The sequence below is a fragment of the Oratosquilla oratoria genome, chromosome 18 (assembly GCF_046742065.1).
Source record: "Oratosquilla oratoria isolate Oo_2021 chromosome 18, ASM4674206v1, whole genome shotgun sequence".
Lineage (NCBI taxonomy): Eukaryota > Metazoa > Arthropoda > Malacostraca > Stomatopoda > Squillidae > Oratosquilla > Oratosquilla oratoria.
In genome coordinates, this window is record NC_134794.1 from 62,901,608 (window position 1) to 63,033,948 (window position 132,341).

General features: G+C 38.8%; 4 protein-coding genes across 6 annotated transcripts in view; all 4 read right to left on the minus strand.

Annotated features, from left to right (window-relative positions):
• LOC143035325 (uncharacterized) overlaps positions 1-18,547 on the minus strand; it is an 18,975-nt gene extending 428 nt beyond the window's left edge. Inside the window, exons 1-2 of the mRNA XM_076202267.1 lie at positions 18,146-18,547; positions 1-4,545 (exon numbers count right to left, since the gene is read on the minus strand). The exon at positions 1-4,545 is cut by the window's left edge and continues 428 nt beyond it. Of these exons, the coding sequence (XP_076058382.1) occupies positions 3,471-4,328 (858 nt within the window). The 5' untranslated portion in view covers positions 4,329-4,545; positions 18,146-18,547 and the 3' untranslated portion in view covers positions 1-3,470. The remainder of the gene's footprint in view (positions 4,546-18,145) is intronic.
• Positions 12,456-17,561, minus strand: LOC143035326 (uncharacterized). The gene is made up of 2 exons (XM_076202268.1): positions 17,018-17,561; positions 12,456-14,380 (listed from the first exon to the last, which is right to left on the minus strand). The coding sequence occupies exon 2, from the start codon at positions 14,351-14,353 to the stop codon at positions 13,619-13,621; it is 735 nt and encodes a 244-aa protein (XP_076058383.1). The 5' UTR covers positions 14,354-14,380; positions 17,018-17,561; the 3' UTR covers positions 12,456-13,618.
• A 42,135-nt stretch (positions 18,548-60,682) lies between the features above and the next one.
• Positions 60,683-113,422, minus strand: LIMK1 (LIM domain kinase 1). 2 transcript variants are annotated; one of them, XM_076202269.1, is made up of 18 exons: positions 113,331-113,422; positions 111,028-111,139; positions 110,013-110,127; positions 105,004-105,134; positions 101,271-101,353; positions 92,205-92,313; positions 91,386-91,415; positions 89,912-90,044; positions 89,338-89,452; positions 83,425-83,551; positions 82,561-82,699; positions 78,686-78,781; positions 77,375-77,632; positions 69,758-69,864; positions 66,856-66,961; positions 66,421-66,575; positions 65,852-65,958; positions 60,683-62,402 (listed from the first exon to the last, which is right to left on the minus strand). In XM_076202269.1, the coding sequence occupies exons 1-18, from the start codon at positions 113,416-113,418 to the stop codon at positions 62,164-62,166; spliced, it is 2,250 nt and encodes a 749-aa protein (XP_076058384.1). In that variant the 5' UTR covers positions 113,419-113,422; the 3' UTR covers positions 60,683-62,163. The 2 variants fall into 2 exon arrangements, with proteins under 2 accessions (XP_076058384.1, XP_076058385.1); XM_076202270.1 differs by lacking the exon at positions 91,386-91,415.
• Positions 113,423-127,290: 13,868 nt separating this feature from the next.
• The window catches only part of LOC143035328 (uncharacterized), a 70,931-nt gene continuing 65,880 nt past the window's right edge, over positions 127,291-132,341 (minus strand). For both annotated transcript variants that reach the window (XM_076202272.1, XM_076202271.1), the window contains exon 28: positions 127,291-132,341. This exon is cut by the window's right edge and continues 93 nt beyond it. The gene's annotated coding sequence lies outside the window, so the exon portion shown is untranslated.

Here is a 132,341-nt window from a genome sequence, read left to right on the forward strand (position 1 = left end):
CTCAGTTTTACTATTGGATTATTGGATATATTTTTATTCATGGTTGTCTGGTGTGAGTAATGTCTAATGGAAAGTTTCCATTCTATTATGTCTCAGTCATCATTCTGGTTTGTGAGATCAATGATGTGGTGGTCCTGTAAGATGGACAGTGATGTTGTCCATTTCCAAAACCTATCAACCCCCTCAACTCTATCAGGTGCAGTCCTGAGGGGCTGACACTTGGTCTATGGACTGGATCCAAGATCTCTTAACTTCAACTGTACTTAAACATTTTCATATAGGAGGCACTGGGTTACCAACTTCGAAAGACTAAAGAGAATGGGGTGATATGACTACATTATTCAGGTCGCTAAAGGGGATAGACAACACTGACAGAAGAGATCTCGTGATTTGCGATAGGAGGGTTTTCAAAGGACAAGATAACAAATTAAGAAACTACATGTCTAGAGGATGTGATTAAATACAGTTTTCCATATAGATGTACAAATACTTTGAATAACTTTCTGTTGTTTATTTACCACCAAAACATAACAAGTGTGATCCAGCCCATGGATCAAGGGGTGATTCAAAACTTTAAGATGAAGTATCGGAAAAGATTTATGCGCAAACTAGTTTATTTTGAGGACGGTGACATTTCCGAATTCCAACGTAGGTTTAATGTTAAGGACGCTATTTTTATGGCTTCACTAGCTTGGGAGGATGTAAAACAACAAACTTTAATGCGATGTCGGAGAAAATTATATCTGAAAACAATGTTTGAAGATCAGGAATGGGATGAGGATTCTGAGGGTTTTCCATCGGCAAGAAAGAAGTCAGTGGTGAAAGAATTGAAAGAGATGGGTGGTTGCACTAAACTTTGCATTAGTAACAAAGCGATACAAGCGTGGGTGGATATGGACAGTGACCAAGCAGTAACATTCTCACTTAGTGATGATGAAATCATACAATCAGTTCCCAATGAACACCACGCGAAAATGACAGAGGCATACGAGGGAGCTTCAAAAAGTTTGTGGATAAAGTCCATAACTAAAAATTATATGGAAGGAATTTGATTTTATTGGACCTGGACATCCTTGTACCAATGTGTTAAAACAAGTTCAAACATGAACCCATAAATGCAGGTAATGACGCATTGGTGCCAGTTGGAAATCAGACACCATTCAAGCAACATGGAATCTACCAAAATCGAGGCCAGAACTAACATTAAATTCGTGGTGAAAGTCGGTTAAGAGAATATGCAAATCATTGATGCTCTGAAACAAGTTTATGGTGACAATGCCCCAAAGAAATCAACAACTTACAAATGGATAAGTTGATTCAAAGGTGGAAGAAATGAAATTGAAGATGTGCCCCACAGTGGCAGGCCATCAACATCAGTTTGTGAGAAAAACATTGATGCTGCCTATGACATGATTGAAAAGAATAGATGAATAACCACTGAATCAGTAGCAGATACACTCAATATCTCCATGGGTTCTGCACACACATTTCTAGTAGAGAGTTTGGGGCTAAGCAAGCTTTTCGCTTGATGGGTCCCAAGGCTGTTATGCCCAGATCAGCAGCAAACAAGGGCAGATCTTTTAATGGAAATTTTGATCAAGTGGGATGAAGACTCTGAAGCTCTTCTGTAGAGAATTGTGACAGGTGATGAAACATGGCTTTACCTGTACAATATCGAGGACAAAATTAAATCAAAACAGTGGCTGCCCTGGGGTGGAAGTGGGCCAGTCAAAGCAAAATCTGAGCGTTCAAGAGGAAAGGTCATGGCCACTGTCTTCTGGGATGTAGAAGAGATTTTGCTGGTGAGCTTCCTTGAGAACAAGAAAACAATTACATCTACTTGTTATGAATGTGTTTTGAGAAATCTGTCAAAAAAAAATCTCGGAAAAATGCCCTGGAAACCTGCATCAACATGTCCTCTTCACCACAACAATGCACACCCTCACAGTGCTCGGCAGACAAGAGCTGTGCTATGTGAATTTTGATGAGAAATCATCCAACATCCCCCTTACAGCCGTGATTTAGCCCCATTTGACTTCTTTTTGTTTCCAAATTTGAAAAATAATGGAAAGGTACCAACTTTCCATCAGTTGAAGATGTAAAAAGAACTGTTCTGACATGGTTCAGATCAATCACATGATCCTCAGTTCTACTCAGACAGACTTAAAGGCTTGGATCAACATTTGCAGAAATGTACTGACCTTAATAGAACATATGTTGAAAAATAAATATCATAACTGAAGCCATTTTTTCGTACTGTCCTTATTCCACAAACTTTTTGAAGCCCCCTTGTGTAGTGAAGAAGATGACCCTGAGCTGAAAGTGTCATGGAAGGATGCAGCGAAGGGTCTAGTAGCGTTTGTGAAATTTGCAGAACACGCATGATATGATATCACTTCACTGTATTCAAAATGAGTTCTTGTTACAAAAAGGGAAAAATTCTAAGCAAAGAGACATCAGAGATTTTATGAAAGTTTGTACAAAAAGTTCAGTGAGAGAAAACTTGAATGTAGAGGTGAATGCAACCTCTCAGCCACCAACACTAAACGCGGCCACTCACAACTCTATCGTAACATCATCAGATGATGAATTAGACAACTGGTGATGCTGTGATGATTATAACTGATGTATATTGATTGAATTTACTCTGCACTGATTGAATTTACAATATATATATATATGTGGATGTGTTTATTATTAAAGTGAATTAAGATTTATCAATAAATAAATGAATAATGTAAATAAATGTATTTTTTAAGTATCCCTTCCCGTATCCGACATTTCCTCGTATCCGGTACGTCTCTGGTCCCATTGGTGCCAGATACAAGGGCTTTTACTGTAATATAATCAGGTAAATACATAAACATGTGGTATGGTTCCCACACAGAATAAAGGATATAAACAAGGTCAAGAGAATACAAAGGGCAGCAACTAAACTGGTCCCCAGCATGGCAGATAAACCAAATGAGAAAAGACTGCACTCCATCTGCCAAACTTGAAAGATCAAAGAGAAAGAGGTGATATGATTATAGTATTTAGGTCACTAAAGGGGATAGATTGTATTGACAGAAAAGATCTCTTGATTAAGGATGGGAGGGCTTTAAAAGTTCATGGGAACAAATTAGAATAGAACAAATGTCTAAAAGATATGAAGAAATATATTTTTCCATAGAGATGCATAAATATTTGAATAGCCTAAGCTCAAACAATACATGAGTTCAAATCTAAAATTGATAAGTAAAGATGTAAATTAAATTGGATCTGTACATGAATTTGAGCCTAGCTAAAATTGGAGAGTAGGAGACTGGATCCAATGACTGTTGTTCCTTTCCTATATACAATGGGTAAATAATATTCAGTAAATACACATGAAATTCCAATCTCTCCATAAACAGAGATAGAGTTACTACTATACTATTCATGGCTTAACAGGCAAATCAGATGTCTAGAAAGGTCTATAAAGGTTTCTCTCAAGTGTGGGTCATCACATGCCTGGTGATCTCATCCTTTCTTGAGAAAGCTGCAATGCATAGGTCACAGTGGAAAGGCTTTTCTCCTGTGTGGGTCATCACATGCCTGTTTAGATCACCCTTCCTTGAGAAAGCTGCAATGCATAGGTCACAGTGGAAAGGCTTCTCTCCTGTGTGGGTCATCACATGCCTGTTGAGAGCATCCTTTCTTGGGAAAGCTACATTGCACTGGTCACACTGGAAAGGCTTCTCTCCTGTGTGGGTTTTCATGTGAGCTTTGAGAGCACTCTTTTGTATAAAAGATGCAATACACAAATTACACTGGAAAGGCTTCTCTCCTGTGTGGGTTTTGATGTGGTATTTGAGACCATTCTTTCCAGAGAAAGCAGCATCACACAAGCCACATTGAAAAGGTTTCTCTCCTGTATGGGTGATGACATGCCTGTTGAGATCGCCCTTTTTCGAGAAAGTTGCATTGCACAGGTCACACTGAAAAGGCTTCTCTCCTGTGTGGGTCTTCACATGATCTCTGAGAGCACTTTTTCTAATGAAAGCTCCATCACACATATTACACTGGAAAGGCTTTTCTCCTGTGTGGGCCTTCACATGATCTTTGAGAGTACTCTTTCGTATAAAAGCTGCATCACACAGATCACACTGGAAAGGTTTCTCTCCTGTGTGTGTCATCACATGATATTTGAGACCACTCTTTCCTGAGAAAGCTGTATCACACAAGCCACATTGAAAAGGTTTCTTTCCTGTATGAGTCATCACATGCCTGGCAAGCTCACCCTTTCTTGCGAAAGCTGCATCACAAAGGTCACACTGGAAAAGCTTCTCACCTGTATATGTCATCATGTGGTATTTGAGAACATCCCTCCTTCAGAAGACAGCATTGATATCACTTTCAAACTAATGTTCTCTTGTGTGCATTCTCAAATGAAATTTGAGATGACTCTTGTGTTACCCCAAAATATAAACTCATATAAAATCTGCTTTAGTCTAGTCTTGGTTGTTTCATGAAGAATATGTGAAATCTATGGGTAAATCTTTCAATGAAATGGTTATCCTTGCCCTGCCAGAGGCAAAGAAAAAAGAAAGAAAAGGGGAGGGAAAAAAATTAATACCAGACAATGGAATATATTTCATCTAATTAGATGATTTGCATGCTTGTAATTATAAAATCAACTTCTAACTTTTGGAGAGCATGCAATTTTAGTAATGTGGACATTTTGCATACAAATAATTTCACTCACAGGGCATCTTATACCCAAATAGATGCAATGCGCACATAAAAATAACTGCACCTGAAACATACACAATAGGTGGAAGTACCACTAATTATAATGCTAAGATAAAATGTATTGGGAATAAAGTTAAATGTCAGTATCCTGCAAAGAATATACAAGTTCAGAAAGCTACATATCTAATAACATACAATATTACTGAGTTTAGTATTTTCAAGATGCTAAAATGTCTGTAGATAACTGATACAACTGGTGAATGATGGATAATCCACACCAAGAAAACTGATAACAATATTAAGTTGTTATGTGTATCATGTAGTGTAATGCTCCTGACATTGCTAGACAATTCTATTCAGGGTGTGATTAACACCTGTCTCAAGTGCAGAGATCCTGGTTTGAACCTCAAAAATAGTACAGGGGTATCCAACCCTACCATATGGTGGTGTCACGAATCTAGGCTCTGTGTTTGAGTTGATACATCGAATCGAGACTTAGGATTCGAGTAGTTCCTTCAATCCAGAATACAGTCGTACCTCGGTACTCGACCGCCTCTATACTCGACCAAATCGGTGCTCGACCAAAAAATTCGAGTAGAAAATGCATCGGACCTCGAACAGATTTTCGGTACTCGACTAGCTCGAACAGCGGGTAAGCGTCAGTTCGACTCAGACTGCCAGCGGAGTAAGACGTACGCAGTTTGTTCGAGTATTTCTTCCCAGATTTAAACTTTTTCGTGTTGCTCTAGCCCTTAATAATGGGTCCAAAGAAAGACAGTGATAAGGGGAAAATTGGTTTCGGTGTTCGAACAAATCGGTGCTCGACCACCACCTCAGAACGGATTATGGTCGAGTACCGAGGTACGACTGTATCAGATTCAAAACGTAGCCTCGTTTTGGATATTCTTTCTCTTCGCGGGGATAAAGAAAAGCAATGAAAAAAAAAAAGCAACGGGAATAGATTTTCTAGCACAATATAAAAGTATAAATATATATATCTCTTACCAATGTTGAGCAAGAACAGAGTGCGGCGCAGGAACGGGGGTGGGGGTAAGGACCACTGCTCCCCTTCTTATATACACAGACCGCACGACACCAGCGTCATAGCACAGGTGCCAACATGTATTTAATTAATTTATCCTGTTTCTATTTACCCAGCTCCACACTTCCACCATTTCCTTTATTCTTGTGTGGAGAGGGCTCACAAAATAATTTCTACCTGATACCTTAATTCTACAATGTAATGTGACCAAAGATATGTTGGCTCTACGTCGCCGCCTGGTTTTGGCGTGCGTGCCCCTTGACCTGATATCAGCGAGGTCACCGATTTTGTACTCCTCCGCTGGCACATTCGCGCGCACTTCTTGTCCATAGAGTCCCTGCGCACAAAGGGGCTCATTGTTTCTTTTGGATCCGGGCTCCTAGAGAAACTCATTGCATCCAAAATATGAGGGACCATTTGAGGTGCTCGAAAGGAAAGGGGGTCACAACTATGTACTGAGAAATCCAATGAGAAGATCTGGGATACAGCAAGCACATATTAACCTCCTAAAGGAATTTAAAGGGGTAGTAGAAAAAGAGGCAATTGGTGCAATTGAGACAGGACAAACTGAGGGAAGTCTTGACTCAGATATTGAAGATCTAACATTTTCTTATAATTTGGATAGATCAGATAACAATGAGGCATTGGAGAAATCCTTGTCGTCATTGGAGGGAGAGATGCGGGAAGAAGTTAGAGCACTACTCCGCGAGCACATCCAGGTATTTTCCCCATGCCCCAGTGTTACCCAAGCAATCCATCACGACATCATACTAGAAGATGGTGCCAAACCAGTGAGACAAGCGCCATACAGACTGTCGCCCCAGAAGAAGAAAATCATGGAGGAAGAAGTTAAACAGCTCATGACCCAAGGATTGGTGGAGCCTAGTACTAGCCCCTGGGCCTCACCGGCCATATTGGTACCAAAATCCGGAGGTGAGTGGAGGCTGTGCGTGGATTACAGGCAAGTAAATGCGGTCACCCAGGCCGATCCTTATCCCCTCCCTAGAATTGATGACCTCATTGAGGAAGTTGCTACAGCCCACTTCCTTTCGAAGTTAGATTTGATGAAAGGGTATCACCAGATTCCCCTTACAAGTAGGGCCCGCGCGATATCTGCATTCGTCACACCACATGGGCATTTCCAGTATACTGTCACCCCATTCAGAATGAAAAATAGTGGCGCCTCATTCCATTGCCTTGTGAATTGGCTTGTCGAGGGATTACCAGGTGTCAGAGCCTATTCGGACGACATCATTGTGTTTTCCGACACGTGGGTTGATCACCTGTACAGGTTGCAGGGGTTGTTTGACAGATTAGCACAGGCCCACCTCACCGTGAACATGAAGAAGAGCTCATTTGGGAGAAGTTCCATTGAATACCTAGGATATCAAGTGGGCCAAAACAGCATCACACCATTGGAAGCCAAGATCAAGGATATAGTGGAGTTCCAGGTTCCGAAGACACGATGAGGCGTCAGAAGATTCCTTGGCATGCTGGGATTCTACCGCAGGTATTGTCCAAGCCTCGCAGATGTGGCTGCTCCTTTAACCCGCATGCTCTCTTGTAATCCTTTCAGGTGGAATGAAGGCACAAATGCAGCCATTGAGGAGTGCAAGAAACTTCTCTCTGGAGGTCCTGTCTTGATTGCCCCTGACTATGGTAAGACCTTTATTATCTTTTGCGACAGCACCAAAGTAGCTGTAGGTGCCATGCTTGCGCAAGAGAAGGATGGCGTCATGAGGCCCATCTCATTTATGTCTCAGGTTCTCAAGGACTACCAAACACGGTATTCTACCATTGAGAAGGAAGCTCTTGCCCTTGTATTAGCCCTTAAGTTCCATGTATTCTTAGATAGAAAAGTAGTTATCCTTAGTGATCATAATCCATTGAAATATATCATAGAAGGTAAAACTAAAAATGATAGGCTGGCTAGATGGGCGCTAGCTCTCCAAGGTTACGATTTAACAGTGAAATATATTCCAGGAAAGTCTAATGTGGTAGCTGATGCCTTATCACGTCCCAACATAAAATGCTCAGACCCCGTTTCACAGGCCTGATAATTTTTTCCGGCGAAAGGGGGATATATGTCATGGCCATGTTCACGATACCCCGACCATGACAATATGTTGTAGCAAAGGAGCCCGGATCCAAAAGAAACAATGAGCCCCTTTGTGTGCAGGGACTCTATGGACAAGAAGTGCGCGCGAATGTGCCAACATGTACTTAATTAATTTATCCTATTTCTATTTACCCAACTCCACACTTCCACCATTTCCTTTATTCTTGTGTGGAGAGGGCTCACAAAATAATTTCTACCTGATACCTTAATTCTACAATGTAATGTGACCAAAGATATGTTGGCTCTACGTCGCCGCCTGGTTTTGGCGTGCGTGCCCCTTGACCTGATATCGGCGAGGTCACCGATTTTGTACTCCTCCGCTGGCACATTCGCGCGCACTTCTTGTCCATAGAGTCCCTGCGCACAAAGGGGCTCATTGTTTCTTTTGGATCCGGGCTCCTTCGCTACAACATATTGTCATGGTCGGGGTATCGTGAACATGGCCATGACAGTGGGCATCAGAAACATTGTAGACTAATGTATGTAGACTAATGTAATGTAGACTAATGTATGTAGACTAATGATCAGCATGCTTACACTGACTGCATTATTTACAGACTATATCTACAACCACAACCATTCCAACACTATCTTAACACTTCCCATGCCCTTCATGCCATACATACAACATTGGCAAGCTAGTTAAATTAAGCCACTGTAGCAAAGGTTCAATGGCTGTAACATCTGTTCCCTTTGAGATAGGCTGGTAGTTCTTCAAGGTGGACTAACTATCCTTCTTGCAGTGGTACCATTCATTACAAATGACAGCATACCACCTTTTACTGAACTAGCTCTGCACACCACTCACATGATGGCATCTCAAGTTTTTCCACATCAGTCACATTTTTCATTTTCACTCTATTTCTTTCCCTGGTATTTCTTCTCTTGCAGTTTAAATTACACTGCATCTCCTAAAGAGTATTGTAATGTAGTTTTACATTCTTAGTTCTTTATATCTATTTCCTTATTTCCTAGTTTATTCATTCTCCTCTAGGGACAAGAATCTTGCCACTTATTGCTACCTTTAAAGTATGGCTTGTTACCAACATTTTATCAGAATAACTGGATATTCTTAACAATAATTATCCATGATTCTCTAGCATCATCTTTTAAGCTAATCACAACCATACACTTCAGCCCAATGATAAACTTCCCTCTCTTATACATACATATACCAAAGGCTTTTACCCCTTACAAGGGAAGTAGCCAAAAAACAAAGGCTTAAAAACCACTCCCATCCATTCCATCCCCAGCATACTCTACTCCCCTCCACCCTCTTCTCTCCCTCTTATCTTGGCACCTCCTGGATGACAGGTCATCCCTACATTTTGCCCACCACCCTGGGTCAGAGGCAGTTCCACAAGACACAGCACATCCACAGCAAGGACACTTCAATAAATCAGCAACCCCCCCCCCCCCTCTCTGTCCCTTCATGCAGAAAAGATGGAGAGAAATCCCTTTGGGCTGCATCAATTTATTTCTCATACTCCCTCAACCCCCATCCCACACCTACTCACCCTCAAGCATCACAGCATCATCCATACACATTTCCCATTCACCCCTATCTTATGTCCTCTCCCGCCCTTCCTCAACAGATGTTCCCCTCTTTCCTAATACCCCTTTTACCCCATCCATCCATCTCATCCTAGGTCAACCCCTCACATTCACTCCTTCCACCTCTGCCTTCCACACCTCTTTTACTAGTCTTTCTTCACTCATTCTTTCCATGTGTCCAAACCATTCTAATACTCTTTCATCAACCTATCTCCCAACTACCTTTCCACCCCCATTCTCCTCCTCATTTCTCATTCTATCCATCCTAGTAATCCCTATCATACTTCTCAGGCACCTCATCTCAAACACATTCAAACTCCTCTCTTCTTCTCTTATGTTCCATGTTTCTGCCCTGTAGAGTGCTGTCAGCACAATCACTCCTTCATACAATCTCCTCTTACTATCCATTACCAAATGTCTGTTTCTCATTACACTTTTCAATCCCCCAAAACATTTACTTGCTTCTTTCAATGTACATTCTACCTCCACCTCCACTCCTCCCTTTCCTGCCACATTTGCACCCAAGTATCTAAAACTATCCACTTCCTCCAGTTTCTCTCCCTTAATACTTACTTCCAGTCTGCTGCCACTTTCACTTTTTGTACATATCATCACCTTACTTTTACCCACATTTATCTTCAACTTCCTTCTTTCACACACCTTACCAAACTCTGTCACTAACTTCTTCAATCCCTCTTCTGAGCCTGCTACAAGTGCAGTGTCATCAGCAAACAACAACTGGCTTATCTCCCACTTTTCTCCATTTTCTTTAACTATCTCCAATCCCTGACCCATTACCCTTGCATTTACCTCTAACACCACCCCATCCATGTATAAATTGAACAGCCAAGGTGACATGACACACACCTGATGATGTCCCATTTTTTCCTCAAACCACTCTTTCCATTTCTAATCCTAACACAAACCCTACCACTCTTGTAAAAACTCTTGACTGCTACTAAGTTTTCCTCCTTTCCCATATATATGTGCAATACCTCCCAAAGTGTCTTCCTGTCTACCCTGTCATAAACCTTTTCCAGTTCCATAAAAGGCCAAAAAGCACACTTACCTTTTCCTATCTCTTTCTCACATATCTGTCTTACCACAAAAATCTGACCTATGCAACCCCTGTCCTAAATCCACACTGTTTCTCACCAATTACTCCCTCTGTTCCTCTCCTAATTCTCTCAATCAAAACCCTCCCATAAGCATTTCCAACTACACTTAACAAGCTAATCCCTCTGAAACTACTACACTCACACTTGTCCCCTTTTCCCTTGTAAAGTGGAACTATACAGGCACTCCTCCAGTCCTTTGGCATTCTACCCTCTCTTAAACAAACATTAAATAACCTCACCAGCCAGTCCACCATCATTGTACCTCCTTTTTCAGACATTCTGCATGACATCCATCCAACCCAGGTGCCTTACCTGCTCTCATCATCTTAACAACTGTCTTCACTTCATCTTTCCTTATTTCTCTTCCATTTTCCTCATTTATCATGGTCATTTTCTTAGGAGCTTTCCACTGCAACTACCTTTCCCTCCCTATCCTCCTTCACATTTAGCAACTCCCTAAAATATTCTGCCCATCTTCCCCTTACTGCCTTCTTTTCCATTATCATCTCTCCATCTGCACCTTTTACCTTTTCTTCTCTAATTGATTCGCCTCCTCTTCCTCTCTTAATTTCCTTCCAAAACATCATTTTATTACTTTCAAAATTTTCTGTCATACCCTTACCCCATTTCACATCTGCTCTCCTCTTTGCAACCTTTACCTTGTGGTTTACTTCTCTTTGTAGCTCTCATATGACTCCCTCGTCCTATTTATAACCAATCTGTGAAAACTCACTTCTTCTCTTCTACAACCATCTTTGTTTCCTCACCCCACCATTCACTACCCTTCCTTCTATTTCCTCCTGTCCTTCTTGTTCCACTCACCATCTTTGCGCACTTTGTGACTCCCTCCTTGAACCATCCCCATTCCTCCTCCACATCTAGCTCTACTCTATCTTTCACTCCCTCCCACTCCTCTCTCAGCTTCTTCTTGAACTCCTTCTCCTTTTCCTTTATATATAGATACATAGATATATATGTAAATATATACATATAAATATGTAGTATATATATATATATATTATTTATATATGTAAATATATCCATATATATATATATAGATATATATATGCAAATATATATATATATATATATATATATACACATTAGACTAAAACATATGAATCTATTTTCCCTAAAAAAGCGTAGACTCAGAGGTGACTTGATACAGGTCTTTAAAATTCTAAAGGGAATTGACATCAAAAGTGATCAAATTTCCACACTGAATGAGAATCAGACAAGAGCCAATGGTCTCAAACTGTCTGGAAATAGATTCAATTTGGAAGTGGGTAGAAACAACTTTGCCAACCGTGTAGTTAATGAATGAAATAAACTTCTTGCAGAGTCATTTAGATAAACACCTAAGCAATATGCTGTAATGATTACAATTTAGTTCATATTATTTTTGTTTTGTTATCATTTGTCTGGTTTTCATTTATTATTAGTTATATGTCAATTTATCATTATTTTCTATTTATCTGTTTGTTTCTTATTTATGTATTTTATTTATCATTTACATTATTATAGTTTTTATTAACTCATTTCTTATGTTGTTTTTTTTTTGCATCCGACCTAGATATGGACCAAAATGTCTGCTGTTGGCATGCTCTGCCTTTGTAATATATACATATATATATATATATATATATATATATATATATATATATATATACATATATAAATATATATATATATTAGGGATACAACTTTTTTGCAACTCCATAGTCCTGTATCATATTCTGATGAACTTTCCCCTTGAAACATTGAAAATATTTTTTTTTTTTTTTTTTTGTATATGATAAAAAAAAGGTCATCCATCACTAACTTTGAAATATTCATATTTTGTTGCATTTGGGCGGACTCCCAAAAATTTAGAATCCTGTTTGAATAATGTACTAAAAAATCCAAAATGCACATCCAAAATGTTTAATTCATAACTGTTACAAGAACTATATTTTGGATTCTAGAACAATTTAAAGAAGCAAAGTCATATAAAGCAAAAATAGTCAATAGTCGAATTGCAGCAAGTCATTAGAAAGAATGAAACGCAGTGACAGGTTGGCTTTGTTCTTGCATGTGGCATGTAGTTCTTGCATGACCTTAATTGCTCGCTCACAACATTGATTGCTTCTACTGATGTTTAGTTTTGATGGCTCTTGTTTCCTATGATTTGTCAAGCATTTCAAAGCAGTCTTGTAGGGTTGTAATGCTTGTGATAGCTTTGCATAATCTTCAGACCTATACATTTGGTCACTAAACCAGTGGTCCGCCCAGTCATATGAGATAAACTGGCAGACCATCTGCAATTTTTTTCTCACATGTGGCATGAGAAAATATGCAAGAAGGGCTAAGATTGCTCGGGAATTCCATCTGGCATTGCAGATGTTCGGAATTTTCTGAAACTTGATGAAAGGCAAATCTGTTTTCATGAGAGCCTGAAGGCACGGGTTGAAACAGAAACTTCATATCATCTCTCCAGCCAGCTTGATCTTCAATGACATGAGTTCCATTCTGGAAGGACTCTTGGAGTTCTTTATAATTTATCATGAGTTCTTTGACAAAACAATAATCTATGTTGAGTGACTGGCTTACGCCTGCAAGCTCCTCATCCATAACAATACGCAGGATTCTGTCCAAGACATGGTGTTGGCAGCTCACAAATTGTGGCTTATCATACCCTTTGCTCAAAAACATTCTCTGCACTCTAACCACTACTCCACACTTTCGTCCTGTATTCACGCTTGTCGTATCAGCAATAATCATTGAGATTGCGCCCCACAAGTGAAATTCTTCCAAGATGCTTTTCAGTCCTTCTGCAATGGTCTCAGCCTTGCCATCACACAGCTTCAGGGCAGCAAGCTTGATTTCATTTGTTTCATTCTTGATGACAACCGCTTGATATTCATTTCCATCAATATGTTTACCATCGAAATGCAGGCTCCATTTCTGATTGCGTAGCGTATCGATCAAATGTTTCTTCATTTCACCAGCTTTCTTGAAGAGTGCCTAGTAAACTCCTTGCTGACTAGGGGCTGGGATATCAATGCCCTCCTCAGACAACTGTTTGCAAATTCTTTATGCTTTTTTGGTAGAAATGTTTGTTCCAGTTACAAGTCTCATAGCTATTGCTGATTTGTTGTGCATTCTTGTGGTGTAAGCGCCATCACTATCACTATCATTCTGGTCAACTATTTCATCTTCACCATTATTGTACTCTTCAGTCTCTTCTCCTTCAGAGTCACTGTCATTATCCAGGGATGTTGGATTAGATAAAAAGTGGGAGGCTTCAGTTTCCGAGCATCTTCTTCTCTTAGAAGGATGGACTGTGTGCTTGCTTGCAGCTTTGCCTGTCGAATAGCCTACTTTGGCCTTGCTTTGGAGTTGGATGAAGTACAACTTTTTGTCATCAGCATTGAGCCATTCACCGTGGACTTTGGTGATATCGAACAGTTCTTCTAATGGCTCAAATTTTCCTTTCTTTGCACATTTGTCATACAAATGAATCACTTGTTCAAGCTTGGACCGTATTGCTTGCTCGGAAATGTTTGGAAAATTCAGTTTATCTCTCCAAAGTAGTGTCACCTCGTTTGATAGTTCTGCTACTCTCTCCTTTCTGCCTTTAATTGATTTCCCAAGAAACTGGTACCGACCAACAATCTGCTCCTTGAGTGGCATTCGGCTTCTGCTGGCCAGCGAAGTTTCTTCGACAGGCACATGACCTCTATGTGAATGGGACTGGAACTGCACCAAATTTCTCCTCCATTTTTCTTTGTTCTTTTGAACAACTTCGAAGCTTTTTTTGAATGACATACTGCTCACAGTCGTAAAGACTCTACTCTGAAAATCAAAACAAAAATAAGAAACAATGAACATATAGAAGTTTCTAATTTGTGTTTTCATGCTGATGCTATATAAATCACGTTTCTAAAACTGAATATGAAAATTGAAAAGTGTGAATTGGATAATTTTCAGTGTTAATGTTATAATTTGTTTGAGGGCCAATTCCAACCTTTCTGTGTTTTTGTCTTATTCTCTATTAATTAAGACTCTTTAATATCGTAATAAAGCATGAAATACCCAACGAACAAAATATGAAATAATTCAGGATCAGCTGTGTCAGCTGATTATACAGACCTTGAAGAATACTTGTTCTTGACGGTAGTTTTATTAACCACAAGAACGAGTATTCTTCATGAACAAAAAAAACTCATCAATAAGGTAATATCGAAAAAACCGTCAGCACGCTATGTTCTAAGCATCGGTGTTGTTAGATCTGCCACATGGATGCACCTGTACTCGAGTACAACCTTACAGGCCTGCACCAATATTTTTAATGTTATAACTCGTTTTCAAGGATAAGTTTACCCTTCCTTTGTGTTTTAAATTTTTCTCTGATATATTAGCACTGTCTAATATCATAAAAAAAACACTAAACATGTATAGTAATACATAAAAGAGGTTATATTTTCACAGAGCAGGGATGATACTTACTTTCAGTAGATTTAAGATTTTATTGTTTACATTAGTAGCATCAAAGAAAATGGGATTATCTAAATATGAAAGAAAAAGTATCTAATGTACAGGACTACAGGTAAACTGAATTAAATTATATAGAAAATATAATTTTACGTGACAATTTGTGACTTAGGCCAAATTCTACTCATAGGAGTATAAAAATGGGGGTTCATGGGTGAACTTTTTTAAAGATAGCTCAAAAGTGAGTTTATTTCAGCTACTTATGCATAAAAACTCATCTAAATATGATACAGGATATTGTTTTTGAGAGAAAAAAAAAGTTGTATCCTTAATATATATACACGTATATATATATCATACAATCCATGACCGTCGCGCAGAGGATTCGAACCACCGCCTATAGACCCAAGAGAGTCCACAGCACCCGCCTTTAACCACTCGACCACAGATCGTCTGTGGTCGAGTGGTTAAAGGCGGGTGCTGTGGACTCTCTTGGGTCTATAGGCGGTGGTTCGAATCCTCTGCGCGACGGTCATGGATTGTATGATTGATGTCGCTGTCCACTAGCGAATTATTCAAATATATATATATGTACATATATATATATATATATATATATATATATATAAAATCACACCAAACCTTACAATGATGAGGGTAAGATTTTTTTGGGGGGAGGGCCACAACAAGTGAATGACAAATTTTAAATGAGCAACAAATCTTAAACTACATGAGACTTGACCTAATCTCACCTTACCTAACATAAGATGCATGTAACCTTGCCCCAATCCTCACTCCTATGGGGTGCATATTACCTTGCTGGAGAAGTTTTTTCCCCACCCTCCTCCAAGCCTTTACTGTGGTACAGATTACTTAGACGAGGGGAGGGTTTGCCCATCCAGAACCTTCCCAGTGTGATGCATTATACTTAACCACAAGGCAAAGCTCCTCAGTTCTCCCTAATATGGTATATATTACCTAGCTCTGCAGACTCCCTACCTCAACCACAGTTGGACATGTATTTCCCAGCTTGGGGCTTCATCCCTCCCCAAGCCCCCCCAGCTACAGGAGCTTTATCCCTCCTCCTTGCCTCAACCTCAATGGAGTTATTTGGCTACAAAGAGTGATTTGCGACTATCTATAAACAAATACAGTGATCTAGATATCATAAAAAGACAAATGTCTAATGAGTTGTATAGACAATGCTGAAATCTAATTACATTTTCATATCAAAGGAAGATTTGGTACTTTTCCCTCAAGTGCAAGCAGAGATTTTTACTACCGGTAGCTTCTTTTTCTACTCTCAAGATCTATTTTCAACATAATCAATTTTCAATTTAATACCCTGACATCTCTTACAGAAGACCTACACCACCAAGGTACCAAGGTAGGGAGTTTATACATCAACAACCATCAGATTGGCTCATAAGTCATTCAAGGAAAAAGAAATATGTGTTTTTTTGGGGTTTAACCAGGGTAGAGCAGTGTGAAATGAGATTTGATATCAGGCATTGGTCCAACTTGGGCTGCATTCCCTTCTACGCTATTCCAAGTGTTTATGTGTCTATGTGAAAAAATGTATTTCTTCATATCATTTGTTCTCATGATCTGTTAAAGCCCTCTTATTCCTAATCAAGATATCGCTTCTGTCAACGTGGTCTATCCCCTTTAGTGACCTGAATACTGTAATCATATCACCTTTCTCCTTAATCTCTCAAAACTGGAAACCCAGTGCTCACCAGGTTGCTACCCCTAATTGCACAAGTTTGTCAGATGAAGACAATTATAGTGGAGGAGGTAGCTAAATCAGGTATGCCAGTCTGACTAGGGGGTATTACTAATTAGTAATTAATACTAGTGGGTAAAGAGACTAAGTTGTGTACCTTATGCAAATCACAAAAATAGATTATTTAGGAGTATTAATAGGTGGATAGGTAACAAAAATATTAGCAAATTTGATAAATGCATGAGCTTTCAGTCTTTCCTCATATGGCTTACCTGCCAGCCTGGGAACTACTTTGGTTACTGCCTAGTATTCTCTTAATCTTATAGTCTTCACTCTGTGTGGGCACCATACCACTGACACAAGTTCTAGTTCTGGATTGATCAGGGTTTCTACGAGTTTATTCATCATCTCTTCATCCATATAGTATCAAACCACTTTAATCTTCTGCAGTCATCTGTATGTTTTTACCACAATCCTGCTGATATGTCTGTCAGGCAGTTGTCTTTTATCAAAACTCCTAAATCATTATCCTCTTTTTTTTTTTTTTTTCTTATGGATTCACTTCTGCAGGATGGTATCTCAATCAAGGGGAAAAATATTGTGTTTTTGTCTGGGTATGGCTACGGTGAGGCAGAGTAAAATGAGGTATCCATTGTCCTGTATGATGGTTGCATCTGGAGCAATTTTTCTATGGCCAGGCTTGTTTTGTGTTGGTAATTTCTTAGTGCTGGATGGTGACCTGAACACAAGTCATGCCAGCATGGTTCTTGCTTCTACTGGACGAGAATTTTTCTGTGGGGGCATGTGCTTAGAAGGGTTTAATTGAGTAGTGTGTTTGGTAGTCTTGTTATGCTTATTTTGTTATCTGAATGTGAGTTTGTTTTTTATATGTATAGACTATAGTACAAGAGGTATGTTGTTTGAGCATTTTTTTTTAGCCTGTTGTGCATGTGTGATGTATGGCTGTATTTTAGTTTATTCTTTATTTTGCAATCAAATACACAGATATAAAAATATAATGCATAAAATTACAAGGATGACAAACATTATTTGAAACTAATTTCCACTGTGGCTCTCTTAGCCTTACGGAGGATTTGTTTTTATACACAGACATTGTACTGCAGTGGTTTTGGTGCATTTCATTATCAGTGTTCTATTTCCTATGTTTTCTAAGGTTTTGTCGACGCAATATGGCAAACAAATAATAACAGCACCAATAACGTCAAAGAAATTTTGTGGTCTGGAACACCACATCTCTAGTCGGAACATACCTTTGCATGTAAACACGTATTTTTCTGTTGAAATATAAATTTTCTATGAATATTATTCTTGAATCAGTATCCGATGCATTCAAATTAAAACAACGCTATTTAATTTCTAAAATACTATATGATACTTGCCTTCCTAATCTCTCCGCTAATGTTGTTTACCTCCGCGAATCTTCTTCGTATCTACTATCTACCTGTTCGTATCTCTCTTCCAGAGCAGGGTTATTGATAATAAATGTGTCCATACGTGGGATTTGGATGTTTGAATGTATAAGGTTTTGTCCACGTAATCCCACTGTTATTATCGAGTGTCCTGAGACCAGGGAGGAAGATTGTTCATCTGTAGGCAGCGCCAAGGAGGCGGTGTGCCCCCAAGAAGCTGAGGGCTGCCTCGGAGGGGGAGACAGTAAGATGTGCGACCCCTGCTACGGTGAGAAGTGACTGAATTCTAGGCGAAAAATGGCAGTGGATCTATTCTAAACCCTAGCAGATCGTGGTGGAGGGGCTGTTGTACATAGGTCCTACATATTTTGCAGCGCTCGTGATTATCTTTTCATGCACACGTAGTAGTTGCCACACAAAGCGATGTCTTAGGCGGATTCTATGGACGGTAGATCCTGCCCTTCAACCAGGAGCCAGGTGGACTGCCTCGTACCTGATGACGAGGTAGTAACACAGCGCTGATTCCTAACTATTAAGCTTGCTATTATGGATGGTCCTGGCCACTAATCTGGCCTTCTTGATGGTGACCTCTTGTTCTCCGATCGTGGATGCCAGGGGCATTTTGATTTTGCTGAACCTCGTCGCTACTTTGTGTGATAATTGTTTGAATAATATATTGATTATAACTAATTTCGAACTACAAGTTATAATGTAATGCTGGCTTATTGAAACTAAGTAGTGTTCCGTTTTCTATATCAACACTTTATTTCAATTAACTATTTCACAGGATTTAATTACAACAAGCACATCGCACCAGTCTCCAGTTATTATTATACTAAATTAAAATGCAATTAAATAATTGTGTAGCGTACCGTTTGGCTGCGTCAAACAAGTGATTCTGACCTGACTAGAATCTTCGGATGAGACACGTAGGTTAGCTACTTACCATCCGCTGGCCTTGTATTCCAAAACAAAATTACAACAAACTATTTACAATTATCATTCAACCTAGATCTCCACTCAATCTCGCAAAGGCCATGGAACACTAATTACACTGTTTCTCTAATTTAGATAACACATACAGGAAAGGTGTTTCTTAGTATGGATGGGCACCTAGAGGCTGCAACCTTCCTTCATTTACCAAAAATTTAAACTCTGCGTCCAGTGAGCAACTTCTGGCCATACTACGCATATTCCTTTAGGAAGCTAATTCACAAGTAAGCTATCATAACTGTAAGAATGTGTTTATGGACGCCTAGTTGACGATCTCGGGGATCTTGTCGAGGTGATCCCTTCCGTTATAATTATAATCACTTCACACATATATAACCTAATTGTGTCTCAGTATTTTCAGTATATCTCATTGTAGGGGGGGGGGAAGGGCGTAAGACACTAACCGTTATAACGACGCCTACAAGCTTAGTTCAGTATCCCCCCTCCCCCGAGACCCTGACCTATATTCGATTCCTCTCTCTAGGCCGTGATTTAACATTCACAACCTTTTCCCCATTTATCTGGCTAAGTCGATTTAATCTAGTCGGGGGTATTTACAGGGGTGTGTATGATTCCAACGTTATGGAAATTACATAGCATTCTCTTTATTTTATACGGATTTTTTTGTAGATAACCTATGGCGTGGAACTGTCTTCTCGGGTCCGAACGTTTATGCATTTACAAGTACATATGTCACATCATTTTGCAATCTGGGCAAATCGACAGATTTCTCGGAGATACAGCAGTCACCCCTGTAATTTGACTCTAGTGCGTTTTCTTTCATTGTAAATGATGAGAAAACGACGGAAATTGGAGCTACGGACAAACGGCAACACTGTGACGGACATCGACTCACCGTAGAGTTAGTGAGTGAAGTTTGAGTGAACTCCTGAGAGAACATTACCTTTGCTGACCTGCCCATTTACCAAAGCCGTGTGCTCGGGTGGGGGGAGTTAAATGCACTCCCTGGAATATTTCAAATTTTCAACCTCTACATTTTCTGGTACCACTCCAAAACACTCCATTCACAAACTACGTTTCTTACTAGGTACTGGTAGATCAATGTATTTAGAGGAAAATGATATACCTCGAGAGGGATTATAGATTTATAATGTATGAGGCACATCACAAAATAATATATGATAGGACGAGTAATGTTCTCATAAGTGAAAATCATAGCCCTCCAACTTAAGGTATTTATATGCTTGGGCCCCAACTAAACCTCACCAATCCCCAGTCAGCGGCACACACATGCTGCACCAGACAATCTCGGCACAATGCAATGCAACATCCCTGACACTTTCAGTAACCTCAGAGGTCACGGAGTCCTCTTTAGGTGGCCAGATCCGAGGATGGATGCTGGGATGGATCCTCCCTTAAAACGAACTAAAATGAATTATTTTTTCAAAAGATTACCTCCAAATAAGTAAGTTTTCTCATTCCTGGCCGATGTTTATCTTCTTCAATCAATGCGAGTCAAATTCTCACGGGTAGCATTAGATGCATGATGTACGACGATTCGATGAGGCATCACAATACTCGCGTTATGAAATATAAAGTTACAACTGTATTATTCCATTTCTTTCACTCTAAATAGTAATAACCACAGAACATTTGAATCAAGCCCGTTTACAGAATATAGTGGTTACTTAGATATAACCACAAAATCAAAATAATCAAGACGCTGACGCAGGCATTCTCGTATACCCACTCGCACCTCGTAGCAAGGTCTAAATATACAGGTCAGACCGTTTGAATTATTGTGCGCAGCTTCTGACGTCATTAGGCTGGGTCCGTTTTCTCTTTGTGAAACACTGAAGAAAACTGTGAAACGCCAAGGAAGACAGGAACTATAATATTTTATATATTATATATATATATCATATTATATATTCATATATATAGACAGGAACTATAATATTTTATATATAATTTGTCAGAATATAACTAATTGTATGGAGCGGTGCGAGCGAAGGCAACATTCCCGAACGACGCACCAGCTTCAACTGACAGCTATAGGACCCGCGAACCCCACTTTGAACAGCCAGGTGACGTTCACGGGCCCGCTGCGCCAACTCCCTCGAAATTCGGTCGGAAGTGGTTAGACCTTATATCCTTAGATCTTGCCTCGTAGGCTTCATCGTACTGATGGGGCGAAAGAGCGTTTGTTACCAGAGCTCCGCCCCCTCCCTCAGCGGATGGCAGTAAACAATAATTCCCCCATCCCGGCATTTGGGCCAGGGTACGACCCTGACTACGGTTCTCCACTTCCATTTCTCAACAATGAGATTATTCAAGTAGAAATTAATATTCTATTAGCTCCTAAACCTTTTCATAATTTACTAAAACATTCATTCCCTCGTGTTTTTCTGTTCTTTTGTTCTTGTTTTCACAGAAGAGGTTAGTCAGTTATGATATAACATCGTTATTCAGCGGTGTACCTCAGGGATCTGTGTTGGGTCCGCTACTGTTTGTTTTATATATTAATGACTTGCCAGATTCTGTAATCGACAGCGAATTATTCTTGTATGCAGACGACACCAAAGTATTCAGGAGGATTCATGAAAGCCAGGACTGTGGGAAATTGCAAGAAGATCTCGTGAGGATGAGAAGCTGGTCAGAGAAGTGGCTGATGAGATTTCATCCCAAGAAGTGCTGTGTGATGAGAATCGGGAAATCAAATGTGGACAATAGGATATATTCTATGGAAGAAGAATTGACAAGAATCAAAGTAGAGAAGGATCTGGGAGTTGTAATTGATGACGAGCTAAAGTTCACAGCACACTTGGCTGAGAAAATCAATAAGGCAAATAGACTAGTTGGGCTAATAAGAAGAACTTTCGTAACATTGAACGAGACCATATTCAAGTCATTATACACTGCACTAGTCCGACCACATTTGGAATACGCTAATCAGGTATGGTGTCCATACAAGAAAAAGGACATTGAGGCTGTGGAAGCAGTTCAAAGAAGAGCAACAAAGTTGGTCCCTAGCCTGAAGGATTTGCCTTACCCTGAACGATTGAGGAAATTAGACCTTCCTACACTATCATACCGTAGATCAAGAGGGGACATGATAGAAACCTTTAAAATTGTGAACAATTTATATGATAGTGAAGTGAGCAGGGGATTATTTATTGAACTTGCCGGTTCAGTGACTCGAGGACACACCAAGAGGATCTACAAGCAGCGCCCAAGATTGGACATCAGGAAATTCACTTTCTGCAGTCGTGTTGTGAACAACTGGAATAGTCTTCCTGATCATATTGTGAATGCAAATTCAGTTGTGAGTTTTGAAAAGAGATTGGATAGTGTATGGAAATATCAAGATCAAATATTCGATTACACAGCTCAAATAGATAACAAAAGCCTAGACCACAGTGACCACTAGACCCCAGATGACCTAAGTTTTAGTCATTTAGAGCCGGAGTCACAGGCTTAATAGCCTCTTCCGGGACCCTTCTATGTCTATGTCTAATGTCTCCATAATGGGTACTATCGACGCGATCAAGGAAGCGTTACAAACAATCGACGAGAGTAGTCTCCCGATCGGAAAAAGAGACTACATGCAACTCATAGAAAGATGCATGAGATTTGGTTCCTTCAAATTTAACAACCAGGAATACCACCAACTGGAAGGCCTCCCAATGTAATCACCTTTGAGTGCAGTGGTAGCGAATCTTTACCTAGAGGTGTTGGAGAGGGATTATTTCTTGAAAGCTCTCCTCAAAGAAGCACATTGGTTCAGGTATGTAGACGATTGCTTGCTCATCTCCCGTACGGAGACTGCTGGTGGTGAGATTTTGTCCAAACTTAATGAAGTAACCTCTAACATTCAATTCACTATGAAGATTGAATCGCACGGTCACCTACCTTTTCTGGACACGAAAATTATTGAACAAGACAGCAAAGCACGATTTGGAGTTTACAGAAAACCCACTAACAAAGACGACCAATTACGTTTTTACAGTGCGGATGACGAAAGAACCAAAGTAGGAGTAGTAATAGTTTTTTTTTCCTCAGAGATCTTAGGATCTGTAGCAGGGAGTTCCTCGATGATGAAATTCTCCGTATGAAAAGCACTTTTAGGGCACTGGGCTATCTAGAGGGCTTGTTATCCACCTCCTTACGAAATGCAAGAGACATCACACAACAGAGAAACCCGGTAAATAGAAAGGACAATATTTGATTGTACCAAGCTCAGATTTTCCACGGTTGTTGGGGGATGCAGTTCGTCCACTAGGAATGGAAGTTGTGAGCGACACAGGTAAAATGATAAAACAGCTTGTGACACCAACATCAAGCACATCAAGTAACCTCAGCATATCTACAAGATACCATGTGGTGGTTGTGATAAATCATATTACGGAGAGAGCTACAGAGGTCTAGAAACCAGGATCAGAGAACACAAGGTAGACCTACGATAACACTGACTTTCAAATAAAACTGATTAAAAAAAATATATATATATATATATACATAAAAAAAAAAAAAAAAAAAAAAAAAATCGCCAACCCTGGTGTCCAACCTCATACAATAATACCTGTTAAGTCCGACTAAAATTGGCATTTCAAAGCATAACAGTGCCTTATGAATAGTTTCTTATTTCACTATAAAAGTTTATATTAACTTATACTGCATTGAATAAGTCAATAGTTGGTATATTTGTCCTATATACAATGTTAGGTTTCTAGTTTTGATATATTTGTCCAATATAGAATGTTATGTTACAAAGAAAGCAATGGCCTCCGCTAGCGGACCCAGGGATCTGGGTGCGCACATCCTGTGTAATAGTAGTCCTTGATATATATATGTATATTAGACAGATCGCCATGCGCTAGATGTGTCGACAACAGGAGTTTTCCCGGGTCATGCCAAAGGGCTCAAATCAGGGTACAAGGACTATGACATAGTGCATGAGTAGTTTGCCCCACCCTTATTACTAACTCGCCTAAATAGCTCACCGGAGTTAATTTTGGAAGTTATCATAATGATTAGCTATGTTAATTGGCCTTTTGATCGTAATTTACAATGCCTGACTATATATGTATATATATATATATACATATATATTAGTAATAAGGGTGGAGGGAGTGAACATGAGGGGACGTCCTAGGATGAGGTGGATGGATGGGGTGAAGGGGGCTCTGGGGAAGAGGGGAATGTCTGTTGAGGAAGGACGGGAGAGGACAGAAGACAAGGGTGAATGGAGTATGGTTGTATATGGATGATGTTGTGATTGCATGAGTTGGAATGGGCGGGGGGATGGGGGGTGAGGTAGTATGTGTGAGCAAATTTTTGACGCAGCCCGAAGGGATTTCTCCCCGTCCTCTCCTTAAGCAATGGGGGGACGGAGAGGGGGGGGGGTCACCGATTTAATGAAGCGGCCTTGCTGTGGATGTGCTGTGTCTTGCGACATTGCTTCTGACCCAGGGCAGTGGACAAGGTGCAGGGATGACCCGTCATTCAGGAGGTGCTCAGATAAGAGGGAGGGTGGAGGGGTGTGGAGTGTATTCAGGGATGGAATGGGTGGGAATGATTTTATGCCTTTTTCTTTTTGGCTACCTCCCTTGTAAGGGGGAAAAAGCCTTGGTATATGTATGTATGTATGTATGTATATATATGAGGGAGAGAAATGGGTGGGACAGGACAAACGAAGATGTGTTGGGAATAGAGTCTATTGCCCTAACGTTTCGACCAACTTGGTCTTCTTCAGAGGACATGTTGCATTACAATAGGACCACAAGTCTTATACTCGCAGTGAGAGGGAACCTGGCCAGCTGTAAGCGGATGTGTCAGGTCTTCTCTTTGTCTAATGATTTAATTGTCAAGACACTTGCTGTTTTTGAAAGGCATTTAAATCCGTCTCTGTCATTGTTATTCTCCCTGGTGGCGATATGTGCAGGTTCCACAGTTTTTCTCGTTTTCTTTTCAATTCCCTCGTGTAGAATTTCCACTCGGCTCCAGTCAGGTAGGTTTCCGCATTTGTCTCGGTGACGAACCAGGGAGTTAGATGTTCTATGTGTCCTGAGGTCGTTTTTGTGTTCATTCAACCGTTTCTTGATCCCTCGACCTGATTCGCCAAAGTATGATGAAGGACAGCTGCTGCATGGGATCCGATAAATGACACCGAGATTATTACGAACATTAGCATGTTTTTTAAATATTTTTCCTATCTTATTGGAAGGCACTTTAGCTATATTTACTCCACCTTTTAACAAATAATTGTCAATAGCTCCTGTGTTTGTAGAATTAGGGACAGTTATGAAGTGTGACTGATCTTTTCCCGGGGCCTGGACGTTTGAGCCATCATAGATCTTCTCGGCTTTCCTCATTGTTTTGGTTATCAAACCTCCGGGGTATTTCAGCTTCTTAAAGGTATTCTTGATGTATGCCAGTTCATCATCTAGGAGTCTTTTACTGCAGATACGAAAAGCTCTGCCTCATGTCTATGACCCTCCAATAGAACTCCTTGCTTTCAGTTTCTATTCTCTTCACATTTTTTCCCTTAGCTTCACCTTTGAGTATTTTCTCTTTTTCTATTGCCTCAACACTCATCTCTCTTTTTATCCATATCTTGTTGTAGTGTTCACTCCTTGCTAGCTTACTTGCTTTTTCTAATATGTCTTCTACTACCATTTGCAGCCTTATTTTTATTTTTATTGGTCAATTTCTTTTCTTAGAATATTGTCCCATCCTATACACTTCTATATTTTTCTATACTTCCAGGTAACCATCTTGTATTTTTTTTAGAATTGATATTACTGTTTCTTTTTCTGCTTTTCCTCTCATGTACCTCACCAGACCATGTTTTTCCCTTAGTCTATATACCACTATACATTTTTTCTATCCACTGTATCTCTAACCCAATTTGCCTTTTCTTTGAATACTTGAATGATTTTATCTTTTGCGTTTTCCTGCATGTTATTGTACTATTTCTTTAAAGGCAATTTTTTTCATTTTCTCTGTGTTCACTCCATTTCTTAATGTTTTGCATACTTTCCTCACCTATGTTTTCTTAAAATTTTTCAGTCATTTCTTGTATTTTGTTATTTATATCTTTTTTTAACTTCTCATTATTGGTATCATTAATCTTTATTTTTTCATTTTCACATTTAACTTCTATTATATAATTTTTCATTATCTTGAGTTCGTTCCTAAGTTCAGAGTTTGATTTCTTCAGATCGGATATTTCGTTGTTAGCTTGGGCTAAACATTCCATTAGTTCTACAATCTCCTTCCTTAATTCAGTGAATTCATTCTCCCACCATTTTCTATTGTTACTCATTTCCCTTTTCATGTCTGTGATTCGACTCAAATTTCTTTTTTCATACTTACCAAAACCAGAAAAGGAGTCTTTGTTATACAATTTAAATCTTGCTGGTGTTTCCATCGCTCTGTTTACAATGTTTTTTCTTAAAATCTTGAATAGTGTTTGCACACACTGTTTCTTTGTCTAATTTGTTCTAAGCATCTATCACTCTGTGTGGGAAGCTATTTTTTTCAGATCTCTTCTGTAATTTTTTTTTTTTTTTTTTTTTTAGTTTATTTTCGTGTCTTCTATTTTTTCCATTGTCCCATTTCAATAAATCATTCTTATCTAAGACTTCCATTCCTTTCATAATTCTATAGATATTTAGTAGGTCTCCTCTTTCCCTTCTTTGTTCCAGAGTTGGTAATTATAATTTGGACAGTCTTAGTTCATATGTCATTTTGGAAAGAGTTGGTGCCAGTTTTGTTGTTGCTCTTTGTATTCTTTCTACTTTTTTTTCTATTCTTTTTGGTACTGGGTGTCCATAGTGTTGCTGCATATTTGAGTTTTGGTCTTATTAGTGTAGTTAAATTTTTTTTTTTTTATAATTTCCTCCAAATAGACAAATTATGCCACTTTTATTGACCTCAATAAATTGTAGGTTTCTCTGACTATTTTATTAATATGCTTGTCTGGTGTCATGTCTTTGCTGATCATCACTCCAATGTCTTTTTCCGAGTTTACTTTTTTTGACCTCTTCTTCACCAATTTTATAATCTCTCAATATTCTGTTTTTACTTTTTCCAAATTCCATTATACTACATTTCTTGATATTGAAGTTCACTTCCCACTTATGAGTCCATTTCCAGATCTTGTCCAAGTCTTGTTGTAATGAGTTGCAATCCTCCTCCGTTCTTACTTTCTTTAGTATTTTTGTGTCATTTGCAAAGAAATTTACATAACACTCTACTCCTTCATCCATCACATGATCGGGGCCAGTACTGATCCCTGCGGGACACCACTTATCACATCTTTCCAATTTGAGAGTTTATCTCTAATTACTACTCTCATTTTCCTTCCAGTCAGGAAGTCTTTCATCCATTCTCATAATTTTCCTCTGATGCCAACTATTGACTCTATTTTCCTTATTAGTTTCTTGTGTGGTACCTTATCAGATGATTTTTGTTGGTCCAGAAAGGCAAAGTCTGCCCTTCTCTCTCTTGTATTATATCTATTAATCTCGAGTAGAAGCAGATAAAGTTTGTTGTACATGATCTTCGTCTGAATCCAAATTGATTTGGATTCAGTATAGTTTTTTTCTTCCAAATGTTTAACCCATCTATTTTTGGTGACCTTTTCACAAATTTTTGCTACTGTGCTCATCAGGGAGACTGGTCTGTAATTTGATGGATCTTCCTTGTTTCCTCCCTTAAAAATCCGAACAATTTTTGCATACTTCCAGTCCTTTGGTACTTTTCCTTCTTGAAGTGAGAATTTGATTATATTGTATATTCTATCTGTTAATTCCTCCATGCATTCTTTCAGTATCCAATTTGCAATTCCGTCTGGACCATGTGATTTTCTGGCATCAAGGGTTTTGATTTGGTTGCTAATTTCCTTCTGTGCTACAATTATTTCTTTCATTGAGGGGGATATCTCTCTATTTCCTCACAGTTAGGTGTTTTTTTTATTGTGAATACTGATTTGAATTGGTTGTTCATAATTTCTGCGATTTCCAGTTCTTCTGTATATTTGTAATTACCTTGGTGCAGCTTTTCTATTTCTCGTTTATTCTTCAGTTTGCCATTTACATACCTGTACAATAGTTTGGGTTCTTCCTTGCATTTTTCTATTATCTTTTTTTCATAGTTTCTCTTTTCATCTCTGCATATTTTTATATAATAATTTCTTAGTTTTATGTACATTAGCCATTTGCTTGTTTTCTTGTCTTTTGTCCATTTCTTCCAAGCTTTATCTCTTTATCCTTAGCCTCACTACATTTTTTGTTGTACCAGCTTTTTATGTATGTTCTTACAATTTTTGTTATAGTACGTATTTATTCAATCCCTCATTATAGATTTCTTTTAGTATATTCCATTTCTCTTCCATCTCTGTTTCTTCATTTAGGAACTTTTTCCAGTTCACATTGCAAATTTTTTGTTTGAGTTTCTCAATTTTTTTTTTTGATGTACATTAGTCTTCCTATTCTATGTTTATCATTTCTGCTTTGATCCATTTGCTCTTTCAACTCAAGTTCTATTAGTACATGGTCACTCTTTCTTATCGGAGTTTTGTGATCAATTTTGTTGACAATTTCAGGCTCTGTTGTAAGTATTAAATCCAGCCTTGATGGTTCTTCACTACCTCTGTACCTGGTAATTCCCTTATCCACTGAGTCTTTGTGTATTCGATGGTCATGTCAAGTAGGACATTGCCCCAGAGTTCCTCTCCACCCTTCACTGTCATTTCCTCCCAACATATTTTTTTTTAATTAAAGTCACCCATAATTACTATATTTCCTCTGTCCTTCAGTATATTACTTAATTCGTATTTTGTATCTTCTAATATTTTGGAATGTTTGCTTTCAACTTGTATCATAATTTATTCTACATTATTTTTTCCTTTAGTTATTTTTGTTACATTTAAATCTTTATTAGTCAAAATTAATACTCCACCACCCTGTTTATCCTTTCTATTCTTTGTCCAACAATTGTATAAACCTTGTCCCACAGTGTTGGGTAGTAGAGTACACTTTAATTTAGTTTCCACTCTTCCCATTATATCTGTTTTTTCTAAGGCCAGATAATCATTTAATTCATTCATTCCTTAAGTTAATCCATCTATATTGGTATAAGCTATTTCTAATTTCCTTTCTCCTCATCTTTTGTGTCTGCTTTGTTTCCTTTTTCCTTATATACCATTTTCTCCGCCTCAGGTCCAACACTCTCCCAAAAAAAAAATAGTTTTTTTCAGTTTCAGTTCTTTTTCGTTTTTTTCATTCCCTTCATTTCTAAGTTCTTTTTCTTCTTCACTCATTTGGGCCGTTTGGAAGCCAACAGTAGATGCCGGGTGGCGAACTGTGTGTATTGAATCACAGCACTACCCAAAGATCTGGCTGTATACGAGCTCGGAGCTCTCATCCAGGAGAGTAATATCTTGTTTCCCCCCCCCCCCCATATTCATTCTAAATCAGACAAAGTACTTACCTAACCTATTCCACAATTTGATATATCATATTCTAAGCAATGTTAAGACTTAAAGATATGAAAACCATAGGTGCTATACACTATGTACCAGGACTTTTTTGTTATAGTACAATATAACACTATCCTATCATTTGTATCACTAATATAATGTGAATCTTGGAAAGACCAAGAAACGATCCACATTTTTATCTAATTTTCAGTATCTTTTTTAAGGAAAGAACATTGACTGGTATTTACTACATGTCACTATAACAAATCACACAATTAATCAAAGCCAAAACAAATGCATTAAAAGGCTAATCAAAGGAAATATTTAGCTGTTGTTACTTTAATTGTCTGGATTGAAGGAGATGTGAAAGGATGGTAAGGATGATAGAAGTGGTGAGATCTTACATTAATCTTCTGTAAATACAATGAACTGTATATGAATACTTTTTATGAATACATTATAATACATTACCTGAATGCAATATTTCACTTTATGGAATTTATTATGTATACATTTACAATTGAGAATCTATAAAAAGAATAAATTACAGTGCACTATATATAAAATTTTAAAACTATGGCAAATTATGTAAAAGAATTAAATAAATAAACATAGCTACTTAAAGATAATTTAACCTATAACTGTACATAAAATGTACAGCCTTATATTAGCCTCAAAAATCATTGGGTATTATTTTGTTTGCAAAGCAATACCCTAACTGAACCAGCAAGTTTCAACTATAGATTAATTTGCTTAATACACAGAAATGCTAATGTCAATATTTCTGCCAAAGCAGTAATAACCCTACACAAAAAAGATTTTTAACCCTGTTTGTATTGCATCAAAGGAACATAAGCTCAATTCAAACATGTTAATATACAATGGCATCATGGGAGAATCAGGATCTGTAATGTAGTTACTGCATACTATACAGCTGAATTACATGAGCCTGTTCTGTAAACCTTGCAACAGACTTAATTATGAAGGAAGAACTCCATGCAAAATGTTGTTTTACAATATTTTCGACATCTTATATATGTTATATTTAAACTTATATGGAAGTCAAGAGCAAGAAATATCTTTCTTTTATCAACTCTATTGTATAGGAAATAAACAAAACCTTCACTAGTATTCCTACAAATCTTAAATAGAAATGTGATGTTTGAGTAACTCGTTAAACATTTTCAAATCTAGACAATGATTCTATTGGTTTGTCATGTGTGTAGATTGTAATAAAGTTTGACTCTCTTAAAGAAAGTACTTGTACATTTTCTTCTAAAACCACAACAGAATTAAAGCATGTGGGTCATGGAGATCCAATAATATTACTTATTCATCTAATCAAGGAGCAACAATGGAAGTCTGCAGAAGGTGGTCCCCTGAGAGATGTTAGAAGGAAGTGCCCCCTGCCTGCTAAATCCCATCAATACCTTCATGTCTGAGGTTGCATGGCCATCAATTTCCAGACCAGATCCAAAATCTCTCAACCAGCTTTGATTATTCCTCTCACATTTTTATATAAGAGAGCTGACTACCAGTGACTGCTCCCTTCCTCTTCCACACCCAGTGGACATGGAAACTGATGCATATGTACAACACAGAACATTGTCCAATGTTTATTAATGGAGAGATCTATGGATAGGTCCATGGATTGTTGATGCCCACTGTGGAGGTGTAGATGAAATACCTTAAGACAATTATTATCATAAGATCATCATTATCATTATGTATTACTATACTGGGGTATTGACCCCAAGGTGATATGCAGCCAGTACTTTAGGAACTGTTTTTGGGACAACCTTACGGACCAAAGCCACATGTTACTTGTTTATGTTAGAGTAAAATCTCTACAGGTCTCCCATGCTATACAATGTATTGGCATACAATATTGCTTATGTAGCATTGCTCTCTATCAATACCCTTACATATATTTGGCCAATTTCTATTTAATAATAAGGGAGGCTAAGCAGTCATTTCCAAAAATTTTATGATCACTATGCCATTGGGTTTTCAGGAATGTAACCCAATCTTATGGTGAGGGAGACCTGTATTCATAATGGAATTAGAAGATTTTTGTACTAATGCTGTCCCCTTGATCTTATTCTTTACCACTTCTATGACTACCTCTTCCTTCTCTGATCCACCTGTAATCTCATGCATGTTGTACAAGGTGATTAAATTGAGGGTGGAGACTAGGGATCCCCAAGGTCTGTAATTTCCTATAAAATAAAGTCAAGGTATAAGAGGGACTAGGAGGATTCCAACCAGAACCCTAGAAATTGGGTCATTTGTATGTGGATGTGGTACAGATGACAGTAGCATGTTTGTGAGAGGAACAATGGATGTGTTAGTGCTGAGTGATACAAAACTGAAAGGAAAGGGTGGGTTGGAGTTTGGAAGTGTGGTGGGTAGGCCATCTGGAGTGGTGAGCTGAGAAAGATCTTGGGCCCAGTCTGGAGAATGAGTGTCAGCCACTTAGGGCTGCACCTCCTGATAGAGGTGAGGGGGTTCACAGGTTTTGAAAATGGGCAGGTTCACTGTTCATCTTGCAGGAACACTATGAGCAGGTACCCACTATTGGTCCCTATACTGTATATATGTAAAAATATGTTTATATATATATATATATATATATATATATATAAAAGTTCGTACAGAAGCTGGCCATGAGGTGGCAATGAAATGTTTAGGCTAGAATATTGAGTTTTATTCACTGAAGAAGGTCTAACATGTCAAAACATTTGGATCTGAACAAATCTTCATACACTAACCTTAAGTGTGTCACTACTATCTCATCTCATTTATGTATGTTTGAGTATTGAAGGCAAATGAATGGTAAGGTGGTGAGGTAAACATAGAGAACAGTGAGTCTTTATACCTAACATTTTATCCTCATCACAATTTCTTTAAAGAGTGGACAAAAATATCAATCAATGTAACATGCTATCAAGATTGCCTCACAGAATGCTGCATTCATCCACGATCCACTTCTTTCCATTTCAACAATTAATCCACTATGTTGCTTAGTAATAAATGAAGCTTTAATTAGAGCACTGTCTTTCATGCATTTCATTATTTTCATTTTATCCCTTGTAGTTCTGATATTCAAGTGACTGAAGCCTAATGTTTTCTCACTGATGATGGCATCTGGCCTTTCTCTAAATAACTGATCATTTCTATTTTCATTTTCACTGGAATAATTTTTAAGCTTTCTTTTTGCTGCAGGTTCACCTGGACTTGCAGTGGACTTCTGCTTTGCAGGAATGGTTACAAGATTAATCATATACTCAAAATCAAATGAACAAGTAAAGATGAAAGTGATGGTGTGCTGTGGACATATAAACAATAAAACTACTCATGCTGATGCTGCACCAACAAACTGCTTACATCATTCAGGCTGCTTACATTCAAAGAAGGAACTAATTCCTCAGTAAAATAATTTATTTAATAATGAATTACCATAGCCCAGTCATAAGTATGGAACACTACAAGTTGGGTCATCTATAACCCAGGGGCTGCCTGTACATTGATTCTTCATTCAGAATATACAGGGGGTACTGGGACACCAACATAAGAATGGGCAGGCTCATATCAAAGGTAAGGTTAAGAGTATAAGTGATGCCATGGATAACAGTAGTGTACTTAAGTAGTTGTAGGACACAGGATAAGAACTATGCTTTTGGGGTCCCATCTTTGCATTTCCTTTGGCCATATCCAACCTTAATTCTTCCCATGCTAGTTGTTACATTTTCTTTTAAATTTCTCTCACATAATTTCACCAATCTATAATTCATTGGTAACTCTACTTTTTCCTTTATGGATTGGCACTACATTTGCCCTCTTCCAATCCTGCAGCACTACTTTTAGTGAACACACAATTAAAATGAGAATATCTGCCAATTCCTGTCCAGTCTCTTCTAATTCAATCCCACTGCCTCTGCATTCCCTTTGATCCCATGCTATGAGGTCTTTTATGTTAATTTTGTCCATTCCTTTCATTGCTATAAATACCACTATGGGATTGATGACAGGCACCTCTTTGAGGTGGTCTTGCAAGATGGATGTCAGAAAGATTCATTTCTTTGTCATCTATCTTCAAAAACTGTCCATATGTGCCTCCATCTGGAGGTACACTTGGTCTTCAGACCCCAAGATCTCTTTAAATCAACTTCAGCTGTATTTCCTCCATCTTTTCACTTGAGGAAGACTGATAAGTGATTGCTCTCCTTCTATTACTGTATGACCATTTCACCTGAAGACAACATAGAAAATATTCTAATGTTTTTTCCAAGAGAGATCTATGGAAGGGTTCAAGGATTGATACCAGCTACTGTGGGGCTGTGGATTTCCAATACAGGGAATCCTCAGATTATGACAGTCATTTCATTGTTATGACACTGGCAGTGTTTGTCCCTCTACATTCCCCTTTCCTGATGTTAAAAAAAAAAAGAGTATGTCAGAGGAACACATTAAAGATGGACTGAGGAAGGAAGCCTTGGTTAGTCTTGGTTGTGCACTGTTTAAGGTTACTACTTATCATTCACTCTCTTGTTTGTGTTGCTGTTTTGTAAGCCTTTACCCTTTGTTATGGCTCCCAGGCACAAGGCAGACTCTTCTGATGGCAGTACATCAAAGAAAAGGAGAGCAATCACTATGGAAGGGACTTACTTTGGCTGGTTCTAACTTGCACCAAAATTTGGTTTATGATGTTGCATAGGAACTGAACTTAGTCATATCTCGAAGACACCCTGGAACTGAAATTCATAGCAAGACTTACGATAATTCAAAATCCGTCTATCAAATCACCTCTTTTTCTTTTCTCCTCTAAAGGTAAGTGTACACTGTAGACATTTTAGCTAGATTTGCCATAGCTAGAACTCTCTATATAGTGTAAACATCAGAGTGCTATAGCGACTTTGACTCTGATCTCAGTAGAGTAGTTGTCTAGTTAGTGTTGCAGTGGACATGACATGGAGACCTAATACCAAGACTGCTCTAGATCTATTTGTCGGCTTAAAAAGATTTTGTCACACTATATAGAGAAATACTGTATGTCCAAGGTAAAATTTATATGTAAATATGAAAGGTTCCAAGAATTGTGGAAAATGTTGTTCATGTACTGCAATAAAGAAAAGGCAAATGGTATAAAATAGCAATGACATTAAATATTCCTAACTCAGAAACCACATGAAAGTGGCACAATCTGCATTGCTAAATGAACAGTGAAGTGAGGAAAATAAAAGAGGACAAGTGGCATATGTATCTTGTCTTTTAATTTTAGTGGTCACTTTTTCCAGCAAATATTCATAATCTTTAGCACATATATGAAGAAAGTTATTATAGGATATTGCTTCATCATCAACCATTTCTTTCAACAACTCTGCATGTGCTCCCTCATCATTTCATCTGGCTATCCATTTTCTGACCCAGACATTTTTCTTCCTCTTCTTTTACTTCAAATCCTTCTTTATGACTAATGTTGCAGCTGCACCAAGTAGGTGCCTGGACTGTGACATCTCACTACACACAGGTCTCAAATCTGACTGTCTGAGACCTCCTTGTCCAACAAACTCCAGTGTACACTAATGGTACAGCAATACTACATGTAATCTACCACTACTCTATCAAAGTTCTAGGGAGAGTAAATTCTAGAGCAGTGTTCATGCAATTAAGATTAGTCTCACTAGACAAGGCCAGGTGTAACTAGATTTTAATCTACAGTGTACAGGCACTTTTACAATGGAAAAAAAATGGATAAAAAGGATAGTTACAGAAGAGATCTGAAAAAGAACAGCTTCACACACAGAGTGGTAGATATCTGGAACAACATGAATGAGGAAACAGTGAGTGCAAAAACTATACAAGAATTTAAGATCAAACTGGATGCTGAAAGATACAAAAGTGGGTCACTATGAGCATAGCTCTCTTCCCGTAAAATACAACTAGGTAAATACTTCCAGTATACTCACATTCAATCCTTCATCATATGTTGTATCTGCAGGATCTGGAACCATTTTAGTCACAACTTTTTGGATTTTCTCCATTTTGATTACAAGTGTTACATAGGGTACTTGAAAAACACACACACACACACATATATATATATATTATATATATATATATATATATATATACCTAGTTGTATTATATGGAAAGGGGAGCCATGCTTGTAGTGACCCATCTTTATATCTCACAGCATCTAGTTTGTTCTTAGATTCTTGTATGGTTTTTGCACACACTACTGTTTCATCCAGTTTGTTCCAGACATCCACCACTCTTTGTGGAAAACTATTTTTTTTCAGATCTCTTCTATAACTATCCTTTTTGAGTTTCTTTTTATGTCCTCTTGTTTTTCTTTTATTCCACATTAATATGTCTTCTCTGTCAAGGACTTCCATGCCTTTCATGATTCTGTAAATGGCCAGTAGATCTCCTCTTTCTCTTCTTTGTTCCAGTGTTGGTAGTTCCAGTTTAGACAATCTTTGTATGTCAATTTTGAAAGTGTTGGTGCCATCTTTGCCATTGCTCTTTGGATTTGCTAATTTCTTTATATTGTTTTTTGTGCTGAGTGTCCATAGTGTCACAGTGTACTCCAATCTTGGTCTCATTAGTTTAATTAATATTTTTTTCTATCATTACTTCATCCAAGTGATTAAAAGCCACCTTCATTTATCTTAGTAAATTATAGGTTTTCCTGACTATATGGTTTATATGCTTGTCTGGTGACATGTCTTTGTAGATAATTACTTCTAGGTCCTTTTCAGAGCTAACTTTCATTACTTCCTTTGTACCAATTTTATATTGTCCTGATATTTTTTTTTCTTCTACTTTTTCCAAACTATATTATACTACATTTCTTGATGTTGAAGTTCACTTCCCTTTTTGGATCCATTCCCAGACTTTGTCCAGGTCTCTCTGTAGTGATTCCCAGTCTTTTTCTGTACTTTTTTAGTAGTTTTGTGTCATCTGCAAAGAAGTTCATATAACATTCTACACCTTCATCCATGTCATTTATATATATAGCAAACATTATTGGAGCTAATACAGAACCTTGTGGGACTCCACTTATCATTTCCTCCCAGGTTGAGTTTTTATCGCTAAGTATCACTCATTTTTCTCCCGTGCAAGAAATCTTCCATCCATTTCAATAACTTTCCTTGTACACCTCCTACTGTTTCAAGTTTTCTTAATAGCTTTTTGTGTGGTATTTTATCAAATGCCTTTTGTAAATCCAGGAAGGCACAATCTGCCCATCTGTCCTTTTCTGGCATTATATCTATTAACTTTGGATAAAAACAGATCAAGTTTGTGGCACATGATCTTCCTTGTCTAAAGCCAAATTGTTTTGGATTTATTATATTGTTTTCTTCCAGATGTTTAGTCCATCTACTTTTGATAACCTTTTTACATATTTTAGCTGTGCTTGTAAGGGAGACCAGTCTATAGTTTGTTGGGTTTCCCATATCTTCCCCTTTATATATTGGTACAACATTTGCATTTCTTCCAGTCTTGTGGTACTTTTCCTTCTATGAGTGAGCAATCTATTATCTTGTATAACCTGACCGTTAGTTCATCTATACATTCTCTTAGTATCCAATTTGCAATTCCATCCGGGCCATGCGATTTCCTGACATCAAGGTATATTATTTGGTTCCTTATTTCTTTCTGTGTCACAATTATTTCTTTCATGGGGGGGGGGAGGGGATCTTCCTCCCTTTCCTTCATCCCAATTATGTGTACAGTATTTTAATTTGTGAATACAGATTTAAATGTATGTTCATAATTTCAGTCATTTCTACATCTATATATTCTGCAATTCCTTGACGTAGCTTCACTATATATGTGTGTGTGTGTGTATATATATATATATTCTATAGGTCCACCCTTTATCCGAAATTCTGATAACAGAAACATTCCAAAATCCGAATTATTTTTGTAGAGGGTGAAAAGCATCAAAATGAAGTCATTTGGCTGGAAATACAATGGTGCCCCCAGAATTTGAACACCCCAAAACTCAAATAGTTTGAAAATGGAATAAAAGTTTCAAGAAAAATTTGTCCAAAATTACGAATGAATTTTTGAAGTTCGCATGAATTCCCGAATGTTCCAGACATTTTTTGAGTGTGTTTGTCCTTGCATTGTTTCTCTATCCACAGTCTCTGAGCACTCAGTTTTGATCTTGAAGTGGTAGTGGAAGCATCAGTTTTCTTATGTTATTTTTGGTTATTTTCTTGGAATTTCAGTTACTGTCTTGGCATTCAAGTGGCCTTCTAGAACAAATTATATTCGAATTTCAAGACACCACTGTAGACCTGACCCAAAACTGATGCTTGGGTGATGTGACTATGCTTGGCAGGTAGGTTGCCACTTACTGCCAAATATGAAACCTTTTGCACTGCAGTGCTGTGCAGTCAGCTGAAGATGCGGCTGTGGTAATGTGTATGCATACACATTAACTTTCTTTATTCCACTTAAGTGTGGATATTCATACATTTTTCTGCAGAAATAATACATGTTTGTGTATGATTGATATATGTGTATCTATGGCTTAGTTATTCCCACTGTTTCATTTTTCATGTTTTTAATTATCTACTTCATTTATAGGTATATTACTCTATAAATAAGCTGTAGTAATACTGAAGTCTTTATCCCAATTATTGTATTTACATGTTTCTGCTGCAGTATGGGATGCTGCTCAGACTACAGTAGGGCAACTAACATTTATTAAAAAAAAAAAAAAAAAAAAAAAAAAAATATATATATATATATATATATAATGAATATATATATATATATATATATAAATCCAAAATACAGCTGGCCCCAAGGGTTTTGGATGAAGGGGTGTGTACCTATATACATATATATATATATATATATATATATATATATATATATGTCTGTATATATATATTGGATGGAGTAGCCTTGCTGTGGATGTGCTGTGTCTTGCTGTCTTGCTTCTGACCCGGGGTGGTGGGTGGGGCATGGGGGTGGCCTGTCATCCAAGAGGAGCCAGGAAGGGAAAGAAGGAGGGGTTTTGAATGGGAGTGGAGTGTGTGGCTACCTCCCTTGTATGGGGGGAAAAGCCCTTGGCTATACATACATATACATATATATATATATATATATTTCTAGGGCACAGGTTTTTACGTAGACAATTTTGATTGAAGTCAACTGTGCTAATAGCTTTGGCTATCTTAAGATTCAAATTCTTCAGTTTGAAGAATAATTTTTTGTCTTCACAGTTCAAAGTGTGAACATGATCATTCATGATTTCAAAATCATGGGAAGATGGTGCAGTAAAAGGCACTGCTGAATGCCAATGGTTATAATGACACAATGTAACAGTACAAAAGCTGTTGACACAAACACCGAAAACTTAAGTCTTTTTGCCTCTCACGGAGGCTTCTTCAGGGTGAGAAGAACTATAAATTCCAAGTTTAACTAGGTCTGCTATTGACAAAGATGAAGCAACTGATAATGGTCTCTGGCCGACTGTCTGTCCTTAAAAAGCAGGATGGTACCAATACCCTTACCATCCTGCTTTTTAAGGACAGACAGTCGGCCAGAGACCATTATCAGTTGCTTCATCTTCGTCGATAGCAGACCTAGTTAACCTTGGAATTTATAGTTCTTCTCACCCTGAAGAAGCCTCCGTGAGAGGCGAAAAGACTTAAGTTTTTGGTGTTTGTGTCAACAGCTTTTGTACTGTTACATTGTGTCATTATAACCATTGCCATTCAGCAGCGCCTTTTACTGCACCCTCTTCCCATGATTTTGAAATCATGAATGATTATGTTCACACTTTGAACAGTGAAGACAAAAAATTATTCTTCAAACTGAAGAATTTGAATCTTAAGATAGCCAAAGCTATTGGAGCAGTTGACTTCAATCAAAATATATATATATATATATACAGTATATATATATATATATATAATAAATAACTACAAAAATAAGATAATGGAAGTGACTCGTACTGCTTCCCATCTGTGCATCAGCCATAAAGATAGATTCATTAAATTCACAAATACAATGAATTGGCTCATGCTTACTCAGACATAAATGACAGATGGAAGGAGGAAGGTGGATACTAGAGGAATGTGGCATTCTCTGAGGCAATCTTGATTATGTGATATATAAACTGAAATTCTTAAGGAAGTCTTAACCTCTTCTACAGTACTACCTCTCATTAACGAACTAAAAGGGGGGTAACGGTGTCCGTTGATGTGAATAATTTGTTGATTTGGAGTGGTTTTTGGGTGGCATAGTGATTGCACGCAATAAACAGCAGCACCAAAAACACCGAAAACACAGCGAAAACACCGCAAACGCAGCTAATTTACGTCCGTTAATGAGAGGTAGTACTGTATTTCATGACACCTACATAGGTGTCATGAGGCACGAGTGGGTTTACAAGGATGCCAGTGTTGACATCCTGAGGTACAAGTAGGTATACAAGGATGACGGCATTGGTGTCCTGATTATATTAATTTTCTAGTTGTAGCTGAGTGACCCCTGAATTCTGTGAACTGGCTTGTGTTATCTTTGTTTATTATTACTCAGAGTGAAAACAAGTAAATCAGCAGTCACTTTATATTTCATAGTGCAATTACTGTGATGCATCACTGAATCATCGTACATCAGGCATCTGATGCTGTGCACAAGAATTTGACTCATATTGTAAAAGTTATTAGGGATGAAATATTAGGCAATAAACCTTCACACTGTTCTCTGATTTTACATCACTTCCTTACCATTAATTTGACTGCCATACTTTAACATATCGAAAAGTGGTGAGCAACCATGAACCATGTGGAGATAACTTCACACGAGACATAAAATCATCAGCTGCATACTCCACAAGGAATTCCTATAAGACTGCCTGGTTTTTCCAAAGGAAGCATCTTGACAATTCAAATGGAGACAATGTTTAGTAAATGTGTCAGATTATTTCTATCTGAACCATACAAGGACCTGGAAAATGAAGTTGACAAGCTACAGGCCAGTGTCAGCAATGTGAAGTTACCATTCTTCTGCAGAGATTGGAATATGAGTATATAGTGCAAAGTGATGGGCTGAAAAGGAAACAGGCTCATCTATAAAAAAAAAAAGAGTAACTGCAACAAGAAGGGAAACATTTACCTCATAGAAACTTTGTTAAATAGGCAGCTAATAGCAACAGATAAGCATTTCTTTCAAGAGGCCTCAAATTTGACACTGGTGTTAACAAGGGGGATTTACTGAATATGTGAACAAGATCTTCAGATGTGGTGACAGCACTTTGGAGAAAAGTTATGAGCAGAAAGTGTACTGGTGACATAATTGGAAGAGTATCAGTTTTGCATTTGCATAGTTGTGCTACCTGCCCTGACAGTCCAAATGCATAGAGCAAAGATGATGGTTTTGGTTGCAGCTATGCACCTCCTGGTGTACACTCATCTCCTTCTATGAGCCAAAAGTGATAATATGTACCCTTAAGCATCAAACATGTAATATCACACACCAAGACTGGTACAGATACAGACATATACCAAAAGGCCCTTTCTCCCTTAAAAGCCAAGTCAAAGCATAGACCCACCCTTCACCAATACCACATCCAACCAAAACCCGTTTGTTATTCTTTCTATCTTAGCTCCTTATGGATGAAGGGTCATCCATATCCTTCACACACTACTCAGTGTCCTTTTCATCCCATCCATCTCATTTTTGGTCTTCTACTCAAGTTTAATCTATCCACCTCTGCCCTCTACACTCCTTTTGCTAGTCTTCTTCACTCATATGTCCAAACCATCCCTGTATTCTTTGATCAACCCTATCTGTAGGTTCTCTTTCCAGCCAAGTCTGCCTCTTATTTCTCATTCTATTACTGTACTGCCCTCTATACTTCTTAAACACTTCATCTCAAGCATGTTTAGGGTTTTCCTTTCTGCCTCATCTAACTTTCAGTCTCTGTGCAGTGTTGTGGGCACAATCACATTTGTGTCTTCTTTTTGCATTCATCCCCAGATGCCTAGTTTTCATTACAATTTTCATTCCTCCACGACATCTACTTGCTTTCCTTACCTCCATTATGCAAGGACGACCAATAACTCATAAAACCAATATACCAATGAGGTCCATCATAACTGGCAACTGCAACACTCTTCACAAACTGGTCATGTTTTAGGCCCATACATTGCCTAAAAGACAGGTGTCATTGAGTGATACCCACTTCAAAGATTATTGCAATCTGATCATGAGGTTTAAGGAATACAGATCCTTCACAAAAGATTATTGCAAGCTTTGATCTTGCAGGTATTTTTACCAGTGTTTCCAGTAGGGGTATTTACCTAGTTGTACTTAATCACAAAAAACAGGAAAGGAGATCCACTCATGGATTCCTGTCTCACTTTCTCCAACTATCATACCTAGTTTTGAATTAATGAATGAGGGAGATTTGGTGTTATGTTCTGGTAGGGGAATATATGTCAGCAAAAACTTGTCCACTATTTCCATAAGGAGCTAAGATAAAAAGGAAACAATTGGGTGACAGATGGGATTGGGATGGGTGAGAGTGGTTGCATATTTTGGCTAGCTGCCTTCCTTATATGGGGAAGCTTTTGGCATACAGATAAATAGCATTCCATCACAGATAACCAGTACTTCTATCCATGTTGCACTTAAGAAGTAGTCATAGATGTGGTAAAGAGAGATTTAAGGAGGAATGCAAAAAGGGGTAGTTGATGTTGATCAGCATTCTTCTTTGAGCAGAGATCTGTCTGCACTTACAAAAGTATCCTGTATGACTCTGGCCTATAGGGATACTGAACAACAAAACCAAAATCCAGCAGTAAATAAGGGATTAAATGAGACAGATACTACCCCTTCAATATAATGAAGACCCCTAGTATTGACTACATAAAGTTCAAGCAGTCAATACTCCATAAAGAAAACCTTTCCAAGTTTATACTCTTGGAAGTGGCTACAACAGACATCCTCCTAATATAAAATGAACAGAATATAATTCATATATATAAATGAAATATACAGACTTCAAGGAATTTTTTACTCTCCCTCCTACATGATGACATTTATCATAAACTATACAGCCAACTTCAAGACTCATACAAACACTGGATGAATTTTCATCAAAATATGAGAATGCATTAAAGAAATTCAAGTAGTATACTAACATCAAAACATTTATAAGTCATAGCTATAAGCACTGGTAAAGAATGTAAAGCCAACCAAAAAATAAATGGTACAGATCACACAACTATTATATATATATATATATATATATATATATATATACTATTATATATATATATATATATATATATATATACTATTATATATATATATATATATATATATATACTATTATATATATATATATATATATATATATATACTATATATATATATATATATATATATATATATATAAGGAGGAAAGGACCTTTTGGTACATGTGAATCACCATGATTGGCTCATGACTGGCAGCTATTACTCTCCCAGATAAAAGCTCAGATGCCATATATAGCCCAATACATGGGCACTGTGGCCTTACACACACATACCCCTACCTCCTTACCCACCAGGGTTGGAGTGCTGGCTTGCAACGCTGTGATGTTTTTCAGCCCTGGACAGGGACTCGAACTCAGATCACTTAATTAGTAGTTGAGCATGGTACCACTACATGAGCACGCCTGTGTGTGTATATTTACCAAGTTGTATTTTGCGGGAGGAGAGCTATGTTCATAGTGACTCGCAGTTGTATCTTTCCGCATCCAGTTCTTTCTCAAAATCATATATAGTTTTAGCACTCAGTGTTTCCCCTTTCAAATGGTTCTATGTGTCTATTACTCTGTATGGAAAGCTGTTTTTTTCCCTGATCTCTTCTGTAACTGTCTTTCTTAAGTTCTTTTTGTGTCCTCTTATATTTCTTCTGTCCCACTTTAGTAGGTCATCCCTATTAAGGACTTCCATCCCTTTCATAATTCTGTAGATGGTTATCAAATCACCTTTCTCCTCTTTGTTCCAGAGTTGGTAAGTTTAGTTTGTCCAATCTTTGTTCGTATGTCAACTTGCAAAACGTTGATGCCATCTTTGTTATTGCTCTTTGAATTATTTCTATTTTTTTTTTTTTTTTTTTTTTTTTTTTTTTGTACTAGGTGTCCAGAGAGACTCTGTGTATTCCAGTTTTGGTCTTACCAGCATAACTAGTATCTTCTTTACTATTTTTTCATCCATGTAGTCAAAGGCCACTTTCACTGATCTTATTAAGTTATAAGTTTCTCCAACTATTTTGTTAACATGTTTGTCTGGTGTCATGTCGTTTGAGATAATTACTCCTAGGTCCCTTTCTGAGTTTACTTTTGTAACTTCCTTTGTACCAATTTTATATTGACCCAATATTCTATTTTTGCTTTTTCCAAATTCCATTATACATTTCTCAATGTTGAAATTCACTTTGTTCTTTTTACTCCATTTCTAGACTTTGTCCAGGTCTTCTTGAAAAGACTTGCAATCTTCTTCTGTACTTACTCTCTTCAATAGTTTTGCATCATCTGCAAAGAAGTTCATATAACATTCCATGCCTTCATCCATGTTGTTTATGTAGACAGCAAACATCATCGGAAACCAATACAGAGCCTTGGGGGACTCTGCTTATCATATCTACCCAATTTGAGTTTTTTTTGTCTAAGTACCACCCTCATTTTTATTCTGTTCAAGAAATCTTTTATCCATTCCAATAATTTTCCTTGTATTCCACCTATTGTTTCAATTTTTCTTGGTAGCTTTTAGTGTGGTACTTTGTCATAAGCCTTTTGTAAGTCCAAGAAGGCACAGCCTGCCCGACCATCTCTTTTTTGTATTATTTCTATTAATCTTATGTAAAAGCATATTAAGATTGTAGTACATGATCTTCCACTTCTAAATCCAAATTGCTAGGGGTTTAGTGTGTTGTTCTCTTCCAAGTGTTTAATCCATTTATTTTTAATAATTCACATATTTTTGCAATTGTGCTTGTAAGGGACATAAGCCTACAGTTTGTTGGATTTTCTTTATTTCCACCTTTGTATATTGGTACAATATTTGCATTTTTCCAATCTTGTGGTACTTTTCCTTCTTTGAGTGAGGAGTCTTGTGCATTTTATCTGTGAGTTCATCTATACTTTCTTTCAATTTCCAGTTTGCTATTCCATCAGGCCCATATGACTTTTTGACATCAAGGTTCTTTATTTGGTCTCTTATTTCTTTCTGTGTCACGTTATTTCTTTAATTTTGGGGGATCCTTCTTGTTGTCCTTCATCCCACATTTGTGAGCTTTCAATTGTAAATATAGACCTAAAGTGTCTGGTCATTACTTCAGCCATTTCTACATCTTCTATATATTGTTTCCTTCATGCAGTTTCACTATTTTATGTTTATCTTTTAGTTTATTGTTTACATATCTGTAAAATAGTTTAGGCTGGTCTTTGCATTTGTCTATTATATCTTTTTCGTAGTTTCTTTTTTTCTCTCTGCATATACCTACATATTCATTTCTCAGTTTGATGTATTTTTGCTATTTAGTCACTTTTTTGTATTTTTCCATTTTTTCCAGGCTTTGTCTCTTCTATCTTTAGCATCACTACACTTTTTATTATACCAACACTTTATGTAAACCCTTTTTTGTTTCTGCTTAGGTACATGTTTATCTGTTCCCTCCTTATATTTTTCTTTAAAAATGTTCCATTTCTCTTCCATCTTTGTTTCATCATTTGAAATTTTTTTCCCAACTAGCATTTTGATTTTTTTTTTTTTTTTTTAAGTTTTACAAAGTCAGTTTTGTTGTACTTTAATCTTCTTTCTCTGTGTTTCTCATTTCTCCTCACATAATTTTGTTCCTTAAGCTCAAACTCTATTAGTATGTGGTCACTCTTCCCAATTGGTGTCTTGTAATTCATTTCATCCACAATTTCAGGCTCAGAAGTGAATATCAAGTCTAGTCTTGATGGTTCTTCATTGTGTCTATATCTAGTGTTTTCTTTGACCCATTGAGTCAATGTATAATCAATGGTCAGATCCAGTAGGACGTTGCCCCAGAGTTCCTCTCCACCTTTTATTGTCAATTCTTCCCAATTTATTTCCTTTGCATTAAAGTCGCCCAAAATGATTGTTTTCTCCATATTTCAGTGTCTCGGTTAATTCATTCTTTGTGTCTTCCAGTAATTTTGAGTGTTCACTGTCAGACCAAGCCTTAATTTTTGGGGGCACATATACAACTATGAACTTTCTGCTTTTCATACTATTTTTTACTTTAATTGTATTAAAGTCCACATTTTCTTTACCTTCTGCTATCTTTATTACATTTAAGCCCTTTCTAGTCAATGACATGACTCCTCCCCCTTTTTTATCCATTCTACTTTTCAACCAAAGGTTGTATAAACCTTGTCCCACCATACTTGATTGTATAGGACTTTTCAGTTTTGTCTTCACAATTCCCATTATGTTTGGTTTCTCTATTGACAAATAGTTCTTTAATTCATTTATTCCAGAAATCATACTTTCCATGTTTGTATATACCACTTTTAGTTTTTTCTTTTCTTCTCTTTTTTTGGTTTATATTTCAATTTTTCTGATGTATCATTTCCTCAGTCTCACATCCAGTACTTTCGCTTTCTCTCTCTCTCTCTCTCTCTCTCTCTCTCAAAAAAAAAAAAAAAAAGTCTCCAACCTTTTCTCGACTTTTTCCTTAGCTTCCTTTCTTTGTGCCCTGTCTTTCTCTATTTCCTCTTTGTTCATTTCCTTTTTTATCCACACATTTTTGTCATTTTCAGTGTTTGCTAGATTTACCACTTTTGATAGTATTTCTTCTGCTACCATTTGAGTTCTTAGTTTGATTTTCATTGGCCTGTAGTTTTTTCTTTTCAGTATGTACCTATTCTATGCACGTCATTGATTTTCTTCTCCAAATTCTGCCCCTCGTCCTGAACCGCTTTCAGTATCTCCTTTGCAATTTTTTTTCTCTTTTTTTTTCCTTGGTATTTGTGTACATTGTGTTTTTCTTTGATACCACAAACCACAATGCATTTCTTTTTATCCACTGTGTCTCTCACCCAATTTTCCTTTTCTCTGATCACTCTAATCATTGTTTCCTTTGCATTCTTTTCTATCTGCTGCCGTACTATTTCTTTGAATGAGAGTTTTTGATTTGCATTTTCCTGTTTCCACTGGGTTTTTTTTTTTTAAGATCGGTCTCTTTGATTGATTCTTCCATCTTTTTGGTTACTGTTTGTAATTGTTCTTTTACCTCTTCAGTTCTATGTTTTTGTTTCTAACCTCATTTTCTCTTTTAATCATACACAGTTCACTTTTTACATCGTTTGTCTTAATATCTCATCATTAGTTCTGCATAAGTTTGATACCTCTAATTGCAAAGCTTTGTGGTCTAGTTTTAAATCAATCAATTCTTCTGCCAAGTTGTTGATGTCTCGATTCCTTATTGCCCTGCTAATCCTAGTATCTCTTTCCATGTCCATAATTTTATACATTGCTCCCCCTTCCCTCCAAAATCCTGAAAATACTTCAGAATCATACCTGTAAGTTGTCTTCGGAGTTACGCTAATACATGTTTTCTTTGGGATCACTCCCAGTGGCAACTCCACTCTACTCATATCCAATCCCCTCTTAATTGGTTTGTTGATTCTTTTTTCATCTTTACTACGCTCCATTCTGTGCTAAAAACTATATTTTCCAAGAACTGGATTGGATACATTACCAGTCACATGAAAACATAATGCTACATCCCAAAAATAACAACAAGGCATTTTTCCTGATTCAGCAAGAAAGCTCTAGGTTGGACCTCAATGTTTTTACCTCTTTCCTCTACGATGACGTGTATGTGTGTATGGGTATGTATTTACCTAATTGTAGTACAGTAAACTCTTGATATACCAAACTAATTGGGGGGAAGTCTTGGTGGTTATAGCTCAAAGCATGACATATCCAAAGATTTTATTATATTGAACTTTATGCATATATCAAACTTTGGGTTAGTTTATGACAGTAACATATACAGTAAACCCTGGATATATCGAACTGAGGGGAAGGCTTGGTTATTATAACTAAAAGGTCTCCCACCTGCCATCTATACTGAATCTTGCACTGCATATACTGACCTTGTTTGTTATATCAAACAAATGGTTGGTAGATCTAATTTGGGTTGATACAGTAGAAATTCACTGTAACAAAGGTTTACTGTACAGTATATAGGAAAGGAGCAATGCTTGTTGGGCCCCATCTCCTATTCTCCAGCTTTTATCATACCTAGCCTCAAATTCATGTACAGTTCCAACCTAATCTATATCCTTGATTTCCAATTATCATATCTAGACTTGAACTAATGTACTGAGTTTGGGATATATCACCTTCTTTGTTATACCACATATTTATGCATCTATATGGGAAACTGTATTTCTTCAGAACCTTTAGAAATGTGGTCTTTCTTAATTTGTTCCTATGATCTTTGTGTGTGTGTGTGTGTGTATTTACCTAGTTGTATTTTACGGGAAGGGGAGCTATGCTCGTGGGGTCCCGTCTTCATATCTCATTTTATCTAAACTATTTTTAAATTCATGTATTGTTTTGGCACACACCACTTTCTCATCTAACTTGTTCCAACTGTCTATTACTCTGTGAGGAAAGCTGTTCTTTTTCAAATCTCTTCTATAGCTGTCTTTTTTTATTTTCTTTCCGTGTCCTCTTGTATTTCTGTCATCCCATTTTATCAGATTCTCTCTATCAGTAATTTCTATGCCTTTCATGATTCTGTAAATAGCTATCAAATCTCCTCTCTCTCTTCTTTGCTCTAGTGTCTGTAGTTCAAGTTTTTCTAGTCTCTCTTCATATGATAGTTTTGAGAGTGTTGGTGCCAATTTTGTAATTGCTCTTTGTATTCTTTCAAGTTTTTTTATACATTTTTTTGTACTTGGTGACCATATCGTTGCTGCATATTCCAATCTTGGTCTTATCAGGGTGATTAGGATTTTCTTCACCATTTCTTCATCCAGGTATGTAAATGCAACTTTGATTGTTCTTATTAAATTATAAGTTTCTCCAAAAATCTTATTTATATGTTTCTCAGGTGACATATTATTCATAACAATGACTCCCAGGTCCTTCTCATTTTCTACTCTTTTTATTCCTTCTTCTCCCAATTTATATGCTCCTGTTATTCTGTTTTTGCTTTTTCCAAATTCCATTATACTACACTTTTTTGTATTGAACTCCATCTCCCACTTCCTACTCCATTCTTGTACTTTATTTAGATCTCTCTGTAGTGATTCACAATCTTCTTCAGTTTTCACTCTTTTCAGTAGTTTTGCATCATCTGCAAAGAAGCTCATATAGCTTTCAATTCCTTCATCCATATCATTAATATATATAGCAAACATTATTGGGGCCAGAACTGTTCCCTGCGGGACACCGCTTATTACTTCATTCCATTTTGAGTGCTGGTCTCTTATCACTACTCTCATTTTTCTTTCTTGCAAAAAGTCTTCCATCCAATTTAGCAATTTACCTTGTATTCCTCCTTCATATTCTAATTTCTTAAGCAACTTCTTATGTGGTACTTTGTCAAAAGCTTTTTTTAGGTCTAGAAATGCACAATCAGCCCATCCATCTCTTTCTTGTATTATATCTATTAGCATTGAATAGAAACATATTAAATTGGTGACGCATGATCGTCCTTGTCTGAATCCAAATTGCCTTGGATTTAGTACGTTGTTTTTTTCCAAGTATTTTACCCATCTATTTTTGATAATTCTTTCACAAATTTTTGCTATTGTACTTGTTAGAGAGACTGGTCAATAGTTGGTAGGTTCTTCTTTATTTCCTCCTTTATATATAGGTACTATATTTGCTTTTTTCCAATCTTCTGGAACTTTTCCTTCTTTTAAGGAACTGCTTATTATGCTATGTATTTTGTCTGCCAGTTCATTCCTGCATTCTTTCAGAATCCAGTTTGCTATTTCATCTGGCCCATGCGATTTTCTGACATCAAAATTACCCAAGTGTGTCAATATTTCATTCTTTGTTACTTCTATTTCTTCCATAGGGGGGACTTTTTCTTTCCACTCAATCTCTTCAGGTTGTATATTTTCCCTTGTAAACACTGATTTAAAATGTTTGTTCATAATTTCTGCCATTTCCATTTCCTCAGTGTATTCAACTCCTCCTTGTCTTAATTTCTCCAAGTCTTGTTTGTTTTTCAGTTTATTGTTTACAAATCTGTAGAATAGTTTTGGTTGATCTTTACACTTTTCTATAACATCTTTTTCATATTTTCTTTTTTCCTCTCTGCACTTTTGTACATATTCATTTCTATAACCAGTATATATTTTCCATTTTTCAGGTCTTCTGTCTTTTTTCCATCTGGTCCAGGCTTTGTCTCTTTTGTCTTTTAACTCCCTACAACTTTTGTTGTACCAGCATTTTACATATTCTTTTTCTTGTTTTTGTCTTGGGACATACTTTTCCACTCCTTTTTTTGTAAATTTTTGTCAAAATATTCCATTTCTCTTCCACTGATGTTTCTTCTTTGTATATTTCTTCCCAGTTTTCTTGTTGGAAGAATTCTCTTATTTTATCAAAGTTTGTTTTTTCATACATCATTCTTCCTTTTCTATATTGTTCATTTCTTTTCAAATGTTTTTCTTCATTAAGTTCCAGTTCAATCAATATGTGGTCACTTTTACCTATTGGTGTTTTATATTCAATCTTGTCCACTATTCTAGGTTCAGATGTAATTATTAAGTCTAGTCTCGATGGTTCTTCTTCATTTCTATACCTAGTGTTCTCTTGTATCCATTGTGTCATTGAATGGTCAGTAATCATCTCAAGTAGAGCATTTCCCCATGAGTCATCACCACTCTTTACTGTCATTTCTTCCCAGCAGATTTCTTTGCAATTAAAGTCGCCCATCATAACTATTCTTCCTCCGTCTTCCATTATTTTAGTTAATGCTATCTTTGTGTCCTCTAACATACTTTTATGTTCACTCTCCTCCCATGAGGCTGTTTTCGGAGGCACATAATTGATCACAAACTTTCTGCTCTTCTTATCTCGGTCTTCCACTTCTATCATAATCATCTCTACTGTATTCTTTCCATATATGACACCTTTCACGTTTATATCCTTCTTAGTCAGGAACATAACTCCACCCCCTTGTTTTTTCTCTCTGTTTCTAATCCAATAATTGTATGCATCATGTCCTACACTGTTGGGTGGTAGTGGGCCTTTTAATTTTGTTTCTACAATTCCCATTATGTCCGGTTCTTTTTCTTTCAAATAATCATTCAGTTCATTCAATCCTGTTATCAATCCATCTATATTTGTGTAAGACGCTCTTAGTTTTCTGCCACTTCCATTGTGTTCTCTGTTTCCCTTATGTTTTTCTTTTGTATGTCGAACTGCTTTATTTTCATGTTCACTACTCTCCAATAGAATCTCTCTTTCTCTGACTCCGTGCTTTCCTCGTTTTTTGCCTTAGCTTCAAGTCTTTTCTGCTTTTCTGCCTCTCTTTCCTCCTTATTCATTTCTCTTTTTATCCATACCTTTTTATATTAATCATTTGTTGCTAGTTTCCCTGTTTTGGATAGAATTTTCTCTGCCGTTGTTTGTGACCTGAATTTAATTTTAATTGGTCTGGTCTTATCTGTACTATATTTTCCGAGTCTGAATTTTTCCTCAATTTCCTTTATAATTTCTGGTTCATCTTCCTGGACTAATTTTAATAAACTGCTTACTCTTTCATTTTCCTCCTTGATTCTTGCGGTTCTATCTGGGTTATGTTTCTCTTCCATTCCTAATATAATTATACATTTCTTTTTGTCAGCTAATTCTCTTACTATATTCTCCTTCTGTCTCATCACTTTAATAACTGAGTCTTCATTATGTTCTTTCAATTGCTGTTTGACTATGTCAGTGAATGAAACCTTATTCCCTTCTTGGGTTGTTCTCCAATTTTTAGCTTCTTTAGCTATTGTCTCTCTGTTTTCATTACTATTCTTCTTCAATTTCTCATTCTCCTCCTTTACATTTCTTAACTGTCTTTTTAGGTCCTCTATTTCATCAGTTAAGTTTCTGTTTGCCTTCTCTAGTTGTTCCAACCTTTCAATTCTCTGGAAAATGGAGTCAACATTACCTAACCTACGTTCCAAGTCCTCGATCACCTTATCAACTCTCTCCTCTAGTCTTATCAGTCGGGGTGGGGGGGTTTGTGTCCCCCCCACCCTCTTTAAATCCCTGGAACATATTCTCGTCACTTTCTACTGTATTGCTCCTCTCTATACTTCTAATCTTTACATTTTTATTAGACATTTCATCATCGCTCAGTCTTTTGTTTACCTTTCGCTTGTCTGGCTGGGCCAAGTCTACTCCCTCCTCATTTCCTTCCATTTCCCTCAGTAATCCCTCCCCTTTTCCTCTTTCCCTACTTTCCCACTACTCCACGAGCAATTTCCCTCCCACCCTGTAAAAACACTAGGCACTTCTCTTTGCGTTGGGATCCACAGACTTCAGTTTTCTTCAGAACGTCATCCAAGCCGTCCATTCGCTGAAGTGTGTGTGTGTGTGTGTGTGTATTTACCTAGTTGTATTATATGGGAAGGGAGCTATGCTCGTGGTGACCCGTCTTTGTATCTTTCAGCATCAAGTTTCTTCTTAAAATCTTGAATAGTGTTTGCACACACTGTTTCTTTATCTAAGTTATTCCAGATATGCAGCACTCTGTGTAAGAAGCTATTTTTTTTTTCTTTTCTGTAGTTGTTCTTTTTGAGCTTCTTTTCATGACCTCTTGTTTTTCCATTGTCATTTTTTAGTAAATCATTCCTATCAAGGATTTCCATTCCTTTCATGATTCTATAGTCAGTAGATCACCTCTTTCTCTTCTTTGTTCCAGTGTTGGTAGTTCCAATTTGGATAATCTTTGTATGGTGCCAACTTTGTCACTGCTCTCTGTATTCTTTCTAATTTCTTTTTAGTATTGGGTGTCCATAGTGTTGCTGCGTATTCCAGTTTTGGTCTTATTAATGTAACTAACATTTTTTTAAAATAATTTCTCCATCCAAATAGTCAAATGCCACTTTCATTGACTTTAATAGGTTGAAGGCTTCTCTGACTATTTTGTTGATATGTTTACCCGGTGTCATGTCTTTGCTGATTATTACTCCAAGTTCTCTTTCTGAGTTCACTTTTTTTTATTTCTTCTCCTCCAATTTTATAATTTTTTGAATCATGTTTTTACTTTTTTCCAAACTCCATTATACTACATTTCTTGATATTTAAGTTAAATTCCCACTTTTGAGTCCATTTCCAGATTTTGTCCAGGTCTGATTGTAATGATTCAGTCTGTTTTTACCTTCTTTAGTATTTCTGCGTCATCTGCGAAGAAATTCATATAACACTCAACTCCTTCATCCATGTCATTTATATATATGGCAAACACGACTGGAGCCAGCACTGACCCCTGTGAGACACCACTTATAATTTCTTCCCACTTCGAGCATTTGTCTCTAATTACTACCCTCATTTTTCTCCCAGTCAGGAAGTCCTCCATCCATTCTAATACTTTAACCCTAATGCCACCTATTGATTCTATTTCTTTTTTTCTTTTTATTAATTTCTTGTGTGGTACCTTATCAAATACTTTTTGTAGGTCTAGATAGGCACAGTCTGCCCATCCATCCCTCTCTTGCATTATTTCTTTTAGTCTTGAATAGAAGCAGATCAGATTTATTGTACAAGATCTTCCTTGTCTAAATCCAAATTGCTTTGGGTTCAACATAGTTTTTTCTTCCAGGTGGTTAACCCATCAACTTTTGATCACTTTTTCACATATTTTAGCTACTGTGTTTCTTAGGAAGACTGGTCTGTAGTTGGATTTTCCTTGTTTCCTCCTTTATATAGTGGTGCTAAGATAAGAGGGAGGGTGGAGGGTGGAGGGGGTGGAGTGTATTTAGGGATGGAATGGGTGGAAATGGTTTTATGCCTTTTTCTTTTTGGCTACCTCCCTTGTAAGGTGGAAAAAGCCTTGGTATATGTATGTACAATATTTGCATTTTTCCAGTCTTGTGGTACCTTTCCTTCTTTGAGCGAGCATTTGATTATATTGTATATTTTATCTGTTAACTCCTCTACACATTCTCCCAGTTTCCAATTTGCAATTCCATCTGGACCATACCATTTTCTGACATCAATGTTTTTTTTTTATTTGGTTGCTAATTTCCTTTTTTGTTACAGTTATTTCCTTCATTAGGGTGGATTTCTGTCCCTCTATTCCATCACAGTTAGGTGAGTTAGGTGAGTGAATACCTATTTGAAATAATTGCTCATAATTTTTGCCATTTCTTGTTTTTCTGTATATTCATGAATTCCTTGGCGCAGCTTTTCTATTTCTGGTTTGTTTTTTAGTTTACCATTCACATATCTGTAAAATAGTTTAGGTTGTTCCTTGCATTTTTCTATTATTTCTTTTTCATAGTTTCTCTTTTCTTGTCTGTGTATTTTTACATAATTATTTCTTAGTTTAATGTATGTTTGCCATTTGCTCATTTTCCCCCCATTTTTTCCAAGCTTTGTCTCTTTTATCCTTAGCTTCACTACATTTTTTGTTGTACAGTTATGTATACTCTTTCTTGCTTTTGTTGAGGTACACATTTGTTCACTCCCTCATTATAAATTTATTTTAGTATATTCCATTTCTCTTCCATCCTTGTTTCTTCCTGTAGGAATTTTTCCCAGTTTGCATTACGAAAGAATTTTCTAAGTTTCTCAAAATTCATTTTGTTGTACATTGGTCTTCTTATTCTATGTTTCTCATTTCTCCTTAGGTCTATTTGCTCTTTTAGCTTGAATTTTATTAGTACATGGTCACTCTTTCCTATTGGTGTTTTGTAATCTATTTTGTCTACAATTACAATTTCTGACGTAAGTACTAAATCCAGTCTTGATGGTTCCTCATTGTTTCTGTATCTGGTATTTTCCTTTATCCACTGAGTCATTGTGTATTCAATGGTCATATCAAGTAGTATGCTGCCCCATATGTCTTCTCCACCCTTTACTGTCATTTCTTCCCAACATATTTCTTTTGAGTTAAAATCACCCATAATTACTGTATTTCCTCTTTCCTTCAGTGTATTTACCTAGTTGTATCATACAGTAAGGGAAGCTATGCTCATAGTGACCCATCTTTGTATCTTGCAGCATCTAGTTTGGTCTTAACTTCTTGTATGGTGTTTGCACACACTATTGTTTCATCCAATTTGTTCCAGACATCTACCACTCGGTGTGAAAACATTTTTTTTTCTTTTTTTTAAATCTCTTCTATAACTATCCTTTTTGAGTTTCTTTTCATGTCTCCTTGTTTTTCTTTCATCCCACTTTATTAAGTCTTCTCTGTCAAGGACTTCCATGCCTTTCAAGATTCTGTAAATGGCCAATAGAATGTCTCTTTCTCTTCTTTGTTCCAGGGTTGGTAATTCCAGTTTAGGCAATCTTTGTTCATATGTCAATTTTGAAAGTGTTGGGGCCATCTTTGTCACTGCTCTTTGGATTCTATTTTCCTTAAATTCTTTTTTGTACTGGGTGTCCATAGTGTCGCAGTGTACTCCAATCTTGGTCTTATCAATGTGTCTAGTATTGTTTTTACCATTACCTCATACTAGTAATTAAAAGCTACCTTTATTGATCTTAGTAAATTGTAGGTTTCTATAATTTTTCTCCCATGCAAGAAATCTTTCATCCATTTCATTAATTTTCTGTGTACATCTCCTGTTGTTTCAAGTTTCCTTAATAGTTTTTTGTGTGGTACTTTATCAAATGCCTTTTGTAAGTCCAGAAAAGCACAGTCTGCCATCTGTCCCTTTCTTGTATTATACCTATTAACTTTGAATAGAAACTTGTGGCACATGATCTTCCCTGTCTAAAACCAAATTGTTTCAGACTTAGTATATTGTTCTCCAGATGTTTAGTCCATCTACTTTTGATGACTTTTTCACAAATTTTTGCTATTGTACTTGCGAGGAAGACTGATCTATAGTTTGTTGTGTCTTCCTTGCCTCCCCCTTTATATACTGGCATGATATTGGCATTTTTCCAGTCTTGCAGTATCTTTCCATCTTTGAGAGAGCAATCTATTATCTTGTATATTTTGTCTGTTAGTTCATCTATACATTCTTTTAGTACTGTATACAGTTTGCAATTCCCTCTGGGCCATGTGATTTTCTGACATCAAGGTTCATTATTTGGTCCCTTATTTCTTTCTGTGTCACAATTATTTCTTTCATTGGGGGAGATCTTTCTCCCCTTCCTTCATCCCAATTGTGTATATTTTCTTTTGTGAATACAGATTTGAAATGTTTGTTCATAATTTCAGCCATTTCTATATCTTCTGTATATTCTGTATTCCCTTGACATAGTTTCACTATTTCCTGTTTATTTTTTAGTTTACCATTTACATATCTGTAGAATAATTTAGGTTAATGTTTACATTTGTCTATTATATCTCTTTCATAGTTTATTTTTTCTTTCCTGCATATTTTTACATATCCATTTCTTAGCTTGATATATATTTGCCATTTTCCCATTTTTTTTCCATCTTTTCCAAGCTTGTCTCTTTTATCTTTTGCCTCACTACATTTTTTGTTGTACCAGCATTTAATGTACAGCTTTTCCTGTTTTTGTTTTGGTATGTATTTATCACTTCCTTCATTTTCTCTAATATCATCCATTTCTCTTCCAACTGTGTTTCTTCATTTAAGAAGTGTTCCCAACTTGCTTTTTGAAAGAATTTTCCGAGTTTCCCAAAATCTGTTTTGTTATACATCAGTCTTCCTTTTCTGTGTTTCTCATTTCTTCCCAGATATATTTCCTCTTTTAGTTCGAGCTCAAGTAGTATGTGGTCACTCTTCCCAATTGGTGTCTTGTATTCCATTTTATCCACAATTTCAGGCTCTGACATAAATATTAAATCTAGTCTTGACAGTTCTTCATTATTTCTATATCTGGTATCCTCTTTTACCAATTCAGTCATTGTGTATTCAATGGTCATGTCCAGTAATATGTTTCCCGAGAGGTCCTCTTCACCCTTCACTGTCATCTCCTCCCAACATATTTCTTTAGAGTTGAAGTCACCCATAATTACTAAATTTCCTCCTCCTTTCAGTATTTCATTTAATTTATGCCTTGTGTCTTCTAACATTTTGGAATGGTCACTCTCTTTCCAAGAATGTGTTTTCAGGGGCACATATATCTCTATAAATTTTCTACTTTTTATGTCACTATTTTCAACTTTTATCATAATCAATTCCACAATATCATTTCCATCTGTAACCTTTGTCATATTTATGCCTTTCTTAGTTAAAAACATGACTCCACCCTTTTTTTCCTCTATTTTTTATCCAGTGATTATATAAACCTTGTCCAACACTATTTGGTGGTAGTGGACCATTTAATATCATCTCCACGATTCCCATTACATCTGGATTTTCTTCTGCCATATAATAATTCAATTCATTTAATCCTGAAATCAGAACATCTACATTGGTACACATTACTTTTTTCTTTTTCCTCCTTGTTTTCGGTTTCCTGTTTTTCCTTTTTTTTTTTTTTTTTATATACCATTTTCTCAACCTCAAGTCTAGCACTCTCAAAGAAACAACTCATTCTTTTAGGTCTCTGTTCTCTTGTTTTTTTCATTATCTTCATTTTTTAATGTTTTTTTCTCTTTCCTCATTGCTCATTTTTTTCTATCCATATATTTTTGTAGTTTTAACTTTTTGCCACCATTTGAGACCTTAGTTTAATTTTTAGAGGTCTATTTCTTTCTTGAGAGTATAGTCACATTCTATGCACTTCTATTTCCATCTCTTGATCCCTCCTCTTGTATGTTTTTCTGAATTTCTTTTGCTATTTTTCTTCTCTTTTTCTCTTATGTATCTAGCTACATTGTGTTTTTCTTTAATACCATATGTACAGTACTACTATACACTTTGTTTTTATGTACTCTGTCCCTGACCCAATTTTCTTTCTCTCTAATTACTTTAATGACTGTTTTCTTTGCATTTTCTTCCACTTGTTGTTGTACAATTTCTTTAAAAGTTATTTTTTGGTTTTCCTGATCTACTTTCCATTGATTTTTGATTTCTTGAACATCTGTCTTCTTTATGGTATCCTAAACTTTCTTGGTCACCACATGTATTTGTTCTTTTTACTTTTCTTTTCAAAACCTCATTTTTATTAGTATCTTCATTTTTCATCCTTTTGTTCTAATTTTTTACAATATTTAGTTCTTTATTTTATGTCATTAAGCTCTGTCTCAGCTTTCTATCTTTTCAACTCATTCATTTCTCTATACATTGCCCGGCATTCTGCTTTTAGATTTATAATATCATTCATTAACTCTGTAATCTCTTGATTTTGAAGAATATTTTTATACCTTATCTCCTTTCCTAAATCTATACCTTTACCTAGTCTTCTACCTTCTCTTGCAAAGCTGGAAAAACTAAAGTTCTCATCATCATACCTTTGGTTATGTAGTGGCATCTCAATATTACAGCCTTTTTTTTGGAATGACACCTAATGACAATTCAATCCTGTTCACATCTAGTCTTCTTTTAGTTGGTTGACCATATTTATGTCTGCCCTCACCATCCTCCATTTTAATATCTTTTCCATTCAGTGAATTTACACTAATAATTCATTTTGGGTACTCCTTAAGCTAAGCTCTCCCTTTCCCATACAATACCAGACTAGGCATTTCCTCCAACTTAGCAAAAAAAAATACTGGACTCCAGAGCTTGTTTTAGACGTCTGTTCCAGACGGTGGTTTGTGTGTGTGTGTGTGTATTTACCTAATTGTAGTACAGACACTCCTCAACTTACGTTTTAGTTACGTTCCCAATGGCTGAACATATTGTGAAAATGAATGTAAGTTGTTACTGTACGTTCCAGTAATGTATGACAGTTCATACTGTACTATACATCCATAAATTCTATTACCGTATCTTATAAAACACCCCTAAATCATTAATTATAAACATAACATTGTAAAATAATAACATTAATTTCAAATAAATTAAATTCAAGCAACATAAAGTGAGATGGTGGAGGAGAAGGAGGAGGGGGAGGAGGAGGAGGCGGAGGCAAGGCGCGTTCAGTCTGTCATTTGTCCCATGTAAACAATGAACGCAGCATCATGCGTAAGTATAGTTTGAACGTCTCGTACTACGGATAGCGAGCTAAACTAAAAAATTCACAAAAAAAAAAATTTTTTTACAATTTTTTTTTTCAGTCAGTTCAAACGTAAAATAAAAAAAACAGAAAACGAATGAACATAAGTAGAGGAGCGTCTGTATACGGAACGGAGCAACACTCGTTGGGTCCTGTCTCATATTTTCTAATTTTCTAACATATCTAGCCTCAAATTCATGTACTGTTCCAACTTAATCTACATCCATGATTTCCAATTATCATATTTAGATTTGAACTCATGTATTGTTTGGGCTTGAGCTATGTCATCTTCTTTGTTATGCCATGTATTTATGCATCTATATGGGAAACTCTATTTCTTTGCACCCTCTACACATGTGATCTTTCTTAATTTATTCCCATGACCTCTTTAGTCCCTCCTATCTTTAATCAGGATATCTCTTTTGTCAATGCAATCTATCTTCTTTAGTGACCTGAATAATGTAATCATATCACCTCTTTCTCTTTGATCTTTCAAAGCTGGCAGACCAAATACTTTTAGTCTTTCCTCATATGGTTTAACTGCCAAGCTGGGGACCAGTTTGGCTGCTGCCCTCTGTATTCTCTCAATCTTGCTTATGTGTGGGACCATATTACTGATGCATATTCCAGTGTTGGACATATCAAGGTTATGATGAGAGTGAGTGTGAGAGAGAGAGAGTGTGAGTGTGAGTGTGAGTGTGAGAGTGTGTGTGTGTGTGTGTGTGTGTGTGTCACCAGTCTTGGATCACATGTTGGACTTGTAATTCACCATGGACTTAGATCAAATGTTGGATTCGTGATCAACAGCTACTAACCTCCCAGTAGAGAGCTCAAAACTCATGTATGACCGATCTATGGGTAATGCTGCATATGTGTGTGTGTCTGTGTATTCTATATATTTTATACAGGGATGACTATTGAACACCAAAACTAGGGGCAAATAAAATTGTTGAATGTCATTTTCTATTTATCTTCTCACCAATCATGTTTTTATGCAAACTGCATACACCACATTGCTGTATAGTAATAGAGTAACATACACACAGTTTTAAGGTGTTTATATAAAATATACCACTTTTAAATTACATGAAAAATGAGGTCACACAGTGGGAGGAACTACCATGGAAAGAACTCAAAGAGTCGACTATTAGGGAAGGGATTGCAATCTAATATACGGAAGACAAGAATAATGGAATGTCACTAAAATTTGCTATGGCAATAGTACCTTATCTCTAGTAGCATAAGCCAACTCTTTATTAAGTAGATAAACATGGTCTTTTCTTTCAATGACTATATACATATAATAAATGTACATATTTTGAAAACCCATCTGTGGACAGCTAAGATCAGATCTATCACTATCAAAAAATAAGGTTATCAATGCATTTCAATCCTTGATTTCTATGTACAAGCATTTTCTGATCTTAATTTGAATATGACACTAAAATATACAATCAAAAGTCCTTAAATAGGAACCATACATAAAAAAAAAAAAAAAAAAAAATCTACCAAGCTACTCATCATTGACTTTCTTTAAGATCACAGATAACTTCAGTATGCTATTTTGATACTCAGCAACAAGAGGCAGAATCTAGCTTGACCATAAGCTATTCACAACTATTCTACAAACCTTGAGTGATGCAAGTCACTGAAACGCATCCTACAACAGGATGATTGCAAGATTATCTTTTGTTATGTATTCAATAAGCATTAACTCAGTGAAAAATGGGATAAAATGTCTCAACTCATCAAAAATACACAGGGCATACCAGTTCATGATGAGAGAGAGAGAGAGAGAGAGAGAGAGAGAGAGAGAGAGAGAGAGAGAGAGAGAGAGAGAGAGAGAGAGAGAGAAAGAAGGAGAGTACGTGTGAGAGTGCATATGTGTGTGTGTGCATGTGTAAGTGTGAAGGGGTTTGCATGATTATTAGTAACATTTGTTGTTTACTTCCTGCTAAGCAAACACAGCATTAACTACAGACAAAATATAACAAATTCCCACTTACACAAACCCTCTTTAGAGGCATTTTATCTGAGTCAATATAAAAATACTTCAATCTATTTCAATCATTAAGCATATACAATACCTTTGTAATCAAATATAAAACTAATCCAAACAATATACCACCTCACTCCTTTATATATTTCTTGAAGCCTCCTATGCTGACAATCGTTGCAGTCATTAGCCAAAATAAAATCAACAAATACCATTCCTGTGGCAAAGAAGGGGTGAACTGGCACGGACCCCAACCCCTTCACTACACTGATGACCCCCTAAGCTAAACAAAATTATTGGGCACTTGCCAAAAAATAATTGGTGGAATGAGTTACAGTAGAGAAGGGGTTTTGTGGCTAACAACACATTTCCTGTTGCTGGATTTACAATATCTGCTATCAAATGCATTCATCATCATCATCATCATCAAAATTTTACATTGCCTCAGTATACACATAATGTGATATACCATATTCACAAAAATTAAAATCATTAGGTAACTTGGTTACAGTGTTGTTGGTACAATGACCACTACAACAGAAAATGTACAATTAACCTTTCCGTGACAAAATCTGCATCATAAAGATTTTACAATTTCAATTATATTACCATGACTGTCCAGTCATGCACAGAAACTGTTGTTTTCTATACATTACAATTATTTTATTCATAAAAATCTCTTATCCATGTCAACAGCAAAGACATTATTTTGTATGATGAATGAGTAGAACATGTCTTCCAACAAAAAAATCTACATGCTATTGGAAAAATTGTCATTTTGGATTTAGCATTATGCACAAAAAAGTCTGGGGATTTATCAATCAACCAATCTGCTGCCCCCATGTCTCTCTTTGAGGAGTCCCATGGTTGATTATATGGGGGCTTAAAAACCAATTTGTTTAGCACACATACATGCGGCTGCCTAAAATAATCCTTGAAATTTATCTCTCCACAGTGACTAATCTCATCAATACTTGGTTTGCTACATGATAGTCTACAAAGATTTCTTATATATCAGAATAACTATATTGACATTCATCATATGAATTGTTCTGAAGCAACATTTGTTCAGTTGTATAAGCAAACACTTTATTTCTTTGTAAAAAAAAAAAAAAAAATTATTTTAAGGCTACTTGACATCTGTATGAGATACTGAGGTACAATATATTTCTATAAAAGGAATGAGAGGAATGTTTCAAAGTGTGAAATCTAACCTTGCAGCAGGACTAGGGGCAGGTACCTCATATATTCCTCTGGCAACAGCAACCATGGAAAGTCTTTCAATCATAACTGCGTTGACTCCACAACTTTGGCTGGTGATGCAGATTCATCTACTGAAGACAGCTTCAGATGGCACAGAGTTGGTGATTCAATAATTGAACAAACTTCCATTAAGTCCATCTTATCCAGGGAAGAGGATGCTCCAGACACACCTTCGCTGATTGTGCGAAGCAGTGGAGGACGACAACTGTCTGGAGACAGAGGCTCAGGGGTTGATGCTTCAGAGGAACTTGGGCTTTTTCCTGACAAAATAAGTGATTGGAAAATTCAATATCATTTGTAAAAATGATGTGATATGTCTTGCTGCATTGCTTCTGATCCAGGCAGTGGGCAGGAGACAGGGATGACACTTCATCTACAAGGAGCTAAGATGAGAGGGAAACAATGGGTGGTGGATGGGAGTGGAATGGGTGGGAGTGAGTGGATGTTTCCACAGGCTACCTCCCTTATAAGGGAGGATTAAAACAACAAAAAAACAATGATAACTGTTGTTCTTGCCTTTGGTCAATCTGTAACTCACATTTTTTTCTTCTATGAGACCTGCAGCCCCTAGGAAAATGGCTGCAGATATCTATCATATCTGCTGGCACATTGGACACACCATATAATCTGCATCTACTTAACAAAAACATTTTGAAATATACATACCACAAAAAATGAACTCTAATTACAGTCTACAAAGTTCCTATAGGAACCACCCTTGACTAGGTCTCCCTAGGTTGGTACCATATGATCAAGAAAAAACAGATGCCCCCTATGATCATGAAAGAACATATGCCCTACAAAACACAAAGTATTAAAAATAATGACATTAAATAAAATCACTGCAATAGAGCATATATGTAGAGAAACCAAAATCTTCCCCACAGAAAAGTACATCTATATACCACAGGCTTCCCCTTACAAGAGAGGTAGCCAAATCAAAGGTATGCACCCATCCACACCCATTCCACTTGTATATGCCACTTTTGTTTCCCTCCCATCTTAGCTCCATGGTCATCCCTGTCTCCTGCCCACTGCTCACGTCAGAAGCAATGCAGCAAAAAACAGTACAGAAGCCTAGACAAGCACACGGAAATGATAAATTCACAGTTCTATGCAAAAGGCCTGAATCCTCCCCTTTACATAACACAAACACAACCAACTGAATGCAGAACAACATTGACACCATACTATTCAAATATCTACTGCAACTTATCACTTGTACCATACAACAGATACACATAAAAACAAATACTCAGATCACAAACATTTCAAGACTGAGCACCGAGCTCCTCCAGACAACGGCCTTATAAAGAAATTTCTTTAACAAGTAAAAACCCCACCAGTATGACTGTTTTCAAGTAACCATCTAGCTTTAAAACAATACCAACTTCAAGACTGCTGTAAGACTAAGGACTAGGTGGGTGACAGCTCTGTTAACTTAAAAAAACACCATACATATATATACCAAAGGCTTTTTCCCACTTACAAGGGATGTAACCAAAAACAAAGGCATAAAATCCATTCCCACCCATTCCATCCTCTCCTCACATACTCCACTCCAATTTACCACCCCCTCCTTATTGTCCAGGCTCCTCCTGGATGATGGGTCATCCCTGCATCCTGTCCACTGCCCTGGGTCAGAAGCAATGTAGCAAGACACAGCACAACCACAGCAAGGCTGCTTCATTTACTCGGCAACCCCCCCCCCCTCTCCATATGCTCATGCAGAAAAAGAAAGGACAGGGAGAGCCCCTTTGGACTGCATCAAAATATCATTCACACATACTCCCTCATCCCCATCCCCCACCCACTCCCTTCCAAGTGCCAAAGCATCACCCATACACAATCACTCTCCACTCACCTCTATCTTCTGTCTTCTACCTTTCTTCCTCAACAGATATTCCCCTCTTTCCCAATGCCCCTTTTATCCCATCCGTCCATCTCATCCTTGGTCACCCCTTCATATTCACTCCTTCCACACCTTTTTACTAATCTTTCTTCACCCATTCTTTCCATGAGTCCAAACCATCCCAATACTCTTTCATCAACTCTATCTCCCAACTCCTTTTCCACCCCTGTTCTCCTCACCTCCTCATTTTTCACTCTATCTAGCTTAGTAACCCCTATCATGCTTCTCAGGCACCTCATCTCAACACGTTCAAACTCCTCTCTTCCTCTCTTATATGCCATGTTTCTGCCCCATACAGTGTTGTCAGCACAATCATTCCTTCATACAACCTCTTCTTAGCATCCGTTCCTAAATGCCTATTTCTCATTACACTTTTTAATTCCCCCAAGGCATTTACTTGCTTCTCTCAATCTGCATTCTACCTCCACCTCCACTCCTTCCTTTCTGCCCACATTCACACTCAAGTATCTAAAGCTATCCAATTCCTCCAGTTGTTCTCCCTCAATACTCACTTCCAATTTGCTGCCACATTCTCCCCTTCTACATCTTATCACCTTACTTTTACCCACATTTACTTTTAACTTCCTTCTTTTGCACATCTTCCCAAACTCTGTCACTAACTTCCTTAATCACTCCTCTGATCCTGCCACAAGTGCAGTGTCGTCAGCACACAACAGCTGGCTGATCTCCCACTTTTCTCCATTTTCTTTAACCATCTCCAATCCCTGGCCCATTACCCTTGTGTTTACCTCTTGCACCACCCCATCCTTGTATAAATTGAACAGCCAAGGTGACATAACACATCCCTGGTGAAGTCAAACCTTTACCTCAAACTACTCACTTTCTCCATTTCTGATTCTAACACAGGTTCTATTACTCTTGTAAAAACTCTTGACTACCCTTAACAGCTTTCCTCCTATCCCATGCATCTGTACTATCTCCCACAGTGCCTTCCTGTCTACCTTGTCATAATGATTAAAAAAATATTAGTTACATTGATTAGACCAAAGCTAGAATATTCAGTGACACTATGGACACCCAGTACTAAAAAGAATACAAGGAAACTAGAAAAAATACAGAGCAACAACAAAGTTGGCACCAGCTCTTTCCAATTTAATATATGAACAAAGATTATCGAAATTAGAACTACTAACACTAGAGCAGAGAAGTGAAAGAGGTGATCTACTAACTATATTTAGAATCATGAAAGGAATGGAAACCCTTGACAGGAACGATTTACTAAAAAATGACAATGGAAAAACAAGAGGTCATGAAAAGAAACTAAAAAAGGATAACTATAGAAGAGATCGGAAAAAGAATAGTTTCCCACACAGAGTGCTGGATATATGGAATAATTTAGATAAAGAAACAGTGTGTGCAAATACTTTTCAAGATTTTAAGAAAAAACTTGATGCTGAAAGATAGGTCACTCCGAGCATAACTCCCTTCCCGTGTAATACAACTAGGTAAATACATACATACACATACATATACCAAGGCTTTTTCCCCCTTTCAAAGGAGGTAGCCAAAAAGAAAAAGGCACAAAATCATTCCCACCCATTCCATCCCTAAATACACTCCACTCCCCTCCACCCTCCCTCCCTTCTTAGCACCTCCCGGATGACAGGCCATCCCCGCACCCTGGGTAAATTCCCTTTATAAGGGAGGTAGCCAGTGAAGGCATGCACCTACTCCCACCCATTCCACTCCCATCCATTACATTTCATAAAACCATGTTAATAAGAGTAAAAAGGTAATTCAATACATGCTAGCATTGCTAGCTGTTCATACACTTACCATTAAAACTATAGATGTCAGTTAGTAGATCACAAGGTAATGGTGCTCCCACAGTGTAGTGCATAGCCAAACCTTCCAACCAAACTTCTAAGACCTCAAAGGGTGGCCTGGGTGGGGAAAAGCACTGGTTATGGCAACTCATAGCAATGTTCTATATATTAACAGTTTTCAAGAAAGAGAAAAAGAAAAAACATATTTCACAAACTAATGTAATACTTCTGAAAACAACATGACAACAACAAGGCATGCAGAAAGAAAATTATAGGAAAACTTAATAGAAATATAATGAATAACAATGCAAAACAATAAAGAAGAAAATTAAATCACGTAGTATTGTAGAGGGCAATATTTATAGAGAACAAAATTTCCAGAAGAACATCAGAGATGTATTATGTAAAAAAAAAATTAAGTTTGTGGCTCTACTATTTTTGTATGCAAGTACTACAGCCTTCCGTCTAAGTATAAACCCACACAACCAGAATTAATGAAAAGCAGATGGACAATGGATATTTAAAGTACACATACAAAAAAGAACTATGGGAGGTCAACACTATATCTAGTTGTGTTACCTTCTGTCTGGGTTGAGAGCACAACACAGGAAAGCAACTTTGTAGAATGGTTCTGGGCAGTCCTGACAATACTTATCATAGAAAACTAATTCATTCAGGCCAAAATCCATTGATCTTGGCATGTAATCAGGATCTGCTTCAACTCTCCCAATGATCTGTGGAAGAAGAAGAAGAAAAATAAATAATATATATATATATATATATATATATATGTATATATATATATATATATATGTATATATATATATATATATATGTATATATATATATATATACACACACACACATACAATATTTTATCATATAGCACATGTGATGAATTCAAATTTCAGTACATTATTCACAATCAAAACTGAATTACAAAGTAACAAAACTGTCACTTTATAAAGATATAAAAGTTTTATCACAATGATACTTAAATACATGCTGCTTTACCTCACACAAGATGATGCCAAAGCTAAAAATGTCAACTTTTTCATCATATTTGTTCCCTTTCATCATTTCAGGTGCCATCCAATATGGATTTCCAACTACTGTATATCTGTTCAAAATGAAAACACAACAAGTAGTTACTCTTTCTATAATCATAAACAAACTACTGAGGTAGCAAGATATAGGAGAGAAACCTTTACACCTCTTTCACAATGGTAGCTGCCTTATAAGCACCATATGCAATGATTAGATAAATTAGGTAAATAGATACTAGGCTATTCATCATTCATTACTGCCCATTCTTCTCTAACTTCATCCCCTCACTCAAAATTTGCATGCATTTTTTTTTTGTTTTTTTTTTCACTCTATCTATATGGTATTGCAGTGGGAAGCACTAAGAAAATGACTGTGATGAATGAGGAAAATGAAGGAGGAATAAGGATAGATGAGGTGAAAGCAGTTATTAAAATGATGAGAGCAGGTAAGGCACGTGGGTTGGATGGGTGTCATGCAGTGTCTAAAAAAGTGAGGAACAGTGATGGTAGACTGGCTGGTGAGGTTGTTTTAATGTTTGTCTAAAAGAGTGTAGAGTGCCAAAGGACTGGAGGAATGCCTGTATAATTTCACTTTACAAGGATAAAGGGGACAAGTATGAGTGTGGTAGTTTCAGAGGGATCAGCTTGTTGAGTGTAGTTGGGAAGGCTTATGGGAAGGTTTTGATTGAGAGGATTAAAAGAGGAACAAAGGGAGTAATTGGTGATGAACAGTGTGGGTTTAGGACAGGTAGGGGTTCCATGGATCAGATTTTTATAGTAAGACATATGTGAGAAAGCTTTAAGAATAGTAAGGATGTCTTTTTAGGCCTTTAAAGATTTGAAAAAGGCTTATGATAAGGTAGACAGGAAGGAACTGTGGAGGTATTGCAGATATATGGGATAGGAGGAAAGCTGTTAAGAGCAGCCAACAGTTTTTAAGAAAATAGTAGAGCCTGTGTTAGAATTAGAAATGGAGAGAGTGAGTGGTTTGAGGTAAAGGTGGGACTTCACCAGGGATGTGTTATGTCACCTTGGCTGTTCAATTTATACATGGATGGGGTGGTGCAAGAGGTAAATGCAAGGGTAATGGGCAGGCAATTGGAGATGGTTAAAGAAAATGGAGAAAAATGGGAGATAAGCCAGTTGTTGTTTGCTGATGACACAACGCTTGTAGCAGAATTGGAGGGATTAAGGAAGGACAGAGTTTGGGAAGGTGTGTGAAAGAAGGAAGTTGAAGATAAATGTGGGTAAAAGTAAGGTGATGAGATGCACAAGGGGAGATGTGGCAGCAAATTGGAAGTGAGTATTAAGGGAGAGAGACTGGAGGAAATGGACAGCTTTAGATATTTGGGTGAGAATGTAGCAGGAAAGGGAGGAGTGGAAGTGGAGTTAGAATGTAGATTGAGAAAAGCAAATAAGTGCCTTGGGGGATTAAAAAGTGTAATGAGAAATAGACATTTGGGAATGGATGCCAAGAGGAGATTGTATGAAGGATTGATTGTGCTGACAGCACTATATGGGACAGAAACATGGAACATAAGAGAGGAAGAGGGAAATTTGAATGTGTTTGAGATTAAATGCCCGAGAAGTATGATAGGGGTTACAAGATTGGATAGAGTGAGAAATGAAGAGGTGAGAAGAACAGGGGTGGAAAGGGAGTTGGGATATAGGGTTGATAAAAGAGTGTTAGGATGGTTTGGACACATGGAAAGAATAAGTGAAGAAAGATTGGTAAAAGAGGTGTGGAAGGCAGAGGTGGAAGGCGTGAACATGAGGGGGTGACCAAGAATGAGATGGATGGATGGATGGGATAAAAGGGGCATTGGGAAAGAGGGGAATGTCTGTTGAGGAAGGACAGGAGAGGACAGAAGATAGGGGTGAATGGAGAATGGTTGTGTATGGATGATACTGTGATGTATGGAAGGGAGTGGGTGGGGGATGTGGGGTGAGGGAGTATTTACCTAGTTGTGTTTTGTGGGAAGAGAACTATGCTCAGTGACCCGCTATTGTATCTTTCTGTATCCCGTTTTTTCTTAAAGTCATGTATAGTTTTAGCACTCACTGTTTCCTCATTCAGATGAGTTAAAGCAGCAACGACTGCTGTTGGAGAGAGGCCAAATGCAGAGTATGGGATCCAATATATTTGACGTTTCGCCCAGCAGGGCTCCTTCAGAAGAAGCCCTGCTGGGTGAAACGTCAAATATATTGGATCCCATACTCTGCGTTTGGCCTCTCTCCTACAGTTTCCTTATTCAGTTTGTTTCAGATATCAATCACTTTGTGTGGGAAACTATTCTTTTTCAGATCTCTTCTGTAACTGTCCTAAGTTTCTTCTCGTGTCCTCTTGTATTTCTTGTCCCATTTTAGTAGGTCATCCCTAGCAAGAATTTCCAAAGGGATTTCTCCCTGTCTTCTCTTTTTCCATCAAGGGATGGAGGGGGGGTTGCCAATTAAATGAACAGCCTTGCTGTGGATGAGCTGTGTCTTCTACATTGCTTCTGATCCAGAGTAGTGGGTGAGAAGCAGGGATGATCCATCTTCCAGGAGGAGCCAAGATAAGAGGGAGGGAGGGGGTGAATGGCAGTGGAGTATGTGGGGATAGAATGGGTGGGAATAGAATTTATACCTTTGTTTTTTGGCTACCTCCCTTGTAAGAGTGAAAAAGCCATTGATATATGTATATTGCATACCCATAGTGATCTTCCACATCCCAGCCTGAAATAAACATTCACTTCCAATATCTTGCTTTAATTATTTTCCACTAACACACAGGATTCAGTCATTATAAAAGCTCTTCATTGTCTTTAAATTTCTTCCATTAACCTACAACTAAATAGAAAATTTGAATATATTAGTAAATATATACATACCTTTTTTTCCTTGCATGACGTTTTCCAAACTTTTTTCGTTCTGCTGTCCAATTATTTTGGGGCAAAATTCTTGCCAGTCCAAAATCAGCCACAACCACTGTTTTGTCCTTAAATTACAAAGCACACCTTTATCAAAGCCAATATTACAGTAGCTACACAACTGTGTGTTACTAAGTTACAATCCATTATCGTTCAAACATAATTAAATCAAAGAAACAAAGAAATTATTATAAAAAATCAATCACATGCTTACAACAGTACCATTCTGTATAGGTAATGTTAGTTACAGGTAAGATATATTATTAATTGTTACATTGAGTTTCACTGACTGGAAACGTTCAACCTAACAGTGGAAGGTGTCAGTCTTTTGACCGCTCAATAGATCTCTCTCAGAAAAGACTACAAATTGTTGTTTGTGTTGTATTTACCTAATTGTAGTATACAGGAAAGGACCAATGCTTTCTGGGTCATGTCTCCTATTCTCTAATTTTCAACATACATTTATTACCTCTCATTAACAGACTAAAAGGGGGGTAACAGTGTCCGTTGATGTGAATAATCCGTTGATTTGGAGTGGTTTTTGGGTGGCATAGTGATTGCACGCACTAAACAACAGCACCAAAAACACCGAAAACACAGCAAAAACACCGCAAACACAGCTAATTAATGTCCGTTAATGAGAGGTCTCACTGTACCTAAACTCAAATTCATTTACAGTTCTAACTAAATCTATATCTTTGATTTCCAATTATCATACTTAGATTTAAACTCGTGTATTGTTTGAGCTTGGGCTATATCACCTTCTAAGCTATTCCACATATTTATACATCTATATGTTAAACTGTATTTCTTCACATCCTTTTGACATGTGGTCTTTCTTAATTTACTTCCATGACCTCCTAAAGCGCTCCCATCTTTAATCAGATATCTTCTGTCAATGCAATCTATCCCCTTTAGTGACCTGAACACTGTAATCATATCTTTCTCTTCAATCTTTCAAAATTGGTGTTCCAGTGCTTTTAGTCTTTCCTCGTATGGTCTATCTGCCATGCTGGGGACCAGTCTGGTTGCTGTCCTTTGAATTCTCTCAATTTTGCATATATTTTTTACTCTGTATGGGGACCATACTACTGACACGTGTTAGCGTTTAGACCTCCTAGAAGACGTAATCTACCACCAAAATCTCCTAGACATTCATCTACCACCTCTGCTTATACTATCAGCACTGCACATATGCTTTCGGTGCATACAGCAGTAGCCTGGTAGTCGACCTGACGTCTTCACGCACCTGGTCGCTCCGGGTCAGGTCGCTATTGTCCAGGAGGACACCTCACCCACAGCTGGTGGCCAAATATCAATGCCTCACCAACCCAAAGGATTGCCACCAAGCCAAGCAATTACCATTTGATACAAATTGTTTTTTCCTACGGGATATGTCCATCCTGTCCAACCTCGGACAACTGTATTTCATTGTATATATGTATATGCAAATTGTAAATTTGTGTAAACCCTATCCTGATCTCTAACATTTGCTAAAACTGCATCTTGTAAATAAATATTATCTCGTCGGCAACCTAGCCACGAGCCCTGTATATAAATACCTCCTGTCACCAAATAAAGAGGAGAAAGACCACAGAGAGACAGAGCTACGCTGCTCCGCTGCATTTATTCTAAAGCCTCCGAACACCGCTCAACTACGACCACGTACTACCACCACTCATATGTTGAGATACCATCCAACCTATCTGGTGGATTTTGGTGGTAGATTACGTCTTCTAGGAGGTCTAGACGCTAACACATGTATTCCAGTCTTGGATATATCAGGGTTTTGATGATTTTTTTTCCCCATTGTCTCTTTATCCATATAATGGAATGCCACTTTATTCTTCTGCAGTAGTCCATACGTCTCTCCCACAATCCTGCTGATAACATTCTGTCAGGTGGCTGGTTGTCTTTTATCAAGACTTTCAAGTCTTTCTCCTCTTTTGCTTTTGTATTGTGTTCACTTCTCAAGGAATAGTTTAAGAATGGCCTTTTGCCACTATTTCCCATTTCCAGTACTTTGCATTTTTTGGTACTGAATTTCGTTTCTCATTCTTGGCTCCATCCAATATTCTACTGTTCTCATTTTTCACTCTTCTCTTGATTTTTGCATCATATGGAAACATGTTGGCATAGCTTGTTGGCCCTTCCACCATACCATTAACCCCTTCCATACGGTGCCGCACATGTAGGCGTCATGAGGAGCAAGTGGATTTGCGATGCTGCCATATCGGCGTCTTGATTATATTTATTGTAGTCGCCCCTGTGTTTTTACATTCTCCCTAATCTGCTCTTAATCCCATTCTCTGCGGTTTTCAAAATTCACGGGTGAAAGAGAGAACAATCGATATAAGCCGTGACTATATTTTATGATGCGAGTATTATTACGACACGTCGTATGGCTGGCATTGGCTGCTGCCCGTGAGATTTAAGTCCCGTAGTGAAGTGGTTAACATAAGACAAGAAACATTATTGGTGCAAGCACTAAACCCTGTGGAACTCCACTTGTCACTGGTCTCCAGCTTGACATCTTGTCCTTTACCACCGTTCTCATGTACCTTTCCTTCAAAAAGTCTTTAATCCATTCTAATAGTTTGCATTAGTGTGGTACTGTCACTGATTGTTAGTTCTCTATATGGGAAAAGGAGGAAGAAATACAGTTTAATTTTATAGAAATCTAGGGTTTGGTCCAGACACTGAATTTCATACTCACAAGACTGCACCTCCAGATAGAGGAGAGGAGGTTAAAAGATTTTGAAAATAGACAGCAGAAAAATTCTGTCAGTCTTGCATGACCACCGCAATCAAATACATGTACTATCTGACTTATGACCTACTTGACATAAGATCACTCATACTTCTGACCACACGTGTGGCAGTGGGGCTAGATAGATTGATGCATCTCTCATCACTCAGGCAGTATGTATTAACTGTACTTACATACATACATACATATACCAAGGCTTTTTCCCCCTTACAAAGGGGGTAGCCAAAAAGAAAAAGGCATAAAATCATTCCCACCCATTCCATCCCTGAATACACTCCACACCCCTCCACCCTCCCTCTTATCTTAGCACCTCCTGAATGACGGGTCATCCCTGCACCTTGTCCACTGCCCTGGGTCACAAGCAGTGTCGCAAGACACAGCACATCCACAGCAAGGCCGCTTCATTATATCGGCGACCCCCCCTCTCCGTCCCCCCATTGCATAAAATGAGAGGACGGGGAGAAATCCCTTCGGGCTGCGTCAAATTTTGCTCACACATACTACCTCACCCACCATCCACCCGCCCATTCCACCTCATGCAATCACAACATCATCCATATACAACCATTCTCCATTCACCCCTGTCTTCTGTCCTCTCCCGTCCTTCCTCAACAGACATTCCCCTCTTCCCCAAAGCCCCCTTCACCCCATCCATCCATCTCATCCTAGGACGTCCCCTCATGTTCACTCCCTCCACATCTGCCTTCCACACCTCTTTTACTAGTCTTTCTTCACTCATTCTTTCCATGTGTCCAAACCATCCTAATATTCTTTCATCAACTGTACTTACAAGTACATATATGCCTATACCTGGGCAGTAAATTTCACCATGGCCACTAAAAGGAAGTCTGAACCTAGCGATGGAATTTGTGGCAAGAATCAAAAAAGGCTCTTACTCTCGACCATAAGATGCAAATCTATCCCTTCAGACTGCGACAAAATATCATTTACCATTTACACATAACCACTCCCTACTCCCCATCCCCTGGCTCCTCCCTTCCTTGCATCACAGTATCATCTATACACAGCCATTCTCCACTCGCCCCTATCTCCTGCATTTTCCCCTCCCTGCTCAATGCCCCCTTCACCCCATCCATCTACCTCATCCTCAGTCATCTCAAGTTCACTCCATCCACCTGTACCTTCCACACCTCTTTTGTTAATATTTTTTCACTAACTCTTTCCATCTGTCCAAACAATTCCAATACTCTTTCATCGACCCTATTTCCCATCTCTTTTCAACCCCTGCTCTCCTCTTCACCTCGTTTCTCATTTTATCCAACCTTATAACCCCTACCATAATTTTCGAACATTTCATCTCAAACATATTTAAACTTCTCTTTGCCTCTTTTAAATTCCAAATTTCTGCCTCATACAGTGCCATCAGCACAATCACCCTTTTGTATAATCTCTGCATCCATTCTCAATAGGCTATTTCTCATGACACTTTTTAATCACCCAAGTTATTTATTTGCTTCTCTCAATCTACAATTCACTTCCACCTCAACTCCTCCCTTTCCTGCCACATGCAACCTCAAATACCTAAATCTATCTACTTCTTCCTGCCTCTCTCCTTTAAGACTTCCTTCCAATTAACTGCCATCCTTTTTCTTTATACATCTCATCACCTTACTTTTACCACATTTACCTCAAACTTTTTCCTATCGCATACCTTCCTAAACTCTGTCATTAACACCCTTAATCCACCATCTAACCCAGGGTCCTTACCTGCTCTCATTTTTTCAAAACTACTTGCTCCTCATATTTTCTTATTTCTCCTTCATTTTCTTCTCCCATAACCATAATTTTTTTTGCACTTCCTACTGTTATCACCAATCCCGATCCTCCTCCATATTCAACAGCTCCCTACAATACTTTGCCTCCTCTTCTGTTATCATCTGTCCATCTGTGCCTTTTACTTTACCTTTTATTCTCTTATTTCACTCACCTCTACTTCCTCTATTAGCTTTCTTTCAAAACATTTTTATTCTTTTTTTTTTTTCCTAATTTGTCATACCCCTCCCCCATTTTACACCTGCTCTCCATTTTGCCTCCTTTATCTAAATTTTTGCTTCTCTTCTTTTTCGTTTGTACCTCTCATATGTTTCTCTTGTCCTAATTTGTAACCAATCCATTTTTCATTACATCATTCTACCACTCACTACCATTCATTCTATTCCCTCCCATCCTCCTTGTTCTACATAGCATCTTTGCATATCTTGTCACTCCCCCCTCCTTGAAACATCCCTCTTCCTCTTCCACTCCACCTCTACCCTTCAACACCTCTCACACTTGTCTCAGCTTCTCTAAGTACTTCTGCTCCTTTTCATTCTCATTTAAATAGTTTACTCTAAGCACCTCCCTACCTTCTGTCCTTCTCCCCTTTCTTCACCTATCCCCCCACTCTCAACTTAACTTCCACCAAAAAATTATCTGATATTACCCCACTCTCTCCCCTAAGAACATGGACATCCACAACTCTTCCTACTTTTTTTTTTATTATTTATTTATTTTTTCTTTAATACCACAACATAGTCCATTAATGCTTTATCAACCAGCCTTCCGTCCACCACCCTTTCCCATGTGTGCTTATGCTCAACTTTATTCCTAAACACTGTTAGCTATCATCAACTCTCTTCCTAAACATATACATTCATATATACCATGGGCTTTTACCCCTTTACAAAGGTGGTAGCCAAAGTCAAAGGCACAAATCCACTCCCCCCCATCACAAAATCCAGTTCCATCTACAACCCTTACCTCCCTTCTTGGCTCCTCCTGGATTAAAGGGTCATCCCTGCATCTTGGCCAATGCCCTGGGTCAGAAACAATGCAGCAATACACAGCAAGGCCAGTTTATTTAATCGGCATCCCCCCTCTCCATCCCCTTATGCAGAAAAAAAGATGGGGAGAAATCCCTTTGCGGAGCATCAAAATATTGAATCACAATGGCAAAAGCCGACAAGACTGTGAGAATAAACACCTTGTGAGATCGAAACCTTTATTGGTACTACGTTTCGCTTGTTACAGCTTTTTCAAGTACAGACATGACACACACTCTGAGCACATATAAGCCAACGGGGAAGGAACTGGGAGAGGTTATCGGGGAGGGGTGGGTGGTAGGTGGAGGGGGAGGGGGGAGGAGGGGGACGGGTGGGACTTGGTGGAGACAAAGGAGGACATTTCGGACAGTTTGTTGAAGTGGACTAAGGGGGACATTTCATACATTTATTTAATGCGGGTAACAGATGGGTGATAGGAGGGGCGATGTTAAACATGCCTCTGTTCTGCTCAATGGTTTTGAAGCTTTGAATGGCGGCCGCTTCGAGGCATTTTCTCCTCACCCTGTCTGGTTCACTAAACAGAAGTTCTGCGTTATCCCAATCCATCAGGTGGTCGTTGGTGTTCTGGTGGATAACACAGGCGTTGGTGGTGATGTTGTTCCGGGAATCGTAGCGATGCTCCCGGATCCGGGTCTTCAGGTCACGGGAGGTCTCGCCGATGTATACTTTATCACATCCAGCACAGGGTATGCGGTAGACACCAGATGTGGGGAAAAAACGCTGGTGTCTACCGCATACCCTGTGCTGGATGTGATAAAGTATACATCGGCGAGACCTCCCGTGACCTGCAGACCCGGATCCGGGAGCATCGCTATGATTCCCGGAACAACATCACCACCAACGCCTGTGTTATCCACCGGAACACCAACGACCACCTGATGGACTGGGATAATGCAGAACTTCTGTTTAGTGAACCAGACAGGGTGAGGAGAAAATGCCTCAAAGCGGCCGCCATTCAAAGCTTCAAAACCATTGAGCAGAACAGAGGCATGTTTAACATCGCCCCTCCTATCACCCATCTGTTACCCGCATTAAATAAATGTATGAAATGTCCCCCTTAGTCCACTTCAACAAACTGTCCGAAATGTCCTCCTTTGTCTCCACCAAGTCCCCCTCCCCCTCCACCTACCACCCACCCCTCCCCGATAACCTCTCCCAGTTCCTTCCCCGTTGGCTTATATGTGCTCAGAGTTTGTGTCATGTCTGTACTTGAAAAAGCTGTAACAAGCGAAACGTAGTACCAATAAAGGTTTCGATCTCACAAGGTGTTTATTCTCACATCAAAATATTATTCACACATACTCCCCCCCATCCCCCACCCACCCCCTTCTATGCATCATAGCATCATCCACTCACCCCTACTTCTGTCTTCTCCCTTCCTTCCTCAACAGACCCCTTTTACCCAATGCCCCTTTTACCCCATCCATCCATCTCATCCTTGGTCACCCCCTCATGTTCACTCCTACCTCTGCCTTCCAGACCTCTTTTACTAATCTTTCTTTACTCATTCTTTCCATGTGTCCAAACCATTCCAACACTATTTCCCAACTCCCTTTCCACCCCTGTTCTTCTTCTCATCTCTTTTCTCACTCTATCCAGCCTAGTAACCCCTATCATACTTCTCAGGCACCTCATCTCAAACACATTCAAACGCCTCCTCTTTTATCATGGTAAATAGAATGAAATAATGATTGTACATTACATTACAGTACTATGTAGGTACTTTATATAGCAGAGGTTCAACATTATACCCTACCCAGTATGTCAACCATTTTTTTAAGGTCTGACTTATGTCCATGTTGACTACGATCAGTTGGTCGGAACAAAGCTTGGTTGCGAGTCAGATGGTACTTGTACTTGTCTTTAGTCTCTTACTGGTGAAAAACTATAAAAAGTATTCACACTAAGAATAACAAAGCATTGAAAACACTCACTACATTCTAACATAACACATATTCAACCTACCTCTCTAACTAAACAATTGTGTGAGTTCAGGTCTCGATGAATAATATCTCGACTATGCAAGTAAGCCATTCCAGCTGCAATGTCTGTAGCAAAGCTTATTCGTTGATGCCATGGAATAACCTGGTCTACTTCATGAATGATGTCCTTCAGAGTTCCCCCACTGATATATTCTGTTACCAGATGTAATTTACGGTCTTTATACAATACACCTATGAAGCCCAAAACATTCTTGTGGCATAAGCTTCGAAGTACAGCAACCTGTGGAAAAAAAAAAATCATATAAGCAGTATCACAATAAATTATCTAAGAAATATTGATTAATTAATCACCATCATGTGTTTCTATGACTGGAAACCTATGTCCACAAGGCAACCATGAAGGTCTCTCTGGCCCACACATGCGCATAAGATCTTTTAGAGGAAGATGTTCAATTACTACATCATCTTTATGACACCAGATATTTAGAAGAGGGCAAGAAGCAAGAAGGGAGCAATCCATATCTGTCTGCTCTATTCTATTCTATTCACTTGGTCTTTGGATCACGTGTTGGACTCGTGATCAACAGCTATTTCCCTCCCAGAAGAGAGCTCAGAGCTCATATGACCGATCTATGGGTAATGCTATGACCTTACACGCACACACACACCCAACTCCCCGCCCACGAGAGTTGGAGTAACAACTCGAAGCGCAGCGATACTGAATTAACCCCTTCCATACGGTGCCGCACACGTAGGTGTCATGAGGAGCAAGTGGATTCGCGACGCTGCCATATCGGCGTCTTGATTATATTTATTGTAGTCGCCCCTGTGTTTTTACATTCTCCCAAATGCGCCCTGAATCCCATTCTCTGTGGTTTTCAAAATTCGCGGGTGAAAGAGAGAACGATCGATATAAGCGGTGACTATATTTTATGATGCGAATATTATTACGACACGTCATACGGCTGGCATTGGCTGCTGCCCGCGAGATTTAAGTCCCGTACTGAAGTGGTAAACTTCAGCCCTGGGCAGGATTCGAACCACTGGCACCACCGTAACAACAGTCTGGTACTCTACCAACCTCGCCACTGAGTCGTGTAAATGAGGCAGTAAAAATAGCATTAGTATTTTGTAAACAATAACCAGCATTTTATCCTTTGGGGACAATACAGCACCAAAGAACTGGATTCACAGAGGTGGCAAGGGAGAGAATTGAGGATAAAAATGTTTAATCTATCTTTTGCATGGGCAATAACAAATTTAAATATACTGGTAATATTTCTCAAACTTTATATCACATCAAATGAGACTTAGACAAACTGCAAATACTTACCTCTTTCAAGAAATTTTTCTGTGCTTTTTCATCAACTCTGTATAGCTCTTTCAACACCATTACTTCACCTGTCTGAGAGTGAGTTACCTTGTAGACCTAAAAAAATGTAAGAAGTTCTTTTAGCCAAGCAATAATTTTTTCCATTTAAATCTATATTTTCTTCACTTCCAGACCTTTGTCAATTTCTTTACAAAGACTAAGCAATAAATATGATGGATACTAAATATGCTCGGAAGAGTCTTACATATAGAAGTAAGATAACAAATAGAAAAACTCATTGCAATGCATAAAAAGTTAGTGTAATCAATCCATTCGCTGCCCCATATCTTTCTTGCAGGAGACCCAATACTCCCAGGTAACCAGCAACAACCAAAGGAATGACCCACAAGCTACTGAGGAAAAAAATCTTGTGTTATGTTTAGGTAAGGCTAGGATGAGGTATATGGCGTTTTCTCTTTGATGATTGTTACTGGGGTATTTTGTTTCTGAAGCAAAGACTATTCTGTGTTGGTACTTTTGTGGTACCTCCTGGATGACGGGTCATCCCTGCACCTTGTCCACTGCCCTGGGTGCTAAGATGAGAGGGAGAGTAGAGGGGTGTGGAGTGTATTCAGGGATGGAATGGGTGGGAGTGATTTTGTGCCTTTTCCTTTTTGGCTACCTCCCTTGTAAGGGGGAAAAAGCCTTGGTATATGTATGTATGTATGTACTTTTGTGGTTCTTATACCTCTTACGGGTGTCATGCAGTGTCTGAAAAAAGGGAGATAAAGTAATAGTAGACTGGCTTATGAGGTTGTTTAATGTGTGTCTAGGGGGAGGGTAGAGTACTGAAGGAATGGAGGAGTGCATGTATGTAGGTTTCATCAAACAAGATCTCGGGACTCGGGATCTCGTCGTTTCCTTAGACATACATTCCTGGGAAAGGTATTTGATACTCCTGGGACTATCCCGGCACACAGGAAGTGAAGCACATGTAACATGTCTCGGGATTTTCTCGGGATTCCCAACTTTTCCATGAGGACAACAATTTAGTGAGACCCCATGATTTTCCAGGGACACTGGGATCATGTCTCTCCCTGGAAACTCTTGCATTTTGTTTATAATAGTTAATAATTAGTAGTTGTTAGTAATTAGAAATTACTCGTCATCAGTATTTATTATTAGTAATGAGGAATTGACAATTTCTGTATCACTTCTTCCACCTCATTTACCGATGTTACCGATTTATTTCCCACACATTTCACATTCATTTTTCGTCATCAGGAAAAAAAAAAAAAAATTAAATCATATGGTACTCTGAAAAACTCAGGCATGAAATCATAATAAGCAATCGAGAGCAGAAAGAAGGATGGGGGTGGTAGGGAGGGGGAAGAGGTAGCCGACGTCCTGACCATGTAATACATTATCCATTTGTAAATAAAATTGGTATTTTCTTTATATACTTACATTTTCTTATGTGTAATCCATAAAATGTGCTAGTATATATACTGTGTATATATGTTATGTATTAAGTATAAGGTTAACATAATCAACATGTAATATGTCAAAAATGTTGTAATTCATACCTTCCAAATCTATTAACAGGAAACTGAGACATACCATGGTTTCCCTGTATTCACCGAGACCTGTGGGAATCCCGGGAAATTCACGAGATCTCTAGCTCGTGGATGACTCAAATAGCTTATGCTATGAAAATCCTGGGAGTTGAACTATATAGCTTGGGAAAATTACAAGACACCGGGATACCGGGGTCTCGTTTGATGAACCCTACATGTATGGTTCTGCTTTACAAGGGAAAAGGGGACAAATGTGAGTGTAGTAGTTTCAGAGGGATCAGTTTGTTGAGTGTAGTTGGGAAGGCTTATGGAAGGATTTAAATTGAGAGGATTAGGAGAGGAATAGAGGGAGTAATTGGTGAGGAACAGTGTGGGCTTAGGAAAGGTAGGGGTTGCGTGGGTCAATTTTTTGTGATAAGACAGATATGTGAGGAAGCTTTAGGAAAAGGTAAGGATGTTTTTTAAGGCCTTTATGGATTTCAAAAAGGCTTAAGACAGGGTAGACAGGAAGGTGCTGTGCACTGTGAGAAGTGTTCTAGATACATGGGATTGGGGGAAAGCTGTTAAGGGTAGTCATATCTTTACTAGAGTAGAGCCTGTGTTAGAATAAGAAATGGATCCTTTAATTTCATGATAATATAAATTTATCAAACAACTCCACACAGACATAAAATCCACTCCCACCCATTCCATCCCCACATACTCCACTCCCATCCATCTTATCTTGGCTCCTCTTGGATAATGGATCATCCCTGCATCTCCCCCACTGCCCTGGGTCAAAGCAGTGTTGCAAGACACAGCACATCTACAGCAAGGCTGCTTCATTAAAATGGCGACCCCCCCGTCCCCTCATGCAGAAATGAAGAAGACAGGGAGAAATCCCTTTGGGCTGCATCAATTTATTTTTCACACATACTACCACCAAGTATTTCCACTTGAGTTGTATAAGGCAACAAAAATGGGATGGGAATAGCACTAGGCATCCTTCTTCCTGTAGCCCCAAAGGGGACATTCCTAAAATAAAGCAAAGGTTATGATGATGATCCAGTTTAATGTTGCGAACTCCCCTCTGTAAGGAGGCTAGGATGGTGCCCCTTACAAAGGACTTTGTTGTGTGGAATTTAATGCACCATACCCTTAGTCCAACCCAATGGAGGCAGGGTTTGAACTGATGTCACCTTGACCTTTGCTGCAAGTACAGTGAGTGCAAAGGAAAAGGTAACCTTTTCACAGCAATGGAAATGTTAACTCGAAATTTGCTGTTAATTCTTACACTGTGTTCCTGCTATATATGTAGTAGGAGGAGCTTGGTATTTCGCATGTTCCCCCCTCCCTCAACTTCCCGCGAAGCTCCGCTCCAGTGTGCTCTCAGAGCTCAGACAAAGAGCACCTGTGTTACACTTCTCCACAGACCACAACTTTTTCATCTTTCTGCTGAATTTGACGTCCAGTCAGACACCACCATACCATCACAATGGGGCTGAGCAAGGTGACAATGGAGGAGAAGACCCGTACCTTCACCCTAATGGAGCAAGGAGTACCTGTAAAGCATGTAGCTGCCAATCTGAACGTGAGCTGTATGTCACTCTTCAAGCTCAAAAAGGCAACCACCACACTCTCTCCTGGCATTGCACGGCCTTGCAAACCTGGCTATGGGAGCATGAAGAACATGTTTTTTCTTCAATTCAACTGCTGTTATTGAAGGATCCTGCTTCACCTCATATACCAAAACCTTGTCAGTCCAAGCAGTTGTCTTCTTCTTGCCCCCAGAGCCAGGTATGTGAGGAGGGAGTGTGGTGCCTTTTGTGAGCTTGAAGAGTGACACACGAATCACTTTCAGATCGACAGCTACATGCTTTACAGGTACTCCCTGCTCCATTAGAGTGAGGTATAGTGGTGTCTAACAGGGCATCAAATTCAGCAGAAAGATGAAAAAATTGTGGTCTGTGGAGCAGCGTAACACAGGTACATTCTGTCTGAGCTCTGGTAGCACACTGGAGCGGAGCTTGGAGGGAAGTTGAGGGAGGAGGGAACATGTGAAATACCAAGCTTCTCCCACTACCTATACGGAGGGAACACGGTGTAAAAATTAACAGCAAATTTAGAGTTAACATTTCCATTGCGGTGAAGGGGTTAACTTTTCCTTTGTGCCCACTGTAGTGACACTCTAACCTAGTCAACCACTGAGCATTAATGTCATAATGAAATCAAAACTCCAAATATCTGTTGTGATTTGATTAGAGTAATTAAAATTCAATCATAGGTGGTCTCAATATTCATAAAATTCTTTCATACAAAAAGGGGAGACAGATAACCTACCTGGCCAAAGAATCCCTTCCCAAGAAGTTCTCCCTGAGTTAGATCTGAAGCTCGAAATATTCTTTGGTTCTTAGGTTCAACTCGGAAAGATTTTGTTCTGCTAAGGTCATAGTATCCACACTCCCGAATGCTGTTGTCACTGGAAATGAAGTTGGTCTTGTAATATTGTTCAACTGGTCAAATATGAACATGTAGAGTAAGATATCCAACATTCAACAGTTGTCACATTCAGCAAATCCTGATGATGGATTTGACTGTTTAATAAAAATACACCTATGGAAACAAAACCCATTACATTTGATCCTTACATATCAAAGAGATGCAATCAAGATGACTTAGAATGTACTAATACCACCTTAGACACCTGTAAAGCTGCTGGTGTTCAGAGAACAGAAGCTACATCAGCAGGTCATCTGTGAGTAGGTCAGCTTATGTGGATTTGTCTGCATGCGTGGTGATGCAGTGGGGTCAAGAAGGGGACTGTGAGAGATGGAGATGACGGAAGCAGTGGGATCGGACAGAAGGATATTTGTGTTTTGTCACCAATACCAACACTTCTACCATTGGGGACAATATTGTTCCACAGAGATTGAGTCAGAAATGGTAAAGGAGATATTTGAGGAGGGTAAAAGAGAGGTGGGTCAGTAGAGATTAAAAATAATCAGCTTAAAAGAATACTGTGTGACTGGGCATGAGGGAGAAGGAAGATGAATAGCTGTGTGGGAGTGTATGGTAGATATATGGGATGGAGAAGATACAATAAGGAAAATGATGAAAGAAAAATTCAATTCACACTACACCACTACTGATAATATAAAGTCTACCATTGTAGTTCTGAGGAGACAATCCACAAACACAACTTACTTGTCTAAGAGTTTGGGCAAGGAAGAACTTCTCTCTTTACAGCCTCTTCCTTTTCTAAGTTGGCGACTCCGCTGTGTGCCTGATACATAACCTTCGTCTCGTCGTTTAAAGAGCCGCTCCCGAAGACCTTTTGATGATAAATTCAATAACTTGTCTCAACTAGTTTAAAGAACCCTTTACCTATCACACACACACACACACACACACAGTCACACACACACACACACACACAGATAAATTCTCAAATTGGGAAGAAATGATAAGTGGTGTCCCACAGGGATCAGTACTGGCCCCAATCATGTTTGCCATATACATAAATGACATGGATGAAGGAGTAGAGTGTTATATGAATTTCTTTGCAGACAACGCAAAAATACTACAGAAAGTAAGAGCAGAGGAGGATTGCAACTCATTACAAGACTTGGACATGATCTGGAAATGGACTCAAAAGTGGGAAGTGAAATTCATACATACATATATACCAAAGGCTTTTTCCCCCTACATGGGGGGTAGCCAAAAAGAAAAAGGCATAGAAACCACTCCCACCCATTCCATTTCCTATATATTCCACTCCCTCCACCCTCCTCCCTCCCTCCCATCTTGGCACCTCCAATTTAATATCAAGAAATGTAGTTTAATGGAATTTGGAAAAAGTAAAAACAGAATATTAAGAGATTATAAAATTGGTGAAGAAGAAGTCAAAAAAGTAAACTCAGAAAAAGACCTCAGAGATGATCAGCAAAGATATGACACTGGACAAACATATTAATAAAATAGTTGGGGAAACCTACAATTTACTGACGTCAATAAAAGTGGCATTTGTCTATTTGGATGAGGAAATGGTCAAAAAATCTTTAACTACACTAATAAGACCAAAACTTGAGTACGCAGCAACACTATGGACACCCAGTACCAAAAAGAATAGAAAAAAATTAGAAAGAATACAAAGAGCAGCAACAAAACTGGCACCAACTCCTTCCAAAATGACATATGAACAAAGACTGTCCAAATTAGAATTACCAACTCTGGAACAAAGAAGGGAAAGAGGAGACCTACTATCTATATAATTATGAAAGGAATGGAAATCTTAGATAAGAATGATTTAGTGAAATGGGACAATGGAAAAACAAGAGGACACGTAACGAAACAAAAAAGACAATTACAGAAAACATAGTAATTAAGGGCGACTTTATCACAAAGGAAATAAATTGGGAAAAACTGACAATAAAAGGTGGAGAGGAACTCTGGGGCATTGTCCTACTGGATCTGACCATTGATTATACATTGACTCAATGGGTCAAAGAAAACACTAGATATAGACACAGAGAGGAACCATTGAGACTAGACTTGATATTCACTTCTGAGCCTGAAATTGTGGACAAAATTAATTATAAGACACCAATTGGGAAGAGTGACCATATACTAATAGAGTTTGAGCTTAACCCCTTCCATATGGTGCCGCACACATAGGCGTCATGAGGAGCAAGTGGATTTGCGACGCTGCCATATCGGCGTCTTGATTATATTTATTGTAGTCGCCCCTGTGTTTTTACATTCTCCCTAATCTGCTCTTAATCCCATTCTCTGTGGTTTTCAAAATTCACGGGTGAAGAGAGAACGATCGATATAAGCCGTGACTATATTTTATGATGCGAGTATTATTACGACACGTACGGCTGGCATTGGCTGCTGCCCGTGAGATTTAAGTCCTGTAGTGAAGTGGTTAAGGAACAAAATGTGAGAAGAAATGAGAAACAGAGAGGAGGAAGATTAATGTACAACAAAACTGACCTTGTAAAACTTACAAAAAAAAATCAAAATGCTAGTTGGGAAAATTTTTCAAATGTTGACACAATGATGGAAGAGAAATGGAACATTTTTAATGAAAAATACAAGGAGGGAACAGACAAACATATACCTAAGCAGAAACAAAAAAGGGTTTACATAAAGTGTTGGTATAAAAAAAGTGAGTAGTAGAGCTTGTGTCAGGATTAGAAATGGAGAGAGTGAGTGATTCGAGGTAAAGGTGGGTCTTCCTCAAGGATGCATTATGTTGCCCTGGCTGTTCAACTTATACATGGATGGGGTAGTGCAAGAGGTAAATGCAAGGGTAGTGGGTCAGGGATTGGAGATGGTTAAAGAAAATGGAGAAAAGTGGGAGGAGGAAGTGGATAGTTTTAGATATTTGGGTGCAAATGTGGCAGGAAAAGGTGGAGTGAAGGTGGAGGTAGAATGTAGATTGAGAGAAGCAAGTAAATGCCTTGGTGGATTAAAAAATATAATGAGGAATAGACATTTGGGAATGGATGCTAAGAGGAGACTGTATGAAGGAGTGATTGTGCTAACAGCATTGTATGGGGCAGAAACATGGAACATAAGAGAGGAAGAGAGGAGTTTGAATGTGTTTGAGAGTGAGGTGTCTGAGAAGTATGATGGGGGTTACTAGGCAAGCTAGAGTGGAATTTAATGAACCATGCCCTTGGTTCAACTTCGCCAGTGGCAGGATTCGAACCGCCTTTATCTCGACCTTCGCCACAAGTAACAACGCCCTAACCTGCTCAGCCAGCGAGCTTCATTTTACAGACATGTAAACGATAAACTAAAAGACAAACATGAAATAGTGAAACTGCATGAAGGAAATCAAGAATATATTGAAGATATAGAAATGGCTGAAGTAATGACCAGACACTTTAGTTCTGTATTTACAATTGAAAGCTCACAAATGTGGAATGAAGGACAGCAAGAAGGATCCCCCAAAATGAAAGAAATAACAGTGACACAGAAAGAAATAAGGGACCAAATAAAGAACCTTGGCATCAGAAAGTCATATGGGCCCGACGGAATAGTGAACTGGATATTGAATGTATTGATGAAATTACAGATAAAATACACAAGATAACTGACTTCTCACTCAAAGAAGGAAAAGTACCACAAGATTGGAAAAATGCAAATATTGTACCACTATACAATGGAGGAGATAAAGAAAATCCAACAAACTATATACCGGTATCCCTTACCAGCACAATTGCAAAAATATGCAAAAGTTATTAAAGATAAATGGATTAAACACTTGGAAGAGAACAATTTACTAAAACCCAAGCAATTTGGATTTAGAAGTGGAAGATCATGTACTACAAACTTAATATGCTTTTACATACATACATATACCAAGGCTTTTTCCCCCTTACAAGGGAGGTAGCCAAAAAGGAAAAGACATAAAATCATTCCCACCCATTCCATCCCTAAATACACTCCACTCCCCTCCACCCTCCCTCATCTTAGCACCTCCTGGATGACAGGTCATCCCTGCACCTTGTCCACTGCCCTGGGTAAGAGGTAGTGTCGCAAGACACAGCACATCCACAGCAAGGCCGCTTCATTAAATCGGCGACCCCCCTCTACATCCCCAAATGCATAAAAGGAAAAGACGAGGAGAAATCCTTTCGGGCTGCGTCAAATTTTGCTTACACATACTACCTCACCCCCCATCCCCCCACCCATTCCACCTCATGCAATCACAACATCATCCATATACAACCATTCTCCAATCACCCCTGTCTTCTGTCCTCTCCCGTCCTTCCTCAACAGACATTCCCCTCTTTCCCCTTCACCCCATCGATCCACCTCATCCTAGGACGTCCCTTTATGTTCACTCCCTCCACATCTGCCTTCCATACCTCTTTTACTAGTCTTTCTTCATTCTTTCTTTCCATGTGTCCAAACCATCCCAATACTCTTTCATCAACCCTATCTCCCAATTCCCTTACCACCCCTGTTCTCCTCCTCACCTCCTCATTCCTCACTCTATCCAGCCTAGTAACCCCCATCATACTTCTCAGACACCTCATCTCAAACACATTCAAACTCCTTCTCTCTTCCTCTCTTATGTTCCATGTTTCTGCCCCATACAGTGCTGTTGGCACAATCACTCCTTCATACAATCTCCTCTTATCATCCATTCCCAAATGTCTATTCCTCATTACACTTTTTAAACCACCAAGTCATTTTCTCGCTTCTCTCAATCTACATTCTACCTCCACCTCCACTCCACCCTTTCCTGCCACATTTGCACCCAAGTATTTAAAACTATCCACTTCCTCCAGTTGCTCTCCCTTAATGCTCATTTCCAGTCTGCTGCCACTTTCACCCCTTGTACATCTCATCACCTTACTTTTACCCACATTTATCTTCAAATTTCTTCTTTCACACGCTCTCCCAAACTCTGTCACCAACTTCCTCAATCCCTCCTCTGCTCCTGCTACAAGTGCAGTGTCGTCTGCAAACAACAGCTGGCTCACCTCCCACTTTTCTCCATTTTCTTTAAACATCTCCAATCCCTGATCCACCACCCTTGCATTTACCTCTCGCACCACTCCATCCAAGTATAAGTTGAACAGCTAGCACCTACTACCTTTTGTCCTTTTCCTCCTCCATCTATCCTCCACTCTCAACTTACCTTCCACAAAAAATTATCTGATATTCCCCCACCCTCTCCCCTTAGCACATGTACATCCTTAATTCTTCCTATTATACTCTACCACTACATAGTCCATTAACGCTCTATCTACTACCCTCTCCCATGTGTACTTATGCTTGATTTTCTTCCGAAACACTGTATTTGTTATCATCAACTCTCTAGACACATCTCCACTATCAACTCTCCACCACAATTCTTTCCTGGAACTCCGCATTTCCCAACCACTCCATCAATTGGTTCTTTTCCTACCCTAACATTAAGGTCACCCAATACTACTACATTGACGTTCCTCCCTAATCCCTCTACACACTCATTTAAATTTATCCAAAAAGCCTCCCTTTCTTCTACACTCTTCTCACTACCAGGCCCATATGCACTTACAAAAACCCACATCTCCTTTCCCAGTTTCACCTTTATCCACATTATCCTTGAGGAAACCTCTTTCCACCCCACTACACGTTTACTTATCTCTTCACTTACTGGTATAGACACCCCTTCTCTCCCTCTCTTCACTCCTGAATGCCTCCCAATTACACCCCCAAACTCACACTTGCCCTTCCCTCTCTACTTAGTTTCACTCAAAGCCAACACATCCATCTTTCTTCTCACAAACATACTACCTATCTCTTCCCTTTTACTCTCATCTGTACCACATCCATGCACATTAAAAGACCCAAACCTTGGGGTGCTGGTTGGAAAACTCCTAGACCCTCTTATGCCTTTACTCTTTTTAGGAATGTCCCCTGTGGGGCTACAGGGAGAAGGAAGCCTGGTCCCAATCCCCATTCCGTTTTTCTCGCCTCTTATGATCCAAGTGGGAATACATGTTGGCAGCATTCTTTTCCCCCACCAGTTTCATAAAACTTCCTCCAGTCTGCATTTTCTTTTTTTTTTTTAGTTTGTCAAAGTGTACCTTTGAAAAATTATACCTTCCTTTCCTGTGCATTTCTTTCATGACTGTTTTCCCCACATACATTACATTTGCACACACACACATCTACAACAAAAATAATCCTTAAATTGATTGAAATAGATTTTGCACAAATATTTCATTTTCATTTCAACTACTGCATTAGATAATAAAGTAAAATTTCGATAAAAACTAATTCGTTTTGAAATATTCATATGAATTTTCTAATAATTCCTGATTATAATCAGGAAATATTTTGGGATTTAATACTGGGTCTTAGCTTCATTTTCCACAACCAAAGCAAAGCAAGTTCCATAATAGAGGGAGAAATTTAATGGTACTGAGGTGGCCTTGGACACAATCACCAAAATCATAAGATAACATTTACTGCTCACTCAGTTCTGAGACTAAGGTCAGGAGCATTTGTCCTTGAGGCCTTTGACCCTGCTACCCAGAAACAAGAAAATTCACCTATTCTGGAGACCTTATGTCTATAAAAGTGCTTAAAATATACAATATTATTTACCATCCTTGTCCCGTTCTCTGTGCAAGGTGGTTTCTCTGTGGTCCTGACAAGCTGACACAAATGGGAAACTTTGTCGTCTAGAAGACACTGTCTCTGGGTCATGTTCAATGGTCAGCTAGAAAGTGAGTCGAGACATTTCAGACTTTAGACTTTAAAATAAATTATTCATATGGGATAAAAGGGTGTACTAAACATCTATATATATCATATACCAAAGGCTTTTTCCCCCTTACATGGGGGGGTAGCCAAAAAGAAAGACATAAAAATCACTCCCACCCATTTCATTTCCCATATATTCCACTCCCCTCCACCCTCCTCCCTCCCTCCCATCTTGGCACCTGAGAACTGGAAATCTTCACATTAATTCATGCCCAATGACAAAATAAATCTCATAATTCTTCTGGTATAAGGATTCTAGGCAGAAAATGTCCTAATTACCTGGATATCTGCTAACCATTAAAAAGAAGTCCTAGATTTGTATATGAATTCTAGTTACTTAACAGGTGGAAATATGATTTTTCAAACAAAACAAAAATACAAACAGGTGACAATACAGATGATATAAACTACTAACCTGCAAAGAGCTTTGTGAACAAGTTATGAGTGATTCAATCTCGTCAATGCAATGCTCTTGAACTGGCCGACCATTAACTTCCAAAATTCGATCACCAATATGCAGTGACATTAAATCAGCTGCTGGGTCAAGCCTGCACCAAAATTATCAATAATTAGAGCAAGTGGCAAAGATCAACTGTCCTTTATGAATACATAGCCATTAAAATTAAATTGGAAAGGTTGATTAGGGACATCATGATCACAAAGAAATGAAGAAGAAGAAGAAGAAGAGGAGGAGGAGGAGGAGGAGGAGGAGGAGGAGAAGAAGAAGAAAAAGAAGAAGAAGAATGTTAGCATCTAGACCTCCTAGAAGACGTAATCTACCACAGAAGAAGAAGAAAAAGAAGAAGAAGAAGAAGAGGAAGAAGAAGAAGAAGAAGAAGAAGAAGAAGAAGAAAAGAGAGAGAAAAAAAAAAAAAAAAAAAATCATCAAGCTCCCAAAATTACAAGACATATTTTACAATTTTTTTTCAAAGGAATCAAGTTACTGTGAGTGGTGGTAAAGTCATGTTTGGAAAAAGAGGGAAGGGGAAACAGTTAAAACAAAGGATGTTTCAGCATTTTTTTTTTTTCGTCTCTAACCAAGACTAATCTGTACTCATGAAAGAATGTTCTTGAGAGAGCATTGTAAGACTCTGGGTTATAGGGATTTTATTAAAGATCCTTTACTAGTGAGTGCATGAAACTCATACATTTAATATATTCATACATGAGCACATATGGTAAATAAGCATACAAATGGATATTATGTGTATACACACATTCTTGGGTAATAAAAGTGATAATTTAATCTATTTCCTAAAATGAAAAGAATGGAGTCTATACTGCAATTTATAATATAGCAAATACAAGATAAAATCAATTAACTACACCAAAGCCATCACCTGCATCTGGAAATCAAGAAACCGTGACATATGAGCGAAAAGTGACGCAATCCAAACCTACCACTGCAGAAGTAATGTTGTGTAAGTAATCTGAAATACTGTTTGGTGATACATATGTTGATTGGTGCATAAGCAAAAACAGTGGCAGACCTACATTTCTAGAACCCTGAGGGTTGTTTTGTGTTATGGGGGGTCCCTTTGCAACCATGTCATGAAAAAGTTGCTTGTAAATTACTTCTGGGCCCCTCAGGGATTAGAAACCCTGAAGTTCAACCTTCATTTACATCAAAGTAGATCCACCACTGAGCATTAATGTACTACAATGTGCTGAAATGATACACCCTCACAAAAATCATGCAATGCTTCAAACAGTGCAAAATTACAATGCTGACATTTTCACACACACACGCTAATCAATCTTGAACTTATAAGGGGCATATTGCTTAAAATATCAGATACACAAACACTAAGCATGCTAGAATACAACTACAATCAGTACTAAACAGTGCCAAATACTTAAGCAAGTTTTACATAACACTTAATACTCACTGCCGTATTCTTTCTTTCAGTGAAGGAACACTGGAAACATAGGTCAAGGAATTAGTCACATCAGCAAAAGAGACACCTCTGTCTCATCTTTCCCAATAAAAAATCTCGAGAAAAAATAGTCTATTACTTTAAGTATTCCTTGAGGTAAGATATGTATATTTGTGGTTTTAACATGTCCCCTACAATAGTTGGAAATAAAAGTGAATAACAATTTGACAATTAATCAGTCAATCTGTTGCCCCTGGTCTAGCAGAAAACTCACAGCTCCCAGGTAAACAGCACAGCCACTAGATTGGCCCATAGGTCACTCAATGAAGAAATATTGTGTTGTCTGGATAAGGCTTGGGTGGGGCAATGTAGAATGAGTGGTTTGGTATCTTCTGTGTGACAACTGTATCTACAGCACTTGGTTTCTGTGGCTGGACATATACTGATATAGTTCTAGTGATGGAAGATGACCTGAACACTGAGAGATGAGAACCTGTGACTTCTCCTCTCCTCCTATCATTATAAGCCGGTGACAAAGAAGCAGCCCAGACAACACAGACAACAGTTCAATGTTTCTAGCCAGAGATCTATGGGAGGGTCCATGGATCACTGCCAGATGCTGTGGGTCTGCATATCTCCAGTCAGTGGAACTCAAGGTAACAACTATGATTGTTAGTATATCATTCAATAAAACAAATCCATCTGGTAAACATAACACATAAGGGAAAGGGTACATACTATAAAGTGACTAGTATTTAAAGTTATGTATAGGAATGTTTGGGCTCTAAGTTACAAAATGCAGTAAAACTACAGCAAATCAAGAGAACATACTCTGCAATTCGAAGGCCCCGGCAATTGTTGAGCCCTGAGAGTGAGAAGGTCTTGCGAGAATCAACGCTGAGTTTTATTCTGCGCTGACAATCTGTTTTTGCAGGCAACTCTGTTGAAACAAGTCATAACTATAAAACTGTCATAAAACCTTAACCATTAATACATATGAATAATATTCCAGGCATTTCAATGGGTACATAATTTTTTTTCAATGTTTATCTTCCAGCTTTATCCTCCTCAAATGCGAGTAACTTGATGGAATGAATCTGTATGCTATTTTCTTTCTCCCATCCATCACAAAGTAAACCAGTGTTATTAAAGAGTAACCACCAAGCCCAAGTACAACTTTGCATTTTTCTTTTGTAATGTTATCTATTTTCATGAAAACCATGTTTAACCCAAATATTATCTCAAAAGTACTTTTTGAGGGACTTTTTAACAAAAATATTTGTCATCTGTTAATTTGCATTCTAAAAACAATTTACAGCACTACCTCTTCACCTCCATTAGGAGGTACAGTCCTGAAGGGCTGACACTCCATCTCTGTAATGGACCCATGAACTCTCTATATCAATTTCATCTATATTTCTTAAACTTTTTCACATATGGGGAGCTGAGAATTTTTTGCTGTGAATGTGTACAGAAATTTGCTTGTGCACAAACTTTGCCTTCTCTGAAAAATATGTGTGCATCCATGTGAGTCACTATCTGATCATTTAAGCAAATACACACAATTTGTAAGTTTGTATTACATATTACCTCCACCAAGCAGTGGCATACCAAGGGGGGGGGGGGTCCACTCAAGGCAGGACAATTTTGGGGGTGGCATTTTATGGTGACCCAACAAATTAATATTCAAACATTAGTAACTTTGCTACAGTTTGTCTTTTTATTTTGCATACCTATATACCTGTATTATTCTGTTTTTTGCCATTTTGATGTGTGATTAAACTTTTAAGGGGCGGCCAAATAAAAATCTGTCCCAGGTGGCGCTTATGCTAGGTACGCCGCTGCCACCAATGATATTATATGACAACAATCACAGAACTAACATAAATATTAAATATGCATTTGATATATCTCTGATTAATAATAAGAAATAAAGTTAAAAAATAACACTAATGACTGATTACCTTTATTTAAACTTTCTAACTTTTCAAATACCTCTAAACATACATAATAAAATAAGACCATTACCCATTCTCACCTTGTTAAACATTTATGTTATGCCTATTACTAATCCTATGAATAATTGTAGATTCTATTCCTTTATTTTTTCTCTCCTCTGCCTCTGGCATTCACTGACTCTATACACATCTAAATTAATTGAATTTCCATATAATAAGTAGCTTTTCACTTTCATAAGCATACCCAAATGACATTCTCCTAAATTATTTCTAAGTTCGTTATTTCATTCTGCACTAGAAGAAAGGCTCCTCCAATATCCATCAACTTTGTCAAACCACAGAACTCTTCATTCTGAAGAACAAATACCATTTGCGTAAAATTTGATAAGAAAAAAAAAAATTTGTACAGAAAACCTGAAATCATTAAACTGACTATTTCTGGAGTATCAGCCAGAAAATCATGATATTTAAGACAAAGGGCATTAATATGTTCACTACCAAATGAGAAATCATAACATGAGATAGAGAGGATATCAAATGCTGCCCATTCTTGTACCTTATTCTCAGGGAATTGGTCTTCTATATGGGCACAGAAACTATTTATAAAATTCAACGGGGGCCAAGTATCTAATACTTCAGCCTCTTCTTGTTTAAGTAAAGCATTTACTCTCTCACTCCAGCAAGCATCACCTTCTAAGTAATGTCTAGTGGTGTCAAGTTACTCCTTTGTAAGATTTTGCACAGATGCCATTTCCTCAAAGACATCACTTAGAGCATAAAGAGCTACCTTGAATGTCACATTAGTTAATTTGTTGTGACAATAACTGACCATGGGATCATTTTATCTGTCTTTTTCAAAATATGTAATCAGTTCTCCATAGTTTCTTATAATTGCCCGTAATGCAAAATGAATAGCCAATGCACTTCACTGAGGTGTCTGAAGGCAATAACTTCATTTTCAGATGCCTTAACAATTTCTTTAAATTCAGCTCTTATCACTATTAGTTTAATTTCCTTCCAAGTATTAGAGATCCCCAGATCCTCATGGTGACCCACACAGTTTTGATGTATAAGATGTGGAACTTCTACATACATACATATACCAAGGCTTTTTCCCCCTTACAAGGGAGGTAGCCAAAAAGAAAAAGGCATAAAATCATTCCCACCCATTCCATCCCTGAATACACTCCACACCCCTCCACCCTCCCTCTTATCTTAGCACCTCCTGGATGACGGGTCATCCCTGCACCTTGTCCACTGCCCTGGGTCAGAAGCAGTGTCGCAAGACACAGCACATCCACAGCAAGGCCGCTTCATTAAATTGGCGACCCCCCCCATGCAAAAAAGGAGAAGACGGGGAGAAATCCCTTCGGTTTGCGTCAAATTTTGCTCACACATACCACCTCACCCCCCATCCCCCCGCCCATTCCACCTCATGCATCACATCATCATCCATACACAACCATTCTCCATTCACCCCTATCTTCTGTCCTCTCCCGTGGAACTTCTAATTTAAGTTTTGCAGCAACACTGTTATCTTTGCCCAGCATCTCTGAGGCTTCATCAGAGACAAACATCACCATTTTTTGGAGATCAACTTTCTTTTCTTGATAAATCTGTTTAATAGCTAACACAATGAAGGAGGCATCACAAGTCTTATTCCTCCAAAATATGTTTTATATTCATTACAATCATTACAATTAAATATGTTTTATATTCATTACAATTAAATGAAGCGGCCTTGCTGTGGATGTACTGTGTCTTGCGACACTGCTTCTGACCCAGGGCGGTGGGCAGGGTTCAGGGATGACCCGTCATCCAGATGGTGCTCAGATGAGAGGAAGGGTGGGAGGGGTGTGGAGTGTATTTAGGGATGAAATGGGTGGGAGTGTTTTTATGCCTTTCCCTTTGTGGCTACCTCCCTTGGAAGGGGAAAAAGCCTTGGTATATGTATGTATGTATGTATGTACAATCTTTGGGCCTTGATATGAAATAGAGAATAAGACATTTGTTAGTATTTATATTAGTGCTTTCATCAATGGTTAAGGTGTGAAAATTTGCAGATGCAATTTGCTTAAGCATGTAATTTTCAACAATTAAATTAATTGTTTCTAGAAATTCAAGCGCATAATTCCTGCTTCACCAGCTGTCTGGAAGTTCAACATACTTTTCTATATGTTCATTGATATGCTGAACTGAATGTAACAAGTTATTCATATTAAAAGCTAAGACACTGTCAATAAAAACTTTAATCTGATCTGGATTCAACAGATTTCGCTCTCTGTGACCCCAACTTTCCAGTAGCATAGCCAATATTCCTGAAGCTAGCAATGAATGATTTTATTGCCCAAGTTTGTGTACCCCATTTAAATGTATTTTATTTGTTAAAAAGTCCAGATTCCAAGTGGTCTCAAACTTCTTTCCATTAGAAAACACCCCAGAAATCTTTGCATCACGACAATAAATACAAACAACTCTAGCTGAAGCATCTTAGGTAAATATTTCATGCAGCTGAATGTTTATCAACTCATGAGCTTTTGGTGAAGCAGTTTTCACTATTTCATATAGCCATTCTCTTTTAAAGCTGCTAGTACTTTGTCTTTGCTTCACACCCTTTGTTTCCTTAACCCCTTCACTACGTGCGATGTTGCATCATAATACTCGCATTATAAAAAATAAAGTTACCGCTGTGTTGCTCGTTCTCTTTCACCCGTGAATTTTGATAACCATAGAAAATATGATGAAGCCAGTTTACAGAGTATGGGGGTCACGCAGGTACAACTACAATAAATATAGTCAAGATGCCGACATCGGCATCCTCGTGTACTCACTTGCTCCTCATGATGCCTACGTAGGCGTCATCGTATCGAAGGGGTTAAAATTCAACATGGGTCAACAGTTCTTTGAAATTTTGATAGTTAAAGAATGCTTTTTACTTATTTGGCAAATTTATAAAACTACACTAATCAGTGAACAACTTGGCAATTCAACAACTGAACCAACACTAAATGCTGTGCCTGGCTGGAGTGTGAAAATTGTTTATAAATGTTTTCAAACAATTTCTATACTCCAGCCAGGTGTCAAAGTCATTTTGTTTGCAATGGATGCACTAGAGTTAGAAAAGGGGAAAAAAGGCAATTATCGGTTTGACGGCAAGTTATCATATTTTTAGAGAATTTATAAGTTAATGTTTGGGTTAAACTTCTTTATTAAATGGATTTTAATATCATTTGAAAACCTTGTGTGTGCACATTTTTTCTTTATGTGCCCTAGTTGAAAACATATGTGTGTGCACACATGTGCACAGCTTAGAGGGAACATTGCTGACAACTGATGATGGCTCTACTCTTTCTACAATTTTTAGCATGTGACACAAACATTCCCACATTGATACAACTCAGAAAACAACTGTATCTTCCCAAGGAGACCTGTGGGATGTTCCGAGGACTGTTGCTAGCCACTGTGGGTTTTCCTCATGGTGAATCTTGAGGCAACAACTGAATTGATTGAACTAAGATAGCCTTGTGTCATACCTAGATATATGGCAACAGGTAGGCTTAACTTGCCATGATTCCATTATAATCACATGCCGTGACTGGGCTGAAGCCTGCAGCTCCTAGGATCTATACATACATACATATACCAAGGGCCTTTTCCCCTTTACAAGGGAGGTACCTTGGATCTATTCCAGAGTGGTAAAAAATCCTGGTCATTGAATGTGCAGGGGGGAAATTTTCCCTGACTTGTCAACCTTGGTCAATTCCGTCAGCTCAATCCAACATTGCAACTGGGTTTTCTGTCATCATACATGAAGGAATAAACTGTCTATGTTAAGCCAATTGGCTAAACATGCCTGGTTTTTGGTTAACATACACATGGAAACAACCCTCCACACCTGGTCAAAATGGTCTGAATGGCATAATAGTCTAAGTCAAAATAAATTCTTGTACTGGCTTCACCATACTGGCAGTAACAAGAACTTGGTGTTGTCATGCTGTTGTTTTGATATATTCTGCTATTCTCGTTAGTCTGGACTACAACATAAAATTACCATTTTAGGGCAGTATCTATCTTACTTTTTAAGTTGTGCATTCCTGTACTCTACGTAAATGCATCCTTTACTCAGTTGATGTCATGTCATTACATTAATAACATGCATATGCTTACTAGCTACCATTCCTGCATTCATTACCATGCAAAAATACTACTATAGTTAACCTAAACTCATGCTTACAGCTCCAAGGCACATGCATATTCCTAAAGCTACCAGCTTTAAATATACTGTATACAAAATTTCTAGCATCTATCCTACATTAGGTTTGGTCTAGTTGTCAACTTTCATGGTCGAGTCTTGGGGATCTCCCAGTCCAGCTGTCGTCACTCTTGTCCTTTCCCTGTCTTCCAGCCTTCCACATCTCATCCTGCAATATCTGAAACTTGTATAATTCCCATGTGGATCCTCAATTTCTAACACACTCCTTGGGCTTTCCACTCCACTCCGACCACTTCCACACTCCTTTCCTCCACTTCTTTCTTATGCATCATTGCTTATAGGCAATAGAACAGAATGAAAAAAATATTACAAACTGTCACACTATCACCTTCTACTGTTTAAAAATATATATAGTACCTGTCCTACTTACATATTTTATGCTCTTATAAACCTTCCTCATGCTCTTATATATCCTTTCTACAATCTTAACCACATTCTGAGACTTCTTTACACATCAATAAAGTATTTGTATAGTATAATTTTTTCTAATTGTGTAAACAAACACACTTTTTAATCACTTCGGTATGATGACATCTACATAGGCATCATGAGGTGCAAGTATTTACCTAGTTGTATTATACGGGAAGGGAGCTATGCTCGTGGTGACCCGTATTTCTATCTTTCAGCATCAAGTTTTTTCTTAAAATCTTGAATAGTGTTTGCACACAATGTTTCTTTGTCTAATTTGTTCCAGTTATCTATCACACTGTGTGGGAAGCTATTTTTTTCAGATCTCTTATGTAATTATCTTTTTTGAGTTTCTTTTCGTGTTCTCTTGTGTTTCCATTGTCCCATTTCAATATATCATTCTTACCGAAGATTTCCATTCCTTTCATTATTCTATAGATAGGTCTCCTCTTTCCCTTCTTTGTTCCAGGGTTGGTAATTCTAATTTGGACAGTCTTTGTTTATATGTCATTTTGGAAAGAGTTGGTGCCAGTTTTGTTATTGCTCTTTGTATTCTTTCTAAAAAAAAATTATATTCTTTTTGGTACTGGGTGTCCATAGTGTTACTGCATACTTGAGTTTTGGTCTTATTAGTGTAGTTAAATTTCTTTTTATCATTTCCTCATCCAAATAGACAAATGCCACTTTTAGTGACCTCAATAAATTGTAGGTTTCTCCGACTATTTTATTATTATGTTTGTTCGGTGTCATGTCCTTGCTGATCATAACTCCAAGGTCTTTTTCCGAGTTTACTTTTTTGACCTCTTCTTCACCAATTTTATAATCTCTCGATATTCTGTTTTTACTTTTTCCAAATTCCATTATACTACATTTCTTGATATTGAATTTCACTTCCCACTTTTGAGTCCATTTCCAGATCTTGTCCAAGTCTTGTTGTAATGAGTTGCAATCATCCTTCATTCTTACTTTCTTTAGTATTTTTGTGTTGGGGGGGGAGGGATTGAATGGAAGTGGAGTATGTGGAGATTGAATGGATGAGAGTGGATTTTATGCCTTTGTTTTTGGCTACCTCCCTTGTAAAGAGGAAAGCCTTTGGTATATGTATGTGTGTGTGTATTTACCTAGTTGTAATATATGGAAGGGGAACTATGCTCGTGGTGACCTGTCTTTGCATCTCTCCGCATCAAGTTTTATCTTAAAATCTTGTATAGTGTTTGCACATACTGTTTTGTTGTCTAATTTGTTCCATGTATTAATTGCTCTGTGTGGGAAACTGTTCCTTTTCAAGTTTTTTCTATAACTATCTTTTTTCAGTTTTTTTCTGTGTCCTCTCGTTTCACCGTTGTCCCACACTAACAGGTCATTCCTGTCTAAAACTTCCATTCCTTTCATTATTCTGTAGATAGTCAGCAAATCTCCTCTGTCTCTTCTTTGTTCCAGAGTTGGTAGGTTCAGTTTGGATATTCTTTGCTCATATGTTAGTTCGGCGAGAGTCGGTGCTAGTTTGGTTGTCGCTCTTTGTAATCTTTCTAGTTTCTTAATATTCTTTTTGGTACTGGGTGTCCAAAGTGATGCTGCGTACTCAAGTTTAGGTCTTATTAGTGTAGTTAGTATTTTCTTTATCATTTCTTCATCCATATAAGTAAATGCCACTTTGATTGACCTCGAATATTTTATTTATATGCTTATCAGGTTTCATGTCCTTTCATATGTGTGTGTGTGTGTGTGTGTGTATATATATATATATATATATATATATATATATATATATATATATCTTGATGGCAATCAGTTAAGTCACTAACACGTGTCATGTGCTAGCCCAGGTTCGAGTCCTTGGCCATACCACATTTCAATTTCTGCATGTTGACCTCCTTGAGTCTCTCTCGATGTTGATGGCTTAGAATTAAAATGTATTGTGGTTGATAAATATATATATATATATATATACATATATACATATATATATATATATATATATATATATATATATATATACACACATACAGACGCTCCTCTACTTACATTCATTCGTTTTACGTTTTTTCGATTTTACGTTTGAACTGACTGTAAAAAAAAAATTGTAAATTTTTTTTTGAGTGAATTTTTTAGTTTAGCGCGCTCTCCGTAGTTCAAACGATACTTGCGCATGACGCTGCGTCCATTGTTTACATTGCACAAACAACAAACTAAACATGCCTTGCCTCATCCTCCTCCTCCACCATCTCAATTTATGTTGCTTGAATTTAATTTATTTGAAATTAATGTTATTATTTTACAATGTTATGTGTATAATTAATGATTTAGGGGTGTTTTATAAGATACGGTAATAGAATTTACGGATGTATAGTACAGTAACAACTTACGTTCATTTTCAACTTACGTTCGGCCGTTCGGAATGTAACTAAAACGTAAGTTGAGGAGCGTCTGTATATACATATATATGGGAAGTTAGCTCCTTTCCTTCTATTACATACATATACCAATGGTCATTTCCCTTACAAGGGAAATAGCAAAAAATCAAAGGCATAAAATCCACTACCATCTATTTCATCCCCACATACTCCACTCCCACTCACCTCCCTCCCTCCCTCTTATATCTTGGCTCCTTCTGGATGACGTGTCATTTCTGCATCTCACCCACTGCCCTGGGTCAGAAGCAGTGTAGCAAGACACAGCACATCCACAGCAAGGCCGCTTCATTTAATCGGTAACACCCGTCTGGGGTATTGGCTAAATGTTATTGTGGGGTTAAAACCTGCTAAGTAGCATGCAGCTGATACTTTAGGGTCTATATAGGGCACCCCTACAGACCAGAGCCACACATCAGTTTATCTGTGATAGAGGAAATCTCTATTCATAGAGAAATGATGATACTTTATTATGCCTCAACTGTCCCTCCATTATGCTGTCACCCCCACTCTTGATACTGTCCTGTACCACTTCTCTGAATATTAATTTTCTTTTTTTGCCAAACCCTGTGATGGGGGAAAAGAATACTGCCACCAAGTGTTCCCACTTGAGTCGTAAGAGGTGACAAAAACAGGACAGGGGTAGGACTAGGCATCCTTCTCTCTGTATATTACAATTTGGTAAATACAAACAGGTGAATACACAAGTAAAAATGAGTCTGCTGCAGTAAAGGTTTACATTATTTGTTTTTGGATTATTTCTTCAACTATCTCTGCCAAATGTGTGATACTGACATGAAGATCATAGCTCCTCAAATAATAACTTTGATGTAATTAATTTTCTTACCTATAAGTTGTATACTATGAGGTTTTTTGACATAGGGTGTGGACCTGGTCAAAGGCTGCATCTGTCGCTTATAACAAAGACCACTGCAAACAAAAGCCACGTGATTAATGTCCATTTTATCTATATTCCATTGCTAATAAACAACACTTCCCTCTTTAGGAATATTATTGTGTTGAAGAAGTGGAGTTATTGAAGCAGTAAAGACATTAATGGAGGGTAGCAAAAAGAAAAAATGCATACATATACAATAACCAAAGAAAATAAGAAAGCAAATAAAACATTAGGTTTTATATCCTATAATATTGATTACAAAACTAAAGAAGTAACATTAACATGTTATACTGGGTGTTTGGGATAAATTTGATAATTTTTTTATCTTCTGTCATTTCAGAACCATTTGAAGGATTTAATAGCTGTAAAGTACAACGGATAGCTGATCCTGTGTACTAGTGGTGCGTATGGACAATTGGAAAGCACCAGAATATTGAGAGAGAATGACCTGTATCATGATGATTCGCATCGGACTCAAAAATTCGGAAATCTTAGCTGCAGCTCAGTGCTCCTTCAATACCGTGAAGGCCATGAGATATGAGCTGGAGAATTGTGACGGAAATGTGGAAGCAGTGGCTAGCAGGAAGGATCATGGCAAGTGTTCTGACTGTCCGTACAATGAAATTCGTCGAGAAGCTGCAAAAAAAGGTGTGGGAAGAGCCGGGCAAGGCAATGCAGACCTTGGCGAGAGAGATGGGCGTCAGATTGGCGACTATGAAGAAAGCGCTGAACCAAGAGCTTTGCTACTCCTCATACAAGAGGTGCAGGGGCCAACAACTCATCACCAAGGACCAAAGGAACCACCTTACAAAAGCCCAGAAACTCCTCAACAAGGTCAAACACCCAATCGAGCCAGGAATGCTCTGGTTCTTCTCAGGCAAGAAGAACTTCTGCCAGGACCAGTTGCATAACACGCAGAACAACAGGTAGCTAACCTACAGTCCACACAAAGTCCCACACTTCATGAAGGCCAAGTTCCCTCAAACTGTGATGGTCTTGGTTGTGTTTCCTGTGAAGACCACATCATGCCACCCCACATCTTAGAAGAGGGACTCAGATTCACTTCAGATGGCTATATTGAGTTGCTGTCCACTGTTGTCAAGCACTGGGTGGAGAGGGCGGTTGCAAGAAGACCATGTGTGTGGCAGCAGGACTCAGCTCCATGTCACACCTCCGGAAAAACCCAGAAGTGGCTGTCTGAGAACTTCTACAACTTTACCAGTCCCAAAATCTGGTCCCCCAACTTGACTGACTCCAACCCCATGGACTATTATGTGTGGAGCACAGTTGAAACAGACACCAATCATGCCACCTGCAACACAAAGTACAAGCTGACTGCCAGGATCAAACTGGTGTTCAGGCACCTCTCGAAGGACACCATCAAGGCCGTGTGTGCTGCAAGTTCAGGTTCCACCTGGGGGCTGTGGTGTATTTGGCAAAAGATCCTCTAAGAGATGCATTTTGAATTTTGAGAATACATCAATGTTTGGCCAAGATATGACTTTTTGTTTCCTTTCTGAAAAAGTGTCAAATTTATCCTGAACACCCTGTACAGCAATGGTAAGACCTATTTTAAAATATTGTGTACAAGTATGGTCTCGTTTACAAGTAGACATAGACTTATTACTGGAATTTGTGCAAAGAAGAGCAACTAAACTATCTCCTAGTACTGCTCTCTTAACTTACGAAGACAGACTGAAAAAACTAAATCTACATCCTTAGTTATTTACCTAGTTGTATTATACGGGAAGGGAACTATACTCATAGTGACCCGTCTTTGTAACTTTCAGCATCAAGTTTGTTCTTAAATTCTTGTATAGCTTTTGCACACACTGTTGTCTCATCCAATTTGTTCCAAATATCCACCATTCTGTGTGGGAAACTATTCTTTTTCAGATTTCTTCTATAATTATCCTTTTTGAGTTTCTTTTCATGTCCTCTTGTATTTCTCTTATCCCAACCTTATCCAGATTTTTTAAATACTTAAAGGGATAGATAATCTCAACTTTGATTTTTTTTGTATTAGAAAATAAAAGAACAAGGGGTCATAGCTACAAAATTAAGAAATATAGAGCAAGGCTTGAAATAAGGCAACATTTCTTTAGTAAGAGTGGTAAATTGGTGGAATAAATCACCCAAGAATGTGGTCACAAACACATTGTATAGTTAAAAAAATAATTTAGACATGCATATGACAAATACTATAGGCATCTCTTTATAGTTTTAATCTTTATCTTCACATTCTATAACTTGGCACAATGTAGCAAAGAATTAGTGACTATATTGATAACTAGCTATAACGGTCTAACATTTCTATAATTACAAATAACTTCTTATTTTTAGCTAGACATCTCAAAATTATTCAGACCAAGCATATTCCTTGTATGGTCCAATTGGATCTTGATCTGAAGCATGTTCTTCTGTTCTAATAAGGCCCTTTCCCCCATTTATATGTGTGGCCAGCCAAGGCTCCTGTCTATAACCCATTTATTTTCCCTCTCGCTTAGCTCCTCCTTGCAGATGAAGGGCCAGCCCTGTCCCCCTAGCCACTACCTGGGTCAGAAACAATGTAGCATGATACAGCACCTCCATAGCAGGACCCAACAACCAAAGCCAGTTTACCTCCATTGCTCCATTACATGACAACCCTTCCTACTCGTCCACCTAACATAAGAATAAAGGAAACTACAAGAGACCATAAGGCCCACACTAGGAAGTTCCATGTCCATTTCACCTATCATCTATATCCATAAAGTTATCTAATTTCTCTTAAAACAACCAAGAGTTTCAGCACTCAATACTTGGTTACCAGGTCTATTCCATTTGTTAACCATTCTATTGGTAAACCAGTTCTTGCCTATTTCCTTGTTAAACCTAAATTTGTCTAATCTAAATTATTACTACAGCCATACCCTGTTGTCTTAATATGATGTCCTAACCTGCATCATGCTTCTTAAAGCCCTTGACCCATTTGAATACCTCTATTAGATCACTCCACATTCTTTGTCTTTCCAGAGTGTAAGTTAAGGTGCCTATGTCTGTCTTCATAAAGTAAATATCTAAGTCTTTGTATCATTTTGACCATTCTCCTATGTACTGATTCTATCTATACCATATACCAAGGGCTTCTCCCCCTTATACGGGAGGTAGCCAAGTCAACAGCAAGCACCCGCTCCCACCTATTCCACTCCCATCCACCACTGGTGAAGTAATATCCATTCTACTGGATGGACGCCAAAATTATACTGCATAGTCAAGGATGGGTCTATCACCAGACAGAGTTTAATAACAACTCCTACACTACATCTCAAGAATTTACAAAACAGACAAGATGAAATACTTTGGGCCATGTCAAAATATCACCCATTCTCCACTCGTACGTACCTACATCTTGCCCTCACTTTTCCCTGTTTGAAAGACATTCCCCCTCTACCTAAGGTCTCCTTTACCTCAAAGAGGGATAGTAAAAGTTAAAAATGAAAGTAATCTTCAATTATACGAGAATGTTGTGACAGTTCCTCAGTAGTAACACTGAAAAATAGTGTAGTACTCATACTGTAGCAATGTCCAATTTACACAAAATATAATACATACTGTATACTATGTAAAGGGTATGAGAGTTAAGTATTATACTATACTATTATAATACTATAAGTATTATACTATCAATCTTTTAACTTACCAGTATAATTTTGACCGTTCCACTAATGCATATGATTCGCCATCCCCAATGAACATGGAGCATGAGGCACATATGAAACATTCTGGATGAAACTTATGGTCACCTGCAATCATAACTGGACCAGTGATGATCTGGAAAATGTATAAGAAATTTTACATACATATACCAAGGCTTTTTTCCCCTTACAAGGGAGGTAGCCAAAAAGGACAAGGCATAAAATCATTCCCACCCATTCCATCCCCGAAAACACTCCACACCCCTCCACCCTCCCTCCCATCTTAGCACCTCCTAGATGACGGGTCATCCCTGCACCCTGTCCACTGCCCTGGGTCAGAAGCAGTGTCGCAAGACACAGCACATCCACAGCAAGGCCGCTTCATGAAATCGGCGACCTCCCCTCTCCGTCCCCCCATATAAAGGAGAGGACGGGGAGAAATCCCTTCGGGCTGCGTCAAAATTTTTGCTCACACACACTACCTCACCCCCCATTCCCCCGTCCATTCCACCTCATGCATCACAACATTTTCCATATACAACCATTCTCCATTCACCCGTCTTCTGTCCTCTCCCGTCCTTCCTCAACAGACATTCCCCTCTTCCCCAAAGCCCCCTTCACCCCATCCATCCATCTCATCCTAGGACGTCCCCTCATGTTCACTCCCTCCACATCTGCCTTCCACACCTCTTTTACTAGTCTTTCTTCACTCATTCTTTCCATGTGTCCAAACCATCCTAATATTCTTTCATCAACCCTATCTCCCAGCTCCTTTTCCATCCCTGTTCTCCTCCTCACCTCCTCATTTCTCACTTTATCTAGCCTAGTAACCCCCATCATACTTCTCAGACACCTCATCTCAAACACATTCAAACTCCTTCTCTCTTCCTCTCTTATGTTCCATGTTTCTGCCCCATACAACGCTGTTGGCACAATCACTCCTTCATACAGTCTCCTCTTAGCATCCATTCCCAAATTTCTATTCTTCATTACACTCTTTAATCCACCAAGGCATTTACTCGCTTCTCTCAATCTACATTCTACCTCCACTTTCACTCCACCTTTTCCTGCCACATTTGCACCCAAATATCTAAAACTTTCCACTTCCTCCAGTTGCTCTCCCTTAATGCTCACTTCCAGATTACTGCCACTTCCACCCCTTGTACATCTCATCACCTTACTTTTACCCACATTTATCTTCAGCTTTCTTCTATCACACACTCTCCCAAACTCTGTCACCAACTTCCTCAATCCCTCCTCCGATCCTGCCACAAGCGCAGTGTCGTCCGCAAACAACAGCTGGCTCACCTCCCACTTTTCTCCATTTTCCTTAACCATCTCCAATCCCTGACCCACTACCCTTGCATTCACCTCTCGCACCACCCCATCCATGTATAAGTTGAACAGCCAGGGTGACATAACGCATCCCTGACGAAGTCCCACCTTTACCTCAAACCACTCACTCTCTCCATTTCTAATCCTGACACAAGCTCTACTACTCTCATAAAAACTCTTGACAGCTCCGAGAAGCTTTCCTCCTATCCCGTATATCCGCATAACCTCCCACAGTGCCTTTCTGTCTACCCTGTCGTAAGCCTTTTCCAGATCCATAAAGGCCCAGAAAACATCCTTCCCCTTTCCCATAGCTTTCTCACATATCTATCTTACCACAAAAATCTGATCTACACAACCTCTACCTGTCCTAAACCCACACTGTTCCTCACCAATTACTCCCTCTGTTCCTCTCCTAATCCTCTCAATCAAGATCCTCCCATAAGCCTTCCCAACTACACTTAACAAGCTAATCCCTCTGAAACTACTACATTCACACTTGTCCCCCTTTCCCTTGTAAAGTGAAACTATACAAGCACTCCTCCAGTCCTCTGGCACTCTACCTTCTCTCCAGCAAACATTAAATAACCTCACCAGCCAGTCCACCATCACTATACCTCCTTTTATAAGACATTCTGCATGGCATCCATCCATACCAGGTGCCTTACCTGCTTTCATCATCTTAACTGCTGCCTTCACTTCACCCTTCCTTATTTCTCCTCCATTTTCCTCACTCATCACTCTCATTTTCTTAGCATTTCCCACTGCAGTTATCTTTCCCTCCCTATCCTCCTTCACATTAAGCATACATACATACATATACCAAGGCTTTTTCCCCCTTACAAGGGGGGTAGCCAAAAAGAAAAAGGCATAAAACCATTCCCACCCATTCCATCCCTGAATACACTCCACACCCCTCCACCCTCCCTCTTATCTTAGCACCTCCTAAATGACGGGTCATCCCTGCACCTTGTCCACTGCCCTGGGTCAGAAGCAGTGTCGCAAGACACAGCACATCCACAGCAAGGCCGCTTCATTAAATCGGCGACCCCCCCTCTCCATCCCCCCATTGCATAAAAGAAGAGGACGGGGAGAAATCCCTTCGGGCTGCGTCAAATTTTGCTTACACATACTACCTCACCCCCCATCCACCTGCCCATTCCACCTCATGCAATCACATCATCATCCATATACAACCATTCTCCATTCACCCGTCTTCTGTCCTCTCCCGTCCTTCCTCAACAGACATTCCCCTCTTCCCCAAAGCCCCCTTCACCCCATCCATCCACCTCATCCTAGGACGTCCCCTCATGTTCACTCCCTCCACATCTGCCTTCCACACCTCTTTTACTAGTCTTTCTTCACTCATTCTTTCCATGTGTCCAAACCATCCTAATATTCTTTCATCAACCCTATCTCCCAGCTCCTTTTCCATCCCTGTTCTCCTCCTCACCTCCTCATTTCTCACTTTATCTAGCCTAGTAACCCCCATCATACTTCTCAGACACCTCATCTCAAACACATTCAAACTCCTTCTCTCTTCCTCTCTTATGTTCCATGTTTCTGCCCCATACAGTGCTGTTGGCACAATCACTCCTTCATACAGTCTCCTCTTAGCATCCATTCCCAAATGTCTATTCCTCATTACACTCTTTAATCCACCAAGGCATTTACTCGCTTCTCTCAATCTACATTCTACCTCCACTTTCACTCCACCTTTCCCTGCCACATTTGCACCCAAGTATCTAAAACTATCCACTTCCTCCAGTCACTCTCCCTTAATGCTCACTTCCAGTCTACTGCCACTTTCACCCCTTGTACATCTCATCACCTTACTTTTACCCACATTTATCTTTAGCTTTCTTCTATCACACACTCTCCCAAACTCTGTCACCGACTTCCTCAATCCCTCCTCCGATCCTGCCACAAGTGCAGTGTCGTCCGCAAACATTAAGCAACTCCCTAAAATATTCTGCCCATCTTCCCCTTACTGCCTTCTCCTCCATTATCATCTCTCCATCTGCATCTTTTACCTTTTCTTCTCTACTTGATTCGCCTCCTCTTCCTCTCTTAATTTCTTTCCAAAACATCTTTTTTTTACTTCCAAAATTTTCTGTCATACTCTTACCCCATTTTACATCTGCTCTCCTCTTTGTCTCCTTTACCTTTTTCTTTACTTCTCCTTTCTTTTCCCTGTACGTCTCATATGACTCCCTCGTCCTATTTTGTAACCAATCTGTGTAAGCTCGCTTCTTCTCTTCTACAACCTTCTTCATTTCCTCATCCCACCATTCACTACCCTTCCTTCTATTTCCTCCTGACCTTCTTGTTCCACACACCATCTTTGCACACTTTGTGACTCCCTCCTTGAACCATCCCCATTCCTCCTCCACACCAACCTCTACTCTATCCTTCACTCCCTCCCACTCCTCCTTCAGCTTCCTCTTGTACTCCTTCTCCTTTTCCTCTTCGTTTAAAGAGTTCACTCTAAGCACCTCCCTACCTTTTGTCCCTTTCCTCTTCCTCCATCTGTCCTCCACTCTCAACTTACCTTCCACCAGAAAATGATCTGATATTCCCCCACCCTCTCCCCTTAGCACATGTACATCCCTAACTCTTCCTATCATAATCCTATTTACCACTACATAGTCCATTAAAGCTCTATCTACCACCTTTCCCTCCACCACCCTCTCCCATGTGTACTTACGCTTGACTTTCTTCCGAAACACTGTATTTGCTATCATCAACTCTCTTTCTAGACACATTTCCACCATCAACTCTCCACTACGATTCTTTCCTGGAACTCCACATTTCCCAACCACTCCATCAATTGGCTCCTTTCCTACCCTAGCATTAAGGTCTCCCAGTATTATTACATTTACACTTCTCCCTAAACCCTCTATGCATCCATTTAAATCTATCCAAAAGGCCTCCCTTTCTTCTACATTCTTCTCACTACCAGGCCCGTATGCACTTACAAAAACCCACATCTCCTTTCCCAGTTTCACCTTCATCCACATTATCCTTGAGGAAACTCCTTCCACTCCACTACACGCTTACCTATCTCTTCACTTACTAGTATAGCCACCCCTTCCCTCCCTTGCCCTCTCTTCACTCCTGATAACCTCCCACTTACACTCCAAAACTTACAATCGCCCTTCCCTTTCAGCTTAGTTTCACTCAAAGCCAACACATCCATCTTTCTTCTCACAAACATACTACCTATCTCTTCCCTTTTACTCTCATCTGTACCACATCCACGCACATTAAAAGAACCCAAACTTTAGGGTGCTGGTCCGAGGCCTTCCAGCCCCTCTTATGCCTCTTATCCACAACTGCCAAAACATTTGAATAAGGAGGATTTTTTTTTTTACACACACACACACACACAGCGGGGAGAGGAAGAGAAAGAAAAAGGCAGAGGCTGACATAATTCTCTATTTGTGTCTGCCACTACACAACCATAAAACAATACCAACACAAAACGGCCTGCCCCTAAATGTTTACAAAGCACCGAGGACATAAAATATACCCTCCCATGTCCCACATTAATACAATACATCCCCTTCACCTTGATATCTATGGGAAAACCCAAAGACTGTTGCTGAATGTACTGAATCCATAGGTTTCATGCTTTCATAAGAAACTTGTGGCAATAGAGTAACACAAAATGAAAACTTACCTCCCCACAGTCCTGACATGCTTCTCCATATTTTTTCAAATAGTCATTTTTGCAGAAAAGGAGGCCGTCCTTCTCAAAATACCAGCTATTGAGCAACTGATCACAAGCGCTACATCTGTAAAAAATAATAAAATAAATACATACATATAACAAAGGCTTTTTTCCCCCTTACACGGGAGGTAGCCAAAAGACAAGGCATAGAAACAACTCCCACCCATTCCATCCCCTACATACCCCACTCCCCTCTACCCTCTTATCTTGGCACTTCCTGGATGATGGGTCATCATTGCACCTTGTCCACTGCCCTGGGTCAGAAGTAGTGTCGCAAGACACAGCACATCCACAGCAAGGCCGCTTCATTAATTCGGCAACCCCCCCATCTCCATCCCCTCACGTAGAAAAGGAGAAGACGGGGAGAAATCCCTTCGGGCTGCATCAATTTATTTCTCATACATATTCCCTCACCCCCCATTCCCCACCCACTCTCACTCATGCATCACAGCATAATCCATACACAACCATTCTCCATTTACCCCTATCTTCTGTCCTCTCACATCCTTCCTCAACAGGTATTCCCCTCTTTCCCATTGCCCCTTTTACCCAATCCATCCATCTCATCCTAGAATGCCCCCTTATGTTCACTCCTTTGCCTCCTTTATCTTATGCTTTACTCCTCTTCTCTTTACTTTGTACCTCTCATATGATTCCCTCGTCCTAATTTGTAACCAATCTATGAAAGCCTGCTTCTTCATAACTTTATATTTATTCTTGTGGATTTTTTCTATGTTCATTTATATGTTCTATGTCCCATGTATTTTGAATGTGTTTTTACTTATGTAAATAATCATTAATTTTAACAAAGAATTTGATTACCCCTGAGATTCTCTAAATCCCCCTTGTGTGAACTGCTTAAGGTAACACATTTTTCTTTCTGTGTCTTGATTAGCATAGCCCATAGGTTGGTTACAATACTGACACAGTATATACAGATTATTAATATACATTCCATATTCACCTGAAGCAATCTGTATGCCAATCCTGGCTAAGTGCTGAGAAAAATTCGTCATCATCAATGACATTCATGCAGCCACCACATGTAGCTGATTCCATCTCATCTCCACTTTCCTCTGCAATAAAGTTAAAAGTTAGTCAGTACAATAAATTATACATCTACTTCATTAAATTTTCTATTTATGGATGAAAATTCAAATACTTCATGACATATGCCATAACTCTTCCACAACAATGTCTTATTCCAAGTCCTTTGAAATACATTACAGCTTCTCTAAGAATGCAATGTTTCAATTACAGGATGATGATTCTCTATGACATCCTTCTTACAGGACCACATCATGTAGGTACTCATTGTCACTCCCTGCTTACACCACACTATATCATAAACAAAATCTTAAGTAAAACTGACAATGTTGTATTACAATAAGAGCTTTGCAATGCAATAACTTCTCTAAGAGGGAAATATTTCCATCAGACTTCATTCCATTTATCTACTTATTTTGGGCACTTGCACTAGACTAGGCTTCTATGGATATCTTATGTTACATTAAACTAGGCATCAGTAGATACTTTATATCACATACACATGTTCAGTTTACAGAACTGGAGATGTGTATGTATAATCAAAACTGAGATAAAACTTGCCTTCAGATGTTTTACATCATGTAAAAATTGTCATTACTTTCTGGAAATGTAACTTACCCATTTTCCTAAAACTTTATTCACCTCACTATGAAACCAGGTTCTATAACTACAATAACAATGATATGTTATCACAGACAGGTCACTCACTCCTCATACCATACCACACAAGCACAGTCCACTGAATGCAATAAAAAAAAAAAAGGTCCCAGTAACATATTACTCAGCTGTCTACAATTACTTACATGTAGGTACAAATAATTTTGCCAACTACATACACACTTGTGCCACATTACAAGCATCCTAAGACTGACCATCAAACACTATATTCCATCTAACTCTCTTAAACATCCACTCAACAGAGTAATTCCTCTCACAACAAACAAGAACCACACTTCAGCTGATATTTGAAGTTAATTTTAAATTTATTTTGTTTGAAATGCAGCTCAAACATATGAACAAGTACATTATTGTAAGTTATAGGTTTGGTTAAGTTTGATTTGGTGGGTTAGGTTAGGTTTGGTTAGGTTATGTAGGCTTGGTTAGGTTAATAGCTGACCACAAGAGGAAACATGGCACAACTGATACAATACCGTATTCACTATTATGATCAGCTATGGATATGGCAGTGACGTAAACATTGACATTACATTTGCACATGCTCAGAACACTGTCATAATTCTAGCCATGAAAATTCAGAGTACATCTGCCATACTTATATCCTGTGCACATCCTTCATAATTGTCCCAGCTGTAATCACCACATAAAAGACACTGAACACCTCATCAAACAATACTGTACTATGGCTGTACCCTCACAATAATGGAATATTTCTTCCTGAGTGCCTTATGGACCAATCCAGTGGCTATTGCAGTTTACCTTGGAGCTCTAGGCCTCCTGCAAAAAGACACAGTGGCAGTGGCAATGAATTGGGTCAATGAATTGGCTGACTATGCCAGGAACCTTGATTATACTTTTCCTTTATATTGTGGTTATTGGCACTATTAACTATTTCTTTAATTTCCATGGCATCCATTCAGTATCATGAGGGTTGAATAGGCAGTTTGCATAAATCCCACCTAATCACAAGTTTCCAATGATCTTTACTTAAAAACAACAAAAACCTATCCCAAAATAAAGCCATTTCTGATCAAGTATATCCATATTCCTACCAAATGATAATCCCTATATTGGATAAGAAGCATAAACATATAACCTAAATAATACTGTAAATCAATAAACCTAAGTCACTCGATACATGAAATGGTATATTTTCTAAAACAACTAATCCAATATAACCATCATCCACGAGTACAACTAGGTTTAAATGACAACTGCATAGCAACACTTGACAACCTGCCACCGACCAATTGTCATCAATAACTCACAGACCAGAACTGTCATGAACTATCTAAAACATGTTACTATTATTATTATGGGAACTAGATTAAATACAGTATTGTAATACTATCATTATGCCACCTCAACAACCCGCAGAAGAACTGCTGTCATTCTACCACTATTATTCATACACACCGGATATAATTATTGTCCCCAAGCTATTATTTTACGTCCAATAGTCATTATTCCTTAATATAAACATTATAAAACTCCTCTAAGAGAGTTCTAAGACTCTTGTCAACTTGAAAATACATAAGCTACCATTGTTTACTGTAGCTCCCTCCTCCTCCATGTTTGGATGTAAACATATCATTCCGTGTTCTCTTGTAAAATACAGAGACGGAAACATGAAGTTGAAAGCTGCCAAAGAAGTAGAATGTTTTTTTCTTTAAAACCTTATTACAATTAGCAACTTAAAATTATTTAATAATTACATGATTAAGATTTACGAAAAAAAACATTGATATAGAAAGAAGAGTTGACAAACAGGAGTCACAATGGAAATATGTTAAAATGCATACTGTGTCATTCCTCGCAGTTTTATACATTATATATTTAGATATGTATATTAAATTACAAAATAAAAATAAACTAAGTGGTATAACACGTTTTACAAATATAAGACGACGAATGTTTCTTATTGCTTATCATTAAGGATAAAATATCTGCTCATGAATACTGCCCAATTGTTAAAATACGCTGCAAATTAATTTACATTGTTTACTTGAAATGTTTCTATTTCTACTTTTTCACACAAATTCATTCATATTTATGAAAAAATCTACATGATCTGAAATTATTTTAAGTTCGTTGCTGTCCTCTTGATATTCGCACGTCGCATACAATAAACCTTGTTTTCAACCTTGTCTGCTATAAGCACTTGTCTGCTATCTTTGTAGTTAGGTTAGGTTATGGACACAATATCGTTATATAATCGTAGATATGTTGGGAGGCATGTATCTATGTGTTTTAATGTCTGCGTGAGTCGATAGGACATATACAATGCATGCCCTCGTTTGCCGCGTGCGTGCGTGCGTGCATTCAAATGTTCTTGCTGGACATACGGCAACGTCAGTTATAGGCACAGTGATATCACTACAAACACTTGTTCGCAAGTTGTAAAGTCATGTGACACCTGCCTGTGAGTTGCTCCCCTCGTCATTGCGTACTGTGTCAGTAAATGAACTCTATCCTTTATGTGCTGGCTTGTAGTGAATTAGTGTGAAATCAGCGGTGGATTCAGGTTATTTATTATTATTATTATTATTATTTTGTAGGGGGGAGGATAACCTGAATTTTGTAAATATTGTTGACGTTTGGGAGGACTAACCTGAATTTTGCAAATATAGATGACGATTTTTACAAAGGTACTCTGTAGCACGAATACGATGATTTTTAATATATACTGAAATATATATTCTCACTTGATTTATTTTCTTTCAAAATATTGGGCGAAAGTAATACTTAATCTTACATTTTTAAATGTTTACCCTCAATAATATTGATTGTTGAGACATTGTGATAAGTTGAAAAAGGTGGAAAAAGAGAGCCACGGGTCTCGTTCCGAGTTTATTCCTGACCGGTTTCGCTTGTATCTTCTTCAGAGGAATGTTACTCTGAGAATAAAGCTGGCAGTATAAGTTGGTTGACTCCGCGTTCCCTCTTTGTGGGGGTCCGTTGGAGTTAACAAAGAATTAATGAGTGAGGTTTTGATCTATAATGTTACAATTTATAATTTCTTGAGTATGATATTGGTTTAACACAAGTCATATTATACTCAAGAAATTATAGATTGTAACATTATAGATCAACACCTCACAAAGAGGGAACGCGGAGTCAACCAACTATGTATACTGCCAGCTTTATTCCCAGAGTAACATTCCTCTGAAGAAGCTACAAGCGAAACCGGTCAGGAATAAACTCGGAACGAGACCGGTGACTCTCTTTTTCCACCTTCCTCAATAATATGTTGAATATCCTTCCAATTATTCTCACTGAAGTGTTTTATCAAATCCTGGGGGGAGATCTGTCATTGTATTACTGCTTTCTGTACACGAGGCAGGTACTCAACCTCTGCAATGAGATAATGAAAGAACATTTTTTTGGGGGGGGAGGCTCTTGTTCCCACTCCCCCCGGATCCACCATCGTGTGAAATAAATGTCGGAATTGGATCACTTGTGTTTATCTTTATTTAGTAATTGAACGCTGTTCTGCATGTGCTGGCTTGTAGTATTGAGTGAGTGTGAAATAAATGTTGGAACGGGACCACTTGCGATCTTTACTCCACAGTAGGCCCTAATCTCCTTTTTCGTAACGATTAGCGTTTCTGGAGTGTGGACTACCTAGGCTAGACCAAGGTAAAACGAAGTAGTATTCTTTTTACCTTGGGCTAGACCACCCGATCGTGCGGGATCGGTTTTTGTGGGAGTGGAAAAGAAGTCTGTAGGAAAATGAAATGATAGTAGCATATAAAATGAGACTATTGCCAATGAGCATTTTTAAAATAGATCTATTAGGGCTTGCATCGTGGCTCTAGACTTCAAGAGGCATGTGGCAGGAGACTTGGACATTGAGGTCTGCATCTATATCAAACAAATGCGGAGAAAGTGTAGATTTTTTTTTTTTTGTGATAGGTAAACTGAAACGAAAAAATGCAATGTAAGAAAAATTTAAAAGTTGGGTCACTTATTGTAGAGGAAAAATATATATAGTATATACATGTTTGTGCATGTGAGCAGGATTTTTGTTCGCTTGAAGTGTGTACATTTCCCACGAGAAGTGAGACGAATTCACTTCCCGCATGCAATAGTGAATATGATTGGCGATATTTACATGGTTATACGTGATTTCTAGTGTAGCACGGGGGAGAGACGCAGCTAGCAAATAGTCTGTACGATGTCTGGGTGTTATGTGTCAGATCAGGTGTTTATGTTTGGCGTGCAGTCTTTCTTGGTGTTTCATGTGTAGATCATGTTTGTGTTGGTTGGGTGGACAGATATTAGCAGCTAAGTGTAGAAACTCAAAGGTTCTGAAGTCGTTCCATCGCGAACTTGTGATGAATCGGACTGCAGCATTCTGGACCTTCTGATGGGAGTATAGGGCCATTTACACGGCCAAACTGTTTGTCAAACCCGGTTTGTCAAACAAGCGTTTGAAGTGATGTCAGACATTGTGAATGGGGTATTTGGTTATCAAACACGTTTGACAAGCGTGTTTGACACCAAATATCCCATTCACTCGGTCCAACATCACTTTAAACACTTGTTTGACAAACCGTTTGATCGTGTATATGGCCCTTATGTGGGGCATGTAATCTGCCCCAATCCCGGGAACTAGTACAATAACGGCCTGACCAAAGCTTAGTACAATCGACGCTTGGTGATTAGTGTTGCAGCACAGCATTAAGAACCACCAACGTATTTTCCCCAGAATTTATAACTGGTACATTGGTTGGACAATTGCTCGTAACTGTGTGTTTGGTTACACGGTCGTGAAACAGTGTGAATGGGTTGGTTCAAACGCCATTATGATAACCTGTTTACCATTTTCGGAATTTTCACTATGTTTATGAAGTTGGTATGATGTGTGTGTATATACAGGCGCGGATACAAGGGGGGCCCGGGCCCCCCACAACGCCCCGAGTATGGTACACTCATCTCGAGTTTGATTCTCCTTGGATAAACACTTTTCAGTGCGAATTTATGATTTGAATTATATTTGTGAATTATATATGATTTTACATACAATTACGAGCAAAACAGACTTAGGTTTCTGGACCAATCTCCAAGCCAACAGCATTATTCTTGGGGTTGAGATATCGGCGTGTTTCAAGTATCGGTCCCCAAATAACATTCCTGGATCCGCGCCTGATGTGAAGCTGTATTTTGCTATGGAAGAAGCACAGGGCCGGGACATTTTAAACGGCGTGGGGTGTGCGGATGTGGTGTGAATACGTTCCATTTATATGAGTGTTTTAACAAATTTTATTTCATCATGACCAATCAAAAAATAGGTTATGTGCGATTAAGTATAAAAGATATACATGTGTGTTTTCACTTGGCTATGGATCCATATTTTGAGGTAACATAATTTTAAAAGGCCTTAAAGGCCGTCAAATTGTAATTGCTTGGGAAGCACCCTTGGTAAAATTAACTTTATGGCTATTAGGAAACAGTCCTTGTCGAAGTTAGTGGGATTCGAAATGATGACACCAATTACCCGTGATCAGAACACAGTCTTAATTCGCACGGCCGTCCATATAAAGTAAAATGACAGAGTTAGATCGTAATTTGGAGACTATTACTGAAAAAAGTTGCTAGTATTCTTAATACTTGACGGCAAAAAAACAGCAGGCCTGTTTTTGTTTTCATACAATTAATGTTTTTGCACATAGTCCGTCTGTAATATATTCTCTACATGAATATCAGCTCTCACTGCATTATATGAACATCCTGTTGAAGTGTCAATAAAATGTTAATTACATCAGTATATATGACTCCACATGTTGCTGCGTTCTGTTCTTAACCCCCATCAGTGAAAGTGAAAACTATGAATCTACCACGGTAAGTAAATAATGGGGATATTAAGTTTGCATACAACAATGTCTATAGAGTAATACAAAATATTAAGTAATGGACCCATCTAACTCCCATATCAACTACCTCACGCAGCCTGTCTGGCATAGAGGACATCAGATTCCTCACAAAGTGTGGTGTGCAACGCGTTTAGGAGAATCTCCATTTACAAGGTCGGAGAAATGATAATAATAGTAGAGGGACGGTTCACGGGACAAAAATGTCCTCCAGACTATTATATTTGTGCACGATCGTTACCCAGTTCACATGACAAGAGTAGTCCATGAGTGGTTCGCAGGTCAGGAGAACATAGAACTAGACTGGCCCAACAACGATCGCGACTGCAACCCTATTGGAAATAAATGTGGGAAATGGAGTGAATACGTGGGAAGACAATGAGGATAGGCGAGTGGATGAGTTGATGGTCCACGGTAGCTGTGGTGCTCGTCAGCCAGTTCTTCATCTGATTTGGTCTGCCAGGTGAACTGCATACTGACCAGGGGTTCCTGGTGTTTACCTCACCACCCTTCCACTCATATATATATATATATATATATATATATATATATATATATATATATATATATATATATATATATATATATATATATATATATATATCACAAAAATTACTGAGGACCACTGGGAAAGAGAGACGTATTCCACGCGTTTTGTCTATATAGACATCTTCAGGGAATACAGACATATTACAAAAAAAAAACAATATAAAAACAACAAGAGAATGAAAGGAACTAGACGAGGTCACACAGTGACATCACTCATCAAGTGGAGCTAATTAGGGTGCCTAGGCTGTCCCAGGTTCTCTGCGACTTACTGAAATATTTACAATTTTATTAATGATAAAATTGTTTAACCACAAAAAAACATTCATATTGTGATCAAAGTGTTTCTTAATGCAACAGAATTCAATAACTTGTCTTTCTAAAACCGATTTGGAAGACACAATTGTCTTTGTGTTGTCCCAGGCAATTTATTACTTCTAAAATATTTCTAACATCCCAATGTAAACGTATCAACAGCTTCAATCCCTTCATCATCGGCTTCACTTGAATTATCAGCAAACCTGACTCCATCATTAAAAAGGTCACTATTAGACTCCTCCACAGGCGCCACTCCTGCTAAATCATTTTCATCTAAAAGAAAGTCATCAACATCTCTGGACAGATTTATCATAAAAACTTCAGCCTCTCAAAAGGGAAATCTCGACAAAGTTGCAATAATTGTATTTGCTACAAATTCACCATTTCGTCTTGTTCAGCATCCTCAGTTTCTCAAGATGGTTCAGAACCTGAAGCCAGGTTATATTCCTCCATCCAGAAAAGATATTGCTGATAAGTACTTGGATCTTGTGTATTAAAAGGAATATAAAAAGTGTGCAGATGACCTGAATAATGAAACTGTATGTCTTTCAATTGATGGGTGGTCTAACATCCATAATGAGCCCATAATATGTGTCACTCTAACAACATCCACTGGTCAGATTTATTTAGTTGACACAATAGATACATCAAGGAAACCTCACACTGCTGAATATCTTCTACAACTTGTACAAAATTCGATCAAGAAGGCTGAACAAGATTTTGGTTGTCACATTGGAAGTGTTGTGACAGACAATGCAGCAAATGTCACCAAGATGAGAAAACTCTTGGAGGAATCGAGTGAACCTGAGCATACCGTCCTCACATACGGCTTATACCGTTCCTTGTATACTTGTGGCAAGTCTATATAACACTGCTCCTTATATTGATATGCTAAAAATGTCCTTTAGCAATCAGATCGCATATCAGATAGTAATCCCACAATATTTAAAATCTATAAAAAAAAACTATTTAAATCAAATAAATCTGATTTAGATAAAAAAAATAGATTTTTTATATTTTTAAAAAGATAAAAAAAAAAAAAAAAAAAATCGCCAACCCTGGTGTCCACTAACCTTATACAATAATACCTGTTAAGTCTGGCTAAAATTGGCATTTCAAAGCATAACAGTGCCTTAAAAATAGTTTCTTATTTCACTATAAAAGTTTATATTAACTTATACTGCATTGAATAAGTCAATAGTTGATATATTTGTCCTATATACAATGTTAGGTTTCTAGTTTTGATATATCTGTCCAATATAAAATGTTAGGTTACAAAGAAAGCAATGGCCTCCGCTAGCGGACCCAGGGATCTGGGTGCGCACGTCCTGTGTAATAGTCCTTGATATATATATATATATATATATATATATATATATATACACAAATATATATATATATATATATATATATATATATTCAATATGACAGCAGTATGATATACGGTAACTGAATGCTGCAAGTTATATTATGTGTGTTAGTGATGCATTTATACTGCATGGAATGATCAAGCACAATTAATAGTTAAGCACCGGTGGTGGTGGTGGCAATTAGGGGGCCCCCTAAATTAATCCTGCTTAAAGCCCCATAGTGGTTTGGGACGGGCCCGGACATAATAGAGTAATGGTATGGTGAAACACTTCAACCGTACGACCCTGGTTGACGAGCTTACCAAATACTGGGGCGAGTCAGCAGGACTGGGATATCTGGCTCCTTTGTCTCCTTATAGTTTACTTATCCACCCAGCACAGGGATACGGGGAACACTCCAGCTCACCTCATGTTCGGGAGAAAGCTTTGCCTCCCTGTTGACTTGATATGGGGAGGCCCCCCAGGTTATTGTATATCCATTTTCATAGATAAATTCGCTATATTCAGCCTTAGGAATTATGAAAGTAATGCGTAACTGGAAATGTGTATGTTCGTATGTATGTGTAACAATTCTCGAAGTTTCCTTGAAACTGTAGTTGAACACCATTCCTGAATGCTCATATAATCATCAATTCAATATTTGTAATGTGAAAGTGGGATGAATGTGTAATAGGATATCTTTGCACATATATCTATATTATTATATTATTTTGAGTGCCTGTTGTTTTCTGTATAAAAGGGAATAAATGAAACTAATTGGGAAATTGGCAACTAGAGTTTTCCTGCGTGGACTGGAGTAATGAACAACGTGAAGAACCCGTGTCTCTGTGTCTCCTAACCTGCTACCTAGCCAAGTGGGGACCAGCAGTGGTTGGTTACCCATTCAACAAGATGAAGACCACCCCAGGGGAACAGGAGAATGCGTAACGAAATTACAGCAACATCTGGATGACGTCCGTAGGATTGTGCTAGCATCTTCGTATGGCCGGCCAGGCGATGGTCCAACGCTACCTTCAGCGTGCACAGACAGCCACATAATCTCCTGATGACCTAGTGTGGTTCAACCCTAGTCGAAAACGAGGTCTGTAACGAAATCTTTACCGTGCAGGCCTGAGAAGGACTGTATACCGTTCTGGAAGTTCTGTCGGGGGTCACGTATTGTATTTCCCCAGGAACAGGGAGGTGAGGCAAGGTGGTTCATGTAAACCATCTATAGGAGTACGCTGGGCCAGGTACTTTCACGTAGAATAAAGAAGTAGCTGTTTTTGCGAGTGGCAGTGGAAGTGGTAACAAAGTAGTTATTATCGATAGTGGAAAAGGTATTGAAGTAGAAGTTGAAGGAGTTGAGGCCATTAATGTGGAATTAGAAGGAGCAGTAGCCATAGAACTTCCAGTGACAGTGCAGCCTAAGCGGCTAAGGAAAGGCCAGGATGGTTAATCGATTATGTAGTGGACGGAGAAGAAAACATTAGCAGTTAGGTGTTTTCTGTAAATTTTAGCTTGAGTTATGTGTTTCATGTAAGTGTTAGGTATAAGGATCACCTTTGTAAGATGTGCTTAAATTTGTTAACAGTGGGGGTCGACTGTCTTTGTAAGGGGTAGATAGTATTAAAGGTGTAGGCAAGCATGTGTTAAATTTAATATCTGTGCGAGTCGGTGGGACGTATGTAATGCATGCCCTCGCTTATCACATGTGTGTGTGCGTTCTCGCTGGTCAGGCTACAACAGCAGTCTAGGATACTGGATACGGTGCTGTCTGCATAAACCGCAGTCACACGAGGCGACTGTACTCGCCGTTACAAGTAGCGGCGACTACCCGCCACATGACAGTCGCCGCCGCTACTCGATTACCCGCCCACCTAGCAGTCTAGTAGACTCGTGCCTCTTGTGCAATGCGCAGGCATGTCAAGGGTCAGGCGCCAGATTTTAAACCGACAATCCCGGTCAGCATGTACTGAAATGGGGCAAGATATGTTGGACGAACTTGGAACTCCTTCGGATTTCTTTTCATGTAGTTTTCATGGTTTGTATCTCACAAACCTTTATATTTTCTATAAATGTCCAAAAATCTAACGATTTCATCCCCTGACCACTTCAAAACTTCTTTGTTATATTTCACACGTGGGAAGACAAACTCAAGAGCTAAGTCGGTGGTGGTCACTGCGGGACTGAATGGTCACATGAAGCGGCTATGGACTCGTCGCGACTATTGCTGTCTCCAATCAAGGTCTATATATACCAGGTCTAACCACTTCCGACCGAATTTTGAAGGTGTTGGCGCAGCGGGCCCGTGGCGTCACCTGGCTGCTCAAAGTGGGGTTCGCGCGTCCTATCGCTGTTAGTTGTAGCTGGTTCGTTGCGCGGACAAGTTGCTGCCTCCGCTCGCACCGCTCCACGCAATTAGTTATATTCTGACAATGAAGATCTATATTTACCGGTATATATAGATCTTGACAATATGGCTTGTGCCATTAAGGGATGTGGCTCAAACAAAAGAGGAATTAAGCCAAATGTTAATTTTCATCGTTTCCCTGCAAATGCATACACACACACACGCACTTGTGAACGTGCACACATATAAGCACACACGACGATATCTCCCCTTCCCGTAAAATACAAGTATATAAACACACACACACACACACACATACATGTGAACGTGTACACATATAAGCACACACGACGATATCTCCCCTTTCCGTAAAATACAAATATATAAATATACACACACCACCTATGCATGAATAACTTGGTGGCGCGGTTGGTAGAGACTCGGATCCAAACGATGGAAGTATCGGTGGTACCTGGTACGAATCCTGCCCAAAGCTGATTTTTTTTTCAGTATCACTGCGCTTCGAGTCATTACTCCAACTCTCGTGGGCGGGGTGTTGGGGATGTGTGTGCGTGTAAGTTCATAGATCGGACATACGAGCTCTGAACTCTCTTCCGGAAGGGAAATAGCTATCGACCACGAGTCCAACACGTGATCCAAAAGACCAAGATGAATCACACACACACACGTGAACATGTACACATATAAGCACACACGGCGATATCTCCCCTTCCCGTAAAATACAAGTATATAAATACACACACACACGCACACACACACACACACATATGTGAACGTGTACACGTATAAGCACACACGAAGATATCTCCCCTTCCCGTAAAATACAAGTATATAAATACACGCACACACACACACACACACACGCACACACACGCGCGCACACACACGCACACACACACATGTGAATGTGTACACATATAAGCACACACGACAATATCTCTCCTTCCCGTAAAATACAAGTATATAAATACACACACACACACACATACACACACACACAAACATACACACACACATGTGAACGTGTACACATAAGCACACACGACGATATTTCCCCTTCGCGTAAAATACAAGTATATAAATACACACACACACACACAAGTTAGATGAGAAAGTGGTGTGTGCATAAACAATACATGAATTTAAAAATAGTTTAGATAAAATGAGATATGAAGACGGGACACCACGAGCATAGCTCCCCTTCCCGTAAAATACAACTAGGTAAATACAACTAGGTAAATACACACATACACACACTGATAATAGCAATGAGCTAGAGAGAGAGATAACGGGGGGGGGGAATATAATAGTTCCAGTCTTCCTTAGCATTTCACAGTTTTCTTCAGTGTTTCACAAAGAGAAAACGGAAACAGCTAGATGACGTCAGAAGCTGCGCAGAACGGCTCAAACGGTTAGACCTGGTGTATATAGATCTTGTCTCCAATAACCTCGACATTCAAGTAGAACATTCAACCGTCTTTGTTATGGGGGTTCTGATCGATATAATTATTGTCTTAAATGTTTAGATCGAAGTGTATGGGGGAACTAAAAACGAAAGTTGACAATTTCAGCCTTCCTACTCCGGAATCTACGGTAGCTGTCCCCACTGATCTTGTGGACTTAAATGCAAACATTATTTATCTCATTATGACTGTGCATGACGCCCTTAACAGTCTGCATAGCACCATGGAGGTTCTGCTCAGTCTAAGACAGCGATTCCCAAACTATAGGTCGCGAAGTGTTCAAGAATGGGTCGCGAGACCTTGTTAGAAAAATAAATAAATAATTTTAATCAAAAGCTTCCCTACACTTGTGTTTTCAATAAAAGAAGACTTTCGAAATTGCTTTTTGATGCTTGGGTCGCCACATCTTCACCAGATCTGGATTTGGGTCGCGGCCAAAAAAAGTTTGGGGACCACTGGTCTAAGAGATGCTGTTGAACAAGTCGGGATAAATCCCTCTACCAGTTCCTCCTCTTCTGCAGAACTGGAATCCTCCGCATCCATTTTTTCCACCCATGCAGGCAGCTGCATATAGCGATCAAACAACGCAACATTCACATCATTCAGTGCCTTTCTGGAAATCCAAGTTCACATCGAAATTGTGCAAACCAGCATTATCCTCATCCAGGTAGGCGAGATCACCATCACATACATTCTCATCGTTAACATCATCAACGTTCTGAACATCAGCATCAACATCCAGTACACATGCAACGTCGTGAAACAATAGATCACCATTGAGATTGAGATAGATTTCAATATCGACGTGATCAAAGCAGGAGGCGGCTCCATCCCGATAACCTATGTGCCTACCACAAACTTCATCTGTACTACGTCATCCTCCACAGTAGGAGCTTTACATACACATTGAACTTCTCATCATCCTAAGACAGGCCCTCGTCGACAACAGCATCATGCTTAAGAAAACGAGATTCCTCGTCAAACTTCGAACTTCCATAGAGGCGACCATGGCGTCCAACTACGCGTTCGTGGAGAGTAGCCTAAGCATCCAAAGGAGGTAGAAGAGTCGTTCTCGGCCATGGTCGTTCTCTTGGAATTCCTCGAGACGTCCGTCAAGGAAGGCAACGCAGAAGTTATGGCGTCTGTGGCCGTAAAGATATTGGTTCACTTCAAGGTCATCCAGGATTTTCTGCAGATAAGAAACACACACACACACACACACAGAGTCCCGGACTGTCAGTACGGCGGTTCCGGCGGTACCTAGGTTGAATCCTGCCCAGGGCTGAAATTATTTCAGTATCGCTGCGCATCGAGTCGTTACTCCAACTCTCGTGGGCCAGGAGTTGTGTGTGTGTGTGCGTGTAAGGTCATAGCATTACCCATAGATCGGTCATACGAGCTCTGAGCTCTCTTCCGGGAGGAAAATAGCTGTCGATTACGAGTCCAACACGTGATCCAAAGACCAAGGTGAATCTCACACACTCGACTCGGTGGTGCGGTTGGCAGTCCCCTACTGTCACTGCGGCGGTCCGGGTTCGAATCCTGCCCAGGGCTGAAATAATTTCAGTATCGCTGCGCTTCGAGTCGTTACTCCAACTCTCTTGGGCCAGGAGTTGTGTGTGTGTGTGTGCGTGTTAGGTCACAACATTACCCATAGATCAGTCATACGAGCTCTGAGCTTTCTTCCGGGAGGGAAACAGCTGTCAATCACGAGTCCAGCACGTGATCCAAAGACCAAGGTGAATAGATGAATACACACACAGACGGGTCACCACGTGCATAGCTCCCTTCCTGTATAATAAAACTACTCGTACAACTAGGTAGATACACACAGTTACTGCCTCCTCATCCGTGTGGTCACGATCATCAACGTGTTCATCCGCGTTGAGCGGCTTTACATCATCTCTTTCGAGGTCAGCCTCCTAATTTTGGCCCTGCAGAAGCAGATCGTTGCCCTGGGCGGGATTCCTGGGAACGCGTTGTCCGTAGGACCGTTGCCGACCACGCCAACATATGCCCCGACCTGAATTCAACACGCCCGAAGTCTGCCAATTTCACGAGCCTCATCAACCTTAACATCACCTACACCAGAATGGACTTGCTTATGGCTGATGTGAAAGAAGACTTGGGTGACATCCTTTAAGAATTAGAAGAGTGTTACCTCATCTGCCGTGGCCGTTGGTGGCATCACTGAGCGGGATGCAGCCATTGAAAACCTGGTGATGATCTTCATTGATTTATTTTGAAATAAAATTTCTTCCTAGAATCTGGTATTCTTGTTTGCTTCAGAATCGTAATACATTTGTAATCTGGGAATGTGGCCGTTTTGATTTTGCACCCTTCACGATTATGCCCTCTGGTCAACGCTAGATCGGAAAGGTCGTCCGTCCTTAGGGGGATAAGTGAGGCTAGGGTCGCTAGGTCGGAAGAATGGGATTGCTATCGCTCATGAAAAGAAGGAACTGGACGCTATTCAGTACCATTGGAAACCAAATTGCATCATATATCTATCTACATATACCTGTATATATATATATATATATATATATATATATATATATATATATATATATAAATATATATATATATATATATATATATATATATATATATATATATATATCATATGTGGCTAAAGTTTAACGAGGTCTATTTTTCTCATAACATAAAAAATGGGGGATATTAGGTTCACTGCTAAATGTGTTGTCTTACTACAACTCATACAGCCATTGCCTTACCTGTTTGAAATATGTGGTCAAACCATGATTGTGTTAATATACGTCCTATCCTGGGCTTTACTTCGTTGCATTCGTTATTTTTGTGTTGGTTTGAAAGTAAATTTAGAACGGTGTCTTTACATTTTCTTTATTATGCCTCACGCCTCAGGAGTATAGATACAAAGTAAACGATAGACATTAAAACAAAGAAGTATCCTTTTCTCTTCATCCAACCCTGTGTTACAAAGGATCGCATACTCTTAATACGTAGCATTACATACTGGTAAACTTATAATAGGGGAGTGATGGAGTGGTGTCCAGGGCTTGTTCCAAGGCCTGTCTTCCAAAGCCAGTTTTCAAAAGACAATAACTGATAATGTTGATAATAACAGATGTCAAAATCTAAAATGTTCTTCACTGGAGTCCCACCTACCATAGCAAATATTTTATCCTATTTTTCTTGTTAATCCTATCTGTCGTATTTTCTGCCATAACATGAACTTTATTGTGTCCAATTTCTATCATATACAAGCGTACCTCTATTTTTGATCACATTCAGAGATTCCAGTAGTCTGGATACTTCATTTGGTTTCTTGTTTTTATTTTCTACATCAGTATCTTGGTTTCCAACTGCCCCATCTACAAAACCACTTTGCTTTGTGAAAGCAGATTGGAAACTTCCAAGCAGACGTATACTGGGAAACATGCAATACGTCCTAAGCCCCTGAACCACCTTTGAACTCGCTCAAAAAGTATTTTCACCTGTTTGCAAGAAACTGGCAATAGAACATGACAAATTAAATGTTCTTTTATGAAATCAAACAATCTTATGAAATAATCTTAGGATATCATGAAGGAAATATTGTATATAATTGGATCAGTTTATATTCTTATTTTATTAAGGCTTAGATTTAGTTTCACTACATTAAGAATTACATTAAATCACTAAATAAACCACTTAATCAAATGGGTAGAAAAAAGAGAGACACTTCTAAAATGTGACACAGTATCTCCTGCACTTGTGGATAGACGCTGGACTTAACAAACAAACCCAACACAACATCCTTTGGTCGAGGTGACCTCAGAGAACGGCACGCCGAGGATAGAATACTCCACGGGTGCCTGGACAGCTAGGATGTTCAACCCTGAGATGACGGAAAATGTGGACTTGAAGGTTGTGGTCGATAGGAATCCAAGAGCTGGGTTGAAGGGAGCAAAATGGACACAAAGGACCTCTTCTGTATGCTCTGTCGTCGGAATCTGCCTGATGGCGCGTCGTTTTCAGTAGCCTCATTGAATAGAATACAGAAAACATGAGGTTACACGTCGGAAACATACGAAGGAATTCCATGATTTCCTGTAGCAGCTCCTGTTCGTGAGCTTAGTGATGAACAATATCTCCCTACCTCTTTTTATTATGATGATGATGATATGGTTTAACGTCACAAACTCCTCCCATCAGAAAGCTAGGACGGTTCCCCTTACAGAGAACTTTGTAGCGTGGAATTTCATGAACCATGCCCTTGGTGTAATTTCGCCGGTAACAGGACTCGAACCGCCATCCCCTCGACCTTCGCCGCAATAAACGACGCCCTAACCCGCTCAGCCAGCAGTGATATCCGACCTAAGCTGGCGATGCAGGAGCTGGTTACTAAGCTCTCGTGGGCTTTTGAGGTTGTGTTAGGATGTTTTAATGTGCGTGTTATTTCTTGGATGTGTAAAGGTGGATTGTGTTTGTTACAATAGTGCTCCCACTAGAGAGAAGCAGAGTTTTGCTGCCATTACCAGAGGTCCGGCATCGGAGGTGTTGTCGGCTCTAGGACAGTCTAGGGCTGTGGTAGGGTCACCGAGAAGGGCCCTTAGTGGCCGGAAGTGGTCTTCCAACGCTAGGCACAGGAAGAGACAGTGACGGAATGATGCCAATTCCGTGTCACAGGTGCAAGGATGCCAGTATACTGGTTATGGCAGTAGTTTACCCATATCCTACTTATTGTAGAATAGATGTGTGGGGGTAGTGAGGTTAGGGCTGAAGGGGTCGGTCCAAGGCAAGACGCAGTAGGCTATCCACGAACAGCAGCAGTGGCAGCGTAGTCTATCTTCCAATGGTCCCAGGTGTCACGGTCGATCTCGTTGAGGTATCACTGGCTATGAGCTGGACGGGGACCACACTTTCTCCAGGTGCCAAGGCACCATGCTTGGCAGCGCTGTCCGTCATATCGTTACCGTGAAGTCCTACATAAGATGGAACCCATTGGTAACCGAAAGGTGCAGGATGCCGTTGAAGATGGCTGGACGCGAAGAGTAGTGGCTTCTTTGAATGACTATCAGGCCGGACCTAGAGTCTGATAACACTTTGACACGCGATGGCGGGTGGGAAAGGGAGACGATTTTCTTCAAAGCTTCCTTGATGGCGACGAGCTCGGCTGTAAGGATTGTGGTGGGGGGAAAGCTTCACAGAGAAGGACTCCCGTGTGGCACAAAGGAAGGTGCCCACCCCTGTGCGACCATCCTTCAGTACTGACCCGTCCGTGCACACCAGGAACTTTCCTGGATACTTGAAAGCAAGCAGCTTTGGGGCACAAACAACTAAGTGGGATGGGGGGGGTTGGTGTTGTCATGACGTCCTAGTCCAGGGGTGTCAAGCTCAACCTCGGATGGAGTAAGAGCCCAGAGAAGGAGAGGGTCTACTTGTCATTGGGCGAGGTAAAGTGTCTCACAGAGTGGTTCCCAACTCATAGGGTGTATTGAGAGCTCGCCTGACACCCCATCGTCCCGCGGGCCTTCGACGGGTTGCTGTCTCAGTTTTGCTGTGGCAGGGCAGTGTATCAGTGGCTGATGTGCCCGGAGGCCACAATGTTCATACTCCTGGCCACTAAACTCGGGCTGCAATTGTTCAAACGTGCCGTAACCAAGTCGGACACCATGCAACCGAACTTGGTCGGCTCTGGAAAGCTGGTGACTGCTGTGTTGTGGCTGGTAGTTGGTGGCGGCGGCGTACCATGCTGCCTGCCGCAAAGTTCTCTCTCTAGAGAACGGTGGTGGCGATGAGCGGCGTGCCTTGTGGCCCGCTTGATCTGCGTCTTAATCTTTGTTGCATGTGGGGGTGAGAGAGTTTGAGTCGTCATTCATTAAGGACTAAAACAGTAAGTTGCTAAATGCGTTGTGCATTCTTGGTGGGGTGGATATCAGTTGGGTCGGAAGTATTGGTACTGCCTAAGGATCTGGGGTTTTAGGATGTTGACTGCTGACTGCCAGGAGCCAGTTGTCTGCGGCGTGGTCGTCAGGAAGGAGTTGTTAGAGTAGCCGCTGCCGAAGTCTGGAGGTTCTTGGACACTCAATAAGGTCGTGGATGTGTTGGCACTAGATGTCCTGGTCGCAGTAATCACAGGTGTTGAGTTTGAGGACGACTTGTCTGGTAGACTTGGTTTTGACTTTTATGGCGTTGATGGCGCACTGGTCTGGCGTCGACTGGTTGGAATAATTATTGATTTTGGTACCGGATTCTAGGGGGCGCTCTTAGCTGCGATATTTGCTGCATCGTTGCCCGGAAGGCCGACATGACTCGGGACCCAGCTGATGATATAAGACTTACCACTGTCCTGTATGTCAGTTTGAGTGTCTACTAAGAGCAATGTTGTCACAGAGTGGGTGTTGTATATTGCTGATGGCGCCTTGGCTGTCGGTATGGATGACAATGTTGTGACCTAGCTAGATTCTGGAGTTTCGGACAGCTTTCCTGCTAGCTGTAAGTTATGTCTAAACGGTGGGACATTAGTCTGTTGCTCTAAAGGTCTAAGTGTTGTGTGGAGCGACGAAGGCACAGCTGGCTGTGCTGTCTGCTTTGACAAAACCGTCGGTGTAATAGACTTTTTCCCATGGTTTTGTTCAGTTTCTGGGATGCTCTGTTGGGCTGTTTCCTGGACCTGGTCATGAGAGGCACTGGACTTGCTGTCGTAAGAGCGGTAGACTCTGAGATCTGCTGCTGGCTTGAGCCATGAAGGATAGGCGACTTCGACTTCAGGGTCTGGAATGTGGTCGAGAAATGAGACGTGGAGTCACCAGGTGTCAGCTGTCTGGAGGAGCCATGTGTTCTCTGTGAAGACTTCTCTAGACTCATGGAGGGGTGTGCGGATTTGGTCATGGAGAAGGTGTCTGGTCTGCGTAGTACCTTGTTTGCGGAGATGGCCTGTATGGCATCGTGTCAGAACTGGAGGGGGGGAAAGCCAGATTCTTGGTGGCAGGTTTGGGTGCTGGACCAGGAAGGAGCCCCGAGGATGGTGCGTATAACTTTGTTCTGGAAAGTCTATAGTCGGTGCCGGGCCGACTTTGAGGTGAAGGCAAGGCCAACACAACTGTAATCAAGGACTGGACGGATTGTTGCCTGGAAGATCTTGTGAATGACATCGATGTTGACGCATTCGGTAACGCTGCTGATGACTTTCATGCCATTGAGTCTGTACCGGATCCTCTTAACGATGTTATTGGCATGTTTGGTGAAGCTGGGGTTTTTGTTGATGAAGACTCTTAGGTATTTGTTCTCTGAAACCCACTCAATGTCTTGATTGTAGAGTCGAAGGGAGAAGGCTGGCTTGGAACGGCGGAAGGAAATAGCCTTGGTTTTAGGCGTCGAAAATTTTAAACCGTATATGTATAACGCGTGGGCAAGACCCCGTGGTGCTTATTATATGTAATTGCATTCAGTTGGGTCAACGTTGGGTCACACTCTCTTACTTATCCAGTAGGTGTGTGAGTCAGGTCGCAGCGCGTTCTCTCTGATGAATGCTACATGATCAGGCAGGTATGCGCGTCATGTCGCGGCGCCACGTGGTCAATACCATGCGCGCAACGTGATTTGCACAGTACCATATTCGACAATTTCCTGCGGCCGAAACTTCCAGGACAAAATTCCAACATTCGTTTTATACAGACAATTGTGACTTTGGGAAGTTTTCTTATAATCATATAATTATCAGTTGTCACGTAACTTGCCACTTATCTTTTTCCCGGGATCCAATTGTGTTTCACGCGTTTTTCAAGTTGAACAGTTGAACATCAATGAACATGCTCCCGATTGTAGTGGATATTTATTTCTTAAGTAAACGTGTCAGCCAAAGGATAAGCTCCTCCTTCCATAGAGTCTTGCTCCTTCTGTTAAGTCTTAATTAAGACCAACACAGCAATTCACACAGAAATAATCCTTACAATTTTACCAGTAATTTAATAAAATTTCTATATACTATCAACACAAAATTTCCTACAATTTCACCAGCCTTTAGATAATATTTCCATGTAGTATTAAACCTTTCTTAAGCTCAACACAGCAATTCACACAAAAACATCCTGCAATTTCACCAGTATTTTGACAAATTTCCCGTCTTTCTTGAGCTCAACACAGCAATTCACACAAAAATCCTAAAATTTCACCTGTATTTTAATAACATTTCCATGTACTATTACGTATTTCTTATGCTCAACACGGCAATTTACACAATAAAAATCCTATAATTTCATCAGTATTTTGACAGATTTTCACTGTAGGTTACAATTAAGTCTTTCTTGAGCTCAACACAGCAACTCACACAAAAATCCAACAATTTCACTAGTATTTGGGGATAAAATTTCCATGTACTATTAAGTCTTCAATAAACTCAACACAATACTTCACACAACAAAATCTTACCATTTTACCTGTATTTTGATCAAATTTTCATGTACTCTCTTGAGCTCAACATAGCAATTCACACAAAACGTCCTAAAATTTTACTAGTATTTTGAGAGAAAAAAAAATACATGTACCGATAAATTTTTCTTTAGTGCAATACAGCAACTTACACAAAAAATAAATCCTACAAATTTACCAGTATTTTAACGGTAAGTATTTCATGTATCAATGTTTGATATCAATATGCAGAA

Coding starts and splice junctions, on each gene's coding strand:
- LIMK1 (XM_076202269.1), bottom strand. CDS start 113,418: ATGTTTCCGTCTCTGTATTTTACAAGAGAACACGGAATGATATGTTTA. Junction 89,453..89,911: donor GTTCACAAAGCTCTTTGCAG/GTTAGTAGTTTA, acceptor CTCACTTTCTAG/CTGACCATTGAACATGACCC. Junction 66,576..66,855: donor TTGGCATCATCTTGTGTGAG/GTAAAGCAGCAT, acceptor CTTCTTCCACAG/ATCATTGGGAGAGTTGAAGC.
- LOC143035326 (XM_076202268.1), bottom strand. CDS start 14,353: ATGTCATTCAAAAAAAGCTTCGAAGTTGTTCAAAAGAACAAAGAAAAA.